The sequence below is a fragment of the Amblyomma maculatum genome, chromosome 11 (genome assembly GCF_055883805.1).
Source record: "Amblyomma maculatum isolate TAMU_Amacu chromosome 11, ASM5588380v1, whole genome shotgun sequence".
NCBI classification, from domain to species: Eukaryota; Metazoa; Arthropoda; class Arachnida; order Ixodida; family Ixodidae; genus Amblyomma; species Amblyomma maculatum.
This window is the reverse complement of record NC_139354.1, coordinates 58,148,222-58,292,400: the sequence shown is the minus strand read 5'-3', so window position 1 is coordinate 58,292,400 and position 144,179 is coordinate 58,148,222. Positions and strand designations below refer to the sequence as shown.

The 144,179-nt window shown below is 43.7% G+C and overlaps 2 protein-coding genes, 1 long non-coding RNA gene and 4 other non-coding genes across 7 annotated transcripts; 1 reads left to right on the top strand and 6 right to left on the bottom strand.

Moving 5' to 3' along the window:
- Positions 1-5,595: 5,595 nt before the first annotated feature.
- Positions 5,596-5,687, bottom strand: TRNAY-GUA (transfer RNA tyrosine (anticodon GUA)). The gene is given in 2 exon segments: positions 5,596-5,631; positions 5,651-5,687. It is a non-coding gene; the product is annotated as a tRNA-Tyr (tRNA).
- Positions 5,688-40,754: 35,067 nt separating this feature from the next.
- Positions 40,755-59,538, bottom strand: LOC146173875 (uncharacterized). Its single transcript, XR_014701949.1, has 4 exons — positions 59,378-59,538; positions 53,106-53,204; positions 46,786-46,849; positions 40,755-40,880 (listed from the first exon to the last, which is right to left on the bottom strand). It is a non-coding gene; the product is annotated as an uncharacterized LOC146173875 (long non-coding RNA).
- An 11,548-nt stretch (positions 59,539-71,086) lies between these two features.
- TRNAY-GUA (transfer RNA tyrosine (anticodon GUA)) lies at positions 71,087-71,178 on the bottom strand. Its single transcript is given in 2 exon segments — positions 71,087-71,122; positions 71,142-71,178. It is a non-coding gene; the product is annotated as a tRNA-Tyr (tRNA).
- Positions 71,179-74,245: 3,067 nt separating this feature from the next.
- Positions 74,246-74,337, bottom strand: TRNAY-GUA (transfer RNA tyrosine (anticodon GUA)). Its single transcript is given in 2 exon segments — positions 74,246-74,281; positions 74,301-74,337. It is a non-coding gene; the product is annotated as a tRNA-Tyr (tRNA).
- A 4,121-nt stretch (positions 74,338-78,458) lies between these two features.
- TRNAY-GUA (transfer RNA tyrosine (anticodon GUA)) lies at positions 78,459-78,550 on the bottom strand. Its single transcript is given in 2 exon segments — positions 78,459-78,494; positions 78,514-78,550. It is a non-coding gene; the product is annotated as a tRNA-Tyr (tRNA).
- A 14,981-nt stretch (positions 78,551-93,531) lies between these two features.
- LOC146173871 (retinol dehydrogenase 7-like) lies at positions 93,532-110,784 on the top strand. Its single transcript, XM_084585630.1, has 5 exons — positions 93,532-94,005; positions 101,385-101,591; positions 103,633-103,815; positions 105,850-105,982; positions 110,096-110,784. Exons 1-5 carry the CDS (start codon positions 93,801-93,803, stop codon positions 110,427-110,429), a joined length of 1,062 nt encoding a protein of 353 aa, XP_084441756.1. The 5' UTR covers positions 93,532-93,800; the 3' UTR covers positions 110,430-110,784.
- A 6,397-nt stretch (positions 110,785-117,181) lies between these two features.
- Positions 117,182-141,462, bottom strand: LOC146173870 (retinol dehydrogenase 7-like). Its single transcript, XM_084585600.1, has 6 exons — positions 141,184-141,462; positions 130,596-130,853; positions 129,544-129,750; positions 120,367-120,549; positions 118,282-118,414; positions 117,182-117,754 (listed from the first exon to the last, which is right to left on the bottom strand). Exons 2-6 carry the CDS (start codon positions 130,798-130,800, stop codon positions 117,424-117,426), a joined length of 1,059 nt encoding a protein of 352 aa, XP_084441726.1. The 5' UTR covers positions 130,801-130,853; positions 141,184-141,462; the 3' UTR covers positions 117,182-117,423.
- Positions 141,463-144,179: the final 2,717 nt, after the last annotated feature.

The following is a 144,179-nucleotide window of genomic DNA, read 5'->3' as shown; positions in this document are numbered from 1 at the left end:
TGTGTATAACCGGGCTTGGTTGAGAACATTCTACCTTTTGTGTAACTTCTTTATTCATTTAAAGGAGTGTTCTAAAATTTGAGTGAAATATATTGCTTAGAGGGGCATGAATTTAGGAACCATCACATATTGTAACAGACCGTCCTGAGAAAGTATGGCGGAACTCTGGCTATATTCGGAAAAGCCCCATATAGCAAATTCCGCAAACGACCAAAAAGCGAAACATAACGGACAATGTCGTGACCTGTTTATTCTTGATAACACGGTGCCGCATACTTCGTTGCTATTCCATCCCTGATTTTCATCTCTCTCCTCGCAAGTCGTCGTTCACGGCCGAATGAACGTATTTTTTTTTTCTTTTTGTTTTTTTTAGAGACGAATTGCAGACTTTCTATTGTTGGAATCGTCGCTCAGAGAGCAGAGAACACTCTTAGCAAGCTAGAATTACAGGAAGCAGTAGCCAGCAGCTCTACTCCGCTGAACAGCCGTGGCAACACGTGCGGTGCTTGAAGCTAGTGGTCGCAGTAATTTTATTATGTGTCAAGGTTTTCAACAACCCTACAAGTTTTATACCATAGACTTTCTGTCTCAAAAGTGAATGTGGGTATCACTCACAGCTGCTTAAAAAGATTTCCTTAATAAGAGCGCAGTGCTGTAAACCGTTGATTAGGAACGCCAAAGTAGGAAAGTTTCCAAACCAACAGACCGGATAGAATTGGCAGAGATATAAAAGTTAATCAATAAGGGCAAAATGGAGGGTATAAGGAAGTATAACATAGCGAAAATCGAACATGCTATAAAGAACGGGGCAGGCCTTAAAGCAATGAAGAAAAAATTCGGCTTTGGCAAAAGTCAGATGATTGCGTTAAGGCACAAGGCGGGCAATCTCATCATGAATATGGAAAAAATAGTCAAAATAGCCGAGGAGTTCTATACTCATGTCTACAGTAGCCAAGAAGTCACGACAATAATGAGATTGGCCCTAGGGTAATGCAGTCAGACGTTCCGTCAGTGACGAAGGACGAAGTTAAGAAAGCATTAGAAACTATTAAAAGAGAGAAAGCAACTGGAGAAAATCAGGTAACCAGAGATTTGTTGCAGGACGGGAGGGGATATCGTGCTAGAAAAACTGGCCACCTTGTATACGCAGTGCCTGGTGTCATCGACGGTACCGGAACCATGGAAGAACGCAAACATTATCTTAATTCATAAGAAAGGGGACGCTGAGTACTTGAAAAATTACAAAGGAATCAGAATAGAATCAGGACAACTTTAGGCTGCAACCAAGCAAACTATCAAGCAGCTTTTCGGAAAGGATACTGTACTATCGATCATATTCATACCATCAACCAAGTGATAGAGAAATGCTCGGATATAACCAGCCCATGTACATAGCAATAATTGATTACGAAAAAGCATTTGACACAGAAAAAACCTCGGCGGTCATGGAGGCATTGCGAAATCAGGGTGTAGACGAGCCATGAGTGAAAGTGCTGGATGATATATATAGAGGGTGCAGAGCAACCATAGATCTGCATAAAGGAAGGGACAAAATTCTTATAAAAAAGGTGTTGGGCAAGGAGACACGATCTCCCCAGTACTATTCACAGCTTGCTTAGACGAAGTATTCAGAGATTTGGAAAGGGAGCAGCTAGGGATAAGAGTAGATGGAGAATACCTCAGTAATCTGTGATTTGCTGATGACATTGCCTTGCTAAGTAACTCGGAGCATAAATTTCAAGGAACGATTGATGACCTAGACAGGAAAAAGTAGAAAGGTAGGCTCAAAGCCAATATGAAGAAGACTAAGGTAATGTTCAATAGCCTAGGGATTAAACAGCAGTTTACGTTAGGTAGCGAAGCACTGGAAGTTGTAGGCGAATATGTCTGCTTAGGAAAGGTAGTAACCGCAGATCTGGACCATGAAAGGGAAATAACAAAGAGAATAAAACTGGGATGGAGAACATTTTACAACCACGCCCAGATTATGATTAGCAGCTTACCGGTATCGCTCAAGAGGAAAGTATACAATTGCATCTTACCTGTACTTAGCAATTGTACTGAAACGTGGAGGCTAACAAAGAGGGTTCTACTTAGGTTCAGGACAACGCAGAGGGCTATATTGAAAGAAAAATGATAGGGATAACGTTAAAAGATAGAAACGTGCAGAGTGAGTAAGAGAAATAACTCAAGTCACTGACATTCTAGTGGAAATTAATAAGAAATGGGCATGGGCAGGACATGTAGTGCGAAGAGAGGATAACCGATGGTCACTTATGGTAACAAACTGGATTGCAAGGGAAGGAAAGTGTAGCAGTAGACGGGAGAAAGTTGGTGGGGGATGAGGTTAAAAACTTCTCAGGGGTCAAGTGAATGCCGCTCGCACAGGACCGGGTTAATTGGAAAAATATGGGAGAGGCCTTCGCTCTGCAGTGAGTATAGTCAGGCTGAGGATGATGATGATGGTGTGAAATGTCGTGCATGTCTACGTTTTTTCGTGAATTTTACTCACGTCCTGCTTTACGTCTAGGAGAATTAATTGTCCCACGAGTGCGCATTTCTTAAACCTCTTCACTATGCTCAACATTAAAGTGTTAAAATTAGTATTTACATCGCAGGGAACGATAGAAATGGACATATACAAAACATGAGAAACCTTCATTCAAGAAACGTTTATTTAACCGAGATGGCTGTTGCCGGCTCGGACGAATATTGTTTGGATGAGATAAGCCAATACCTTCGTTTGGCTCCAAGACGCGGAATTTGAAACCGCACGTGCCGCACTTATCTCCCTAGGAAAGAGAGCGAGACCGGAGTCTTACGTTAGACAGGTTACGCCCTTAGCCGGCGAGTAAGAGCTTGTGCCTGAGAGCGCAACACCACAGCTCAACAACGAGACTCCAATGCCACCGCAATGACTGCTGGATTGCTTTTGGCAAAAATAGCTCTTATATATTAGTCCATTTATTTCTGCAAGTTGACAATACTTGCCTCAACAGATCCTAGTGTTTAATTATTGCCTTACAAGAACTAAAAGCAAAGCTTTTGAGCTTGGAGCCTAATAATAACCTACGCATATTTCATTTTTATTGTTTAGAATTTTAACAATACTAAACTTTTGTAAAAAAAGAATCCCAGAATAACATTGGTCTCACTGATCCTCTATGTAAATAGTACTGCAGTGCCAACGCGGTTGTATGAATCTCTTTTTCTTACTCCGGAAAACTATATATATATATATATAAATATATATATATAAATATATATATATATATATATATATATATATATATATATATATATATATATATATATATATATTTCATAGAAGTCTTCCAGGATCCAGAAATATGTATAAGATGAGGTAGGTGCGCACAAGCCGTCCACTATTCCGTCTCTCATAAACCGATGTTGCTTTGGAATTCGAAACGCCTAATCTGAAACAAGCTACGCCAAATGCAAATTGTACGCCAGAAAATATAAACTTGAATTTCGGCCAACACGAATTTAGTTTCCAGAGATAAATATTTCATTGTTTACTTTATAGTTCGAATGAAAAATGTTTTCAATGCCAATTTATAATTGTTCATGAGGTAATCGGAAATCAAAGAAATAGCGCAACAGCTAAGTGTATGCGATGAGACATAATTGTAAAGAGAGAAATTCGCGCTAAAAATTGCAAACAGTTCAAGCATCTTTCCAGGATTTGTGTTACATAAGGAGCAACACTGCATATATTAGAATCGTTTGATATTCTGTACTTCCATATTGTGCAAGGCCGCTCTACTGTTCCTTATGGTTCCTAGAAAGACAGAGCCAGTGCTTCGGTTAAAGAAAGCGTATATATAATCACCAATTGCTTTAGGTCATTTCAAACTATATGAATACATTCCTTCAAAAACAATGGGAGCCGGTAGCAACGGCACGCCAAACAACATATACTGGTACTCGTATTGTTTCCAAATTTTCTATGGAAGCTAGATACGCAGGACACAAATTCTTCAACGTTCAGAAGAGCGAAACTTGGGAAGAGGATAAGTAAATTGAACTTAGAATAATGGCAGTGTCTGTAAGACATCTTACACTATAAACGAACTACGTGGTGTATTGCACATACTTTATTCTACCTACAAACGTTTCGCTTGTGTCGTTTGTAACGACGTCATTTTCCCGAGATTAGTACATAGCGGAATTTTGAAGTCTGGATTTGATGAATATAAAGAAGGCTGAAAGTAAGCTATTCTCATGAAAAATGATCAAGGAAAACAGTTAACCTAGCGAACTGCATGCTTCTATGGTTCATCTTTGTTGCGCCTGAAAATGTGTTCAAAAGACAGAACGTCCCCGTTGAGAGTAACATTAAGAAGCTGCATTAGGAAAATATAAGGAATTATTAGGGGACCTTGAAGATTACCGCAAGGGTAGAGGCGATAGTGCCATTGAAAGTGCCTTTTAAGTCGTTGAATTTTATGCTTTGTATTTGTCACTTTTTGCACAAAGCAATGCGAATGTGTCTCTTACGTTTTGACAGACAACTACAACCCCAGTTACAGGCATCCAATCGGGGGTACATATGTCCTCTCGTCGAATCCCTTTCGCAAGCTAGTCTCTATTGTGACCTGTAAATGAACGCTGAATGGTAATGAAATCATATAACATTGTTATGAACGCTGCATAGTGAAAGGTTGCGCCACAGTTTTGATAAGACATTATATGGGTATTTGCGCGATACAACTACAACGCCGACGCTCGCTGTTCTAAGGCACGGGACCAATGGAGTATCCAGAAAAAATAAGAAGCATGGTGGAAACTGCCAGCGTTGTAATTCAATCTAGATGCTCTTGTATTTTATCTATATCGTTATAATAAGTGAGCTATCTTACCAAGGCACTACTACCCAAGGTATCGTCATCATCATCATTACCCTGAATGTACCCACTGCAGGGCGAAGGCCTCTACCGCGTTCCTCCAATTACCCCGGTCCTGTGCTAGTTGCATCCACTTGACCCCTGCGAACTGGTTAACCTCATCCACCCATTTACTTTCCTGCTACCACCTCCTACGCTTTCGTTCCCTTGGAATCCAGTTTGTTACCCTAAGCGACCACCGGCTATCCTCTCTTCGCACTACATGTACTGCCCATGCCCATTTCTTTTTCTTAATTTCCACTATAATGTCAGTGACTTGACTTAATTCTCTGACCTACTCTACACGTTTCCTATCTCTTAATGTTACCCTTACCTTTTTCTTTTCCTAGCCCTCTGCGTTGTCCTCAGCTTGAGTAGAACCCTCTTTGTTAGCTTCCGGCAACTCACTCCCTCAAAAGAACAGGAATTATCCCCCATGTTCCAGTAAATGACCAAAACTTCAAATTATTAGTCCTACAAAACCCAGGCTATAATCTGTTACTAAACAGTGGGAGTTGGGATTTGAGACTACGATCTCGTCCAATTGTAAGCAAAATTTTTATGAAGAGGAACAAAAAGCACGCGAACAAATATTTACCACCGCTTCAACTAACGAGAGTTGAACAACTGCATCCAGCAACATTTTTCTTACTGCTTTATCAAATATATGCGAAAGAAAAAAAACTAATCCGTCGAGCCGGATTCGAACCAGCGACCTATGGATTACCGTATGCGAGACGCCTCTACAGTCCACCGCTCTACCAACTGAGCTATCGACGGAACGCACGTTTGCTGCAAGCTGCGTCGACTGGACCTTGGAGACACGCGCTATGACCTATATCGGTGCATTCAGGGCGAGTCAACTGCCTCCCCTTCAAAAACAAGTTTTCGGCTAGCCTCATTCTTCAATGACGCAATCGCGTCTTTGGGCAGTAACTTGTCTCGCCGATCGCGAAAATGACTGAGAACGTCATTAACGGTTTGTAAGATCGGCATCAAAAGTTTTTGAAGACGCTACTTAAGCATAAAAAAAACAAATTTATTATCTCGACGTGCTGTTGAAGTTTTCATATCCGGACATATTTTATGTACTTAACGAGAATCTTGATGGAAGTGCTTCATTTATGTGCCTGAGGTCTTCTGTTTCAACCCCGAATGTTTTCAAGACTACAGTCATTTTCCGCAAAAATTTTCTATTCAACAAAAACAAATTACCTTAATAGCAAATGCACTCCAAAACGCTATGTTTCACAGCGTACTCTTTCTATGAACGCACGAATGACAATTTGCATGCATATATGGGAAGTGGTGTTCAGTGCTACGCGAAACGTTGTCTCGTTGCCAACAAATATTTTGTGAGAAATCTGCATAAGCTAAGAACCTCACCGCATTGTTGATTCACGCTTAACAAAGCTGTCATCACAAGACTTTCAGGGACAGAATACGCATACTGTGGCGGCCTCTCACCCTGCACTCAGCCCTTGAAATATAATGCGCGTTTTCAAAACATGTCGCGAAGTGTGCGCCTAAGTAGAGGAGGGCATTGATTTTAATGTAGCTATTGTTTTTCAAAATTTTGTCCCTTCAACTTCTACTTTAGTTCTGTGCGAGCGCGAAGAATTGCCGTTAAGGACGTTTTGTAGTCATTCACACTGCACAATAACTGCGCATAAATACCATTCATAAAACTATCCAAATAATCTTTCAGTTTTCTGACAACCCTGCAAAGCTCTTGCTGCCAGCTGAAAAATATTGTGCTTTTATTTTATCTTATCTTTTCTCGTTTTCTAATATTACATTGTCGCATGTTCCAACTGTAGGACCACATTTTTCCATCAATCGCATATGAAATGTTTCTTCTAGCGCTAAAACATGCTGGTCAATCCAATATTTTAAATACGCACCACGCATCCAGAAGCCAACTGCAGAAACAAATATTGCAGGAAAAGATGTTTTATGAACAATTACTAACGACCTAGATAACAGATTATATTTAGTTGCTTCAGAAAATATTTCATAAAACATTACAAATTATATTATTTTGTTTGGACTGTCATTAGTGTTAAGTTTTATATAGTGAAAACACAACTTTCATTTTCTCTCTCACCACTCATTATAACTATAGCGCCATCAATTATTTCTTCGTTTTCTCGTAATCAATTTTATTCATTTCATATCAGGCAGCACACCTGACACGATCGGTTACTTTTTGCATCTGCGTTCTTCAGACCTCATCTCGAAACGTTGGCAAGCCATCTTTGGTTCATTCGAGAACGTTTGTCATTTAGTTATATTATTTTCTGTATTACGCACACTAGAGTGATTTGATTTTCGCGCACTAATACACGTTGTCAGCCTTCAATAGAAAAACTTTTTTTTTTAATGAAATCCTGTATACAGCCTGCGGGTCCCCTCGATCAAGTGCATACCTACAAGTGCTTTCATACTTAACATTTGGGAAATTCGGAAATCATCAGGGGAGTGCTGTTTGTTGCGAGCGACCGTAAATGTTTCAGGAAACTGTGTGTGTGATGTGTGTGTGTGTGTGTGTGTGTGTGTGTGTGTGTGTGTGTGTGTGTGTGTGTGTGTGTGTGTGTGTGTGTGTGTGTGTGTGTGTGTGTGTGTGTGTGTGTGTGTGTGTGTGTGTGTGTGTGTGTGTGTGTGTGTGTGTGTGTGTGTGTGTGTGTGTGTGTGTGTGTGTGTGTGTGTGTGTGTGTGTGTGTGTGTGTGTGTGTGTGTGTGTGTGTGTGTGTGTGTGTGTGTGTGTGTGTGTGTGTGTGTGTGTGTGTGTGTGTGTGTGTGTGTGTGTGTGTGTGTGTGTGTGTGTGTGTGTGTGTGTGTGTGTGTGTGTGTGTGTGTGTGTGTGTGTGTGTGTGTGTGTGTGTGTGTGTCTGCGCGGGGGGGGGGAGTTTGGTTAGGTTTGGTTTGTGGGGTTCAACGTCCCTAAGCAACTCAGGCTATGAGAGACGCCGTAGTGGAGGACTCCAGAAATTTCTACCACCTAAGGTTCTTTATCGTGCGCTGACATCGCACAGCACACGGGCGCCTTGCTTTTCGCCTCCATCAAAAAGCTGCCGCCGAGGCCGGGATTCAATCCCGCAACCTTGGGAACAGTTGTCGAGCGCCGTAACCACTGCGCCATCCCGGCGGAGTGAGTGAGTGAGTGAGTGAGTGTGTGTGTGTGTGTGTGTGTGTGTGTGTGTGTGTGTGTGTGTGTGTGTGTGTGTGTGTGTGTGTGTGTGTGTGTGTGTGTGTGTGTGTGTGTGTGTGTGTGTGTGTGTGTGTGTGTGTGTGTGTGTGTGTGTGTGTGTGTGTGTGTGTGCGCGCGGGGGGGGGGGGGAGTTTGGTTAGGTTTGGTTTGTGGGGTTCAACGTCCCTAAGCAACTCAGGCTATGAGAGACGCCGTAGTGGAGGACTCCAGAAATTTCTACCACCTAAGGTTCTTTATCGTGCGCTGACATCGCACAGCACACGGGCGCCTTGCTTTTCGCCTCCATCAAAAAGCTGCCGCCGAGGCCGGGATTCAATCCCGCAACCTTGGGAACAGTTGTCGAGCGCCGTAACCACTGCGCCATCCCGGCGGAGTGAGTGAGTGAGTGAGTGTGTGTGTGTGTGTGTGTGTGTGTGTGTGTGTGTGTGTGTGTGTGTGTGTGTGTGTGTGTGTGTGTGTGTGTGTGTGTGTGTGTGTGTGTGTGTGTGTGTGTGTGTGTGTGTGTGTGTGTGTGTGTGTGTGTGTGTGTGTGTGTGTGTGTGTGTGTGTGTGTGTGTGTGTGTGTGTGTGTGTGTGTGTGTGTGTGTGTGCGTGCGTGCGTGCGTGCGTGCGTGCGTGCGTGCGTGCGTGCGTGCGTGCGTGCGTGCGTGCGTGTCATACAATGTGAGTTTAAGAATATCCATACGACGGACTGTTTACGGATTCGGTACCTGATATAACGCCATAACGCCGAGCAATCGTTCAACAACCGGACAGTTTTCTAGCCCCGAGAAACCAGTTAGACAGCTCTTAAAAAATGTCTTTCCTAGCATGCATTGCTGCTGCTAGGAGGCATTTATCGTCTAGATGTTTAACTCTTACTGTCCATCACGGCTCCGTTCACGAAAGCCAGAAGGCATACTGGTGCCCTTCACCAGCTAAAGCAGTTTTGAAAACCCTCGTGTGCTTTTGCAGCAAGTTATACTCAATATCGCGTATTGCAGCAGGACTGAATAATACGCCTTTCTAATTACCACCTATAATTAAGTCGTTGCGCAGGCAAAAGAGTATTATTCAGCGAGAATGTTTAGCGTGCGTTCGCCTGCGCAGAGGACGTCCGCCGCTGCGCGGTACACAACCACTAAAGAAAAAGTATCGCGGTGGGGGCGCCAGATGGTGCCACTTGTCTGCGAGTTGGTTGAAAATTCGATATGTCGAGACCAGTGAGCCTTTGATAACTGGCTGTTCAAAATTATCTATTACCCAAACTGGCGCTCGCGCTTGAACAACCATTTTCGTTGGCAATTCTGTTGCTAAGAGGGTTTGACCGCAAATAATGGTTTCGTAATCGACGGAAACTTGCACAAGCACTGCTGCGCATTACAGAGAACACGATCGCATTCGGAAGCGACAGGCAGCAAACTGTACTTTGTTTGTGGCTGCAGGACATAAGTCAGCACGCATGCATTCCTTCAGCGGAACAATCTAGGCATAGCACAGAGTATACCGTTATTATTATTGTTAAGATCATATATATCAGAATCATTTAGCTTCTTATATTTTTGTATTGAGGCAAAAGAAAGATTTAAACTGCAATTTTTTTTTCTTAAAAGTGGCTGTGCAGTGTTCGCATGAAGCTACCATTTTCGCCCCTTATTACACTGGATTTCAAAAAAATTACAGGATGATATTTTCAGTACTTGGTTTATATATTTTGCCCAGTGCACAAGCAAACCATTCTTGAAGGCAGAGCTGGAACGAAATGCGGCTTTTGTTAACTGACACGTCGTTTGGGGCAACGAAGTGTCACCGCTTTCATATCCCAGCTTTCTTATCCTGCATGTTAGATTTTAAGGCTGGCTAAAAGAACTGTTTACGTAAGCGATTGTTGGCTGACAATAATTCAGTTTTCGATTCTTCAAGGTCTGCAATTGTTGCGCTAATATTCTTGAAGCCAAAAAGTAAAGAGTTATTGGTTTAGTGGTTAGTCAAGGAAGGAAAGTGGCACAACTGAAAAAAAAAAAAACTTCCTTCAAGAGGACATGAGGCTCATAACAATCATCAATTAATTTCACTGCCCAATTGTGTATTCTTTTTTTGAACCTTGATTGGACTTTCCTGGGAAGCCTGCCTCTATTCTCTCGGAAACATAAGTTTCCCAGGTTGTAGGAAACAAACTATGAGGGAATAATTTGGGCTACAGTTTGAACCGGCGCGCTTTATATCTAGTGGTTATTCAGTATGAGTACAACGGTGCTCCCCAAACGAGTTGAAATTAAAAGGCTGAATGGAGGTGCTGGGTATCGATCCCAGTACCTCTCGCATGCTATGCGAGCGCTCTATCATCTGAGCTACACCACCGACGATGACGGGCATTGAAGGCGTCCATTAAAATAGCATCGCTGTACACTACTCTAAACTGCTAAGCGTAAGAGGACAATGGTGATGCAAGATAAGACCGGTTTTTTCTGGAGTACATCACTGCATTGAAAGGTTCTGGCAGATTACGGACTACGCTAGCCTCTTCAACTATTACGATAAATTAATTACTTCGCTTGAATTTATCCCAAATAGTGCTACTCGTTTTATTTTGTCTGACTTTATTCATGGCGCAAGCGTAACCGGCATGAAATCTTTTCTCTGTTTACTTAGCGTGCCACCGTAAAATTATTCGTCTCAGTCTTTTTGATAAACAGTAGTATCATTCCACTCTACGGGACGCGCTCATTCCTCCTTGCCACTATGCATCGCACAGCCCCGATCATCATCACAAGGTTGGAGTTGAAACATATAACACTGTGTCAGCATTTCAGTTTTTCGTGCCTCGTACTTCACAGGAATGGAACCACCTTCCCGCTGAAATCGTAGACATCACTAATAGCTGATATTTCCACAACGCATTAGCTAACATTGTATGAATAGCTGAATTATTTTTGTAACACCCACCATTCTTGTTTTTGTATTTCTATTAATATTGTTGGTAACCACCCCCCTTTCTAATGCCTCCGGCCATGAGGGGTCAATAATTTAAGAAATAAATAAATGCCAGCAGCGGTCCTGACGATGCATTTCAGTCAAATAATTTGATTTTACTCTTCGAATTCCTTTAACTCTTCTTAGTTTAAGAATAAAGCTTTTTTTTGATCACGACGTTGAAAATACATTTTTATTAGGCGAACCAGAAGCGCAGCTATACAATTCATGATACTGATTCTTCAAATATATTTTGTGGTCGAAATACTGCAGCGCTGTTGTCTGCGTCTATAAAATGACAGAATTACTTTCTGTTTCATTCCGATATTTATTGTTAACAAAACCGATCATTATCCTTTTGTTCATTTCTTGGTATTCGACAAGTAGGCGAAACAAGTTGTTAAATACGCGCAATTGACTCGCATACCTTGAAAATGGAACTTGGTAAATACAAGCACGGCCATATATTGCCTGCGAAACGAAAATAGCATGATTGCAACAAAAAATTTATTGTGCTTACTCAAGAAAAAGTACAACTAGCTAAAGGTATCTAACGCGTCAATCTTTTTAGATTTCGATGACATCACCTTTTCTAGTCTGAGGGAAGTGGCTTCGACAACTGAATCTTATATGTTCATTCCCTGCTACGGAGCAATTAATGCTTTCTCAAGAGAGCTAATCACGTCTATAGCTAGGAAGACGTACATGCGGTGGCCTCACGTAGTAATATCTCCTTTCACATATTTTTGGATAATGATATAGATCTATGACTGTCGATGCGCAGTGGAATGCAATATGTTTGTCCACAGCAATTTTTGTTCCAACATCAGCTTAGTGCTATTTGGCATTGAAAAAAATGTCTTGCGCAATGTTTTTAGGGCCAGTCGAGAACAACGTTGAGGCAGACCCTGTGCAGTCAGCTCTTGTAGCAATTTGCACTATCTCCTTATTGCGTAGTGAGTTGCGTGTCTCATAATGCGGAGATGTAACATTTCAAAAACGCTATTATGCGTTCTAATCTCAAACTGAACTAGGCGTTCAACATTTGACTTTTACAGTCTCGTTTCGCTGTATTTTCAGGCTTTCGCTACGCTTCAAGCCGGCAACAACCAAACCAAACTCCTGTAATAATGTTTTCGGTAAGCAGTGCCTCTCGCAAGGCAAAACAGGCTGGTAAACAAGGCGCTCAGAGGTACTTGTATGTTGGCGTTATTCCGTTACCCGTTTGCGACTAATTCAAGGAAGAATACGAGGCAAGCGGGAAGAAATGCTGATTTATATAATAAATTTTGACATTTTAGGAGAGGTGGGCGGCTATCCCAGGCTTTCAAACACGTTCTAATTGTATCAAGTAACACCGAATAAAAAGTAAGCACAAATTTTATGACCTTTGTAACAGTAAACATTTGTACACCCTTGCTTAAATTACGCAACCTAATGACGACAGCATCAATGAGATACATTGGTAAATAAAAGTTTGCGTGCCGATCTTTTCGTGCTACCTGAGGAGCTACAAAATGGAGCTGGTGTAATCGGGTCTTCTCCACAAGATATGATGCGTAACTAAAAACTACTGGAGATTTGTGAAGAATTCCAGCAATCCTTTAGACTTCACCGGCACAATTCTGCCGACTTCTCCTCATTTAGAAAAAAAAATCAAAATTTTTAATTTGGTACAAAATCAGCCATCTTAAGAAAGTGGAAGCTGTTAAGAAGCGGTTAAAAATACGATCGTTAACTATCCTAAAACAACAAAATGGGATAGTCTATTTAGCACATGACGGAGATAAAAGTGCGCCATATGTTTAGATTTTGCTGAGTAAAAGGAAAACTCAGGCCAGGTTTTAGTCTTGTTGCTGTACGTCTTAGTTACACTTAAAGTCCGAACTGAAATATAGATCCCAAAGTATTCGCTGCGGCCCGGACTACCACACAATTCCGAATGCTCTTACGATGGCATGCACAGGATTGATGATATAACCCGGCTAACAGGGTTATAGCATTACAGTGGATTACACAGGAAGAAACCTCAAACTCCCATGTAATCCGCATTATACTTAAATAAACGTCGTTTTTGCAAAACAATTTTCGCTGTCCCGTTCTCGCCTGGCCCAGCGGATTCTGTCAAATATATGTGTGGAGACCCGTCAACGAGTGTGTTTGTGAATCATCTCCATAAAATTTGGTGACTCCGGACTTCGCTTATTCGATCTTTGCCCTCGCCCCTAAGTGCCTCGATCATCTTTGATACCCTCCATACTTTGACCCATCCTGGCATCCGCGCAACTCATCGCCTAGTCACGACTCGTTGTGTCTGGCTTCGCCTCTGGTGGCGTACGTGCCTCAGCTGTCAGAAGAGTAAAATACACCCGCACACTGCGACTACCCCTTCCCGTCGCCGGACGCCCGCTTCAGCCATCTGCATGTCAACATTTTCGGTCCCTTCCAACCTGCGGGAGCCACTGCTACCTGTTAACCTGCATTGACAGGTTCACGAAATGGCCTGAAGCATGCACCGTCAGGACATAACAGCGGAGTTGATCGCAAGAGCACTCATCACACTCTGGATAAGCCGCTAGCGTATCGCTTCCACCATTACGACTCATCGTTGTCGTCAATTTGACTCAACATTATTTGCCAACCTATCTCGGCTCCTCGGCGGCAATCACATTAAGGCGACCTCTTACCACCCGATTTCCAACGGTATCATTGAGCGTTTTCACTGGCATTCGAGAGCTTCACCTATAGCGTCCGCTTTCCCTTCAATGAATTGAGCTCCTACCCTTCGTCCTGTTTGGTCTCCGCACCGCACTTTGCAGTTACTCTTCTGCATGTGTAGCAGAGTTAAATTCTGGTACTACTCTCCCGGTCCGTGGCAAGGTCTTTGAGCCTCACCACCCAGACATGCTGACGTCACAGATTCCGCCTGACGTCTGCATAGCGCTATGAGCACTGTCGTTACACTACGGCCACGCCAATATTCTAGCCGCAGCACGTACCCCCCCCCCCCCCGACCTTCAGCTTTGCACTCACGTCTTTGTTCGCCGTGACGCCGCACGTCCAGTCTTATGGCTACCATACGATGGTCCGTTCCAGGTGCTCCGGCGTACTCCTAAGCACTTAATATTGCGCATGAACGGCATGGATAACCCGATATCATTTGATCGCCTTAATCCAGCCCACCTTGACTCAGAAGTCATCGCCAACTGTGCCACTGCAACCCCTCCCAATCATGCCAGTCCTCTCCGCGTACAATTCGCACCCACAGGATCAACCTTTCGCCATTGCCCTTCGCTCATGACTTCATCGCTGGAGGAGGCCCTGTAACATACTGCCTCGAAACTTAAAAACTGTATTTGTTGTTTTTCAACAGCCGCCGACATACAGGCTTATCACTCTGATTCTGGATCGCGTATCAGTTGCGAAATCTTTGTTAATGCTACACGTCGCGAGTCACACCTTTATCTGTTTTGTTGTAGCGCAAGATGCACCGAGATCTGTCTCGAAGATTCCGGCCACTCGTGTGTCTTTCCACAATGTTCCTGCCCGTGCTGGTAGCTGTTTGCGACGTTATCTAGGTTGTTCTGTGAAGCCTTTAATTAAAGCGTTGACGAGTGTGACGGGCATTCTGCGTTCGACGATCGACCAACACGTTTGCTGCTATCGCCGCCGCCGAGTTTCCCAGTTCTTTTGCGCGCGCAAGTCAGCCCAATAAAGAGTTAATTTCCGTGCCATCAAGCCTGCGTCTTCATTTGTGTCATCGACCCTGGTCACCACCACGTGACATCTGGTGGAGGTGCTGCCCTTGATCCTTCAAGTGAAGACCTCAGCCTTATTCCTGTCGATCTGGAAGACCAACCTACAGGTCACCGAGCCAGCCGCCGACTCTAAGGCCTACAGCCTGAACACGGTCTGCTGCCTGACCCCATTCGATCTCTGAAGGCATCGACGCTGACAATGGCCCAGCCTACAGCACCGGTTGTTTTTGTCCAGCCCAGTGAGCCCCTGCTTCCATGGACGACCGGATGAAGATGCGGGAGACTGGATGGACCTTTTCGATCGTGTGGCAGAATTCAACGGCGAAAAGACGAACATCCTCCGCCGCCGACGACCACTAACGACTACGCAGCCAATTCACCGCAGCTCCACACGACGACATCGACGACAACACGACCAGAGTGCAAGCAGACACCGCCGCCCAGCGAAGTAACATTGGTATGCCCCGGCCATGACCTGAAGAAACGACGGAGCCGAGATCGGACACTAAGGCCCACGTGCAATGCCAGGACGCGAACAAGTGACCTTGAAGTTGATATCGTCGGTCGCAGAGTCATTGCCCTAGTAGACACCGGAGCTGACTATTCAGTCATTAGTGGACCGTAAGCCTCTCAGCTCAGAAACGTTACCACCGTTTGGGATGGCCCTCTGATTCGCACCGCAGGTGGCAACCTGATTACTCCATCGGGACGATGCATTGCAAGAATAACCGTAAATGGGCATACTTACCCCACCAGCTTTGTGGTCTTGCAGCAGTGCTCCCGCGACGTGATTTTAGGCATGGATTTCCTAAATGAACATAGGGCTATCATCGACCTGCGATCCTAGCTCATCAACCTCTGTGCAGACAAAGCCATTCCTGCTACGACGACTTCGACGCCACACATCGCTCTAAACGTCCTCGATGAAGAATTGACCGTCCCGCCCCGATCAAGCATCGCAGTCTGCGTAGGTAGCGCAAACATCGAAACCGCTGAAGGCATCATCGAAGGAAATATCCAATTGCTCTTAGAACGAGGTGTCGGCATCGCAAGAGGCATCGCGAAATTTCGGAGAGGTCAAGCTCAGGTGCTGGTAACAAACTTCTCCGAAGAATACCGGCATCTCAACAGGGGCACGACGATCGCTTTTCTCGACGAATTAGCGGACCTCAAAGACGTGTTCGCCCTCCACGACCAAACGCTGGAAGACGCACCGGACCTATTCCGTCAGCCCACATTTGACATCAACCCGGCATTGACCCACAGCAGGAAAGACCAGATTCTCAGTCTTCTTCCAAGCTACGCGGAGTGCTTCTCGTCATCATCGAAGGTACGACAAACACCACTGGCCAAGCACCGCATTATAACGAACGAACACGCCCGACCTCTGCGCCAAAGCCCATATCGTGTATTGCCGCGAGAACGCCAGGCCATACGCGATCAAGTTCAGGAAATGCTGCGTGATGACGTAATCCAGCCATCGAAGAGCCCCTGGGCGGCACCAGTCGTTTTGGTGAAGAAGAAAGACGGCACACTTCGCTTCTGCGTTGATTACCGCCGCTTGAATAGCATTACTAAGAAGGATGTCTACCCGCTTTCCCGCATCGACACTCTCGACCGGCTCTGCAATGCAAGGTACTTCAAATCGATGGACCTGAAGAGCGGATATTGGCAAATTGAGGTCGACGAGAGATATCGCTAGAAGACAGCATTCATCACACCGGACACTCTTTTTGAGTTCAAGGTGATGCCATTTGGCCTCTGCTCCGCACCAGCCACATTTCAGCGAGTAATGGACACAGTTCTGGCAGGCTTGAAGTGGCAAATTTGTTTGGTATATTTGGACGACGTTGTTGTCTTCTCGTCAAACTTTGAAGACCACCTAAAACGACTACAGACAGTACTGGAAGCTATCAAGTCATCGGCACTAACGCTAAAAGCAGAGAAGTGTCACTTCGCCTACGAAGAACTCCGGTTCCTAGGTCACATCGTTAGCAAGGACGGTATTCGCCCAGACCCGGAGAAAACAGCTGCAATCGCACAATTCCCACCGCGTGCCGACAAGAAAGCTGTGCGCCGATTCCTTGGGCTGTGCGCTTATTATCGACGGTTTGTCAGAAACTTTTCGCGGATCGCCGAACCGTTGACGCAGCTTACAAGGACTGACGTACCTTTTAAATGGGGAGCGCCGCAAGGAGAAGCTTTCGACGAACTTAAGCGGCACCTGCAATGCCCTCCTGTACTTGGCCACTTAGATGAAAACGCCGAGACCGAAATTCACACCGACGCGAGCAGTTTGGGCTTAGGAGCCGTTCTCGTCCAGAAGAATGCCGGACAGGAGAAAGTAATCGCCTACGCGAGCAGGTTCCTCACAAAAGCCGAAGTCAATTACTCGACGACCGAGAAGGAGTGCCTCGCGATCATCTGGGCCACTTCTAAGTTTCGTCCATACCTATACGGCCGACCATTCAAGGTGGTAAGCGACCATCATGCACTCTGCTGGCTGGCTAATTTGAAAGATCCCTCCGGCCGCCTTGCCAGATGGAGCCTACGACTTCAAGAATTTGACTTGACTGTAGTCTATAAGTCGGGCCAGAAGCATTCCGACGCAGACTGCTTATCACGCGATCCCGTCGACGCTCCACCGAAAGGCGATGACGACGATGCCTTTTTAGGACCGGTAAGCACCAGCAGTTTCGCAGAACAACAGCGATCAGACCCTGAGCTGAAAGCGCTAGCCGATTGCTTAGAAGGAAAGACTACTTCCCCTCCTGGTGTGTTCAGGCGACATTTGTCATCGTTCGCGTTAAGCAATGGCCTCCTTGTGAAGAAGAACTTCGCAGCCAACAAAACCGCGCAGCTTCTTGTAGTGCCTAAAAACCTCCGGCAGGAAATTCTGCATGAGTTGCACGATGAGCCCACAGCAGGCCATCTCGGATTTGCGCGCACGTTGCGTCGAATCCAGGAGAAGTATTACTGGCCGCGACTGCCTGCCGAAGTTGCCCACTACGTGAAGACATGTCGTGAGTGCCAACGACGCAAGACGCCGCCTATCAGACCAGCAGGACTACTAAACCCGATTCCGCCCCAGACCTGCCCTTTCAACAAATTGGAATGGATCTCCTCGGCCCCTTCCAGCTTCGTCTATGGGTAACAAGTGGATCATCGTGGCCACTGACTACCTTACCCGCTACGCCGAAGCAAAAGCATACCAAATGGTACCGCGGCATAAGGCGCCAAATTTTTTGTCGAACAAATTCTCCTGCGACATGGCACCCCAGAAGTGCTCATCACGGACAGGGGAACGGCGTTTACGGCAGAGTTGACGCAAGCCATCTTGGAATACAGTCATACAAGCCATCGACGAACAACTGCGTACCATCCCCAGACCAATGGTCTTACGGAGCGCCTGAATAAAACGATCGCGGACATAATCCCCGTGTACGTCGACGCTTAACACAAGACCTTGGACGCCATCTTGCCGTACGTGATCTTCGCGTATAACACGGCAGTCCAGGAGACGACCAGAGCGACCCCGTTTAAGCTTGTGTACGGCAGGAAGCCCACGACAACGCTCGACGCAATGCTGCCGCACGTAACCAACGAGGACAACCTTGACGCCACCGCCTACCTGCAGCGTGCAGAGGAAGCCCGACGACTCGCACGGCTGCGTATTAAAGACCAACAGCGCACCGGCAGCCGACGATACAATTTACGGCGGCGCCACGCAGAGTACAATCCAGATGACCAAGTGTGGGTTTGGACACCAGTTCGCCGTCGCGGATTAAGTTAAAAGTTGTTGCGTCGATACTTTGGGCCGTACAGAATCATTCGCCGCGTCGGATCACTGGACTATGAAGTCATTCCTGACGGAATGTCAGCGTCACAACGACGACGCGCACGCCCAGAAATTGTACATGTTGTACGACTGAAGCCATATCACTCGCGTCAAAGAATGTGTGGTGTTTAAACATTGCAGTGTTTATGTCTGAGTTGCTTTGTTTTGGAACATCGAGGCGATGTTTTTTTTAAGGGGGGAGTAATGCCGCGAAACCTTCAAAACTGGGGCCGTATTACAGACGGCTCACACTCACAATCACACTCACACTCACAATCTTCCTATTGGCCAGCGGCAAAACGGCGGGAGTGGCCGTCCTTTACATCATCGACGTCTGCTGTTTACGTCATGAACACACTTGAAGTGGTGACGCCGACTACGGGCCAATTGTGAGCGGGGGATGTGAGCGACGCGAGCCGCTCACAACTCGTTTGTGAGCGCGCTCACAAAGTGAAAATGGACGCCATCCTGTATGCAGCGGCCGGCGTGGTTGTGAGGCGGTCTAGGCGGTCGCGACGGCGTCGACGCGACGACGACGAAGGAGGGTGTACGAAGACCCCTTTGACTTGGCCGACGAAGTGTTTCGACGAATGTTTCGCCTCGAGAAGGAGAGAGTGCAGTGGCTGTGCGACGAACTCGGTGACGAACTGACAAGTGTGCGGCCGGGTGCGCTGTCAGTGCGGCGGCAGGTACTGTGTGCGCTACGTTTTTTCGCCACGGGAGGCTACCAAGCCGCCGTTGGCAATGAGGCGTATATCGGCCTCGCACAGCCGACGGTGAGCAAGTGTGTGCGACGGGTGGCGGAGGCTATTTGTAAGGTCGGTGCGCAGAGGAATTGGGTGCGGTTCCCTCTATACAACGAGGAGAAGGCGGCGGCGAAGGAAGCCTTCCTTCGCCACGGCAGCATCCCCGGCGTCGTCGGCTGTGTCGACGGCACGCTCATTGCCATCAGAGCGCCCCGGGGCAATGCTGCCCACAAAGCCGCTTTCTGGAGCCGCAAGGGGTACTACGCCCTTAACACAATGATAGTGAGTACACTTTTCTTGATGCACTGCTCGGGCAGAGTGCACCCCGATAGTAGAAGCTAACGAGTAGTACGCTTCTGTTGTACTTGTTTTCAGATCTGTGACGCCAACATGAGAATCACCGCAGTAGGCCCCCGCTGCCCCGGATCGTGCCACGATGCCTTCTCGTGGCGCTACTCATCTCTTCATAAAGAGGTCGAGGCAGGCCTGCTGCGTGACGGCGAGTTTCTTTTGGGTAAGCAGTAAAAGAACCTGTCGGTCTTCGGACGATGCATTGGCTGATGTGCAAAGTAACTCACTTCCTGTGAAGCTATAATTAGCAAATGTTAAATTACGAGCAGCATATCTCACGTGCATCGACGTCTTTGGATTGCTTCTATTACAGTTGGAACACAGGACATACTACATTGTAGAAATGCATGTCTAGTTTAAGAGAAAACAGTTGAAAGCGTTTGTGTGGTACTTGTTTTAGTACGAAAGTGCCGGATCACTTACAGAAAATTAAAAGTTGCAAGGTTGGACTTGATGCGGTGTTTGCTTAAATATGACATTCATGCATTGTCTGCATATCCATGGATGTCATGTTTGGCAATTCCTTAGTGTGGGGTACTTCTTGTGAACCTTGCGTTGTATACTGCAGCATGGTGCGAGACTGTTGTGGGCGTAGGGTGTACTTAACTGCATGCCATATTTCAATATGCAGGAGACAGCGGCTACCCGTTGGAGCCATGGTTGCTAACTCCAGTTCCAGGGCATCCCAGTCCAAGCTCTCCCGAGGGGTTATACAACGCGGCACACGGCTCCATGCGGTCGGTGGTGGAGCGTTGCATAGGCGTGCTTAAAAGCCGCTTCCGGTGCCTGCAAAGGTACCGGGCGCTCCACTACCAGCCAGACCGTGCAACATACATCATTGCAGCGTGTGCCGCGCTGCATAACCTCTGCTTGGATTGCCCCGTGCCCTTGGATGAGGAGGAGGCAGCTGGCTCCGACGACAATGGGCCGCCTCTACGTGCCGGCTACTTGGCGGGCTCACGGTCGCGCCATACGTACCTGCAAGGTAAAGCCGTGCGCAGTCGTGTTGTGAGCCTGTTCGCGAGAACACCTCTTCAAAGGCTTGCACACCTGCGCGCGGTACGTCAACAACTGCGGCGCCAAGTGCAGCATAGCAGCCGGCCATGACAGCCTCCTGTAGCTGGCCAACTCGTCGTCAACTTTGCCTCGACCTCGTGTGCGTGCAAGGAAACCTGCCGTGGCGAAGAAGCACACGTCCACACCAGCTGCTTCACTGGCAATGCACGCGGCTGGACTCCTCCCATTTCATCGGCGAGTTCGTTGTACAGTCGGTGGACGTCCTCCTTCTCGAGACGTGACATCCGTCGAAACACCTTGTCGGGCAAGTCAAGGGTGTCTTCGTACATCCTGCTTCGGTATTGGTGCAAACTGTATCGGTGTGAACTGTGCCGGCTACTTGGTGGGCTCACGGTCGCGCCGTACATACCTGCAGGGTTAAGTCGTGCACAGTCGTATTGTAAGCCTGTTCACGAGAACCCCTCTTCAAAGGCTTGTACATCTGCGCGCGGTACGTCAACAACTGCGGCGCCAAGTGCAGCATAGCAGCCGGCCATGACCGCCTCCTGTAGCTGGCCAACTCGTCGTCAACTTTGCCTCGACCTCGTGTGCGTGCAAGGAAGCCTGCCGTGGTGAAGAAGCACACGTCCACACCAGCTGCTTCACTGGCAATGCACGCGGCTGGACTCCTCCCATTTCATCGGCGAGTTCGTTGTGCAGTCGGTGGACGTCCTCCTTCTCGCGGCGTGACATCCGTCGAAACACCTTGTCGGGCAAGTCAAGGGGGTCTTCGTACATCCTGCTTCGGTATTGGTGGAAACTGTATCGGTGTGAACTGTGCCGGCTACTTGGTGGGCTCACGGTCGCGCCATACATACCTGCAAGGTTAAATCGTGCACAGTCGTATTGTAAGCCTGTTCACGAGAACACCTCTTCAAAGGCTTGCACACCTGCGCGCGGTACGTCAACAACTGCGGCGCCAAGTGCAGCATAGCAGCCGGCCATGACCGCCTCCTGTAGCTGGCCAACTCGTCGTCAACTTTGCCTCGACCTCGTGTGCGTGCAAGGAAGCCTGCCGTGGCGAAGAAGCACACGTCCACACCAGCTGCTTCACTGGCAATGCACGCGGCTGGACTCCTCCCATTTCATCGGCGAGTTCGTTGTACAGTCGGTGGACGTCCTCCTTCTCGAGACGTGACATCCGTCGAAACACCTTGTCGGGCAAGTCAAGGGGGTCTTCGTACATCCTGCTTCGGTGTTGGTGCAAACTGTATTGGCGTGAAATGTGTGTGTGTGATGGAATGAATAATGAATGAGAGGATGAATAAATGAACATATCGCAAGGAAGCAGCAACTGCTTGTAATGCATGGTTGATAAGCAATCAGTATGCAGCTTTATTTATCTGCATTTCGTAAATGTGAATATTCCGCAGTAAGACAAACTGTTTACTGTAGCATTGGCAGTATATCCTATAAACCTTTATAAATTGTACACAAAATGTATTGCACAGACACAGATAAATAAAAAAGCTCTCATTATTACAACCCATAACATCACTCAATAGTTTGCCCATATTCTAAATTGAGAGGAGCAAATGACGCAAGGATACCGGAAAATGACTACAAGGCCACACTAACGTGTTCGTTACACTTCTAAAGCAGGACAAGAAGCATTACACATGGAAATATGCAACGCAGAGCATAGAGTTCGAAAATTAGATGGTTACTATTACAAAAGCACTCCCCGCGCGTGGCATCACTACACTGTGTGGACAAAGTTATCACAGCACGGCCACATAAGTGACACTTTGCAAAACAATTGTGCAAGAAAACATTTCCCACCAACCAAAACCACATAATTTCTTGCCCAAGCCGAGCGTGGCAGGTGCTAGTTGTGTGTTGTGGTACTGGCGTTCCAACTGTATATCACACTATGGTCACCTCCTGTATTTATGTGTAGCTTGAGCATCACATTTCGCTCTACATTCGTGTAGCTCAACGTTGCCATGTAAGAAGGTACGCGAAGACATTGAGTTCTTTTGGCTCTATCACATGCCTGTCTGCTCTGCTCATATCACTTATATGCTTTTAATACAAAAAAAAACAGTTTTGCTCCACACTCCTACCGGAAAACATATGGAAAGCGAAAAATAAAAATGACAAAAAACAAAAGCAAGATCACAGAAAAAAAAATGCTTTCACACTACTGCACTTCGCAACACTTCAGTGGTCACGGGAATATGTGCATTGTAAGCTCGCATGATATACATCACCGGTTATACATACTTGAGAAAGAGCGGCACATATTCCAAGAGAAAAAAAAATGACTAGAGGTCACAAGGACAGTTATCACAGCTTGAGCACACTCAAGAACCAGGTAAGCTGAGGTGAATAATGCAATAAGATGACCTGGCACTGTGTACAAATGCTACGCTAATCAGTGGCCACATTTCTGCACACCTGCAAAACCTGTATCATGCACAGAATGCAAGCCTTGCTTAATCCCAAACACTGTAACAAATCGAGGATAAGGCTTCACAAGTGTATACATAGTATGCAGTGCGAGCTTTACAGCTCGCAGCGACTAACGAGTTTAAAATTGTCACCGTTGTACAAATCGTCGTGAATATCACCGATGCAGCGAGGTTACATGTGCACAGGCTTTGCCAATCAAAAGAAAAGCAAACACCCAAGAAGATTGGTTGCAAACACGACACGCGCATTGCAATGCACGCAAAGAACACTACACATAAAGGCTCACCGCAATAATTCAGAAATAGGGAGCGCTCGACTACTAAACCCAAAGATGCAACAATTCCAGGCTATGGTGGCTGCTTTTCGATGTAGGTGAAAGCAAGACGTTCATTCAGTGTGCGATGTCTGTGCACACATCAAGAATCCAGCCGGTGCAAATTTACGGAGCCCTACACTACAGTGACTTGCACATCCTGAGTTGCTTTGAGACGTTAAACAGCACAAACCAAATCATAAAAGTGGAATCAAGTTTGAGCACCTTGCAAAAAGATGAAAACATACAAAAAAAGTTGACAAATGTTTCTGTACCTGGCAGAGGGTAACTAATGTCAAAGATACTGAACAGAAACAATTCTGCAACTGGCAGGTAATGTACATAAAAAAGTAAAATTAAAAGCTTAAAAAATTACATGAAAAAAAAAATTACGAAGATGTGGAAGGTGGCTGCAGCTGATTTCGAAGCAGCAGGGTGACTGCCCCCAAGAGCTGTACAAGCAGTTCGTGGAAGCGGGAAGAGTCGCCCCTGGCTTCGCGAATAGCTGCCGCCACCTCCCGCATGGCAGCCTCAATTCCACGCAGGGCTTCACAGGTTTCATTTCGTGATGCAGCCGCAGCTTGATGTTCCTGCATAGAAAAAGATGCTGAAGTTAAAACCAGACCTACCAAGTCTTGCACAAGAATTTGTTTCCTTTTATTCTTAAGGACAGATGCTGTGTCATCATCGTTAGCCTCAATGTACCCGTCACATTACAAAGGCTCCTTACATTTCCCTCCAAATGACACTGACCCTGGTTGCGGTCTTGTAACTTCAGAGCTATGTTGTCCTTTCTCATAGCTTACCATGTTGTCCTGAATTTAAGTACATCGTTGTTTGTTAAGTGTCCATGCTTCTCTCTCTTAGGTTTACGCCGATATCACCCTTGAGCTATACTAGCAACCAACCATACATGACATGATAGTGCAAGCCAAATGAAGTCCATTGCAATGTATAATTGTATGCAATTCCCTTCCGTGATACAGATTTGTGGTCAGTACCTTTTTCAAAAACATTTATTTTTTTTTTATCATTTCCACAACCTCGCAACTCGTCCTTAATTTCAGTTCCTTGATGATGCTATTAGTTATTCCTTACTCTTCTGCATAATACAAATTACGAACATTTTGCTTTTCCTGCCTAGATCAATATTCACCCATTGCAATGAATCCCCCGATATGCTTAGCAAGGCATTGTCATCTCAGAGTAACAGACTACAGAGCTCTTCTCTATTTACTCATAATCCTAACAGTTGAAAGCCTCAGAATAGGACAAGCAGTAAATGGTACTTCACAAGTCATGCCTGCTTGCAAACATACTTTCTTATGCGGATGTTTACAAGTACCTTTAAGGAAGACAATGCTCGCTTTGGGACAGTGAGGTGTACTGGGATCACTTCTCACAAGAGACTGTTGTACAGAGGTGTACTATGCAAGACAACCAATAGAAGTACGTGCACATTTCATATGTAATGCCCTACTATATGAATTATTGGTGTGCACTGTCTGTACGTACCTGTCTGTTCTCCGTTATGACCGTCTGAAGTGCGGTCAGCACCTGCTGTTGAAACTGAGCCTCCTGCTGGGTCCTGGCCTCGGTGAGGGAAGCCGATCGCTCGGCTTCCCTCAGCAGCTGGTCCAGGATCTCAGCGTCGTCAACTGGGCTCGGTTGTGGAGGGGCCGCAATGGTAGGCTGCTCCTCAGCTAACATAGAGGAAAGTGCACTTATCATACAATGCAATCAGCAAACTGTTTGTTGTAATATCTGATATTTAGGGAAGTGCGTAGGGACAGTAGCAACACACAGACACAATTAATGGCGAAACAATAGTGCAATTCTTCTAGAATGTTCATTGTGGCAATTCATTGAACAATTTCGACACATCACTAACACTACTGCAAGAGAAAAAACTGGAACACGGTGCAAATGCCAGGGATGAATAGTTTCTTGGCCACTGTAAACTGCTTGTCACTCTACTGTCCCTCTTTGAAATGTTTTTATATTCTTTTTGCACCTTGCAAAAGAGTGAAGCGGAGCATAGGTAATCAAATGCACACTCACGGGTCGCGCCACTGGCACTCTCCTGTAGCTCCTCCTGCTCCTCACTGAAGGGGCTTCCGATAGAGGGGCTCGTCAGGGTGTCCTCTGGATGAAATTATTTCACAGGACATGACTACTTAGATAACTGCAATAAGTATGCATTACAGCAGGATTATACGTGACAAACAATGTAAAGAGAACCATCACGACTATTACTTGGCAACAAAAGGGGATGTACACATTGTCAGGGAGCATTCCTTCACCTTACAAATAAAACCATAAACGAACATAACAAAGTGTACAAGTTTTAAGACACACAAATCGCCTGGTTAAATGGTCTACCTACCCGCTGCCGAGCTCGCCTCCGTCTGAGTTCCGCTTGGCCCAGGAACTGCTGCTGGTCCGGGCTGCTGTGATGGGCCAGCTTGCTCTAGCGGGCCAGGCTGGGACACAGTCACACAGCGCAGGGCGCTCATTATAGATCTGTTCATTTTTTGCATGAAGGAATATTTTCAACTACCTACAACGTGACCACAGTGTATATGTACCCACCTCCTGGCGGGTCCTCGGAAAGAATTCCGTGGGCCCCACGCCAGTCGCGCTGGCTGCCCCAAGCAGAGCCACGACCCTGCCAGACAGCCCGGACAGCTCGCCACCGCCGGTTCCCCTGCGACAGAATAAAAAGCAGCATGAATAATTTGCACTATACGGTCACATACTGAAAGACTAACCTCGCCTCGGCTCTGAGGCGCGCCGCCTCGGCTCTTTTCCGGCTACACATCATGTGCCAAGTGTGGCGCCACTTCTCAGTTTTTACTGCCGGTCCTTCTCTGTTGAGAGCTGCGGCAAGCTGCTGCCACAGCTCTCGCTTCTTGGCCGCTGTCTGCTGCGGCGTCAGCTCCGTAGAGGCCCGCGCCAAGATGGGGTGCTGTTCCATGAACTGGACCAGCAGCTCCTCTTGGGCGCGGGACATGCGGGGTGCCTTGCCAGACATTGTTTTGACCGAATAACTGATTTGTCCGTTATTTTCCTCATATTTATAGCAGATTTGAAACTGCATCAGGGAAGTACAGGGAATTAGGTCTAATGACGGGGATTTATAGGAGTTGATTTCACTAGGTTGGGTTCTGGCTGGATGGTACACCATAAGGAGGTGCATAGGCATTCGTTGCACTGAAGGAGATTACAGTTAGGACCGAATAAGAACAATAAAGACTGTTGCCAATGTGTATTTCTTTTCCGCTCGTCCTAGTTTCTTCACGCGATAGTTAGTTCCTAACTACCCAGCTGCATAGCAACTCATACATACAAACAAGAAGTGAGTACGCGTTCACACTTCTTACACACGCTGCATGCTTTACGGTCCTCTTTTATTTCCTTAAGGTAAGCCAGCAAAGCCACAGTCACGCTCTAATATGAGTTCATTTCTTTCACTAGTAAGCGGCAATGAAAAACACACCTCCACAAGTTGTCTTCGTCCATTTATGTGTCAAGCGCTCCATGAAATTTTATCACTGTAGGTCCAGAACTTCGGCTACTTCCTATTAGATATTTAGCATGCTTATGGCACTCGCGCAGTTCTTCGATTTCAGACGACGCTAAAAAAATACAGCACCTTGCTTGGGAATCAGCTGTTTTCTGCAGGCCGCCATGTGCACGCCTTGACGCCGCCGGCGCACCCTCGAGGCAACCAAAGTCATTTAATAACAAGTATTATTGCATAAATAAGAACGCCTGTACTTGAGCTCAATGTTAATCAATACCAAAAGTAGTATCTTGCCAAAATAAATCTTTGTTTGTTTTGTTTATTGCGTATTAGTTGCGTCGTGTTAGAAAAAGTTAGGAGACGGTCCCTGCTCAGTTTCGTGCCACACTGTGGCATCAACGTTTGCCGAGGATTCGGGACTACCGGGGCGGAGCCACGCTAAAAGTCGCTGGTAATTGGACGATTTCGCATACTCGTCACGATTGACGTCTCAAGGCTGCGTCACAGCTTCGTAATTTTGACGTCACGCTCACAAACTTGTGAGCGGAGTCCGTAATTCGGCCCCTGTATTTGTTGCTTTTCAACAGCCGCCGGCATACAGGCTTATCACTCTGATTCTGGATCACGTATCAGTTCCATAATCTTTGTCTGTTAATGCTCGATGTCGCGAATCACACCTTTATCAGTTTCGTTGTAGCGCAAGATGCGCCGAGATCTATCTCGAAGATTCCGGCCACTCGTGTGTCTTTCCACAATGTTCCAGCCCGTGCTGGTAGCTGTTTGCGACGTTATCTAGATTGTTCTGTGCAGCCTTTAAATTGAGCGTTGACGAGTGTGACGGGCATTCTTCGTTCGACGATCGACAACACGTTTGCTGCTATCGCCGCCGCCGAATTTCTTAGTTCTTTTGCGGGCGCAAGTCAGCCCAATAAAGAGTTAATTTCCTTGCCATCAAGCCTGCGTCTTCGTTTGTGTCATCGACCCTGGTCACCACCACGTGACAATACCGTCGTGGTCCAGATGCAGAAAAAGATGACAACCTCAGCATGCCGGCTAGGCGCGCGTAGATTGTTCTTCATGGCTGCAGGACTAAACGCCGGCGGTTCGCTGTCCCGTTCCCGCCTGGCTCAGCGGATTGTAAAATATATTTTCGGAGACCTTACAACTAGTGTCTCTGTGAATCATCTCCACAAAAGCATGGTGTATATTCATGAGATCTTGCGGAATAAATATAAGATTGCTAGGGTACGATATAAATATAAGATGATAAATTCCATAAAAAGCACGTTCCTAACGATAGGTGCAATGCACGACTTAATGAATATTTTGTTAGTCTATAAACGGCGTTGTTTGTCGAAAACAAAAAAAAAGCAAACTTATGGGCAACGTTTCAAAGCTTTTTGTAATGCAGTCCGAAAACCAACTGGAATATAAAAAAGAGAAGACATCTCTATTGATTGGGTGCTGGCGGTGATGTGTGCATCTAATAGTAGATGTGCAATAAAGCATACATTCTGTCTTCTGATCATTTTCCTGTAATCAATTCTAAGGTAGTAATTATTTTCCAAAGGTGATCGCAACAGTGTCTTCTCGTTCTCAGTGGACGTTGAAGCCATGCTACTCAATTTAATCTTCATTTGCCTTCACTGGTTTATTGGCGTCTGTATTTTTGAAAACTTTGGATATATTTATTATGCACCCGTCATCCATCAAAGAGCTGTGCGAGGCGGTCAAGGGTCAAATCCCCCGCAGCAGCCAAGATGAGGCGGGTGGACTGCGGCAAACGTTGAAGGGAGAGCTGCCTCAATAGTGCGCCATTCGAGTCGGCGTTTCTTTCGCCCAGGAGCTGCCGCATACTAGTGAGTAGCTGGGAGGGGAGGCGGTCTCCAAGCTCTTCCTAGGTGAGCAACTGCTGGAGTCGCGCACTTTCGGACGGCGTGGTGCGGTCCAGAAGGCCCTGCTTTAGTCGCTGGTACGGGGCATCGCCCAAGGGTCCAGCGATAATGTCTGCCACCCTTTGAGCCGCTTCAGGAGACAGGTTGGAAAGTAAATGACGAAACCGAGATGCTTCCGAGGTGATGTGGCGCCGATGGAAGATGGCTTCCACTTGGGCCAACCAGATCTGCGGACACTTGGGCCAGAATGTTGGTAGGCGAAGCTGGAGAGCTGTAACATCCCGTTGGCGCAAGGTAGCGTCAGGCGGAAGGTCGCCTGAGGGCGGTAGGTTGCTGGGGTCTGTCATTTCTTAGGTCGGAGTCACCACTGTTGCGAATTTGCAGGGTCGCAGCGGAGCACCAGGGCAAGATGACCAGCGTGGCTGGCTTCTAATTCTAAACAACCCGTGCCGTGCTTGCGCTCCGAGCACGTGCTGTACATTTTTGTTTTCCTATGATACGGGCTGCATGGTAACGCTGATCTCAGCGCCTCGGCCTTATAGCGTCGGCGGGCGCTATATTCTCATGCGGGTTTTATTCAAGCTGCATCACCCATTCCGTGCCCGATAGTTTGAGCCAAGGGTTAAAAATAAACCATTCGAAACAGGCGATCGAAATCGGTGGCATATTGGTGGCAGCCACTTAGGACAGCGCAGTAAATTTTTATTTTTTAAGTAATGAAACGAGGTTATTTGCTCCAAGTACTAAATATTCACTTTATGCAGTAAATGGCACTTACAGAGTCGAAGAGCACCTTCAGAAACCCCTGTTGCAATATTTGGGGTAAGAAACGTCACGTGTATCTTTTTTTCCATCTGCACAGGCATTCTGCGTAATTTTTTTTTCCGAAAAGTTTGCCGCAAGGCATAAGTTGAGAAAGGGGGAATGGGAGGCAGGAGATAGAAAGTAAAAAGAAGGAGTGAAGTCCAGTTGCGCTTATGTATTCGAGAAGGTTGGCAGTGTAGCGATTGTCCATTGTCCATTTCTCATAATCGCAATCGCAATTCCACCGCAGGCCCACCTTCATGATTATCCGTGTCCTAATGTGAGTCGTTGATGGACACGTCCACAACAAGTGACGCACATCGCAGACGTCAGGTGGAGTGTCACAGTGAGGGCACCTGTCAGTCACTGGTAGATCTCTTTCCCGCCATCGATGTCGAACAGATGGGGTCAGAGCCATCCCTGCCCGGATCCGGCGCACTGTTACCGCCTCCTGCCGAGTAATACTACGGGGGAGAGGGTGCGAACACGGAGGAATGAGAGCGCGTGTTCGCTGCGCAGAACTTGCGAATCGGAAACGTGGGACAGGAACAGATCTGGGGGAAGAGGGGAAGGTGGTGGATCGCCTGATGTGTTTATGTGCGTCATAGCATCCGCTTGAATGCGCACAGGACATGGGTACTTTGAACAAAGCAAATGTATGGACTGTGTTATTTGAATTGTGCGTCGAACGGCCTTAAGCTGTTTAAGGGCAGTGAGAGAGTCTGTGTAAAGATGAACTGCATTGAATGTAGGAAATGGTGGAAGCGAATGTATGGCATTGTAAATGGCTTGAAGTTCCATTGCCAGAGGGGTGCACATATCCGTGGTATATGTCACGTGAGAGTTGAGATGCGGATGAGAGGGACTATACACAGAAGTAACTCCTCGCTCTGCAGTATGTGATGCTTCGGTATATAATATGCATCCTTCGGGCAGATGTGCGGATGATACCGACGGGGAAGCAGTGGGGCGATTGTCCGTGAGCTGGCAGTCATGTAGTTGTAAAGATTGTTTGCGAGCTCTGTTTGCCATCCGCTGATCAACGAGTTCAGTGAGCGTATTTAGCTGGGCATACTCTAGAAGTACTGGTATGGGTGTTAGGCGGGGAAGAAATGTTATTGCACGCATAGCTTCACGATTGATGGCCTCAAGGGAGTCCCACTGTCTGCTCGTTAGACGTTGAAACTGTGCCTGGTAGATTATACGCGGCTGGAGGACAGAGGGAACAAGCTGGCGGGCCGTGTGAGCACGCGCGCCGCCAGAGCGCATAGCTATGCGACGAATGAGCCCTAGAGTAGCGTGAGCGGTCTTACGGATGGCTGTCAGCCACGGGGTGCCAGTCCCAGAGGAATGAAGAACACCAAGAATGCGAACGGTTTGTACCTGAGGAATTGGGGTATTATATATCATAAAATTTATAGTGGGAGCTTTCCGTAAGCCAGCTTTATTCCCAATTCGAATGAAACACGATTTTGTATGCGAAAGAGGTAGGCCCAAAGGAGGGAGGCGAAATGTCAATACATCCAGCGCATGCTGGAGGGCCGCCCGATGGACAGACTTATCTGGGTGACAGCACCATAAGGTTATATCATCGGCATACGCAAGCACGCGTATAGAAGGGGTGGCCTCTAGGGCTCGAACAAGTGGAATGAAGGCCACATTAAATAATGTAGGGGCGAGAACGGTGCCCTGGGGCACTCCTCTGTTTGAGGGGAAGTGACCAAAGGGCTTTCCATGGACACCCACACTGAACGTTCTATTGGTTAGAAAGGCGTGAATGGCGAGGAGAAACCTGTGAGGGAGACCAAGAGTTTGTAGGGAGGCAAGAATGGCTGAGTGAAGGATGTTATCATATGCCTTTGTTATATCTGTAGCGATCACAGTTCTAACAAGATGACTGTGCGGAGAGTGGTGAAGCACGTCAGCAGCCAAAGTAGCAAGACCATACTCTGTTCCTATCTGCGGGCGGAAGCCAATTTGGGATTCTGTATAATAATCATGGGATTCCAACCACCACGATAAGCGAGTGGCGAGAATGTTTTCGTAAAGCTTGCAGATTGTTGGCGTTAGGATAACTGGACGAAGGGCCGAGAGAGATACTGGAGGATTACCTGACTTCGGTATTGGAACAACAATAGAATGCAATAGAATGAATAGAATGCTTCCACTTGTCCTGCATGACACCAGTATGCCACACGTCATTTAATGCATCAAGCAGGGCCTGCAAAGCAGTCCCTTCCAAGTTGCGGAATAAGGAGTTAGGTATGCCGTCGTGCCCGGGAGCAGAGTTAGATTTGAGGCGTTCAATGGAGGCCAGCAGCTCTGCCATGGTTAGGTCAGAAGTAATCGCATCGGGGGGTTCGGTAGCCGGTAAGCAAGGTGGAGAAGTCGAGGTGGAATCATAGTGGGGAATAAACTGTCTGGCCGCCTGTTTTGCAAATGTGTCCTCATCTACATTCATCGCAAGGCGAATGCTCTCTGTGTAATCAGAAATTTGAGAAGAGCGCTCTATGGCGTGAAACACTCTCCAAAGTTGCCGATTACTCTGCTTGGAGGACAGGCGCTCACACCATGAAGCCCAACGTTGCCTTCCTAGACGCTTTTCATACCGCCTCGCACGCGCGGTAGCCCGGTGAAGAGCGGGGATAGCCGATGGGTCATCGGGGTTACGAGCAGCATAATGATCTGCCTTGCGACGCAGAGCCCAAAGATTCAGGAGGTGGATCTCCGGGTTGTGTTTCATTTACAGTGGTGGTAATCGTGTGGGACGCAAGAACAGCAGAGAGAGTAGACAATGCTGATGATGGGGTGAAATCAGATAAGCAATTGTCTGCGCGTACAGAGTCCCATGATGCTATTCGTACGCTACGGCGTATTTTACGTATCCGCGAAGGAGTGAGAGAGATAAAGATAGGACTGTGATCATTACCCCAGGTATCTGATTCAAACCCCCAACGAGGGCTACCAGGGCCTAACCACCAAGTCAAATTAGGTGAATAAGATCCACCTCGTGGACGGGTAGATGTATGCGGGTGGTTTAAAAGACGAAAAGAATTATCTCAAAAGCTTCCCTGGACGTGTGCACCGCTGGGAGAATCCGATGGGTAACCCCACGAGGTTTGTGCGCCGTTGAAGTCTCCACCGACTAGAATAGGGATACCCGAGTAGGTAGAACACAGAAAACGAACCCATCCAAGATTAGGAGATGCGGAACCAGGACGGCCATAAAAGAAAACTAGTATAAGTGGCGTGCCTACAGGCTTAACTAGGAGTGCTAACACCTCTTGGCGTGTGTTACACCACCGTGAAAGTTCGATCGGTGTGTGGGGAACTGAAGTGTGAATATAAATTGCAGATTTACCTGGGCTGAGGGAAGAGGTGATACAACGGCGATCAGGAATGGAAGGTGAATGGTAAGCGCAGAATCCTAAAAGGCGAGGAAGTGAGTTGTGCTCTCGAAGTAAGAAGGCCCACGCCTTTAGCTTTTTGTCGCGAAGACGGATGTTCACTTCAGAGGCCTTATTCGCAAAGCCTCTACAATTCCACTGCACCACCAGAGACAGTGCATTATCCATTGCGAGGCCGAAGAGCTTCTACGATGAGGGAGGTCACCTGCTCCATAAGGGCTAATATTTTATCCACTGTTGGGGTATTCGGCGTTAACGTCTTCTCTGCACGTGATTGTGGTTCGATGCTTCTTGGAGGTGATTCATCTGAAATCTTATCACGAGGTATTATACTTTTTCGAGAGGGGTGAGAGCGACGCTGTTCTCGGAGCTAGGTGAGTTCGTGGACGTGGATGCTGCGCCAGGTTGTAACACAGCGGAAATCCGCACAGCTGTCGTCGGTGGAGCAGAATCCATGCAGGTGCGTAGCCCAGCCTCGCTCGGCAACGCCGAGCTAAGCCTAGCCTGCGCCTGAGGGATCCGGTTGGACTTCCTTACTTGAGAGAAGGCCCACCGAGGCGGAAATCGCTCCACAGGGGCGTCTTCGTCATTCGTTCTTGCGGAGGGCACTGTCCTACCCACACAAAACGACAGTAAATAGGCGAAACAAGATAAAAACACAGAGCTCAAAGCGGACACCCCAAGTAGCACAAAGTGGGCTATGAAGGGTGGGCCCGATGTAGGCAATGCAGGACAGCCCCGGTGGGCTCAATGTGGGTGCTGAAAGAGGGGCCGACGTAGGCCCGAAGCGGGCTGTCGACAAAGCCCCGATGGGCCCCACTAGGGGCCGATGCAGGCAGCCCTTGCGGGGCTGCCCACATTTTTCCGGCATTGTTAAAAGGGCACATCCCGCCAAATCCCCGCGATGGTCCTACTTTGGACCGATTTGGGCAGCCGCTTTGGAGGAACATTTTTTTTTATTTCAGTTAGCCCCTCAGAAAATGACATAGTACCAATGCGGGTTCTATAGCGCTAGCCGCACTTGGGCTTGCCCACATTATTCTCCTAGGGGTCCGACGCAGGAAGTTGATGGAAAGCCCTAGTCCAAGTTTTCCCAATCAATATTTATGCGCATAATTAAGTAATTATTTTATACATGTCCGCACTTTCTAAACAGCCACAATATTAAATTTTACAATAATTCATAACATTCATCCAGCCGAAATGACTTCATGTACATCTTTTTCAGGCTACGGAGATGTGTGTTCTGAACAGCAATATAGTGCTGAGAGTTGCAGGCTGTCCAAAGCAACCACATAGAGGCAACAGTTAGCAATCAGTTTGTTTTAGTATTTGTAGCGCAATTTGCATGAACGCGAGAACTAAAGCCGTGTAAATTTCTAATCGACCTAACATGGCAACAACTGTTATACAAATCTTCTATAATAGTAATTTAGGGCAACATCTAATGCAAATAAAGGTTGGAAACAATGATTACGCAATTGCAAGCACGACTTCTAGCCCCATTACGGCCGATGTGGGACCTACAGCGATTTTGTGTGGGCAGCCCCAATTGGGCTGGGTTTTGAATCTAAAGCCCACTTGCTGTTGCACGTGCCTTCAAATTCCCCACAAGGGACCAATTTTGGTATCACGCGGGCCCTCTCGCCATCCAGCCCATTACGGCCCATGTGGGATATAAAGCAGTTTTATGTGGGCAGCCCCAATTGGGCTGGACGTTGCTTTTAAACCTAGAGCCCACCTGCTGTTGCACGGGACTTCAAAGTCCTCACAAAGGACCGATTTTGGTACCATGCGGGCACGCCCGCCTTCCAGCCCTATTACAGCCTATGTGGGACCTAAAGCGGTTTAGCTAAGGCTGCCTCATTTGGGCTTCACGAAGGCTTGCCCAAATTGAGCCCATGTTCATATTTCACCTGCCCTCAAGTAACCTACAAGGGGCCGATTGGGGCAGCATGCGGGTATATCCATTTTCTTGCCCCACTACGGCCGATGTTGGTCCCACAAAGATTTAATGGGGGCGGCCTCATTTCGGATCTATGAGGGCTTTCCCATAAAAAGCCCACATTTAGGTTGGATTGCCCTCAAATATCCGGCAAGGGACCCTTGTGGTCTGGATGCAGGAATGTGCTCTGCATTAGCCCAAGAAATGCCGCAATGGGACCCATGCGGGAGGAGCAGGGGCAAGCCCAAATGGGGCTTGCCCACTTTTGCCCCATCGGGGACCGATGCAGGTTTTATGATGGTTGTCCCAGCCCCACTTGCCTACATCGGACCTACTGGGGCCCCACATTCTGTGCTACCTTTGACGTATCAGCTCAGGCGCTTCTTCTTCGCACTCTTCTTCGCACGAGCCAAGGAAAATGTCTCATAAGAGAAAGAAGAGCAACGAGCGAGCCTTCTGCGTAATTTAGGTAGCGAAACTGTTATCAGCCCATTCGAGTACCGCAATCGCGCTGCTCTCAACACATTTTGAGCGGACAAAACATGTCGCCGTGATATGTGGCCCCCTGACAGATTAGGGGTAATATGCTGGCGACGGTTGCTTCGCGTCAGCGATTTCCGAACATGAAGACGGGAGTTACAGTGAGTCGGCCACAACTTGCTACGCGGATAAAGACTACAAAGTGATAAGGATATAAATGAGTGGATCATTATTTTTCAGATGTAAAAAAACAAATACAGTCGTGTTTAACAGTAGGGCTGGCGCGCACGAAGAAACCGTCGCTAACTTAAAAGTCTACCGTTGCACTGGGCAGTCCAGCCAATCCAAGGCTGCAATTGTATTCTCCAGCCATATAATTTTTGTATTTTCTGCCTTTCCTACTTTATATGGAAAACATTGCAATGTGAGGGTTCTATTCAGAAATATTGAAGCGTTGTTTGCGCAAGTGCCATTGAATGTAGCAAATGCCATTTATAGTGTACGTCAATAATCAGTAATGCAGGTAAATAATGTCAATTAAATATTGCAAACAAAACCTTTTCTGTGGCGCTCAAGGTAGCTGCCAGCAATAGTTAACTGGTTTCCTTCGCCTGTTTCTGAATTGTCTTTTTTAGCCTTTGGATCAAATTAGCTGGGACAAGAAGTATATGTGTGCAAATGCTGCACCCCATATTTCAATTGATTTCAGTTATCATCCAATGACTACAACCCCAAAACTCACTACTGATCCCACTGAAGGTCCTTATGATAATTTTCTGAGTGGCAGCCTTTGTTAAATTTAACACTGTAGAACATTATTCATATTGTTACGAAGCGGCAAGCCGATGAAGACAGGAGACAGAACATGACCGATGGCGATGATAGATGACGTTTTTTGAATGTTCGCGGGCCTAGCGCGAGAGCTCCTTCCCGCGCCACTGCTCGCTTCTTCTTCCTTGTCGTCCGTAACATGACCCGGGGCCACCGAACGATCGTCCCGATCATGGACGAGGAAGTTTAGCGATGTTAATGTTTTTATGGCATGATGATGGGCGTGTCTGGATGCTTGAAGAGGAAGAGGAAGAAGGAAGAATAGAACGGCTTGCCGGTACGAAGTCTGATGCGTGGGTGATCCGCCTCCCTTGGAGCTGTCAACCATCCGTCACCAGAGTCCATGGGACCGATGGCTCGAGGTCACGTCGGGCAGCTTGGGCGGGGGTTGCGTGTTCGTGTCCATCGGTTCCTTCGAGTCATTCGGATCTTTCGGGTCCTTCGTCTCGGTTCTGATTCGTATGTCTGTTCTCCTTGTCTTCAGGTCCGGGCTGGGGGCTGGGCGGTGGTAGTTGTTCAGGTCTGGGCTTGAAGGGCTGGGGCGAAGCTGCTCAGCGATGTCCCTGGGCCCTCGGTGATGATCCCGACTTAAAGATGGCGTCGGGGCTCCAAGGCGAGGATGGGGATGCCGTACCTCGCACCTCCACCAAATGTTACGAAGCGGCAAGCCGGTGAAGACAGGAGACAGAAAATGACCGATGGCGATGATAAATGACATTTTTTGAATGTTTGCGGGCCTAGCGCGAGCGCTCCTTCCCGCGCCACTGCCCGCTTCTTCTTCCTTGTCGTCCGTAACAATATGAATACAGAATGAAGGCTGATTTTTTCATTCGTATATTCCTAGGATGCCTGAGGAGGGGAGGGGGGGAGAGTGACGTCGTGTTCTGGATTGCCGCGGCAACAGTCAGGCGGTGGCTCGTAATAGTGAAGTAATGGGACGGCGGGCAGAACGATCATGAAACGTGACATTTTTAACTCAACCTAGAAGCTGAAAGGCAGAATAAACTGCTGTGAAGCCTCAGAAACCTAATAAGCTGTAAGAAACGTGCCGCAATTTTTAGGGCGGTTTGGAGCCTGTTTTGTTTATATAAGAAAAACCAATAAAAAGTGCTCTTTAAACCTACCTTTGTTGATACGCAGGCTCTTTTAGGCTACATACTTACGGGTGGCGGAGAACTTCACCATTTATGATGCCACAAAGTTACAGCCCGCTTGAAGGAAAAGATGCGCATCTAAAAATACTGCCGCAGCACTAATTTTGATCCACGATCGAACTGCACACGTTCTCATGGGTAAACCCGAGGCCATGAATGAGTAGACCACTAATTATACATGAATACATGAATAAACCACCGGGAAGCGAGTATCGCTGAAGTGGTTGGGCCTAAGGGTGGAGAAGCCATGACCCATGCATGAACCTAGCGCAGCATTAGGCTGGCCAAGTCAGCGATAATGTCGGCCCGTGGTCGACTGCCGACAATCGCTCGTTCTTAGGCCACTGTCAATTTCCGACCTCGGGCCGGGGAGGGTGGCCAAGGTAGCCTCGATGAGTTTTAGTCGGCCATATTGGTAAAGGCCGAGCGCGGGCCTACCACAGGCTTGCCATTTGGGGTATGAATTGGCGTCGTCTCCCCAAACCACTTTCACCTACAAACAAGCGCGATTTTGAGGAGGGTCGTGTCATCCTGACGGCGTCTAACTACCAGGCCACCCACGCACCATGACTCTACAAGGCAATTCGCTGCCGACATCTTCCCCAGCGTGCAAAGGGGAGAACGGAGACAGCGACCAGGAGGAGCCGATAGAGATAGTGAAGCGAATGGACACATCGGCGTGCCGAGCACCGTTCCCGAGATTTATGCAGTCAACATTTTCTTCAATACTCTCGCGGCACTAAATAAATCACTTGTATGCCATCAATGTGTGCCCCCAAACAAAATATATGTTAACCGTGCGGTTCAAATTGGGGCTCGCCGACAATCACCCCTAAGCCTAGTTCTGAGATCAGCAACTTAAAATCCCTGCTGGACTATATATCTTCCAGTGTGAGTTGTGCATTACTTCATTTGAGAACTAATCACCTCCACCAGGTCTTCTAGACAGTGCTGCACCAGTAAGCTCGTCGCCGACGCCCACGAACAATTATTCTCTACATGAGTTCAACCACATTTCACAATGAAATTCTCTTGAATTTCATAGCTATCAGGCTCTAAAATCCCGGCATCAATGGTTACGAAAAATGTTTGCCGAAAAATGGCCACTGATTGGCTTTAACGATCAGGCCTTTTCCCTGAAATAACCTCGGGGAGCAGCTGCGCTTTTGCTTCTTTTTGTTCCTTGCAGGCTGTACATTCTCCGAGCGGCAAAACTCGTTTATTCATTTGATGACATACCACCGAAACAGAATTTGTGTCAGCAGCAAAAACGAAGACAGCATTCTGTTCCTAAATATAAGCCTTACTCTGAAGGAAGCTCTTGCCTCGCATTCTTCTATACTAGGCAGTAGTTTTCACTCCGCATGTGATCGAGTTTTTTATGGTATGCGCTTGCTGTGTTGCAAAATATCTTTCAGGTTCTCATTAGCAGGTCTTCGCCAGTATGGCAGAGACCACGCAACAGCAATATGTGAACGGTTTCCAAATCAGCGAAGCTGAAATTACGAATTGGCAGATAGGGACGTAAAGTTGGTCGATTGGAAATCGACTGCTAGTCTTGGCTTCCAACAACTGAGCATTTGCCTGCCTTACTTTCCCGAACGTAAGCAGATGAGTGGCAGCAATAGATGTAACCACGCTTTGGCACTGGAAATGCGACACCACTTTTAGCAGAAATATCAATGTACACCATTCCATTCTACGAATAAAAGTTAAAAATAACTCTCGAAATCAGTGGCGGAGATTCGAACGATTGTGCAGAGAAAATCACAACGCTTTGCGAATGTAAACAGTCATCGAGGGTCGATTTGGCTATATACCAATATAATGACAAAACTAAAAAAGTAGAAGCAGGAGAGTAGTGTTTGGAATTTAAGAAAGCATTGCGTAAACACCCTCGGAGAGCACGTCCGAATATGTATATGCCTGCCTGCCGACATAAAGCACGTGCTGTCTTATTTGCCCGCTTTTGTAACTCACCTTGGTTCAGAGACCCCTTATACAAACAGCGTTTCAATGACCTTCCCTAATACCTTGGGAAAAAGATGCGCTGCTGGTCTTAATGTACACGGAGCCGGCATCTTGCTTTCAGGCCTTATATACCGGGAAGGGTAAATGTAGACATGAACGTAAAGTGCAGAATTGACGAACACAGCGACTGCCATTACCTGACGATTTTATGCCGCTGCGTCAAGCATTTATACTTTAGTCAAGCATAAATGCGCTGAAAACGCAAACATAAAAAATACACAGTGCGCAATAAATTCCACAGTAGCAACTGAGGCCCTCAACAATAGCGAAACACAGATGTTGCTTCGTTTCATGTACGTGCCTGATTGTGTGGTTCAGTACATAATCCTTAACCAACAGGGCAACCGCAAACGTTTAGCTTACTTGTGCCAACATGCGAGAGGCGGAAGAAAATGTCGGGGTACGCGGCTGCAATTCTGCTGCAGATATGTATTCTTGATAGTATTATATCGTTGCTTCCTTTCCCCTGAACATGCATGCAAGGGAGATTCACTGCGAAAGATATGGAAGCACAGCAAGTTAGTAGCACGGTGAGCAATGGGAAGGGGGGGGGGGGGGGGGGGGTGTAGCTCACTATTTCGTATTACATGAACAGTTGTAGTGTGAAATCATTGCAAAGCTAATTTGAAAATGGAAGTGATGCCGTAAAAGTTATATGGAAAACAATTGAGGCTGTAGCCACATGAACTCGTTCTGTAATTGTAGAAACCACTCAGCGGTCGCATAAATACATCATGCGTAAATACATCAGTTTCAAATCATTAGCCGCCTCAGGTCTGAAATCGTTCCAACTTTTCGAGCTCCTGATATCGCTAAATAAAGAATTTATATTGAGAGGCGGGATTGCGACGAAAGATCATTGTTTATGGGGAGACAAGCTCGCAAAGTGCACTTGTACGGCTTGTCAACAAGCTAGCCTTTAATGATATGTCGTCTTGTCAGCGAAATAAGCGACAAAACTAAAAAATTTGTAGATAATATTTTCCCATTCCCCCCCCCCCCCCCCCCCCCCATGGTGCGCAAACTCTTATCTTACAAATGTAATGATTTTGGGCAGTTATGGCTGCAGAATTTTGCAGCAATGTTTTCGAGGGGTCAGGAAAGAATACGAGACCTGATAACAAAAAAGGATTTCGAATATAAGAAAGTTCAATGAATGCACTTTATTAATTTGCATTAGTAAGCACAGTATCCAGTACACCATGGATTCATGCCTTTGCAGTAACAGGTTCCTCCGCAGCTGCCAAAAATTCCACAGAACTGAAAAAAAAAGGGACAAAGGCTATATACTAACCGGAATTTGCTTTCTATCTTCCGCGGTAATATAATGCATCATCTCATGCCACCCACTTTTTTACTCCGAACGGATAATATTACAGGTCGCCTTCTGAGGATTACACCTTACAAGAATAGATGCCAACCGGAGCCGCTGGGAGCGTCCAGTGACATTCTCAAAGTTTACCCTCCCATGCAAAACTAACTGGGTGCATTTTGCTTTTTGGGCCCGGAAGCGCTGCACATAGTCGCGCACGACTGTGCGCTAAACTGCGCCGCTTTCCCCACCAGCGCACACGATACCATCGCAATGGTTAAACCGGATACCAACTTAAAGGCGTTTAATCGTAAGCTCAAGGATCGCAGTTTTTGCACCATCGTCTCTCCATGCACGTGAACAATATCTGCGAACTTGCGGTTCCTTTCGTACAGAGCAAGTTTAAACTCGTAATGGCTACTCATTTGCTAGATAAAACAGACCTGTCTGATGAGTGCAGCGAAATGTTCCGAATCATGTAGCACCATATAATAAATCTTGTATGCTTTTGCTTCACTACGCGAGGTAAAGTCATGGTCAGAATCTACTTCTTATGACCTTCAAACAGCTTCGAGATGAATTAACGATCAAAGAGAAGTGTCAAATGTACACTGACGTGGAAAGTAGATTAACGCATGAGCAGTCACGTGGCGACACACATGATCGCTTGGGTCAATCTCGAGTATCTATCGAGGCGCGCCGCTTGCCTAAGATATTTACCGCGTGTAATCACGTTTCACCTGTGGCTTCAAACTACGCTTGATTTAAGCTGAGTCACGGGCATATTTATTTCCTTAACCGTATAAACATATTTGCTAAATTTTATAGCAATAAAAACAGCCAATAAAGTCGAAAATCCCTCGGGGTCTAAAGGCCGAAAGTTTCAACGTCCGCCTTACCTGTATACTTCACAAGAATATTATATAAAACAAAATTAAACAAAATTCTCACATAAAATATTGCTAATGTGCATGAAGGCTGATGATGATTTTGCTCTTAATGTACAGGCACAAAGTCGAAGTTCAATGAGAGACACTTCTTTTTGAAAAAATACCACTGTATTTTCTCATTTTAGATTATTGATTAGAAGAAACATTTCTGAAACTCCACAAAGTTGTGTGCAATTTGTAACGAGTGTGTATTTATTCACTGGCATCCACCTAAACGCAGCAATGCGGCTACAAAAAGCTATAGAAGTTTACGAGAATCCAAATTAACTTTAAGTTTGTCTTGTTCTGAGGCTTCAAACTTTGAGTCACCGCTTTTCAGTGAAAGACCTATCTCTACCACATGAGGTAACCCAGCAAGTGACTAGTTAGAAGAATCGAAATTAGTGTGGTAAAAGTAAGGACGTATAGTTTCAGAGATGTTTTATTTAGGCAGGTTCATCAAAACTGGCATCCATTCCATCCCTCACTTACAGCAGTACCGCTTACTGTGATGGGATACTTTGGTTTAATATTCCGTAGCTTAACAAGCATGCGCGACAACGCGCTTCTCGGCGGTTCTTCTTTTGCATACAGAGCGGAGGCAAATTACAAGAATTAAAGAATAGCCCAAACCCCGTTTATTATGGGCTGACCAGAACCGCATATCAAGCGACGTGATCGGCAGGCCATCTTTTAAAGTTCTCTGTAAGATTTCGGAGAAAAATATCGCATCTTATCAGTCAAGAAAAATATGGTCTGTTGTTTCGAGTTTATAGAGAACAGAGGTAAGCAAAAAAATTAGAAAATGGTAGCGCGGGATGTATTTATCAATAACTAGAAGTCGATAACGTATTACTCTGAATTTTAGGAGAAACAACCAACGTGGAGTGAAACTCGTAATAAGATAGTAATAACTCTCTGGCAACACTTTACGCGAAGCCCTGTTGCTAACCGTATCACTGCGCTTAGGTGGATGCCAATGGCTATCGCTCCTTTGGTTCAACGTATTTGGCTGTCTTTTTCATCGCAGCCCCTGACCCCCTTATCAGACATGACTAGCTGTTTTCAAAAAATTGAGAACAGAACTGTTTTTCGAATGAAAAATGAGCAAATCATACCTAAAGCTGATTTCTTAGCCACAAACGAGTATCAAGGTGACAAATTTATGGTACAAAATACGTACTGTAAAATGTTCCCACGCAAAGTGAATAACAGGACAGACTGAAAATGATGCACTTGTAAACAAATTATTATCGAGGCCGGATATATGCCTCAGAATTGTCGATCAGCCTAGACTATAGTATTTATGTACTGATATTTACGTCATTGCAAACGTGCTTTTCACGCAGAAATCATATCGGACTTAAGGCCGCGAGTTAAGGCACATGTTCAAGTTGAATACAGCAAGAATGAGCAACCGGCCAGCTTCTATACTGACGTTTCTCCAATAAGTCAGGACGAGAGCTTACACTAATGGTTTTGCTAGAATACTCAAATGTCAATTACTTAACCTCAAACTCAGTGTTTCGCTTAGAAATATATTTATCTCTCCTGTAGGTTGCTTTCACAGCAGCCCAACGCCCATGTAAGCGCTCTTTATTAAGGTGATCTTAACAAAATTCATTGAATTGAGATGTAATTTTTCGTTTGTTTCTGAAATGTGGCGTCTTTCACAGAGTGTGACGTCATGCTATCAATTTGGTGCCGTTATTAAAGCGGCATCATACTCAAACATAGTGGTTTGTAGGGTTTAACGACCCAAAGCGACTCAGGCTATGATCGAGGCGCCGTAATGGAGGACTCCGAACATTTCGACTACTTGGGGTTCTCTAACGTCCGCTGACATCGCACAGCAAACGGGCGCCTTGCTTTTCGCCTCCATCGAAAAGCGGCCGAATATGTTGATGCGTAAGTCGCGCAAGTCAGTGAATTTAAAGCAAACGGAAACAGTATATGGAGCAGCAACTGGCTGCCACATCTGGGCGATAGCAAAGCAGGAAACAATTTTGAAGTTTAAGCATGGCCTAAACCTAGTGATACAGGGAAAGTTGTGGGTGTTGCAGTGATAGCATGTTTAACACTTGGTTTTATTTAAAAGGGGTGGGCATTTTTATTGCGAAAGCAATACTGCTTGTAGTTTCAAGCCTTTGCCTTACCGTGGCGGTGCCACCATAGACCTTTCGCGTGACCTCTGTGTGACGTCACGCCGAAGAGCTGAGCGACCATCTCGCGCCTTCTGCGAGTAGTGGCTATAGTGCCTAGAATATACCGGCTAGTATGCCGAGGGCACGCGCTCGCGTGGTCTCCGTGGTGCTGCCGCCCCGCCGCCACCCCGGAGTGGCGCTACCAATAGCTAAGGTTTCATAGCTCGGCGTTCGCGGCCTTGGCAGCATAGGCGGCATATAGGTCCGGATAGCGCGCTCCGCTTTTGACTGCGAAACCAGTCTCTTGACGGTTTGAGCGCGCGTTTTGTCTAAAAACAGTTGTTGGAAGACAATCGTACCGTCCTAGTACTGTGCGGAGAAAATCATACGCTGAAATAGCGCTCGAGGAAGCATTTAACAAATACTGTCGGGTCCATGTCTGCTATATCTTTTTGTTTTATTTATTCAGCTGAACCGGATAAGGCCTTAAGCAGAACACATAGACTTCCTGGTATCCAGCGAGAGAAAAAAAAATTAAACAACCACCAGAAGTTGACACGTTGGTTGCAATACTTTGTTTTGAATAAATGATTGTCTCGCGCATTGGGACCCAGCTCACTCCTTATCATCTCAATAACATCCGACTAAAACAAGTGTCTTCAACCGCTATTTAGGCGTTCACATAACAAATGATCTATATTGGACTTTTACCATCACTTCCATAATACCAACGAGAACCGTACTCTCGTCTACCTTCGTTTAACAAAACTTGAAGTTGGGCTAGATGGTGCATTGTAATTTGACTGAAGATAAAGCGCACGGGAAGACGCACACAAGAGAAGAAGATTAGCGCGTGTCCTGTGTCTTCTTCTCTTGTGTGCGTCTTCCCGTGCGCTTTATCTTCAGTCTACCTTCGTCGTAACTTTTTCCTGCTCCCAAATCACTGAAACTTCTCCTCTACAAATCTCTAGTTCGCAGTAAGTTGGAACATGGTGCATACATTTGCGATCATTTCACTGAAAACCTAATCAGCGCCCTCGAACTAATTCAGAATAACTCGGAACGTTTCGCCCTTCGGAACTATAACCGCAACGCCACCACAAAATTTATGAAGGATAGATTACAGTTAACATCTCTCTCTAGATGCCGAAAGTATGCTCGTCTTTGTTCACTTCATAAAATATTGTACCATGACCAGATGCGCAGCTATCTTTTACCCCTTCCATCTTATGTTTCGTCAAGAGTTGATCATTCGCGTAAAATTGGAATTCATTTTTTTAAAACTAAACGTGCAGCTGAGTTCTTCTTCCCACGAACAGCAAAGTAGTGGAACCACCTTCTCGGAACTGCTGCCTCTATCATGAATGATCAGCGTTTTTGTTCCGCCTTACCTAACATTGTATTATTAGACTTGAACACTCTGTACATAACTACTACATACTACCACCCCAATGCCCTTTGATACGGTACAAAGAAACAGAACAATAACAGATCATGTGAACTGCACCTGCCAGGCGCATTTAAGAGATTCAAGTGGGTAAAAAAATGAGAAATGATAACAAAGAAACATGTTTAAAAAACATCTGCAGCTTACACTGTTGCGGAGGGCTTTGTTGAGGAGGCAATTGCATAAGTCGCACGGGTTCTTTCAAATGTAATTCACAGTTATCCCTCCACATTTTGGCTCCACCTTTAATCCTTTATTACCGATAATGGGCTTGGCAAGTGTGGTTCACATGACCTATTATTATTCTATTTCTTTGTATTGACCCCTGCTTGCGGAAAGCTATCAATAACTGTGTAGCTGCAGCCGTATTTGTTATCAGTATCATTTGCAATGCTGGTTCCCCTTAATGAATAATATGTCCGATTTGGAACATGTTTCACTACTGACTCATCGCCCGTCCCGCACTCTGTTTTGTTTTCTGCTGCTGTTTTTTATTTTTCTTTGAGGCCACGGTATCACCGGTTGCAAGCTCAAATTTTCATACCGAATAAACATTCCTTCGCTCCTTGCCCGACTTTTTTCTCCCCCACCCTCCTCGCTTCCCTCCCTAGCTTTTCTGCGTCGGAAGGAAAGGTATATTTAAGCCTCCTCCAGTGATCACAGTCTTTAGAGGTGGTTCCTCTTGCACTTGGTTTGAAGAGAAGGATCGCCATCCATGGTTGCTAATTTTTTTAATAGTGCCTAAGTGTCATTGTAAGAAAGGCTGTTTGAATTTGTTGCCGGACTAACTTTTATATGTCAATCTACGGACGTCATCTCTCCGCTAAACCCTAAACATGCTAAATACACCCAGTTTCGCTCACGTGCTCAAATGCTCTACATTTCCTCGCATAGTAGATCATTGAATAGTATTCCTTTCATCTTCTTTTCTAGAACCGAGGTCATACTGTCTTCTCTACGATTTACGTCTTCCCAAGGGGCACTGTCTCTACAATGTGGTTAATAAACATGCATCAAAAAAAGTTACAGGCATATGTACAATATATAACAGATATTTAAAGTGCGAGTAAGTTAAGAATTTCGGAGAGCCAAGTTTGAAAATATTTTTTTCTACATTACGTTTATTTTCAAGAAATCTGAAAAGTGTCGTTTAAACGGTCTGTATGTGGTGGCACATGAGAAGGGTACTTAGATAAAGACTGTGGTGATCCTAAAAACACTTCCCACCATTTCGATGCTTGGTTCATCTTAGCAACTCTTGTGTGACTTTAGTTCAATAGGCGACAGAGAATAATTAGTAATATGTTTCCTTAATGGTAACAATGTTACTCACATCTCCTACGCAATAGGGGTCGGTTCCTCTCTTTTGCGGCGGACTTTGAGTGCACCCGTCCACGCTACATAAAAGAGAGATATGTCAATTAAGTATGCTTAGAATTCAGGCCATTGTAATGGCCTGCGTAAGAATGTTATGGCAAAACAACGCAGATATCAAGAAGCCGCTGCGGCTTCAAATATTCACACCCACGAAGTCTATATAAATTCAGCGAACTTTTGAGAGTAAACTCTCTGTTTCTGTGTAGCAACCCGTATTCTACAACATGAAAAAGGCACATTTTTCCCCGCTACGGAACGTTGGCGAGCGATGGCTGAACTCGAAATTTTTAAAACGTACCTCCCAGTGTATTGCTGAAGCAGTGCGACTAAACAGAAAGGAGATATTGTTTCCTGTATTAAGGATGTGTGTGCGAGCATCGACTTGCGGCACTTGAAGGAAGGTACGCTATGCGTACTGTAAATACAGGGTGCGGCGCGTCAAAAACATCGGTTGTTCTGTTGTAATCTACGGAATGGCTTGTTCAGGATATTGCACTGCAGTCTTGCAGGCTTTAAGCGACACTCGAAGGAATTTTTTTATATCCTCTCTTTCGTATTCTTTCTGTGCAATTCAGCGTGTTCATATATGAAGCGAGTACTGCGCTGTTCATTCGAAGGATGAAATTCGGTCTTTTGCAGCGACAGCTGCACTGGGCTACCAGTCGAGCATTTCGCGATGGCGCATGCACCGATTCCATGACAACCAGCGAGACTCCACAGGTGGGCCGTGCGTTTCGTCGCCGCCTCACCGCATGCCGCTTGTACTACCCGTCGCATGTGCATCATTGCGTAAAAAAGGCGGAGATGAAAAAGGCGGCTGTATTACAACACTTTGCATGGATGCTGAGAAGGATAGTCCAGCCGCTGATTAACGGCGGTAGAGACAAGAGAAGAATAACTCTTTCGACCTTGAGGTTGTCGCCTGGTGCTTGACTAGTCAACAACAAGAGAATGAGCGTAACAATGCAAAGGGAGCAGCGGGGACATCCGAACAGTGAGAGTAACGGCTTGCCAAACAGAGATGCCACACTGCCGAGCCTAATAGACGGCATATAGCCGCAGAGATGGAGCCTATGAAAGACGAGTTGTTTAGCAAACAGACTCTACCAAATCGAAATACTGTGTAGACAAAATTGAGACCACTGCATGCTGCTTCACCGATAATTGGCAGTCTTCGACTCTGTCAAGAAAATTGAATAAAAGAGGTATATATTCAGTGTCTCTGATTGGTAAACGTACAGTGACCACAACAAGCTCAAGCCAGGGAAACGTACTTCTCGGTACGCATATGCCGGCATAGCTGAGCTAAGCGATAGACAATTTTTCCTTCTTCTATGGGGAATCCTGGGCATCCCAACAAACTTTCCAAAAACGATGCGTTTTTGAACCAGTTAGAGCATGCAATTGAGCCGTGCCATGAGCTTTCTGGAAGACCGCTTAGAATTGGGAATAAAATCAACCCCCTTTTACGTCATGTTGCCACACACACCTCAAGAATATTTTGTAATGCACATATCCGGCGTTACATTCAAATTTTGTACATTGTTTCATTGCTTAACATTTACATTTATTTATTATCAGGTAACCCGGAGTCACTGAATAACACAAGGCTCAAGACACATAACACATTTAAGCTTGAAATTGGGTTTACAAATTTTTGTTTTTATAATATGCTTCCATTATACATTTGTTACTAGGAACGGACCGAGGTAATTATCGCGCAAGAAATTTAGCGCCGTAGAGGGCATGCGTTTTAAAGGTCGTTTCATTTCTTGCAGCACTATTGGGAAACTAGTCTACCTGTATAATTGACCCAACACCTGCTGTTTACAAACTTGCATTAAAAACTGCGCAAGATACATATTTCCAGTCTGTGAAGGTGATGCTACAATGTTGTGCCATCTGTGGCTAGGAGTGGCGTTTACAAACGCCTTTTCCAATCTAATTGGAATGGCAGACGCTCCACCCTGTGAGGAGCGCAGACATGATGAAACGATTGCGCACATACTTTGTGATCACCGACTGTAATGGCCAGCACAATCAGCAGACGAGATGAGTCCATGGAACTGGAGATGCACACAGACAAGTCTCTCGTCTCACGAAGGGGCGAAGAGCCAGCAGGAACGGGGATGCACGGAGTAAAAAAACCGCGACAAAAATTTCGACTTTGGCCAATAAGCCAACATGCAGAGAATTCAGAGCGCAAGGACCTCAAGAGGAGACGGTCAGAGGCAGCGGCGAGAGGGAGTGCCCACCAGTGAAGAGCGACGTGACAAAGAAGGAGCAACCGTTACTGAGGTGCTGAGATCTTCCGGTCGTTCGGGTAGGAACTTCATCGACGCGTGCAAGAACCCAGGGACCCCCAGCGGTGACGTCCCACCTTCCTCCCTTTCTTTAGAGCTCGTTTCAGGTGTCCACGAAGATGTGAGACAGATACTGCGCCTTCTCTTTCTTATAAACTTATTCTCATTTACCGTTCCGGAGCACACGCGCTAGAAATACTCTGAGACTATGTTCTTCCTTTAACAATGTCGTTATTGTCGGTACTAGTTCAACTATCCATTCGAAGTTAGGGCACTTCGAAAACAGCTACACATTACGCATATTACGCAGCCTAATGGCTAGACGAGACTTAAACTAAGATACTGAAATGTGTTTTATTTTTGAGTCAATAATATACTGGAAAATTGAAAACTTAACAAATTGTGGCGCGTTCGGTTTGAAATTTCTTTTGACTGCGTGGTTTGAGCGTCCCATGCTCAGTGTGCGTATTGCAATTATATTTGTGATACCCTTGCTTATTGCATAAAAACATGATATCATTGTAGATGTCGTGATATCACTAAATATCTACCGCTTTTTAAACATTATCATGTAAAACATTATCAGTTAAACATTATCATTTCATTTTTGTTGAATTCGAGAAAGGAAACTTAGCAATCTTAGATGCGTTTCTGAGATTCGGTACTTATAACCACGGTAATGATTAATCAAGCTTACGACGGTGCTACGTTCTTGGTTGGTTGGTTGGTTCACAGGAAGGGAAAGGCGCAGTATCTGTCACACTTGTTCTGTGGACACCTGAACCGCGCCGTAAGGGAAGGGAGGAAGGTGGGAGTGAAAGTGGAAAGGGAGAAAGAGGAGCCGTAGTGGAGGGCTACGGAGTAATTTCGACCACCTGGGGATCTTTAACGTGCGCTGACATCGCACAGCACACGGACGCCACTTCCGTTGACGGTTTCCAGCCTCCCAATACAGCTATTCAAAAGAAGGCAGCCACTATAGCTTTAAAAAAATATGCTTTTTGGTGTACCAAGGCGGTTTCAATGGCACCTTTGTTTCAATGCTTTCTGACATTACACATTTGAGCAAACAGCGAATAAGATTAAATAATAACCAAATACCTTGTTTTTAATTCTAACTTATTGCGCAGTTATTACTGAATCTTTCAACGGGCATCTTGATGCAAACAGATACGTGGTACTGACCGTTGATAATATCTGTATGAGTTTTGTTTTTCTTCTTTAGAAACGACAGCTATCGTCACCGCTTTGGCTAAAATGTTTGCCTATCTCGCGCTGAATTTTGGGCCTTCAACCAATTGCAAAAGTACTGCACGCTTTCCCTCCTCCTACTTTGCTGCTGTCTAAAATACTTGCTGCTCCCAACCACGCCGGACAGGAAGCCTTGCTAGCTGCGTCATTCTTTAACAGTGCTCAAAGCGCGAGTTTTCCGACAGGGCACAACGTTTGGCAATTCATACCCAAAATCTCGTAAACGACGGTGCCGATGGGCCTTCTGCTTTCAAAGTTATAAAGCTTATAAGCCTACCTACAGCGGCCGGCTACAAATACCTGATTGAAACTAGACACAAAATTATAAAAGCTAAAATTTTATTGAAAGGCGCTTATAGAGTCAGCGCACTACTTGGTGTGCTTTATTTTGTATGAAGTCCACCAACCCTTCTACAGTTGTATCACAGATGTCTTATATCTAGCGAAGTGCACTCTTAAAATGAATTGGGACTTTTCCGTGTAATACCTGGTATATTTGTACCACGTGGTCAAAATCAAAATTTTGATCAGCAAATATCGGCAGCTGAACATCTATCTTTCGTGTTTATAGCATACACGATAATCGCCTTGCTGTAAACGCACCCGAACATACCACACAGACGCATTAGAAGACAAAATTCTGAAATAACAATCTTCAACCGACAAATAATCCCCATTTATCTGATCACTGGCACGAAGTTCAGCGTTTAGATATCTTCAAGAGATTACACTACATGCTAGAAGACAAGTAGTGAATTATGAAAACAACCAATGTTTTTTTAATTTTGGGGTGAGTTGAACAAATGAATAATACTTCACCTTTCAAAGAGTATGGACCACAGATGAAAAACTACAAGATGTAGGTTATTATGTTCATAGCACCGTGCAGAAAATTAGTTAAACAAGGCACGCGTGGCAGCGCGCAAAAAACGCACTCCCCTCACCAGGACGAATATCTCTTTAGCTACGAAGTTTCCCAGAAATCTGCACATCATTCCGTTGCAGCCGGAAGGCTGCATTTTGACGGATTCCAATGCGTTATCACTCACTTATGCAGAAAGTTCCAAAATTTCACAATTTGTCAGGGAGAAATTTATTAAAATACAGTTTAAGGGTGAGTAAAAGAAGCCAAAAATGCATAAGTTACACGCAAAACACGCAAGAATTCTGAACATACCAGGGCCCTGAGAATGCTGGAGTCATTCAAATGTTTCAACAATGTACGGCTTCCGAAACATTCGAGCCAAGCAAAACAGGTCATTTTCATGACCACTATATTTCTTACTTAATATGGAATCTTATAGTGATGTGCCTCTTGTATGGTTTTTGCAAGGGGTATAACGATTTATCACTGTAACGTTTAAACACGCTTCGCCCCATATTTTAATTTCTTCACATTGATAAATAATTCGGCACTGTAGGAAAAAGAAGATACATGATTGTGCAGCTAGCGTTAGTATAGACATAAATTTATGCAAACAATCCATACTGCGCGAAATGTTTTCTAATTTCAGCCTTGTAGGTGACACGCGGACATTATTCTTGTAGCTTTTTTGAAGCAATAATAATTTTTTTGATGTTCGTCCTAAATCTCGTAGGCCAGGTCATAGGGAGATAGGTCGTAGTGATTGAAATAACATATTCTAGATTAGCAGCTTTAAATATTCTGGGAATTCAGGTTGAAGTCTGCAAAGGGCCTAGATGCACTAGAATAGTTTTCTTTGTGATAGTGATATGACCTGTCCTTTTGACGTAAGCCGGAAATATCACCCCAATCGCTTTACAATTCCGAACAATATGTAATTATCATCAAGGCGAAAGGTTAGGGTCACCTGTGAAAAAACTTTAAAATTGAAAAGTCTGAAACAAAGTAGATTCAGATTTGTTTGCATTTAAAATAAAAACATTTTATCTTTACGGCATGTTTGAAGGTTTAGGACAAAATTGGCTCTGCATATTAGATCGGTGTTAGCCAAGGTGGTTAGACAAAAACGTGCGTCATCCCCATTTATATTGTGCTGGATGTTTTAAGCGATATTTATGATGGCATATCTTTAAACGTCAAACTGGAATTGGCTTGACATGCTGCACCGCGAAAAACAACATATACAACGGCCATATATTGCCATGAAGCGCCATCATTGACGACGACCAAATAATTTGGTTAGAATAGAATGAACTACTTCAACATATTACCAGTGAGCGATAAGTGCTAATTTGTAGAATAAATATTAAATTTAAGAGATAAAATGCCTTACTGAAATCTGCAAAGGAGGATATAGCTTAACAAAACGCGTAGCTGGGCTAGTCGGTGAAGCATGTTTTCATAAAAAGATATTCCGCGCGTCCAGTGTCCGTGTCTTTGTGTAGTGCTGAACATCTTTTAATGAAAACATGCTTCACCAACTAGCCCAGCAACACGTTTTGTTAAGCGAACTTTCTTCTACTATGGGCCCCTGTTTTTATGCTGCATCCGTCAAGCCGGACACCTTGAAGATGGTGAGCGCAATAGAAAGTCAGTACCTGCAGAGCAAGGTTCATCACCTTCTGTTTCAAGAAAGGGCTGGTCAGCGCCCGTCCTGCGTTTTCTTCCAGCGTCCGTGTCTTTGAGTAGCGCTGAATATCGTTTTATGAAAACCTATAGCGTTACGCATTTAGTTTTTAGATTTCCTAAAGTGATTTCTTTTTAAGCGCATTCGGAGACTTGAAACTAATTACATACCTTTGCATCAGGCTTTGTGCAGAAAGGAGGAGAATAAGAACGTGCAACAGATTAAGCTGCATGGCGAATCCTTAAAGTGACCCTTTAGTCGAAGTCGAGCTGAAACGAGGACAAACAAGAGAACGGTGCATGTCTCAATCAATGGAAATTTCCACCACCTTGATGAAGTCAGCATTAGGCTCTAGTTTGCTCATGGCAAATTCTTAATACGTCAGTCGCTCGCTGTGGGGCCACCCAAGGCTCGCTGGTTGCCCTACTTGCAGCTTCGCAAGTTCGCCGTAAGTAAACTTCGTGCTCTAAGAGGTAGAGAAAAGATTACATCTAAGCCAGTGTACAAGGGTTGGAGCTTACCAGAGCCACAATATCTGAAAAGGTAACTATGAATCATTTTCCAACCACTTTAACCATCTCGAATGTCAACTTGTAAAATTTAGTTTACACGATGTCAAATTGGAAGTTCGAAATATAAACGTCTACGCGCTCAATTTTATGTTGTAGTTCCATGACTCGCGGCTTAAAACACAGATGCTTATATCCTTTTGTTAAAAGCTGCTATGTTTAGTAGTCACCGCAAACTAACACTCAGTTTTATCGCTAGTGCAACCCTGCTTTATTTTGTACAAAGCTTTATAAACGTTTTTGCGTTTTTCTTCTTCATTGTCATTCCATTTTCGCTGCTTTCTTGTGGTTTTAAGATAAGAATTCATTCTTATCTTGAAACCGGCGAGAGGCGTCGTCGGAATGGCGTTGAGCCGTCGTCATGGCGTGGATGTGGTTGTAGGGTGGCGATTGGGGTGGGGGAAGAAAAGGAGGAGGGGACGCAGCGATGTGAGCGTAAGTCGGTGCTGGGCGAGGTGCAGGAGGATCAGGTATGACAGGGTGGTTGATAGTGGCCAACTCTTCTTTAATGATGTGGCGGAGGCCGGCGTCGTTAGAAGGAGGAGAAGAATGATAGCACCCGTGCCGGCAGAAAGGGCTGAGGGCTTGGAGCTCCTCGCGGATTATCGCTCGAATCATGGCTCGTAGATCGCGGTCAGTAGAGTTTGGGGCAGTAGTGAAGCCGGGCTGCAATCGGGAGGACTGTAGCTGGTTGAGGCGTTGGCAGGTCGTTATAATGAATCAACACTTGATGGATTCTGGGCAACTAGGGTGTTATCAGCCATTGAATTGATTCCCTTCAAGACATGGTGTACACGTTCAGATTCCGGCATGGTGGGACTGATACGCCGACAGTGTGCAAGCACGGCCTCTATATTTGACGCATAGGACTCATGAAACCTTGACTGCGGGTAGCGAGCTTGTTCCTTGCAATCTTCGTCCGAACAGCCGGGTCGGCGAAGTACTGTCGGAACTGCTGCTTGAAGGTGGGCCAGTTTGTGGTGTGGGGCTCGCGGTTAATAAACCAATTTCTGACAACCTCAATAATATAGAAAGATACGTTCAGGAATTTTAAAGCATCATCCCACCGGTTGTAGGCACTGCAGCGTCCATAAGTGTCAAGCCAGTCATCGACGTCTTCGTCGGGACGACCAGCGAGCAGCGGCGAGTCGCGTTGTCGTGTGGGCACCATCGGAGGCGGCGGTGTAGCCGAAGTAGAGGGTTCGGCCGGGTCGGGACTGCTGTCGGTTGACATGACGATGGTAGTTCTTAAACGGCGATCCGAACGTAGCTCCAGCGAGAGGCAGGGCACAAGGCAGCAAGGGGATCGAATTTCACCTCCGCCACTTGTGAAAGAAGGCGAGGTTCAGACGGCAAGGTCGTGAAGGCAAGGCAAGGTATGCCGTGTCAGCGTTTAATCTGCTGGCGAAAACCCAGGAGCGCGCCGGAGCCGGCGCCGCGCGGCGATGATGATGGTATGTACAAGAGGAAGAAGAAGATCATGGTATGTACAAATGAAAGAAGATCCGAGGAGGGCTCACATTGGTTGCAAACAATTACTTATGCTGAATAAGTAAACACATATCAGTGGCAATAAAGAAGGCTTCTAGATTTTTGTGAAACACATGGTGTCCCCCCAGAAGTGAAATCTATTATCAAAGCCGGTTCACGTTATTTTATATTGCCTTTAGCTTTTGTATTCTTGTGGAGTGGTCTAGATTCGATTAGGTTCTACAAATGCCAGCAACAACATGGGATTACGCTGGTTTGTTTATTCTGTAGCGGAGTGTCATGAATTGAAAAAAGTAGCTATAGAGCACCTAATATCTAAATGTTTCGGTCGTGTGTGCCAAGCTAAGACCGAAATTTCTCGAAAGAAGATTTTAATTAGGCAAGTGGTAGTGTTCACGTCTAGTGCCGGTATATGCATGAAAAAGGTGGTTGATCGGATCCCAATTACCTAGCATTCACTTCTGTTGTTAAAGTATCGCGATTAATCGAAAGATTACTGAGTTAAAGGGAATTTGGGAATTTTTGCCGCCATGAAGTATTTATGATTTCTGCTTTTTTCTCGCGCTATCTTCATTTGAAAGTGCATCTTGAAGTTACGATCTTGGGAAATTACGAATGATTAGGATCTTTTCTTCTTTTTGGATTGTTACCAGGTTACAGTAGTTTAGGGCCTATAGCGATTTCCCTGTCTGCATTTTATGCTTGCGTTCACCACATGATGGTCTTCCCGAGCATGTGTGCCTCAACTGTTACACTTGATAGTAAAATCGGAAGGGTAAATAAGAGGGACTTACAAAATTGAGTCCCACGTCTAAGATCACTCATTATAGTGATTGTGCATTCAACACTTTAATTTGCCATCTACGGATTTTGGCATCTTATTTGTGCCACTCCGCATATTCCTTATTCAAGTCTGTGCGGTAAATTTCCGTGTTGTCTACAAAGTGAGTATTTTTTTTTCCTGTTTGCAGGTTGAAAAAAAAAGAGAACCTGGAAGCTGTGGTGTGTTCCTGTCCGCTCTTTTTAGTGCTGTGGAAACTAACCGTTCTGAGAAAAATATTGTAATACCGAATAAGGTACATGATTGGTTGTAGCGCTAACCTTACCTGCAATTACAGACTTTTGACAACTAAAGAAAGGTAGGAAGTTTTATTTAACTCCGATAAATTTCATTTTAATACGAAGTTTCTATGAAAGCTTATAGCTTTCTTGTAGCAGTCTGGCTGCGATGGCTGGATGTCAATTAGTTATTGCTCCTTTATTACGTTCTATAAGGATTTAAAACAATAATAAATAATAGACTGCTTTCCGGGGCAAGACCATTATTTGAGCCGTGGAAGCCCCCCTGCAATTGTTTTTGCACTGCGATCCACCAAACTCTTACGGTCGGCCATCAGGGTAGACAGCCAGCCTTCCTGCAAAACCATCGAGCCTCACCCTATGGTATGACCAAATTTTCTCGTCCACATGGAAGTCTCGGCATAAATGGGCGCTTGGAATACATGGGCGGAAATACATTCTCTTTCATCCTGCATGAATTATTTTGGTGCAGTGCGCAATATATAATTTTCAAAGCTTGCGGTTTGCATGCCCGGTGCTTGAGCACCTTATACTTGGGTACTAGTGCTTCCATTTATAGAAACAATACTTGGGTACATGTCTGTAGCTGATTTTATCTTCCCTTTTTCATAACGCCGACAAAAAGTGAAAGCCTTTTCTCTACCAGCCACTTTCAATCCAAGGCACAGGCATTCAGAACAGCATTGCTGGTGACTGATTCATGCGATTGCACCGTCTCTGTAGCCAGCGTATTAAAAAAAAAAAAATTACGGCCGATTTGCATGGTTAAACAAGTGCGAAGTAGATGCGCAGCACTGCTCATCCCTGTTACACCTTTCCATCACTTGCAGTCGCGCAGCCCTTTGTCCTACGTTTCTACCGCATGTTTGCTCCTCTTCGCTTCGGCATTCGTTTCACGATGACACTCAGTGTCTTGAGCAGTTTTCTGGGCACGCTAGGCACGTTTCCTCATCATTTGTTTTTCTAGATTCTTGCACCGTTTAGCTGCAATATCAGAATCAGTAAACTAATGATGCCGTTGCCTTTGTAACCGTTATACTTAAGCAAGTCGAGCACGGCGAACCTGCGGCGCAGTGCCGGACGGCCCGGCTTTATCGATTGCGACGCGAAACAAACGCTCGACGCAGCGCGTCCTCAACTTCTCTACCACCCTCTTCAAAAATTGACACAAAGCAAGAACAGCGCACCCAATCCCTTTACAATGCACTGCTGTGCGGCCGAAAGATGCAAGGTGGGACCATAAGGGGAGAGAAAGAGTGAAGAAAGAGAGAAACGCGCTTGAAGGCGAGCGCCAGTTAATGCGCAGAGCGAGCACAAGCTGCTTCTCAACGCGGCGAGCAGCTCGAAGCCTAGATCCAAGGAGCGCCGCGCGTGAACTTCTCCTGTCCGTGAATGCTGTGGTGTGATTGATGCCAGGGGAGAGCAATGCAAGCAATTGGTCCGCAGAAAAGGAAAGTCGCAGTATCTGTCATACCTATTCTGTGGACATCTGAACCGCGCCATGCGGGAATGTAAGGAGGTGGTGGTGAAAGTGGAAAGAGAGAAAGGGGTGCCATAGTGGAGGGCTCCGGAGTACTTTTGACCACCTGGGGTTCGTTAACGTGCACTGATATCGCACAGCACACCAAGGCCACTTTGCTTCGCCTCCATGGAAACGCAGCCGCCGTCAGTCGAGATCGAACCCGGGTGGGGAGAGATGCCGAAGTTGAGGACGCGTTGGAGTGAGCAGTCGTGTCTCCTCGAGGAGAGAGATGCCGAATTTGAGGAAGCGTGATCTGCACACGACTTTTCACTCCGGATTAACACACACTAGCGCAACGATGCCCAGTGACGGCCGCCACACCCGCAACCGATCACCCCCGGACGCCTGCGTGCGGACCCGGAGGTGGCTGCCGCTCCGTATTCGGAGGAGATAAATGTTCTTCCTCCTCCTCCCCTCTCTAACTGGGTGCATCTATGAGGCCACTCCGCCCCTCTCAGTATTAAATCACGTGGTGCGGAAGTCGCCACTTTCCCTTCCTCCTCTTCAAGTGCACGGAGAGACGGATTGGCAGAGAGAGTGAAAGAGGGCGGTTTTTGATGCAGTTTTTGAAGATACCTGTCTGCTCGTATCTTCTCTTGTTCTGCGCTACTATACATTATATGATTCCAAAGAATTCCAAGGGAATGAAAGCGTAGCAGGGGGCGGTAGACAATTCGGTGGGCGGATGAGGTTAAGAATTTCGCAGGGGTCAAGTGAATGCAGCTAGCACAAAACCGGGTTAATTGGAGAAATATGGAAGAGGCCTTCGCCCTGCAGTGGGTATAGTCAGGCTGATGATGATGATGATGACATCGTATAATTGTAGATCTCTGAAAAATATAACAGTGGGCATCACAGCTGCCCTTTTCAACTTGTCTCACATTTTCCTCGATCTGCTATAACCCACAATGGTTATCAAGATTACAACGTATTGTGGCTGTCTGGTGAATGGCAGTTTTTGAATTTGAGGGACTCCTTTCTCAAACGAGCCCTGTACTTAATGCTGAGCCTTAAATATACCCGAGAGAGGATGATTCAAATGGCTGCCACATTGTATGCTGCCAACGGCAGCCAGGAGCACGAGGTACTGCGCGTGTTCGCGCCGCCTTCCATGTCCATACGAAAAACTGAATATGCGGTCAGTTAGAAGAAATACAGCAGCAGGAGACAGCAGGGGACACAGTGCTGCCTTGCTCAGGGCAGGAGCCATGAACAAATGCCCGCATGGACCATAGCTGGATGGTGAAGGTAGGATGGAGCATCCTCTCTTGGTAATAAAGCCAACGCGCGCGGCTTTCTGCTGCTTTCAATTAAACAATACTGCAGTAGAAATAGGTTTATCGATTTTTACCAATGTGAAAGCACTATTGTATGGCTCTGATTGTTCGATATAACTCTGGTTGGATTTAGCTTTAAAACATACTGATAACTCCCTTTGCAGGTAATAATAAATAAACTCAGATCATGACTATTAGAAAACATAAAGACACTACTATGCTACCCCCACCTGATCCACGCTATGTAAAAAAACTGAGTGCGGTTGGAAATTCTATTCTTAACTGGTTTCGACAGCGCTAAAATTCTCTGGTAAAGCGACACGTGGGCGGGCTCAGCGTTGTAGCATGTGCTTTTTCTCTGCAAAAGCATTGCTAATAAAGTAAGCAAATATTATCGCTATATTTAGGACTTGCATCTTTTGCAACTTTTGAGAACTATTCTAAACTACTCGGGAAATGCAAATAATGCAATTTCACACATTTAAGATTCGTAAAATACTTACATTCAGTTTGGGATGGATAAACTGAAAAAGAAATATTGCAGTGTTAGTTGTTCTATACTCTTGGGCAGACTCTCAGGTCTAAGGTCTTCAACGAAACCGCATATGAGCAGGCGCTTTTATAGCACCACCGCAGATGCATTCCACTCTGCTTCGAGTTCGTTGCTTCCGGCAGAACGCTTGACAAAACAATACTTCAGTTAGCATTGAATGTCTTGTCCAGGTCTTCTACCTTCCACACACAGCTAATTGGTACGTGCTGAGTTCAAATAGTCGAGCGCAACAAAGCAGAAGATTCAGCAAGAAGGTTATATATATCATATCATATCATATTTCGTGCTGAAAGAAGGATATATATATATATATATTTCTTGCTGAATCTTCTGCTTTGTTGCGCTCGACTATTTGAACTCAGCACGTACCAATTAGCTGTGTCTGGAAGGTAGAAGACCTGGACAAGACATTCAATGCTAACCAATGTATTGTTTTGTCAAGCGTTCTGCCGGAAGCAACGAACTCGAAGCAGAGTTGAATGCATCTGCGGTGGTGCTATGAAAGCGCCTGCTCATATGCGGTTTCGTTGAAGACCTTGGACCTGAGAGTCTGCCCAAGAGTATAGAACAACTAACACTGCAATATTTCTTTTTCAGTTTATCCATCCCAACAAAGCAACAAAGCAGATGATTCAGCAAGAATGATATATATATATATATATATATATATATATATATATATATATATATATATATATATATATATATATATATATATATATATATATATATATATATATATATATATATATATATATATATATATATATATATATATATATACCGGGTGTCCCAGCTAACTTGAACCAAGGGTTACAAAATAATATATTTGAGGTAGGTCAGTGAAACCAGTTGCATACAACTACCAGCCTGCTTGCGCACTACAGGCAATTTTTTGTTTTGCAATCAGTTAATTGGCTAATTGTGTTAATTTTTCTAATTTAATAAATATTCACCTTAGACCAAAAATGCGAATTGGAAAGTTGTAGAGCACCTTCGGAAACCCCCATTCCATTAATTGCGATAAAGGAAGTCTCACGTGTATCTTTTTTTCCGGGCTCAAAAGAAAGCCCGCGAAATATAAATAATACCACGTGACTAGCGCATTTGAGCGCAGCGATCGTGGTGCTCTCAGTCGTGGTTTGAGCGAACGAAATCAGCTGCGGCCGTGACCCGATGGTCCCGTTGCAGCGGCAGGCAGAAATGTTGGCGATGGTTGGAGCGAGCTCGAGCTCGCCCGTCGTCACCGCGATCTTGGCCAGGCCTGTGCACCGCAGCAGCCTACATCACGACAGGCGGATGACGATAAAGAACCGGCAAATGAAGGTGCAACGCTAATTTTATTCGAATCACATGTCATCTCTTTCTGACTAATCAATTGCGTTCCTTCTTCAGATTTAGGCTAATTCGGGACCTCACCATCCTGTGGTCACTGCATCGCACTTTCCCGATTACCTCTACATCCTGCACAATGGCGGGGGTTGAACACATTATGAAGTCGATTTCATTTTTAGTCCCTCCGTTAGGACTTTTCCATGTCCATTTCCGGTTCTTCCGTTTGCTGAAGAAGGTATTCATGATTCGTAAGTTATTGCGCTCTGCAAACTCAACTAGTAACTCCCCCCTGCTATTCCTAGAACCAATGCCATAGTCACCTACTGCCTTGTCTCCTGCCTGTTTTTTCCCTACCTTGGCATTGAAGTCGCCCATTAGTACCGTATACTGCGTTTTTACTTTTCGCATTGCCGATTCTACATCTTCATAGAAGCTTTCAACTGTCTGGCCATCATAACTACATGTAGGTGCATAGGCCTGTACAACCTTCAGTTTATACCGCTTATTAAGCCTAATTACGATGCCTGCAACCCTCTCATTAATACTATAGAATTCATCTATATTACCCGCTATATACTTATTGACAAGGAAACCTACTCCTAGTTGTCGCCTCTCCGGTAAACCTCGATAACACAGTACATGCCCATCCTTCAGTACAGTATATGCCTCATTCGGCCTGCTAACCTCACTAAGCCCTATGACATCCCATTTCATGCCCTCTAGTTCCTCTAACAGCACTGCTAAACTAGCTTCACTAGCTAGGGTTCTAGCATTAAACGTTGCCAGGGTCAGTTTCCAATGGCGGCCTGAGATATCAAAGCTAATAAATAAGCGCAAGGTGGCCGATATAAGGAAGTATAACATGGACAAAATTGAGCATGCTCTAAAAAACGGGGGAAGCCTGAAAGCGGTAAAGAATAAATTGGGCATAGGCAAAAACCAGATGTATGCGATAAGGGACAAGGCGGGCAACGTCATCACTAATATGGACAAGATAGTCAAAGTAGCCGAGGAGTTCTATACAGATCTCTACAGTAGCCAAAGTAGTCAGGACCGTGATGAGATTGGCGGTAGGGAAAAACAGTCAGACGTTCCACCAGTGACGAAGGACGAGATCAAGAAAGCACTAGAAACTATGAAAAGGGGGAAATCAGCTGGAGAGGATCAGATAACCACAGATTTGCTCAAAGACGGGGGGGATATCGTGCTAGAAAAACTGGCCACCCTGTATACGCAGTGCCTGGTGTCATCGACGGTACCGGAACCATGGAAGAACGCAAACATTATCCTCATTCACAAGAAAGGGGACTCTAAGGACCTTAAAAATTACAGACCAATCAGCTTACTGTCTGTTATGTATAAGGTATTTACTAAGGTAATCACTAATCGAATCAGGACAACCTTAGACTGCAATCAAGCAAAGGATCAAGCAGGTTTTCGGAAACGGTACTGTACTATCGATCATATCCATACCATCAATCAGGTGATAGAAAAATGCTCGGAATATAACCAGCCCTTAGACATAGCATTCATTGATTACGAAAAAGCATTTGACTCAGTTGAAACCTCGGCGGTGATGCAGGCATTGCGAAATCAGGGGGTAGACGAGCCGTACGTGAAAGTGCTGGAAGATATATATAGTGGCTGCACAGCAACCATAGTTCTGCATAAAGAGAGTAACAAAATTCCCATAAAGAAAGGTGTTAGGCAAGGAGACCCAATCTCCCCAGTACTATTCACAGCTTGTTTAGAGGAAGTATCCAGAGACTTGGAATGGGAGCAGTTAGGGATAAGGGTAGATGGAGAATACCTCAGTAATCTGCAATTTGCTGATGACATTGCCTTGCTAAGCAACTCGGGGGATGAACTGCAAATAATGATTGATGACCTAGACAGAAAAAGTAGAAAGGTAGGCTTGAAAATCAATATGCAGAAGACTAAGGTAATGTTCAACAGCCTCGGGATGGAACAGCAGTTTACATTAGGTAGCGAAATACTGGAAGTAGTAGGCGAATATGTCTACTTAGGACAGGTAGTAACCGCAGATCCGGGCCACGAAAAGGAAATAACAAGAAGAATACGATTGGGATGGAGCGCATTTGGCAAGCACTCGCAGAATATGACTAGCAGCTTACCGGTATCGCTCAAGAGGAAAGTATACAACAGTTGCATCTTGCCTGTACTCACCTATGGGGCTGAAACGTGGAGGCTAACCAAGAGAGTTCTACTTAAGTTGAGGACAACCCAGAGGGCTATGGAAAGAAAAATGGTAGGGGTAACATTAAGAGATAGAAAGCTAGCAGAGTGGGTCAGAAAAATAACTCAAGTTACCGACATTCTAGTGGAAATTAAGAAGAAGAAATGGACATGGGCAGGACATGTAGTGCGAAGAGAGAATAGCCGATGGTCGCTGAGGGTAACAAACTGGATTCCAAGGGAAGGAAAGCGTAGCAGGGGGCGGCAGAAAGTTAGGTGGGCGGATGAGATTAAGAAGTTCGCAGGGGTCAAGTGGATGCAGCTAGCACAAAACCGGGTTAAGTGGAGAAATATTGGAGAGGCCTTCGCCCTGCAGTGGTTATAATCATGCTGATGATGATGATGATGATGATGACATGTCATCTCGCCCCTTTACCCAAGCCTGTATGCGCAGATTCAGTGGCTGATACCTTATCGCTCATTCGTTTGTCGTGACGTTCGCTGATGGGAGAGAAGGAGGGTTTGTTAGAATCCCGGTGGTGTCGGCTCGCCGCTCTCGGTGCTACTTGCACCATCACGTGGGCCGGCTGTCAGACGCGGGGGAAGAAGCCATCGCAGGCATATCGGCCTGCCGCTTTAACGGGGCTAAGGAGACACGGCCGCAGCTAATTTCGTTCGCTCAAACCACGACTGAGAGCACCACAATCGCGGCGCACAAATGCACTAGTCACGTGGTATTATTTGTATTTCGCGGGCTTTCTTTTGAGCCCAGAAATAAAGATGCACGTGAGACTTTCTTTATCGCAATTATTGGAATGGGGCTTTCTGAAGGTGCTCTACAAGTTTCCAATTCACATGTTTGGTCTAAAGTCGATATTTAATCAAATAGAAAAATTAACATAATTAGCTAATTATGTAAATGCAAAACAAAACATCGCCTGTAGTGCGCAAGCAGGCTGGTAGTTGAATGCAATTGGTTTCACTGACCTACTTCAAATGTATTATTTTGTATCCCTTGGTTCAAGTTAGTTGGGACACCCGGTATATAGATACATATATATTTTTTTTTTTTTTGCGAGCCTTCATAGCAACACCACAGGTGCATTCCACTCTGCTTCGAGTTCGTTGCTTCCGTCAGAACGCTTCACAAAACAATACATCGGTTAGCATTGAATGTCTTGTCCAGGTCTTCTACCTTCCACACACAGCTAATTGCTACGTGCTGAGTTCAAATAGTCGAGCGCAACAAAGCAGAAGATTCAGGCAAGAAGTACACACACACACACACACACACACATATATATATATATATATATATATATATTATATATGTAGGAAAGAAGCCAACAGTCGGCGAGGCCAAGGAAAGCGTTGGGGATGGTACTTTATGTATTTTTTTATGTAATGTTTACTTGGATAATCACAGAAATTAGTAATGTAATCTGTTTCGGCGAAAGATAGTTAAACACAAAGTAGAAAGTTGTAAGAGCACCGGACGCGATATTCGGAGGTCGTGGATTCGGTTCCCACCATCGGCACGTTGTATTTTGTTCTACTTTGTGTTTAATTATCTTTCGCCTAAACAGATTACATTACTAATTTCTGTGATTATCCAAAAAAACATTAAATAAAAAAAATACAAAAAGTACCATTCCCAACGCTTTCCTTGGCCTCGCCGACTATTGGCTTCTTTCCTTCACGCATTATAACGAGCACCCTCATTTCCCCTTAATTGATCTGCTTGTAGCTTACGGGGGTCACGGTTCTGGCAGTCTTGAAGCCATAGGTAGCGTAAGAGGGTTCTAGCACAGCTTTCGCCCTCGCTCTTGATCACGTTCTACGTGACGCTGGCGGTAACAAAGGACGTCCCACGTCCGCCGCTATGGCTGAGGGTGGCGCTGGTGAACACTCTCAAGGTTCGTATACAGACAACATAAATACCCAAGGAGGTAGCAGGGGGGACAGCGGCCGATGTAGCTCAGTTGGAAGAGCACCGGACGCGATATTCGGAGGTCCTGGGTTCGGTTCCCACCATCGGCACGTTGATTTTCTTCTACTTTGTGTTTAATTATCGTTCCCCTAAACAGAATACATTACTAATTTCTGTGATTATCCAAGTAAACAATAAAAAAAGACATAAAGTACCATCCCCAACGCTTTCCTTGGCGTCGCCGACTATTGGCTTCTTTCCTTCATATATATATATATATATATAGGATGCGAGAACATTTAACGTACTTCGCAGCTTAAAAAATTATAGAGCAAAGGGTACGCTTCATATAAAGACACATTTTGTTTCGACCCGAAGCTGGCCTTCATCAGGAGTGTGAATGCAAGTGATGGGGGTAGGTTTCATATGCCAAGAGTGGAAAAAGAGACAGGTGCGCAGAGGAGTGCAATGGCATTGTAGTGATGGGTGGGATAAAAACCAGGTGCAGGCGGGGAGTGAAAGAAAGTGCAGGTGGGGAGAGTGAAAAAAAAAAAAGACGGCACATGGAAGGAAGCACAGTAATAGGTATGACCCCAGCTGACAAAAGCAGGAATTGTGTGACTGTCATTGTGTGTATGGTGGGGGAGGCTTACATTCCTTTGGGCCACCTGCAGAAACTTGACTTGTCCGTTTTGGGTGTGTTTGAGGAAGGAATCTACGGGGTAACTGAACTCTGAAGTGGTGAAAGAATGCCAGGGCTCTCATTTATACCGGCATGCAGATCCATGTAAAAGCCCTAAAATTTATCTCCAGTCGTTTATGGTACCGAAGGGCCTTTCTGTAGATTTAATTCCGTCAATGAACAACCTTTCGAATGCCCATAAATTGGCTTGGAGCCAAGAAGTCCACAATGCATCACTTAACCTTCTGAAAATAACCATAAATCACTGCGAAGAGACCTTGGCATCGCTGAGTCGGGAGGAGGGGCGAGTTCGTCACAACATTACACTATCAACAACTGAGGGCAACGAGCTTGAGGTCTTCCAGTGCAGGAGAGCTAGAGAAGTTTGGACTAAGAAGTGTAAAAAATTTCAAAGAGATAACGTCCCTTATATAAACCTTGAGCATGGCGCGACGCCACAACCGAGTAATTTTTTTAAATCAGTCTAGTCATATAGCAAACGAATCAAGAACCCACTTAAACACTTCTAACCAAATAGCGGACAGACCACACTTTCAGCAGAACATTCTTAACTTTTTAAACGCAACACTTAACCCTGAAGAAACAACACTCCTATCCCGTGAACTAAAATTCTGCCCTAATATAGGGAAGGGTAGAGCAGCTGGGGCCACGCTGTAGTTACGACTCTTTTTTTTTTTTCTAGAAGAGCTGACATATACCACAACGATCGTGAACATAATGACACGGGTGGGTGACATCTCCCAAGCCTTCCTCTACTGCGTCTCTATAAATGATGTTGCTTCGGAATTCGAAACCCCATAAACTGGAACAAGGTACACCAATCTCCAGATGTGCGCGAGAGAACATCAAGTAGCATCTTGGCTCCACAAGGCTTTAAATATCGCAAGACATATAAGCCAGAGTTTATTCTGATTCAATGTCTGATTGAAACATTATTTTTCTATACCGATTTAGCAATATGTTCATGGAGGTGAACAGAAATGGAAGAACTAGGGCAGCGGCAAGTGTATGCTGTTAGATAAATAATGTGAAAGACCGCCAATCCTACTAAAGTTGAAAACAGTAGTAATATCACTCGTACATTTGTGTTATGTTTAACGACCAACACCGCAGATTAGCATTATTTGACATTCGGTACTTCCCACACAGAATGCGGCTGCTCCAGTATCCCAGACGCAGCGAGTGCCTGGCTGCGTAGTTTACCGTGGTCATTTTCACTAGTAAGAATGCGGTGCTCCAAAAGCTATTTTAGCTGGTAGAAATTGACATCAAAAAAAAATATCTCCGTTTATGCATTGGTTCCGCTTTTCCTATGCAAGCTTAATAAGCAGTGCAAAAATCTTTTGGCCTATACAAGAGCGAAACCTGGGAAGAGAATAAATAAATTTAGCGTCGTTTACGTAGAGTCGTAGGACAACTAACGATATAAAAGAACTACGTGGTGCATGGCACATGCACCATTCTGCCTAAAAATTTTTCAGCGTGTTTTCAAATGACACCATTCTCCTGTTTGTTAAAACGGTGCTCCTAAAAAGTGTTGCAAGGAGAGAAAGGTGACATTGAGAAGAACATTGATGAAGCAGCATTAAGACAATATAAGAAACAATTAAAGGATGCTGTAGCTGCCCTTAAACAATAGACGTGATAGCACCCTTAAAACCATTATTTAATTAGCCAGATTTTTTATATTCGCTGTGTTTGATTTTATATTTGCTGTCTGAGACACGTGGCATCTACGCTACAGCGGAAGAAAAGAAAAGCATGATGGAAGCTGACAACCACACATTTCAAAGTAGACGCTTTTATATTCCATGTATCCCCTCAATATATGTGAGCTTTGTTCAAAAGGCACCAGTGCCCTGAATATTATCTGTTACAAACAGGGGATATTTCGGCAGCTGAATGTAGGGTTTAATTACCTTGAAAGCATAATTTTACTGAAAGAAACAAAAACGCATGATGAATTACTTCGGGCTTCTATGTGAAGCAGACGCTCCAAAACTGCAGAAAACCAAATAAGCACTCCTGCATGGCTTCATGAAAGCTGATTTCATTCTCCCTATCGCTAACCTCCTTGACTGACTCTACCGCTTTCTCGCTATCCTTTTATTTCCAGTAGCGTGGTTTTTTGGGCTTGTTGGTACATGATTCCAATACACTATAGCGCAGCAAAAGACGAGGACACAAGAGACGAGAGACGAACACAACGAGCGCTAACTTCCAACAAATTGTATTTTCCTGAATCATCACATTTATACGCCAGAAAAACAGGAATCACATGTGCCAACAGTATCAATTCCTCTCGTCTCTTGTGTCTTCGTCTTTTGCTGCGCTATAGTGTATTGGAACCTTTATTTCCGCACACCAGTTCAGGTGTTTCAGATATCAGATAGGAGATGCCGGAGCTGGTAAACATTTTTTTCTTTTCTTAATGATATATAATAAAGACAAAAAAATCATTCCGTCGAGCCGGATTCGAACCAGCGACCTATGGATCACCGTGGGGGAGAACCGCTACAGTCCACCGCTCTACCAACCGAGCTATCGCTTGACTTGACTCTGTGGACAAGCGTTATGACCTATGTCGCAGCATACCACGCAGTCTGCGCCCTCCCTTCCAAAACAAGTTCTCCGTCAACGCCTTTCATCGCCGACGCAAGCGAGATTCAAGGCGGTAATTTGTCTCCGATCTCGAACATAGCTGAGAATGCTATCTATTGTTAGAAAGATGCGTTTCAAAGATTGTTGAAGCTGCAGCCTGAACATAAAAATGTAATTGAATATTCAACGTTCTGCGGCAACTTTTTATACCAAGACATATTTCGCGCATTTCAAGAGAATATCGATGCAAGTGCTTTGCTTATAATGCAAAGGTCTGCAATGTTCAAAAAGATCTCAATGTTTTCAAGAGTTCACTCATTTGTCGCTTGAAATTTCTCTAGAAACAAAACGAAACGACCTTTTTATGAGATGTTAACCGAAACACTATGTTCCACAGTCTTCCCTTCTCTTCCTAGGAACGAGTGAATGCAAAAAGCATGCATCCATGAGTGTTCTTGTTGCCAGCAATACCTTTGACAGACATGTGCCATAAAGAAGCAAATAACTTCGCAGCTCACTTTATTCTTAGTTTTCGTTTCACAAATTTATCGACGAAGTTTTAGAGACAGTACATGCGCAAGGTGGTGGCCCACCGTCTTGCACTCAGCTCTTAGAATACATTGTGCTTTCTCACTATTGTATCGCGAACTGCATGCCTCTAAGTACTAACATGTCGCATTTTTTAAGCGACAGGTATTTGTTGACACTCTGAACCGACAGAATGTTTATCCTTCCGGTGTGTGAGTTGAATTTTGCATTGTTCTATAGATAATCGCACTTGATCCTAAAATGCTTTATTAAACTGTTTTACTAAAATTTACTATTCACACTCACATTTGCCGGGGATAGTACGTGTGACAGATGCTGCGCCTTTCCGTTTTTGTAAACCAATTATAATTTCAAGTAGCACTGCAACGAACACCGGTAAGAGGGTAATGATGGGAAGCAAAGTATAGGATAGGAAGGGTAGGCTTTCGCAATTCTCCTTGTAAGAGACATCTAAGATACCATCTAAATTTTTGAGCCTGGATTGTTTCGCGTGTCACTATCCCTCTACAAAAGTGAAATTTCGGCCAGTTAAATTTACATGTTTTATCTTTAGATTCTTTTTCAGTATATATTTTACCACCATACTATGTTCATGATGCCATGATACATAAAAACAAAAAGCATAATGGCCAGGCTTATCCTGAGAGCTAAACAATAAGAAAGGGTGACATTCATGCTAACGGTCATAAGCTGTACTAAATTCTTCAGGAGGTATTTCTGTATTAGGCCCAACATTACGCTTAGCATCATTCGAATTTCGGTAATTTCACATAACACAAGACAATTCTCGTATCAATGTGCTTTCTGCAAAGAGAAGGCCAGCTTCACAGCTAAGTATAAAGGTAATAAATTCATTATAGTTTTCTAATGTTATTTTGAATATTGCAAATGCTTTGTTTCAAAATCTATAAGAGCTCTTATCAACTGCACACTGAAAGAACAAATACTGGTTCTTGCAAAACATCAGCATAAAATATGCAAAGTAGTTAGGCAAGACACAGATTCTTCAGCCTTTACAAGAGCGAAATTTGGTAAGAGATTTAGTAAATTGAACATGGAAGGTCGGCAATGTCTGCCAAGCCAATAACAAATAAAAGAACTCTGTAGTAATCAGTGGATGCACCATTATGCCTATAAAGGTTTCGTTAGTATCATAACGACGTCAGTTTTGGGTGGTTAGTATTATAAATTTCAAGTTTCTGTCATCCCTTGACGAAAGCAGAAACGAATGCTGAAAGCGAGCTGTTCTCAATAAAATTTACCAGAGAAGACACAAATCTCTGAGTGTTAACATAAAGCACTGCATGTTTCTGCGGATATTTTATGCGACAATAGGGTGCTTTAAAAGACATTAGTAAGATAGAACGTCGACCCTGAAGGGAACATTTGGAAATAAACATTAAGGAAATCCTTTATAATGGGAAACTTGGGGCATGCCCAAGCTTGGCTTTAAGTGTTGGCAAGATAGCGCCAATAACATCGCCTTTTCATCCCTGAAATTTTATATTTTTGTATCAGATGTTTTTCGGCAAAGGAACCTTCGACATCCATCTCACTTTGGGGAAATCTACGATTACAAATAATGGGTTATAAACAATGGTAAATATGTCGTCAGTACGAATCCGTCGAGCAAGCTAAGCGTCCACCTTCCATAGCAGATGGATGCTGAATTGGAAGCTTAATTTTATGACGAACCTTGAATGCTGTACGAGAAATGATTGCGTCACTGTTTCGATACGAGATCGCAAGAGCGTTGTCGCTTTACCACCAGGACAACGCCGACTCCGGCATTTCTGACGAAAAACAAAATGAGTATGACGGCGATTGCCATAAACTGGTTACAAATTCTACGCGCCTATATACATCCGCCTGCACAAATCCACCCATAGTGCGCTCTTGAGTGCTCTGACCTAGAGTCCCAAAAGGCTTTGGTGGAGAGCGCCCTGGCAGCTGCCGACGCCACTGGAGTCCCGTACTGGGGATTCCACCTAGTGCTTATGAGGACCAGCCCATTAAGGGTTGATTCAATCAAACCTTATGTACATACTCATTTCGACTTATTAAATATCTTTCTCTCTCTATCTATCTTACGTTACCAGGATGTTTGTGCCTTTGATGTCATCTCTTACGAAAAAGCCACAGTGTAGCACATGAAAGAAGAATTTAAGCAACATGAAGAAACATTTTCATTAAGAAGAGAAGACGTGCGATCAAATTTTTATGGACACTTCTTGACGAAGCACCTTATGAAACTTTAAAGATATATATGCAAGTAACATTTTGATTACGGAATTGTCCAACTGCATAAGGATAAAATGAATTAATGAAAGAACAAAAAGGCAAACTCCGTCGAGCCGGATTCGAACCAGCGACCTATGGATGTCCGTAGCAAGGGAACCTCTACAGTCCACCGCTCTACCAACTGAGCTATCGACGGAACGAGTAGCAGCTGTACACTGCCTTGACTGGACTCCGGAAACACGCGTTATGACCTATATTGCTGTGTGTGTGGCCTCTTTGCAGCCTTACCTCCGAAAACGAGTTCTCCTGCATCATTACACAATGCCGTCTCTGACGGCAACGACAATATGTGGGCAGTGTTTGTCGCTCCGATCGTCACAAGAACAGGGATTGCTATCTGCTCTAAATATTCGGTTTCAAAGATCTTTAAGGCACTGCTTTAACATCAACGTGTAAGCCAATATCACGACTTTCTGTACATATATGCATATCGCAACACGCTGCATGTATTTCAAGAGAATCTCGATGACAGTGCATTGGTTATATCCAAACGGACTCAAAATCTTGGTCATTTCTTTGGAAAGCTTCCTTTCCTATGTAACACTGGACAAATCGGTTGCGCAATGTTCTCAAGGAAAGGTCTGGAACAGCTTTGGGCCACACCCAACTATAGTCTGATTTTATAATCATTTCCGCCCTCTCCTTGTTTGCGACATGAGGTGCTCGTCTCAAAATAAACCGTTGTAACAATTGTAATACCACACAGGGCGTTCAAATGACAACCCGCATTAGGCGTTTAACATCCTAATCATTAAGTTACACTTCGAGGTTCATTAATAAACATTCAAGATGTTATAAAAGTTCCTAGACTACAGTTTTGGGCAACTGATGTCTTTCAAAAGCTCCACATAGTTAGCTGGCGCTCATAAGCAAGTATATGTTGCCATTATGCTTCTAACGGTTTATAGCTTTGCCAGTAATTCAAACAGAATACGGCTGAAGGAGGCATAGATCGTGATTTCGTTTTTATTGGCTTGGCATATTAGCCGAGATGGGTGGATACCTTGTATCTTAAATTGCTTTCTATCTTACTGTGACGTGGAATAAACAATAATCGCAAAAATATATGACATTTCGCACTCTAAAAATTTCTACATCCTCCTGAAATTACCAACCGACAAATTAAATATGAATGCTCGCAAGGTAAAACCTGCGCACACCTTTTGGGATGTACGATTTAATTAAACCGCGACAGAAGGGAAAGGATGTGACAGAGGTTTCGTCGTGAAATATAAATCCTAGGTAAAAACTATAGCAGGTTTGAGGAGACTGCCGGCAGTCGTTTTTACTTCCACCAGTACTAAAACATGGCGCATTCTCCTCACTCTGTAAAGAAGCATCGTTTGTTACAAGCCCAGCCATCTCAAGAAAGGGGAACAAGACTCCCGCTGCGCCACTTAAAAACCGGTTGAAAAGGAAACAGCCAAATATTCTGGGAATGTAAAAATGTGTGGATCTCATAGATAACGTAACAAAAATAAACAATTGCCATCGGTTTACTTGCTGCTGCTTAGTGGAAATCTTAGGTGAAAATGTTTCTTGAAAACAATTTCCGCAGCTATTTCTATTGAAAATGGTACGCAAAATATTCCAAAGCCATCACAAACCAGAAAAATATAAATGGGTGTTTCCACGTAAAATCGATAAAAGGATGGTCGGTCGACCTTTTATATTTCCTTCAAAATTTTATACATCGTTGCCTGATGACTGGAAAGAAGAGAGCTGCAATTGGTTTTGATGTCAAATTTTTTTCGGGACAAAGGGAATGAATAATAAGGAAGATGTGGATTGCCACGCTTATCTTCTCGGCTGTTTTGGCCAACTTTGGTTATGAATTACACTGAATATGTTAATGCTAGGTAGCTGAAAATTTTCTTACTGCGTATACACAACAACTGAGTTGTATTCAGTTAATTCTCCTTTTTATGAACAGCGTAGACGCATTTACAATGTTTCTCAAAATACGCCAGGGAAATAAGATTTTACGTATTTTGTAGGCCTTTGTTCCAAAAAATGTGTAGGACTGAGCAGCTATAATTCCACACTGTGTTCTGAGCATAGATATCTATCAAACAGCAAATGCTTATATTTATATAACGTTTCAATAGAGAGATAGGTTCGCTCTAATTTCATGAAAACAGCCAGCACTGGAAACTTCTGAAAACAAATAAAAAACAATAACATTTTTCATGTTTTTTAAACTTCGTCCACCTATTCTTCTCTATCTTACCATTAGAAATAATTAAAAACATGCAACATAATTTTGTTTCGCTAGTAATTACGGCCACTTCAATGCTACCCTTGTGCAGGGAAAATTCCACGGCATTTTCGCATCACCCACCATTTTTTTTTTAATTTTTGGCATGATTTTATAACAGAAAGAAATATATTTACAAAAGTGAATTAAATATATATACATTGAGAGACAGCCAAGGAGCCAGGCAATGAGGGCCCAGCGTTCGACACATTTCTCTTCGCCTTCCACAAACAAGCGGGCCACTTCGTCCTCATCTTTCTCCACCGATAACAATAATGCATCTAGTCATCTTTTGTCTTGATGCTGCAAATCAGCTGTGGCATACACAGCAGTGAATGATTCTAAATCAGTTTTGTGCGAGTTGAGTTCCTGGTGCGCTGCGGCATCGTGCAGCACACAGGCGTTTTTCGTACCAACTTCACCATAAGGCGGATTACAAAGAAGGATAGTAAAGTTCAGTGAGCAAGCAACGTATTCCAAATAATATTTAGTGAAATCGAGAAAATTGTTTAAAGGCATGGAAAACAGTATCATTGCTCTATGCCGCTAAAAATACCACATTTGTTATGAGCTTTATCAAACAAGAAAACTGATTTCGGTTTATAGAACCGCGGTAGCGTTTTGCACGTGGCATATGTAACGGCACTACAAATGTTTTTTCGCATGCAGAAAAAGAAGCAAAGCACAAAGAAAATAAAACTTAAAAGACGTTTGTGTAGTTCTCGGGCCCTCGGCCTTGCTAGGCATAACTGAAGACTATATTACGCTACTGCTGTAAAACTGCCATAGGTGGTAAGAGCAGGAAAAGCTGTTAGGTGGATAATTAATGGCTGTTCTGAAGCAAGATATCTCTCATCTTTAAACAATTAAGTACAAACGGGATTGTTGGATTGTAAAACGTTTATTTGGGGCCTGCAGTAGAATAAATAAATACATAAAAAACACGTCCGTCGAGCCGGATTCGAACCAGCGACCTATGGATTACCGTGTGAGAGAAACCTCTACAGTCCACCGCTCTACCAACTGAGCTATCGACGGAACGAGAGCGCTGTGAATGCCGGCTTGTGTAGGCGCCGGTCGGGAGCGAAATGACCTACATTAGCGTACGCCGGGCGTCACTTCAGCCCTTCCTCAGAAAACTGGTTCAGCTACGGCGTTGTCCAGTTACTCTTAGAGGCTGGAATGAATGCAACGGGGATAACTTTTTTTTTTATCCCAACCGAGACAATACTTCTCAATGGTGTTTAGTGCCAAGATTCGCTTTAAATTCTTCCGAATGGTTTGCTTTGGTTTGGTTTGTGGGGTTTAAGGTCCCAAAGCGACTCAGGCTATGATAGACGCCGTAGTGGAAGACTCCGAAAATTTCAACCACCAGGGGTTCTTTAACGTGCACTGACATCGCACAGCACACGGACGCCTTGCTGTTCGCCTCCATCGAAAAGCGGCTGCCGAGGCCGGGATTCGATTCCGCGTCCTTGGGTACAGTAGTCGAGCGCCGTAACCACTGTGCCACCCCGGCGGAGAATTGTTCCGAATGCGGTTCTCTTTTATGACGAAGTTAATAACTCATCCCGTCTCGTAAAGCGGAGCAAAATGTTGCTTGTAAATGTGGCTTGCAAAAGCAGAAAGTAGTTTACATGGAAGTACGAGAAAGTGGGAAGGCGTTTTTTATATCAGTTGGGAGGCAGTGATGAAATTTCTAAACTGCGGTTGTCTATATAATGGTCCAAATCAGTAAATCTTTAAAAGCGCTTGTTCACATTTTCTGGCTACAATATTTACGTAGCTTTTAGGGAGCGTTTTGTAGAGAATGCATGGTTTGAAATTTCGATAATTTCTTCAAAAGCATTCTCGCAGTAAGCCCCTATGACGCTCTCTTTCCACAAAGTGAGAGCGCTGAGGCTCGCGACGACGTGTTCCCGACCTGGCGACTGTCAAGGAGGATATGCGAAGAATACATTCATAAATATGGAAGATTCGCCGCTTCGAATAAAACTGTTGGGACGTTTTGAACAACCTGGCAGTCTTAAAATTTAGTCTATCACGCGCCTGCCATCAAGCCAAAGTATGTAACATGCGAAACGAGCTAAGGTAAATGTACACCATGGTTTACGTCTGACAAAAACTCCTTAATCTATCAAGTGTTATTATAGGTAACTTGTTTACTATAGGAGACTCGGCGTGTTTATTATACCTAACTCGGAATTATTTCACGAGGTTCGGAAGCACTGGTTTCGGTCATTGGTGCAGCTGATTATGCAGAAGCAGCCTGGCGTTTGACACTCCCAGATCTCTCTTTCTACCTATTTTATTCTGTTCCGCCTTTTAAATATCTTTGCCATGCAACAATTCGACATCTTTTCTAGAAGTTTGTTTTATTGCCTTTGTAATACAAATGAATGCTCTGCCACTTAGGAAGAGCTTAACATGCTCTGAATGAAATCATTTCAACGAGACTCTCTAACACACCAACGCCTGTTACATTGAACAAACGTTTACGGTGCTGTGATTAGAACGCTTTTAAAGTATAAAAGGTCAGCCAGAAACAGAAAGCGACACTAAAACAGAGCCCAAATTTCGAGGCCATGCATTTTTAAAAACAATGAGCGAACATGAAAAATGTTTATTTATTCATGCGTTCAGTCCTTCCTGTTAAATTTATGATCGTTTTTCTAAATAGAACGACTTAAAAATCACGCATGGGAATATACTGGGCTTCCCTTCCTGAGGTGAGGCGAAACGCCTCACCCGGTATTTTTGGAAAAACAAAACAGGAGCACCCAAGACTAATCAGGTTCGCAGATTGTACTCAAAATTCTGGGCCAAGAAATGCTTCCATGCTTCTTTAACCTTATTCAGTTCATTTCAGTTCAGTCGTTCAGTCGTGTCTCACTCCTCGTGACCCTAAGGACCATATCACGCCACGCTTTCCGGTCTCTCACTATCTTCCTAGAATCAAATAACTTCATCTGCAGCGCCTCGAGGATGTCATCTAACCATCGCGTTAGCTGCCTACCCTTTTTCCGGTGACCCTCAACCTTTCCCAACATCAAATCTTTCTCCAGCGACTCCTCTCTTCTCATCAGATGACCTTATTACCTGTCTGCTAAGAATTCCTTGATCACTACGAGTGGTCTTCTTCTAGAGAAATAGTTAGCCTGCCCAAATACGCATCTCCCAATAGCAAACACTTTTTTCTTTTTGCCGGACGGCACCACGCGCTCTAGAGAAAAAATTCACACAACCTGTTTCGGACGCTCAAGCATCACCGCTAACAGCAACAGGTCAACTGCGTTTCCGGACGAAAGGTTTCCAGCTTAAAATTCATTCTTTTTCCAACAGTTCCCGTGCAATGTAATCCCTTATAAGAGAAATTAGTTTCTTCAAATTGTTTCCTTGCAACGTTTTGCCTCTTTCTTTTTCTTTTTTTGCTTCGGGTCTACTCTTTGTTTTCACTTTCTAATCTCTTTTACCCATATGTGAGACCTCGTACAAGTAAGTGATGTTTATCCACAAAGCATGAAAAGAAAGCGAGTGATCGTTCTTCAGAAAGGTTGCCCAACGAAGGATTTCATCATTTATCACCCAGTTTCACTTCTCCCGTTGCCCCTGAGGTGGCTGAGCAAGTTATCTTTTCTAATGCTGTAGAATTTTATTTCTATTCTTAAAATAGATTCACATAAGCATAAACACAAATCAAACGAACACGCGCTATTGTGCACCAGAGATACGATCGTGATGAGCTTAGAGGAAGTGAAATTAAGTGTAATCATTTTTTCGGAGTTTACAAAGGCTTCCGATGCAGTTAAGCGCGATAACTGCTGAAAACAAAAGTGACAATTTACGAAATTAGAGGCGCACTACTACATGTTGTTACTACATACTTTTACAACAACCTTCAATAACAAACATGACACACCTTCCCCTTTGGGAATGATGAAGAACCGAGTTCTGTATTCTTCCATACTGGTTCGCTCCTTTTTTACTATATATTGATGATTTAGTTTACACGCCACTGACACAGGAGGGTAATGTTTAAGCAGGCTATAACCATATATTATTTTTCCGAAGGAAACTACAAGCATCCTAAAATTAAATTTCATAATCGCCTCGTATAACCGAGACAGTGCTTAGACACGATTGTCTGCTACAGCTGAATGTACTAAAACGTACGTACGTGTTTTTCACCTGCGAAAAGAATTCAATTTAGTTTTAGCCTTAACTTTGCAGAGACTTCATTGGAAAGAAAAGCGTCTCGAAAATTCCTGCGCGCAATTTTTCACGAGCATTTGTGCTGGAATGCACACATGGTGATATAAAAAGGAGTAATTCAATATCCCTGGCCGCCATTAACAAACACACAAAATTTGTACCAGTGTGAATTGAAATATTGCTATACTGTGCACTGTACAATATCGACTGAAGTATCATTTTCCTCTCTAGTGTGCAACGCCGAAGCAAAACCTTACCTCATTGTGTCATATGTAATGCTGAGGAGCAGACGATCATACATTGGCTTATTCTCTGCAATGCCAAATACTTCATTTAGAAGGCATTGGTCGTCTTCAAAGTTCTGTATTTGTATACCACAAAAGATAAAACTGACTCTGAATTATTCTCTAATTTTCATTAAACAGGTTTCGTAATCTCTCAGATATACAGGACACCTCACTCCTCGCAGTAGAACTAATTAGAGTGTGCAGATGGCCTCATATACAGTTTTCATTTTAATAAACAACCATTCATGTATATGTTGTCTTAAGGTATTTAGTATTGCTATTTCTTATAAAAGCGTTGTTAGATTTTGCCTGTTTTCAGCTATCTGTAGGTAATTCTGTTTTAGAAATCCCAATTTCCTTGATGTTTCTTTTAGGCCCTGGTCCACTGTGTATGCGGCCTGCTATAGGCTGTTTTCTATTTTTCTGTGAATGCATTTTTTTCATACTTTTAATTGGCGCCTGTTTCTTTTTAAACTGCGCCTCGGTGTGCCCCGGTTGTAAACGCATATCTGCACCCAGGTTTCTTTTATTTCGAATGTGGCATTTGGCTCCGTAAGGCACAATTACTTGCCTTTATCTTCGGGCACCAAGTTTCTTTATAACTCGAAAAAAAAAAATGAAAATCCCAGTAGAGGTCATGGTAATATAGAAAAAAGTTCTTCCGTCGAGCCGGATTCGAACCAGCGACCTATGGATTACCGTGTGAGAAAAACCGCTACAGTCCACCGCTCTACCAACTGAGCTATCGACGGAACGGGTGGTGAGAGCGGGGAGGCTCGGGTAGACGCTGACCGCGCACGTTGACCCACTTCGAATGTCAGTCGTGTCTTAAGCTCTCGCGCAGAAAACTGGTTCTCTTGCGGCGCTCTCCGCTTTAGCTCGTGAGTGAGAGCGAAGTAACACCGGAATGTATTTCTTTCGTTCCAGTTGCAACCATACGCACTAATGGTGTGTACAGAAAATGTTCGACAACACCCAAACCAATCGTTTCGACGATTTCTAGGGCTCTCGCCAAAGTTCAAAATAGATCTCGGTGTCGAACATATCAAAATCATGCTCTCCATGATTGAAGCGTAAAAAAAAATTGATACCAATGTCCCTACAGCACTCAGTTATTAACAAATCGCTCCTTCCCCCCCCCCTCCCTTTCCTTGTTTAGGAGGAGGGGGGGGGGCTGAAATGCTTTCATAGTATGCTCAAATTGTAACTCAGCTTCTTCAAAATTTCATAAGGAAACAGATAGGCTCTATAGAGCTATTGAATGCCCCATCATGCGCTTTTCACCTGCATCTTGAGAAGCGTTTACGCAAGAGTGACCGGGTTTCAAAGGCGGGATATTTGCTTCACAAGTCTCTCGCTCACAACTGTTCTGAAGCTCATCTTGCTCACCTTCTACATTTTCATTTCACTGAACTGTTGGAGAAGGTTCTCAAAGATAAAAGTGCGTAGTGTTTGCTAAAATTCACATTTTCATCGTCAGATGCCCGTAACGTGGCCAAGGCTGGTCTCCTTTTCCACAACAGTAAGCTTAATATAGTTGGATTGTGAGATATACTGGTTGGTCAATAAAATCTTCCGCTGCACTGCGCCTTCAAAAGTAGGCAATCCGACAGTTTCTATCATGGTTCCGATGCTGCAGTTTCGGACATTATTCTGCCTTGTCATTGCTTCGGAACCAACAGCACAGATGTTTCACATTTTTCTAGGCACTCAAAGCCAGGTAACGTAGACAAAACTTTCTGGTGTTTTCCTACCATTACGTGCTTCTAGGCGCTAGGTAAATGAAAAGAAATACTTAATCGCTTGGCATCTCTTTCATTTCTTATATGGCGGTCGAACCGTATAGTTAAAAGCGCAGAAAGCCTTTTCTAAGTCAAATTCATCGCTGTAGGAAGAGTAATCCACAACTTTCATCATGCTCACAAATGTTTCCTTTCAGCTAAGCAATGATCGCCATTGATTGTATATAGGTGCCTTGTGTTGTTGATGTCCAGGCTGGCTTAGCATGTTTACTCATCAGATGAACAGACTAGAACTGCAAAAAGTGGCGGTACGTCCATCCTTGGAGGAAAATGATTGTTACATTTGAATGGTCCATTAACCTTAAAAACCGAGAGAAGTTAGTACAACACAACGGCTACCGAATAGCTGAGAGGGATATCTCACCCATTATGCCCCAAGGCACCACTTTGGGTTCATTCGTTTTCAAAATAGGCTCAAAGGATATAGCAGAAATTGGAAGGGAAGAAAATGTGGTACTATATGCAGGTGACACAGCAACGCTTTATTTTGGGTCATGTGTCTCGACCATGATACTAAATAAACGGAACACTTACGGAACTTCAAACGAGGCCAAGAATTGCGCTCTAAGGATTAAAACTTTAAAGCCTGTATTCATCATTTGCCCCTCAATGAACAGGTCTGTTCAACATAGCAGCGTTATTATTCTTGATATATATCCTATATATGCCGTTAATTCCATAAAATGTTACTAGCATTTTTCAAAAGGAAAATGATATGGAACGCAAATACAATTTAAATAGCATCTTACCTGTCCCCACTTATAGGATCGATCATCTAGAATCTATAATGTAAATTTAAATATTCTGTTCTCAATTCGTTATTCACCTATCATGTCAACAATGGTACTGCTATGTTGGAATACATCTTTCAGAAACCTTACATATAAACAGAAATGAATGCTTTCAATATTATGTAATATATCATACGATCACCCATATACACCACTGTCTGATAACAAGAAAAGAGTACCGAACATTCATCTGCGCCAGTAACGCAAATTTCTAAACGCGTTCCTGAAAGTAGAAAAAATATTTTCGTTTATTGCGTAACTAGCTTCGTTTGGCAAAGGAAAAGCCTCGTACCCAGCAAGCAGCAATATTATTTGGCTCATGCATTCGCATACAGGACTCATTATACTCAGGCATTGTTTTCTAAACTTCCTTAAGTATTTGCCAACGCCACAACCTGATCAATGCAAGCCCACGACAAAAATTGGAGCCATTTTGCTTTTTTTGTAAAGCGGTATATGTTATATGCAATCGGGAGTTAGTTTTATATTAATATGTTTACATTTTTGGTTAAGGGGTGTTGCACTCTCATAAAATTGTTTTTTTTTCATATATTCTTGTACTCATTTCATTGTCCTGCCGCTGTTGTTTTTTTCTGCCTAGTCTGCTTTCTTTTTTCTACGATTTTAGTACTTTTATCAAAGTGGCAAGAGTTGGCCAAGCTACAAGCCTAGCTTGTACCCTCTACCTGCTTCATTTTTGTGATTAAAATTGAAGAGAATATTTTAGTATTACAGCGTCATATCTCTCAGGAAACTTTTTCCTTGTAGCCAGTTACTGAATCACTCGTACGACTCTCCTCAAAGACAATTCGGGCATGCAGAAGCGTTTTTTCCAGCCATTTTTAAACGTATACATTTAATAAGTGAATATGGTCCCTACCGCGCTCTTAGACGCGTTGGTGACCTGAAGACGCATCGGTTCCCTTTCAGCTTGCTATTTACAAGGAACCACGCACAGTGTGAAAAAACACGACGGCAGTGATCTCGAAGCTATAAGTAAGCTGATGAGCGATAAATGACGCAGTAAACGCTTTTCAGTCCATTTAGCATTCGCTATACAATAACAAGCGATCAGAAAAAGGAATTTGAATATAGAAAGAGTTAAGTAACCTTTGCTTCAATATATTCAATAATTTTCTTAGTGTTGTACAAAGCCCAGCACGCAAGCAAAATGTTTCAATAATTGAAATTAAGCTTTTTGTCTGCTTTCGAATCTTTTGGTTGTGTGCTGGGTATTGATTATAACGCAGTGCACCAGGAAAGCACACGGAAACCAATAAGGAACAAGTGCTGAGCTTACAACTAAATTTTATTGTGGAGCGCGTCAAAGTAAAATTCGGTAAAGCAACATAGCAAATTGCAATATTGATAAGGTGTGGACTCCCTGGCACTCTTAGTTGCAGGTTACCTACGCACGTGAAGAAATTGAAGTTATTTTTTCAGATAGGAGAACGTATGGCGTGCTGCCAGCATTCATTTTAAGTTCAGCGCTTGTCCCTTTTTCCTGTCAATGTCTTACTGATGCGCTGCTTCATAATCAATGTCATACCAGCCAACTCAATCTCCGCTTTCCTGGGCATTGTACAATATGGTTGAAATTATCGAATATTTATAAAAAAAAATTTATACTTTCTATCCTCAAGCTTCTGTTCCTAAGGGCCTGTCACAACTTAAGGGCTTTGCGTAGTCATCAACTACCATTGAACTCACTAACGGTTTCAGAACCATCGTGGTCTCGCATTCCACTTCTCCTATCATCTGCGTTTAGGGATATAGGAATGCTACAAATCCATTGTATCACACTGTATTAACATATATATACTAACAAAAACTAAACGAACAAATATATGTAACCCATGCGTAAGTCGTTATTTATTAACACGAAAAGCAAAGTAAAATTACTGAAAAAAATCATTAAAGTAAAAATGTATCTAAAAAAAATATAAGCTTCTCAACAGCATGCTTGAAATGAAACCAAGGAATAAGACAGCTAGAGGAAATTGCTATAACTTTAAGCTTCTTAATATTATAAAACATTCCCCTGAAAAATTCTGGAAGTGCCTTAACCCCGACGGTTTTAATTCCCGAGGGCAAAACAAAACGTTCGCCATTTTTTAAACACATATTTCACACGACGTTCAAAGTTGATAATGAGCATTATCAAAGGAATAAGTATGTCAACCAGAGTCCATTACATATGTATACGATAACAGAGGCTTGACTGCTAAACTTATTACAAACAACTCTGATAATATTCCTATCACGTTTCATCAGGATGTGCCGAAGGAATGCCAAATACGTACATCTAATGTTTCTTAAATCATTATCCACTTGATCGTTCGTAGAATACTTTGTTGATTGTCGAAATGGAAAGGGTAGCATGTTCGAGATTGTTTTTCGATATGACACATTTCTGAAAGAAAAGGGCGTATATCTTCATGCTACTTGCTTCGGAGTCAACTTGAGTCTAAGCGTTTTCATAAAAACGACCGAGGACATGTGAGCATACTAAGCGGTGCTTACGTTTTTGTGAGGCTTTCGTTTGCAGTACTTTTCATTTAACCAACACATCTGTCTTTGCTAGCTGAATCAAAGGCTCGTTACTGAAGTTCTACTTACGTTGAGGACAACCCAGAGGGCTATGGAACAAAAAATGGTAGGAGTAACATTAAGAGATAGGAAGCGTGCAGAGTGGGTCAGAGATATAACTCCAGTTAATGACATTATAGTGAAAATTTAGAAGAAATGGGCATGGGCAGGACATGTAGTGCGAAGAGAGGATAACCGATGGTCGCTTAGGGTAACAAATTGGATTCCAAGGGAAGGAAAGCGTAGCAGCGTGCGGCAGAAAGTTAGGTGGGCGGATGAGGTTAAGATGTTCGCAGGGGTGAAGTGGATGCAGCTAGCACAGAACCGGGTTAATTGGAGAAGTATGGGAGGGGCCTTTGCCCTGCAGTGGGTATAGTCACGCTGCTGCTGATGATGATTTGCTCGAAACGTTCCTAACAAGTCATTAGAAAATGCGGACAAAGTTTAAGGAATTTGCTCGCATCATCCTTGTCAGCAATGCGCGGAAACTCTGCGATCACGGCTGTTTTTCTGGTGATCTGGCTGAACTAAGTTTCCCGCTGCAAAATTTTGCCATGTTTTTTTAATTTTGGCTCATAGCGATTGTACGGCTTGCACTCGCCAAATGCCAGTCATTTAACGAACGCCCCCTTTATCATTCGCTAACTATGTACCGGTTACCCTTTTCACGCAAACCGAGGACATCTCCTTTGAAACCAGAAGAGCGGTCCCCACTTTAAGGACACCGATTGGCGCACCGTTATTTTTAATGGTGTCGATTGCTTAATAGCAGTGTTTCTAAGAGCTCTCAATGATACGTTACGTTTATGAAATGTTCGTGCTTCAGCAAAATGTCTACCACGCAAAAACACATTGTGCACTGCATCGTAATTCATGTTGGATAAGAACTGTATGTAGTGAACATCTCACACCTGCGACTCAGCGCCATGTACCAAATTGACAATAATCGCCTACTGTGTTTATGGGGTAAGCAAGCAAATTTACCAAAGCTAACACTTCAGACGACTTGTCACTAGGCACAGCCGCTGAAGTAGCCTGACTATGCAAAAGCTTTGGCACATGCTCTTACGATTAGAGTTCCTTGTTTCCTCAGATACACTGCTTTGTTCAGTGTATCTGAGGAATTCAGTAGCGCTAGTGCTGCTGCGAAGGGGCAAGCATCCTCTGGGGATGCAGTACAAGCCCCACACCTTTGCACCATCCGAAACAAAGTCAGCAACACACAATGTAAATAAGCCAGTGCAGCCCGCTCTTGTTAAGAGTTAATACCACCAGCTGCAGAAATTCCCTGACTCTTTAGCGCCTGGTGTGTGACTTATGGCTGCGGCACAATCAGCCGTGCACTACACGTACACTTGTTTTAAAGTACCGTGAAACGGACACGCCTTGCCGTGAGACTTTCGTGTTGTACTCATCTTAGATATATTTTCCCTTTGCGCTTAGTGTTTTTATTGCAATGCATTTACGCAACATTGGCCGTTTACACTAATTTCAAATGGCGTGCACTCTAATTGCACGATTAAATTTCGTAACCTTTCATATTCTTTCGTTCACCCCCCCCCCCCCCCCCCCCCCTAGAAGAGTTTCATGTTAGGGCTTATTATATTCAGGCAAAAAGTTTGCTCCGTTAAACCTTTTCGTCATTTGAAACCATGGGCTAAGGACAGTAAACAATTACGAAGGTGTGCCGAAGATTTCGCGCTATGCATTAAAGTACGGCCGAACTTCCAGTACGCATATAGAACTATTACAATGGCACAAGTTATCAGAATTGCATGCTTTTATTGTGGTATTGTGGGCTAAAGTAAGGTGCAATACAGTGCAGTTGAAACAGACTCCAGAACCGAGGATATGTGCTTGCCAGAGGCCAACTTGGGACAGGCTCCAGAAGCGAAGATATGTGCTTGCCAGAGGCCAACTTGACTCTGCGCCGCATATAATATCAGGTTCAGAGTTACATTTCAAATTGCCAATTTCGATTGTTTGATTCCTGAAGGCGTATTGCTAAACCATACCTCGTAGGAGCACCCGAGCAGACGACTCTCAGGCGCGTGATGTCGTGCTTTCGACGGTAGGGTCTTCTCAACAGTTTCCCCTGGCTACAATTAGCGAAAATATTGTCAAAAGAAATAAGGGTGCATTCAAAGATAGCCGTTCGTGTCGATTCTTTGGCGGGATCGTAACTTCAGACATAAACAAGTATGAGTAAATTACGTTTTTCTTTCTTTTATGCAAATTTTTCCATGCAATAAAGAAAAAAAAATGGTTGTGTGGCACATTGTGTTAATAATACTTATCTCTGCGCTCGTGCACTCAAAGCATCTATTCGAATCCCCTGAGTGCAATATTTTTTCTGAATTGTTTTTAATTGACCACAATGCAATAAATTACTAACAACTTTCCTGGGGTGTGTTCACGTTTAGGCTACATTATGTGATGCTTTTGTCTCTTAATAGCCGCAAAACGAGCCGTGAACAGAGCCACGTGGTCACGTTAATGACAACGGTAACACTATGCAATCACCTTCACCGTAATAATTTTCTCTTTTAACTCAGCTTATGTTACCTTTAGGTTACGTTCAGAGTTAGTGTATGTTACCTATAAGTGGCGCTCACAGACACCTTTCAGCAGCAGTCACTGTTTAACTCGCTGTGAGCATCGTTTGCTCGAGTGCTCCTACGGGATAGTGTTTGGTAATACGCAGCCTGGAGAGAATGGCCTGCTCAGCAATACCTCCCCTCCACCCCCTCGACTTATTCAGATGGCTGTACAAAATTACGGTCCTGCTGGGTTTGACCACGGCGGCCATATATTTCAAGAAGGTGACATGCAATTACATAGGAGCAATTCTCTTTGATATTCGACTGTAACCAAATGTTATCCAAATTCCAGGCCGTTCACCTCGATTCTCTCACTTCTTGTTTGCAGCGCTGTCCTTCACAGCTGCTTAAATATAATTTTTAATGATTCCATGACAACAAGATGATCAAATACTGGGCGAGTTGGTAGGAACCCATATAGTTGTGGCACCACAGGAAATAGGACAGAGACGATAAAGGTCTGAACAACTGCTGAGTATCAACTGAAAAACAATTATTCGACCCGCACATTATATAGAAAGCACAAAAAGGAATACAAAGAACTCCTCTCCTTCTCGTTTCTGTCCTCGTTTCTTTGCTGCCACAACTCAATGAATCCATTATATGCGCGCCACATATCCGAAAACATCTAGGCGACATATAATATACGTCAGCCCTGGGCTGTGTTGAGCACATGCGGTGAATAATTTAGTACTCTATTTCTGCGCTCACCGGATATGTCGGAAGACAGAACATGAATACTGCGCCCTTGTACAAGCGCAATTTCGCTGGGACACATATCTCTTGGCCCACATTCCAGTTGCACCGCAGGAGCAGAGATGTGCCATGCGCAAACTTGCATAGTCGCACTTTTCACCACTGCTGTCTAGCCGAAGAGCTATATAGCCACTCTAGCTGTAGGACGGCATCTGGAGGCTTTTGTAAAATGTTCAGATTCTTCGCGATTTCAGTTATTGTCAGCTGTCGTCACAGCCATGGAGTGCGTAATGTCGCCATTTTTGCGGTCACCTCGTATTTCGACAATAGTTGCAGATATGGATAATCATGTTTGTAACCTTATAGGTTGGAAAGGCGAGCGCAGAGTCCTCCCCCACACGTCGCATACAAAACGTTACAAAACATCACGCGCGAAGTGAAGCCAGAAAAGTATGGCACAGACATAAAACATTAAAGGCTTCCACCTAGGCTCAGCTTGCATCAATTTCAAACGAACCAGGCGCTCAAAGACGAAAGTTGCGCCTGCAGCATACATAAACCTACAAGCACAAAATCGTCGTAAAGAACGACGATTTAGTGGGCGGGCGCCGAAGCCTCTCCCAGCCTTTTGAAGGAATTTTGAAGTTTTAATATCAAATTATGCGCTAGCGAAAACCGGTAATAATTTTGCCTGAAAATATTCATGACGCAGAACACTTTAACATTTCAAACATATGGAAAATACATTCGCCAGTGCTTCGCAGCCCCTATAATTGCGAATAATAAAACCTTGATTAGTACATCAATCATCTATAAGGTGCAGCGCAAGCCTTTTCTGTCCCTGCACAGGCAACCTTGGTGCTCCCCGCTATCATGCACCAGTGAAAAGCGAGAAGCTGCAGCCTAGTTCGCCGGCGTCTTCAAGAAACAAGTTCAGCACCTGCAGTTGAGTACAACTCAGAATCACCGTGAAAATCCCCATCAAAGCAGGCACCCCCCCCCCCCCCATTAAGCGGTGGCGTGGATTAGTTATCATGACGTCGCAGCCAGTCTCCTGGCATGATCTTTTAGGTGATTGTGGGGTACATCGGTCAAATGGGATTATGCATCACCTCACAGCAATCTGTAGACGTCATTTCATAAAGATTTTCTTTTAATCGTAGTTTAACTGCTTTCTTTTACTGTGTCTGACAAGAGATCATGTGAAGAGCAGAAGGTGTGTTGAGGTATGACCCTCATGTGTCTGGCCTAGCTAGGATAAGCACGCACTACTCTCACGCACTACCCTTTCACGTGGAGCCCTTGAGATTCGTAGACAGCCATGGAGGAGTCACGCGGATTGGTTTATTTTTGTACACGCCATTGAGAAGTTACACCATGGCAAACCTTGTCTGACCGTTCTTAATCGATGTTTCGCTCTCCAAATTAGTTTCAGTCAATTGAACTAATACCCTCCAGATAAACTAGAGAGTGTCGATTGGGCGCAAGACAATGGTTTTCTTTTATATTTCTTTGTTTCATATGAATCACAAAGGATCTTGTTTTGTACTAATATATCGCATTACAAGTTTACAATCTCACTTTGTGCGTTAATAAAATGTAACATTAGAACACTAATCATCACAAAAGGGGGGTGGCATATCTGTCGCATCCAACCTCCGGTCAACGTCCTATCCCGGATGATGCATGTGCTTTCTGCTGGCATCTACCTAATTCGCACAAATCAGCCCCATCACAAGAAATCGTTCCACACAACTTCATTAGATTTGAAATAATAACAAAACCTTTATAAAAGAGAATTAAAAGACGCTAAGGGGTTTTTATGTGGCTGAAGCTATTTACAGGAGACCCAAATAGCCGCCATTCTAATACTAACGTACACACCGCAGCATTATTTTCATTTTGTAGCAATGCATGTTTGTGCTTTTTGCTTCACGTGATCACTACGTTTAAGTATTTCGTGTATATTAAAATGCTGCACCTCCCTCTGCCTTCGTATACATACCTAAGAGGTGGCTGTAAATGAAAAAGTACAATAATCATAAGTCGTCGAAAAACGTAATGGCACATTTATGAACATATCCATTATTGTGGTTCTAGTAGAAAGACCGTCATCTCTAAAAAAACTGATGATTCACATCCCTGGTGATATTCTTGAGATATGCCAAGCGCATGCCCTTCGGTAATTCCTTCACTCATAGATACCGAGATATCTATTTCTAAAGTACGATGAGGGAGGATAAGCAGCCGCCTTCCTTCTGCGACTTCCTGATACAGCACCTTTCCTACACGCCTCATGCGCTAGAAGAAAGGCAGTACCTGTTCGCAACACCGACGACGAACATCTTTGGTGATATTTTCTTTGTAGCACTCTACCCTAATCGTTCTCCTCGTTTACGGGCAACCACTGCGGTGGGAGTCGACAAAGCATGACGACGAAGACTCCGTGGAAAACGAGGCGAAGAATTGTGCTTTAACAATGGACAAGGACCTCGATGGCGCGTGAGAACCATTAGATTCTGCTAGAAGGAAGGAGATATGCATGATGTGTCTTATTGTTGTTTATCCCTATTAGGTATTTAACCATGATGCAGCACTTTGGCGCGTTGCAAAAAAAAAACAGATTGAAGAGTGTGAAGAAACTATAGAGAAAAAGCACAAAATTATACAATACATTGCAACTCAAGGCGCCTTTATTCGGATAAAACGACATTCCCCGCCTATCAGGAACTAATTGATCCAAAAAGACTGCTTGCATTTCGATTCATTTCTTCACGGTTTTAGAAACGAAATCTGTCCTTAAAATTGGTATAAGCTTTACAAGCCTTGGAAAAATACGGAGTGCTTTGGTAGAATGAAGCCAACTGAGTACTGTTGAGTGTCGCCTGGCATCCGCAGCATTTTTTCGTCTTGCAAAGCTGATCGACTACAATGATTAATTAACTGAGTTTTTAATCATGGCTGGAGTCTTAATACAGAAGTTGTACATGGCCTCCAAACACAACTAACGGCGTTGTTACCATGAAGGCATTAATAATGTAGAGAGCGAAACTGGTGAACTGCGCACTTATGATGCGCATCTGTTGCTTACTTTCCTGCGTGCAAGCTTCCGCAAGCATTGCGGTAGTCAGGGACAAGCCAAGGAAAGAGCTTTCCCCCGTGAGTCATAAATAAACTTTCTGCGCAAACTGTTTATGAAAAATCAGCCACTTGTGGACGTACAAAAGTAGCCGACACCTACCGACACCAAAGAAAGCCCAGAGGAATTAAACGATTGGAAAGTAGAAGAGAAGACAACTCCACGTGGCCGGTGGAATACAAACGCACCAACTCTGAATTTTACCTCTAGTGGTCAATTAGCTCACCTAAAGCAGCGGCTGCTCAATATTCTAGTTTCTTAAACATTTCTATTACGTGTACCGTTGAGGGTGTCCACCAGCACCAACATCATCTATAGCGGCGGCCATTGCACATCATCCCCCTTCCCTTGGAACATGGCGGCTCAGTCGGTAGAGTATCAGAGGCGAAATTCTGAAGTCGTGTGCTTGGATCCCACAGGCTGCATTGTCTTCTTTTTCTAGCACTTTCTTATCTTTTATATCCATTATTACATTACTAAAATCATTGATGAACACAAAACGTTTTCGCATGCCTTCCTTGCCGTCAGTGGCAATTGGCTCCGTTTATATGCGCCGACCTCTATTATTCTTACTTAGAAACGGAAAGTTTGAATGATGTTCAAGGGAAAATAAGAATGAATGCCAGAAACAAGACCGCATCTACCTAGCTTGCTGATCTAATGAAAAGAGCGGAGTGTAAGATTTCTTATGAGCAAGCAGGCAGACAACAAACTTGCATTCTCGCCAATATCTATACTCCTTGGTATAACAGACAACAGAAATCACTCCAATTCACAGCAGCAGAGCTCTTCCACCAAATTCCGCGCGAGATCTCTGGAATTATTGCTGCGACGCACTAAAGCTTCGTATGAAAAAAAAAATGTCTAACATTTTAATAATAACCTTTTCTTCGGCGACCATTTTTGACCGGTGTTCAGGGAGTGCGCCTAGAAAGTGGCATGCTCTCCCTCTTTGCGACAGCACTCCTTGAGAGACACACAAGGGGATACTTGTGTCAGTGGCAGCGTCGCGCGCAGCCTCTTTGAGATTACCGCGTTCCATTGAGGGAAATAGGTGTTGAGCGGAAGGAAGGTGTGAACTTTTTAGGCGAAATCCTTTCTAGGCTCGTGGTCACTTTCTTGCGTCTGCGGAATGTGTCCACGGGATTCCGCTATATGTATCAATCAGAGTCTAGAAGATTTCGCGAGATGTGTGATTGGGACGTCACAGTAGGTTCTGACGTCAACATAATTTTTCCATTAAGGACTTCGCAATATGTTCTGACGACGAAGCCAAAAAAAAGATAGTAATGAGCCTATAATGGGTACACAAACACACAAGATAGAGAAAGAATAGCAACGATAGAAAGCGAAGAAGAGAAGAAGGAGGAAAAGCTTTCGCCATTAAACTCTTGAGCGAAGCAAAGTGTCATACTGAACGGTTTTGATGCGACAGGGTCGAAGTTTCCATTCTGTTCACGCGGCGCTAAATGTATCGGAGTAGTGGAGAGCGTCGTGATGTCACACCCAATTTATCTCGCTAAAATACAATTTGGCCCAAACGACAGAACATTAAGTATTTTGCTTGGGTCGCGAGCTGGGCGTGCTAACCTCACGCAAAAAATGTGTACTAGTCTTGCAAAAATAAACGGAAGTTTTGTACAAGCGCATATAGGCTCACATAATAAAAAATATCAGTAAAGTAAATAATGCAAGCGAGTGGGAGGGGGAAGTTAAGCGTAACAGATTTAATGTGATGTAAACAGTTCTCTCAAAACTTATCTGTGTTGAAGGAGATAGTGCAAGCGTATTGCTGAAAATAGCGCGAAATTGGTGGGCTCAGAGTCATTCCCTGGCCTAGCTCGCTTATCTTGAGGAGCACTTGTTAGGGGAGTTTGACTGTTACCACCACCGCAGTTGAGTTCTGATTCAAGAGAAGTACAGCTCTGCTTCGGCGGCCACTGCGTTCCCCTGCGACCTGTATTTTCTGTATTTGTTCTGCGTTGTCCTGCCTTTCTTGCGCTATTTTTTCATCATGAACTTACACCAACTCGCCCAACAAGAACATCGTGAAACTACCTGATGCACGAAGAACTAAACAAGGCCTAGTCCGTCAAACTCTGTGGAATAAACAGTTTTCACAAACGCGTAGGTTTCCACGGACAGCATAGCATGGAAACTGCGAATGTTCTGTATAAAGCCTGCGCCTTCTTTCTCACACAATGCACAACTTTCAGGCCATGGGCAAGATGTGCAAACAAGAACGTTTTGCCGACTTTCACACGAGAAAGGACTGAACGTTCCCGGCTGCTTGTCCCCTCATAGCTGGGATTTCTTAATCTCAGTGTGTTTCACTGTTAAGAACCTTATGCAGAGGAACCCTATGACGTGCCGGGGCCGTAGTCCCAGCTTATACCAACAAAAAGACTCGGCCTCGTAACCCACTCATCGAACCAACATACAAAAATTCTAAAGTATATGTATGTGTTTATGCTTGATTTGCATACTCGCCTGCTCCGGCATAGTCATTCTGGTCGCGCTTTATTGATCGGTTTGGTTAATGTTGAGAAACGGAATTATTCTTTCCTGTACCAGATGCAAATCGGGTTCGTCGTCCAGTTTGAGCTCAGAACGGGTCACTTTGTTCGGTATACGAGCTCTAAAATGGAGCGGTCCTTCCGGTTTCAGATCCGTGCCGGACCGCCACGTCTGAGTTGAAATGTATACCTGACATGGCCTTCATGATTTGGTCTGCATACCGGTATTGGTCTGTGCGGTACTGGTGACGAATAAATTCTTGGTGCTGTTAGCGTTTTCACGATAGTATGAGAACTAGCTCGTGCATCGAATGGAAGAAGGGATATTTTTCTGATTCAACACTAGGTGAGTGCAATTTGAATTTCACTCTTACGAAGAGCGGCGTAGCCAAGTGCATTTTAGGCTAAATTAGAAAAATACGGCTGATTGCCACTTTTTCTCAGAAAAGCCTATTATAATTAAGTACTTTAAAATAAAACAGCACTTGTTGATTAACATAAACCTTATCAGATGAATAGTGAATTTTGTACACTTAAGGATATATCTATCATAAAGGCAGTGTACGGATCAGGTTATCAGGCATTAGCATTAACAGAACGCCATAGAGAAAGCAGCGGATATATTCGTGAATTCTTCCTAGCCAAAGATTAAGGAATGAGGCAGTTAATGTCTGCAGACAATTCGCGGGGAAATTGCATAACTATATTCAAGCAATAATGACAGCGTTTGGGCGAGTTGGTTAGACATGTTAAACCTGGAAAGCGCATAAAAAACACACGGACAACAGGGTCTGTCTCTTGCTGTTGTCCGTGTGTTTTTTATGCGCTTTCTAGGTTTAAAATATAATCAAGCACAACGACCCATTATTTTTTACGACATTTTTTGGTTTACTAGCTTAAGCCGTAGCTTCAGAAGGCCAGATAATCGGCATAAAATACACTCTAATGTGGCGTCAGAGAGTGGGAAGCTATTTTATTCAATTTCACAAGAAGGGAAGTCTAAGAAAAAAAAAAATCTTATTTTAGTCCAAGGCTAACAACAATTGTTCATAAATGTGTGCAAAATGATCAGCGTTGATTCCAGAAAGAATAAACACTGATGCATTCCTTCACAAATAAAACGATTATCCGCGTGGTTAAATGCTTTTTCCAACACTAGACGCTGGCAGCTAAAATGAAACTCAAAAGCAAACCAAAACAAAAAATGCATTTTCATTCACGAGAGAGATCAACGAACCAAAGAAAGCCTAATAATATACTAGGTGCAGACCTAGCGCATTATCTCTCGATCAAACATGCACTCGACCTTGGAACTGTTCCAAACGTGGCCCCTACAGCTGAACGCGCTCAGAGCGCAGCGGTGTTGACGCCGCATCGCTCCTCTCTTTATATGCTTCACTGGCTTTTTACCCCTCGTTTCTTTTCCCGCTTTCCATATCCTTTTCATTTTGACCCCCGCTGCCTCGAAGGCTGGTTTCCTGTACGTCACTCATTGCCCGACACAGTTCGGCGTCTCCATTTCCCTCTCCGTTTTAAGCCGCCTTTCTATATATACACACCTAAGCTTCAATTTTCCTTTACCTGCGCGACTCAACCGACCGGGCATCAGTGCCGTGAGCCCGGCTATAGAAACCGAAAGCTCTTAGATTCCCATCGCCGACTCATGCCGGTCGCGGATGGCGGAACGCTTGATTTCGAACTCTTGCGAAGTGTTGGCCACTGCGGAGCAGTAAGCCAGTATGTTGAAGTCGTAATTAATACGCATTGATGAGAGAAAAAACCACGAAGAAGTTACGGCGGTTCTGAGCGCTGATCGTGGGAGAAAGATAACTTTGCTTTTCTGCATACCGTGCACAACGACATCTCATCATGCGAACATCGATGGTTTTGTGCGCCTCCTTTGTGTTCCTGTTCTGGATGTTCTGGGGCTACCTTACTCCGCTTCATGAAATCGCATACATCATCGGTTCGACGTGGCTGGTCCTGACGCTTTCCTACAGGCTTTCCCGGTATCTATGGGCCCGTATATTTGTGACTAAGGTTAGCGGCGATGGCAAGGCCGTGCTCATCACAGGTAAGGAGATCTTACTTTTGGCATGTGAGCATTATCAGTTTTGGCTTTTCACTTACGACCATTATGCTGACACATTAAACTGCACATTTTACTGTGAATGTAAAAAGGCTCATAGCATCTACACTCGACAAGCAACATTTTGCGCCTGAATGGCTGAAAAGAAAGCACTTGTATTCTGCGGTGAAGGAAACACATGTATTTTCAAGTTAATCTTTCCTTTTTTTAGAAAACGTCTAGCCTATGTTTCTGCATATTCCAGTAAAAAAAAGTTACACATAATTGTATTGTTACAATGGAATTTCTGTGCGATATTTGACAGAAAACCTGTAGTGACAACTGAACCTTCCGAAGTAACGTTAGAGTTTCCTGAACTTACAACAAAAAAGTTTTATAGAACTACAGGAACATCAGAGATTTAGAACAGAACTTTATATTATTTTGTCGTATGTTTGGACACAGTTCTGCAGTTTTTCTCGACTGAGATATTCTTGACTTCTTGGAAGGAAGTTATTTGTGAAGTCGTGAATGGTTACATTGCAACCTAAGAACGTAAGTACAATTGTGAAATTTTAAAGATATTCAAAATCCTCAATGTCTACACTATTTGGGGAGTTGTAATACTAATGCCTGATTGCTCGTGGATTATTGACAATATCAATAAGGCTTCAAGCAAGTTAAAGTATTAATTGCAAACTCTAACATCGTCCAGCGTAGTCCATCATAAACTAATTATGTTTTGCTCGCTAGTTTTGGCTAGATGGTCCTGGGAGCTATTACTGGAAGACCGATTTCCCATTGATAGAATAGTAGGAAATGCTGACATCATGATTACCATACTGTATGTACAAACAGTATCCCTCCTACACTGAAAACAACACACTAAGCGTGCCAGTAGATCACTGACCGCTGTTTAGTTTATTTTTGGGAATAGCCGGCATCTAGTGACTGAAGAAGAAGGCACTGGGCAAATCAAAGATGTTTTGTCACTAACTGCAGCTTTCTTGGAACTCACTGCGCACGTGAATATAAAATAAGTATCACCCACTGAGGAACAACTTGCAATAAAAAACAAAAATCTGGAGTAAATAATTTATGTTATTGTCATAAACCTAAAAAAATGTAGTTCAGACAATAAAACACAATTCACTGCCGGCTAAATATCAGACCTGCAACGAAAATTACCATGTAGCGAGCCTACATAGCTCCGGCTAAGTAGGAACAGTTGTGCAAAAAAAGTAAAACAAGGAAAACAATAGCCTGCCTAGCTACGAAGCAATGAGGGAAAGAGAGGGGTCACGCCACGTTTGCAGTTTGCACTATTCTACTTTCTTTTTTTTTTCCTTTTCGCTCTTTTCAACAGCCAGATGTCGATCATACAAAGAGTCCTGAAGTGTTTGCACGTAGCCAAGGGTTATATCTCAACAACACCATGTCCTCGCACCTTCGTTCGAGGGATATGAAGCTTCCTCATACAATATTCATGGGGGTTTTCAACCCAGCTCTCCATGTAGCGGCAAGAATATGCCCTGTAGAAGAGCACAGACCAATAACTGCCCCCGTCATAAAAAATGGCGTGTACCAACGCCAGTTGTAGACCTCGAGTGTCTGCAAAAACATTTGATACTACAGGTGCAGTGACCGTACAGCGGCGTAAACAAATTCATCACTTTAGGACATTAACGCACAGCTTTGCGATAAGCAGTCGTACCCGATATAGGAAAATAATCAAAAGCCCTCCAGTTCCTGCCATGGATTAGTGCTTAGCGCCCTGCTTAGTTGTTTGAACAGGCGTTCGGTTCGCATTCACTGAAATCCCTTGCTCTACCGTTAAGGGTTTTTTTTTTTTTGCAAGTTTTTAAAATTGTATGCAAGCTTATTTACAGTTTTGCGATTTGCATTAAGTCTTGCTAGTATGTTTTTCTCCTGGTTACCAGAGCCGCCAGCGCCCGGCGTCCAATTATGCTGCGTCCCAGTCTACTGTACAGTAGTAGGACTTTGACGTGGCATACCACTAGGAAGCTTGACCCGCACTGCACAGGTTACTGCAACATGGCCTAATTTAACACAAAGCGCTCCACGTGCACTAAAATGGCAAACCTGGGGCAGTTTAAATAAGTCACTGGATTCTTTCAAGTTAAGATTGATATACGTAATCTTTGATGAGCCAGCGCCGACAATTATTGTGATGAAAGTTTGTTGTGAACTTGAACGCATATGTGAACGCTTGATGCGGACTGTTCCTTTCTTGATTTAAGACAGGGTCTGGTAAACATTAGCGCGATAAGTATCCCTAAAAGAGAGGTCTTTAGAAAGCATGTATGTGCATGGAAAAATTCTATTCATTGCACGCACCTATTGAGTAGTCCTACACCAGTTCAGAAGAGTTAGTAACTACATCGTTTTGGCCAGGATCAACGCAGAATGGCAGTTGCGGTTATAGCAGATGCATCAAAGGTAGCGTGCACAGCGCCCGATGAAACCTTTTCTCTATATCCATACAGCGTCAATACAGCAGGTTCTAAGGAAAATGTGGCTCTCGAGTTCATAGTTAAAACTCTTTATGCTCCTGAAGGAAAATAACTTTCATCCATATGATAGTCCCAAAGACGGAATTCACAAATACAGAAACTACTATATTTTTTATCCGTCCACATTGATAATCCTATATGAGGACTGGAAAACTTGTTAGCTCTGAATATTCTGGTAATGAATACAAACGCACAAATATACAGTGCACTTTTATGATGAGAGAGATTCTAGTTCAGCATTACGGATTGCTTACCCTTTTTGCTGTGAACCTCGACGCACAATTTCCAGAATCATAAAATGAAACTGGATACCCCATAGGCTCATAAAACCACGGCGCAATATTTTCCGTCTTGTTCTGCAGGTGCGACATGAGTTGAAATTCCTATTTTAGGTAGAAAAGCTCATCGCCATAAATAGGGGCAAATGTTAGTCAATAGAGTTGTTATTGTTTTCGATGTAGCAAATCCTGTCACATTCCTCTGATCGGGCCACTGAGGGAGCCGAACGTAGCAAATAATATTGGCATATTACAGACTTCATTGCCAGAAAGGAACGAAATTTCAAACTGATTAACACATTTTGAATTCTGTCTGATTCGTCATATAAGAAATAGTTTTGACAATTTTTAAATATCTACTTCACGCATGCGAACTATAATGTTTTACATGATGTTCTTAAGCGAGCGATTGAGGTTTTCTCTGCATCGAAGCGCCCAGCGTGTATCTTTCTCCGGCCTCTATTAAAATTCCGGCAAATGTAAAAGAGTAAGTTACGTGACTGCACTCTTGTGTTTGTGCAATGTCTTCAAAAAACGTAGTGCTAGTGCAGATCGCGAATGAGACTGAGAGCGACCGGACACGCATATACAAAAAACATAAAAAAAAAACATTGTTTCTACACGTGTCTTGCCCTACAATGTCTCCTTTCGGGTAGCTTTCGGTTCTTTATTCGCCCCCTTTACAAGTCAAGCGAAGCGTGCTTTTTTTCTCTGAAAGGACTATTCCTCATCTATTCGAGGTTGATATCTACAGCGAAAGCAGCCGCTCAATCGTCAAGGGCAGCCCGCCTGCTTCTTGCTTTCAAAACAGAGTTGAGGGCGCCAGGTATGCTAGCGAGAAAGCACAGTCAAGCTACTTTTATTTTTTGTTGCTTTCACATCTCGAGGCCTTCTTTGGATGCCGAAAACGTAAAAGGATGGCCCCAAAAGGCAGGTTGGTACAAAAACAATCTAGTTGCATTTTAGCAACCCAAAAATAAACCCTGCGACTAAAGTAAATATATTTCTCGTCTATTTGGGGTTGATATATACAGCAAAATTAGCCGCTCATTCGTCAGAGACAGCCCACTTGTTTCCTTCGTTTAAAGCAGTGTTGAAGGCACCAGGTATTGTAGCGAGAAAGCACAGCCAAACTACTTTTGTTTTTCTTGAGTGCTTTAATATCTCACGGCCTTCTTGGGATGCCGACAAGATAAAAGAATGGCGCCAAGAGGCACGTTGGTACAAACCAAATTTAGTGGCATTTTTATAACCCAAAAAACAACCCTGCTTATAAATACATATATTAAATTTAGCATAGATAATTCAAGCAACTAGCACTAATAAATCGCTTTAAAATGCTCTAAGACATTGAATGTAAAAGACAGCATAACTAATGTCTTAGTTGGAGGCATGTGCTGTGTACCATTATTTACCGTGGAACAGTGCAAGCTTATTACAGGAATGGTGTAAGCCTTTTAATACTGCTCTTTATGGAGACTGAAATTGCGATTGCATTATACATAAACCAACCATCCACTTGTATGGGATATGGAGGAAAGGTCGAAACGTGGCATCCTTGCGAAGAACCAATAAGATTCTTACCGCGGACTCAGGGGGTTCGAACGATAGTGGAGGAATATGTCACATGAAGGGCTGCCATGGCAATTACAGGGTGGGGTTACGAGGTAACGTCAATATATTACATTCGCCAAGAACTCCCAGACTAAGGATTCTGCATTTGAGTGGCATTCTCGGGCACTTACAACGCCCATTATGCTACCAAGAGCCTCATGGCCGAGTATGAGGTTCCTGTTCACCTTACAGGGATTTTATTGCTCGGAAGTGCACTCAATATCCTAAGCCAAGGCTCAGAAGCAGAAACAAGCAGAAGCTCAAAAGCAGAAATTTTAACCAAACCTAAACGTTACTGCAACTCTGAAGAAGAAAGGCAGCGCAGCATACAACTAAGAAGCGCACTATGTAATGTCGACTAACGATAGCAGTCAGACATGTCTCCTCTGACGTTGCGTGAAGGAACCAGTGCTTGTCCGCAATGTCTGCGGCTGAATCACCTTATCCAAAAAGGCATTAGATGATTCACTGGGCTAAGCAAGCAACCTTAGCTTAGCATTTCTATACTACATCGATGCATCTAACGGCTATGTTTTCACGTCCCTTTGTCCGTCAAACGTGCCATGAAATGAGTTTCAGAAGAGCTATATAAATGCAGGAACAGCTAAAAAAAAAATCATCTTGGTGCAGTATTTCTTTGCGAAATGAATTGTTAGGATAGCTATTTGAACTCAGAAGAAGATATGAATAATTCCAATGGTATGGAAATTGAACGGAACGTTTCCTGATCTTGAGAAGGGCCCGCTTTTATTAGCATGGCAGTCTTGTTGGTTATAAGGTAAATAAAAGGGGATTTAGTCGATTCACGAGACGAACGAGAGGGATCCTATAATGCAGTCACCTTCAAGTCCCAAGGAATCGTATATAGAAGAGGGGCCACAAACGGCGATTGTGTATCTTTTCCCAAATGCACCCTATTATTGCGGGATGACCAAAAAGAGACTCCTGGAAACCGATGTTTCGTTTACATTGAAACATATGGAGAGGTTAGTGCCATAATTTAGCGCTGCCCACACTTGTGTACTGAAATAAACAAGCCACTCGCACTGATCTTATACCTTGCTTTTTGCCATTTTGAAAAGCGCAGGATGTATTTCGTTATGACCCGTTTTCTGTGGCGTTCTTGCACACGCTAGAAGTGTGAGCGGGGAGTTGTCTCGTCCGTAGTGGCACGTGCTTCATGTGACCGTGTTTCTTCCTGAATAACAGTTTTTGTGCGTCGTTAGCATTTCCGACGGGTAAATATTTATAAGCATGCCGTTGGCAACCCTGTAGCGCCCTTGATGCTTTTATCAATGTCAACTACTTTGAGCAACGTAAACGTGATGCAATTAGGCAGAAAAAGAGATCAAAAATGAATACTTCAACTGGGAGGCCAATAACAGTTCAGAATTCTAAATCTTACTTGATACGTAATCGCTACGGACTGCGTGGAGTGGCTTACAAGAGACGTCTTGAAGACAGTAGACAAATGAAAAGACAAATGAAATAAATGAAAAGCTATCACTGAAAAAAAAATATATTTTTTTTTCAGTGATAGCTTTTCATTTGTTTGGTCTTTGTGTATGCGTTGGATCAGAACTTTGAACAACATGCATACTTTTCTGTCGTAGATTAAACTAGGTGTAGCTCGGATTACACCGCAAATTGCCTTTTTTGCTCAAATTACATCAACGCATACTGCTCAGAAACGTGCCCTAAACGCGTCTGTGCGAATTGCTTCTTCTAATATATTGATCTTGTATTTTTAAGTGAAATTGCAATTGAGAATCCCTGTTAAGGATTTAACCCATCGTCAACATGTATAGGCTGCATAATATAAAAAAGGCTTAAAACTTAATTCAGCTAATGAGCACTTTATATAAGAACTTCTAAAAGTACTTAGCTGCACTTTTCCTTGTTTTATCATACTTCACTGTGGTGGCTCAAAAAGTGTAATTTAGCGCACACGTTCGCATTTCCATTTCATTGTCATGATACGGGCACTCATTGTTCTGGCTTTTCGTGCCTTAACTGAAAACGTGTTTGTATGCAACACTAAGACTTTTCTCGTTATTTTAAAGAAAATGGGACAATTCTTTGCATAAAACTAGGCACAACGCAACAAAAAAAAATCATCTTTGTCATGGCAACACAAAACCACAGGTGGCAGTTCATTTTTAGGGGTAAATGAATGACCTGGGAAGGAATTTAAGCGCATCTCTTATTGGGACGTTTCTGCTTTGACCATAAAGCATACCACATTTTTCTGCAAAAATAAAGCTCTTTTATATTTGCGTTTTAGAACTAACGAAGCATCCCAAGATGCCTGTACATTTTATATTTCAAAATATAAGCTAACACATTTACGCTACAGTCCTCCCCTTATGTTAATTTGCTTGTATGTAGATGGGCCATTTCGCTGCTACAAATTCATCGTCATTCAGTCGACACTATAGCAAACCTACAAGGTCAGGTACACATTAACTGAAAGGGTTACGGCATTGCTCATTGTGTTTTCAAATGGCTACTGCACGGCCCATACGTCAATGCTTCATTCCAATAAGCGGCTATTGTTATCGTTTTCTAGGAGAGATAAACACACACCGAACGTTGCACTTAGCACTACCCTGAACTCTTACCAGTGGGTGTTGGGATGTGACTGCTTTTTCGTAGAGTTGTCTGATAGGCGTGCGAAAGCAAGGCCCTTCCTCTTGCGGAAAAATACTCAAGCCTGAACTTCCTTTTTTTTTATGTTTTTTTAGCTTTTTTCTTCCTATGCCTTGGGCTTCTTGTCATTTGACAATGACACTTTTTGCCTCTATCATCCTCTTCGGAACAGTAATCTTGCCTTCGTGGCAGTCAATTCGATTTTCCAGCGGATAAGCTCGTGCGAGTATGATATGTATTCAAGCCTTCAGCAACGTGCATTGATCACAGTTTGGTCAGTGCAAGTAATCTAAGCATTTTCTCTCCGCAGGGTGTGACACAGGATTCGGTCATCGGCTGGCAAAACGACTTTCTCGTCAGGGATTTCTCGTGTTTGCTGGCTGTCTAAGCTGTGACAGTGAAGGCGCTGCAGAACTAAAAGGCCTGACCAATATTAAGGTACTGGAGCTAGACGTCACAAAACAAGAGCATGTCGACAATGCCTGGGACACTGTAAAAGAGCTCCTTGGTAGCAGAGGTAAGTCTGAATCCTTTTCTAATGTATACTCAAATTAGGGAGCTAAACAGTTTTTTTTTTTTAAATCAAGGACAGTATTTAACATAATACCTTTCGTCATGGCAAATATACGAAATTAAAAAATTGAAGATTAACGCGTTTGAAAGCAGCTAAGTTTATCAACAGAGCATTCATTGAAGGGTCATTTCAAGAGCTGGTAGAAGTTGCAGCGAGTAGAAACATGGATATTTGACCAAAAGCGAATGAGTTATTCACAGGGATTACGATCGACATGTTTGATAGCATGATAAATGGGAATACGAAAAGAACTTTTGTGAAGACAACAAGAAACTGTTTTAACTAAGTTCTATGCTACTATAAAACATGGAGATCGTGAAAAGATCGGTTTTATTAAAACAAACGGGGTTTTACCATGTTACCAAATTCCCATAGTAGTGCCGCTTTATTACACGGAATGTGTCTCCCAGGTTCAGAATTTTCTTTTTGTTACGACAGAGACCAATGAATCCTCACTCTTTATAAAGCGTTCAATTAAGATATCAGGTAACTGCCGCATTCAAGTCTCGTTAATACCCCTGTGGCAAACGAAAGGCTGGGCTGAATTGTTGCACAGCTTCGTACTAAAGCTGTGGTAGTCTTCTCAGAGGGCTATGTATAGTGGTAAGAAACTAGCTAAAATGTCTTTAAATTTATTACCGCCATATCGAGCTTCAGAGGATTACGCAATGTATTGTGCAAAAAAAGGAAGAACAACGAAATGTTCTTGTGTCAGGAGCCCAACAGTCTAACACCTTCACGTGCCTAAATGCATATAACACCAGTGTAGTTGTGCTACACGAGTCATGAGAGTGAAGTTGCAGCAAAATAAGCACCACTTCGGCACGCTTTATTGGGCGAGTTGGAATTAGTTCATTTTGTGGAATAGGGATGAACGAAACAAAAGACAGAAGAAAGCGCCAGTGTCGTCTATTCGTTCTTCTATCCCTTCTCTCGTTCGCGCTATTCCACAAAATGAACCACTTCCGCCCGTATACGCAAAAACAAACTCATATGAACTAGGAAGTCATGCATGTTTACCTCCTGCTTACGATAATCTAAATGTCCCTATAATACAAGTCTGAAAATTTTCAGGATACCATTTGAACTCGTGCGGGAAAGGGGCTTGAACACTGAATTTCTCATTGTTTCTTAGCGATAATGTCATGCCGTTAGATCATGCTCCCAGAAATTACAGTAGAAAATATGCCGCTGGAGGTATTAAAAACAATAGTCATCGTGACGAGGTTCACTCACCTTAACGCCTCGCTAGATCTGAGACTTCATGTCTTTTTTTTAGGTGGGTGAAACAGAAGAGAAGCAGTGGAAGCTGAAACACCTTTTTTTATCATATGATCAAAAATTAACTCAGTAGATGTCGCTTAAAAGCAATAAGGATGCAATCTAATTTGATCAGACGTCACTCTAAATAAAAAAAAATATATTTCAAGGAGTTGTAAGACGAGACTAGAGAAGTTGCGTTTTATATAATAGGAATGCAAACAGTTTTAATGAAGGTACAACATGCTAAAATCTGGCTATCGAATGGGCTAATTTCTTTAAAATTAAAATATTTTGCAATAAACTCCAACCTCCACATGTGTGCATAGTCGGTGAACATTTCTGTACATGTTATCAACAGCAGTTCGTGTCTGTCTACAACAGTCAAGAAGATATACTTGAAAAACACGAAATTTTCGTAGCCCTCTTTCTGGTCCCGTATGTTTAATACAAAACTGCACGCGTCTTAAAAAAGTGAGACATGAATAAGATCAACAAAGGTGGCACCAAGGAGTTGCTCAGAAGAGGATCGTTGTCTGCCGCCGAAGAGCCTATTTCTCCAACCTATAAGAGGCTCATTTTATCAAATTATATGCTTTATTTTTGTTAGCACAGATAAATATCCCGCAATTTTAGATTAGTATTGCAGTTTCTAGAGAGAGACGCATTTGTGTAGGCATTGTTTTAGGCTTTCAGCCTTATAACATTTATTGTTTCACCGCAGAACTGTGGTCGGTCGTCGCAAATGCTGGAATCGGAATTTCCGCCCTTCTGGAATGGATGACGATGGCCACCATCATAAAGATTTTTGACGTGAACGTATTTGGAGCCCTTCGTGTCATCAAGAAATTTCTCCCACTTGTAAAGAAGAGCAGAGGGCGTATCGTCGCCGTAGCCAGTCCCCTAGGTGAGGTTGCAATGAGGCTGCTGTTTTTGTCCAAAATAATTTGCATGAAAGCAGGAAATTATTCGTCAGAGGGTAATTCATGATATGAGGACGCAATTTAAAAGTGCATCCACGGTTCGTTTGCCTCCAATGAGGCCAACATTGGAAGCCATGTTTTTCATATTACGTCTCTTAAAGCACTCCTTGCTTCCTAACGACGTCATTAGTCGACCGATTATATCACCCCAGCTTGATAACTCCTAATTGAAGCCCTTCATCATTGTTTCAGTCCTTTTTCCACTATATACTTGTCTTTCTGTTGTTTATATAACATTTTCATTATTCCCAACATTCGCGTCTTGCCCTTTCCTCCTTCAGACATCTTTGCTCCTCTTCGGTTCTTTTTTATGAGGGATTTCAGAGTTATTCTCATTGCCATCCTAATCACATGCTTGAACATCATACTAACAGACCTTTGAGGTTTCCTACGATCCCATAGACAAAGAACAAGCAACCCAGAGAGGATCTTTACGGTAGCACGAAGACGCCCTTAAGACGTTTTCCTAGCGTTGTTTGTAACTGGCTACAAATGTGACGATTGTGCAGTGACAACCAGTGCTATGTGAAAGTCACAGATACTATGCGCAAAGGTAGTCGAAATTTCCGGAGACCTCCACTACGGCGTCTCTCATAGCCTGAGTCGCTTTGGGACGTTAAACCCCACAAACTAAACTATATTCCATTCGCACCCTAACGCTCCTTTATTTCCCTGTTCATCCTTCCCCAGCGCGGAGTAGCAGGCCAGGGTCTTTTACCACAGGCCAGCGCCTTCCTTTCATTAAATACGTTCCTCTCTCTCTTTCTCTCTGACTGTAACTGTCAGATTCAGTCGCTGCTTGCTTTTCTCTGTATTTTTGGTAGATATAATGGTTTGTGTGGTAATAACAGGGTGTATGATACACATGACACGTTTTATACATGGTGTTGGTCATCACGACACTTCATGATTAGTCATGGTGTGTTAATTGTGTGTTATTGGTGTAGATTCCAGGAATAGACGCACGTGTCAAGTTTGGCGATAAGAATGCGCATTAAGCAAAGTGCAGCATAATAATAATCATGACACGGAGGTTTTGACTCAACGGGACTAATGAATTTGTTGCTGATTGCCTTTTGTAAATACCATATATCTGAGTATTTTTGCAAAAACAATCCGACCAATCATGGCTCATATTCACGCATCAGCAGAATAAAAATGACGTCATATAAGCCTGCAGTGACGCCCGAAAGTGCGCCTTCTAGAAAACGAAATCAGGAGTGTTTTTTTTTTTTTCTCCAAAAGTCCACAATGTTTGCTGAATTCGTCCTCCTATAAGAAAACAGTCGTTGTTTCCAAGATGAACCTCTTATCGCATTGCAAGCGGCTAGATGTTTCCGAAAGCACTAAAACAAGTTTCAGTTGCGTTGACATGTTTGTACGCTCTGCAACAAAACAAGGCGTAGAGGTCTTGTTTATATTCAACTTGTAATCATCAATGCTCTTAACGGTTCCTCTTGCCTTGTCATATTGGTTAGGGAAAAGACTTGACAAAGAATTTTTGTGACTGCTTTGCGTTTATCTATTCGACTGACGTGCTGCAAAGCAATATTATGCAGACAGAAATGCAGTTATTGCCTAAAGCTCCGGTTTTGCATTTTCTTTGTGTAAGAATGTTTGTTTCCGAGCCGTGCTTTCTGGTTCGCATCTCAGAAGTTACAAATTTGTCGGTGCGACAGGAACGTTTATCTTCCCGCTACGAAAATTATGGATATCAGTAACTATATCTGAGCCCTATTGCACGGCAAGAAAAGCACATTTTACTCACTTTTTTGTCTTTCCGGTGCCTCCCCGTAGGTATACAATACACAGACGAGGGTCTCATCTTGCATTCCATTTTTATAAACATAATTCTTCGGTACCCCTGTATTGTTCTGCTGTGCAGTCAAAGCTTATTTGCTGTTTTTGCTAACAGTCAAATTGTTTCCTTAATTTCACGTATCTCTGAATCGCTTCAGGTCGTTTCACAATCCCTATGATAACTCCGTATTGCATGTCAAAACATGCTCTGGTGGCTATGATGGATGGCCTTCGCCGAGAGTGCTATGACAGTGAAGTCGACTTCGTCATCGTGGAGCCATCCGCTTACAGGTCAGTACTGCAGTCATACAAATGAGACAATGAGTACTATAAATGATAGCAATTTATCATATGCTAGATAAGAAAAAAGAATATAGCTAAGAACGGATATGATTCAATGCGGAGAGCTCTAAAAAGAGCACAGAGCACAAGCAGATGAAATTAAACAATTTGTCGAGACGTATTTTTTATTCCTTGCATCTGTCTTTCTAGTGAGGGAGGTAACAAAAGCTTGAGGCAAGAAATATTGTGCAAGACAAGTGCTGCCATACACTTGTTCCCGCTCATAAGGGGATTGAAGTACCTGAAGGTTAGAAAAACAATGCACTTTAAGCAGACTAAATGTTTCATAAGGCTTCCCTCTGATGTTAGTGCAACGTTAAGAACATCAGATTATGATTTACGCGATTTTATTGTGTAGTAATTATACATCACTCACTGCTAACAAACTGGGCGCATGCGCTGCAACAGATATATCCGCGCTCAGCATTAAGCTACGACGTCAGCGTTTCAGGTCTCATTTCTGTGCTGCACGAATTGCTTGAAATAATACCATTTTTATGCGATCGCTACAAAACTATAATTTAAACCTAAAGAATATCACCTTTACCCAGGCAACCAAACACTAGCATAATTTTTTCATCCAGCGAAGTGTACATATAACGCTTCACCTATCTGTTATTGCAAAGAAGAATGGGCAGACTGGTTAACCGTTTGGTTGTCGAAATTTACCAAAAACCTTCATGCAAATTTCGTTAGGTAACCCATCTGTCGACCATAGGCTTCAGGCTCCTGCGTTAAACGTGTTTCTAGTGCCACTAATAATTAAAGGTAATTGGAAAAGATAGGTAATAGTTTCTTATCTCGTAGCCAACAGTGCCTCCAAACGTGACATGCATTGGGAGAGGGCCACCACACGTTTCAGGACAGCTCCCTGACAATAGCTGTTGACTTCAAGATAGGATCAATTTCTGACCACAGATGGGTGTAACGGAGCATTCGAACACAGGACTAAGAACCTATGTTACTCTAGGTTAGGTCACGCCACACATTCTCCTTACGGATGGTGCATTCCTCTTCTTTTTTTCGCCCCAGTATGAGCTTCAGCCGACAGGAACCATTACGGTGCAAACACAATTCCATTGTCCTGTCGGTGCGCGCTTGGTCCGGGCTTCGCAGCATTCTAGAGCTATTGGAAGGAAGGACATTCACTATAATAAACGTTCGGTGTAGCACATCAGAACCATTTCGCTGTTTCATTTTGAAGGGCGTTCGGCCTGGATACTATTACAAAGTTTTAGGCTGTTGGGCTTGAAGTTGGGTATCCTGTCACACTTTGTTTCGCACATGGCTCACCTACTTGCGGTGCAGAGCAACTTCATTTTAGGCGTCACATTCACCGCCGTTGTTCTCCTAAATATAAACAAAAAAGGAGAAAATTCTGAACACAGTTCTCTTCAATGTGATCTGTGACCCTAACGTTTCCCGTAAAGCGGTGCATATGTGGCGTCCAGCTCAGCTGGGGCTTCACATCAGGCCGACCTGCACCGTTTTCTGGGGCGGCGTTTCTAAATAGTTCTCGAGAATAAATGTTTGATGAGATGGCTACTTCCGAGTCTCGGTCAGTGCATACCGTGGGAATTTAACAAGATCATTTATGATTTTATGGGTGTTTCATAAAATTTTCCTTGCAGCAAGTATTTGGGTACTTTGCTTTCGCTGTCAGCAGAGGGAAGGTAAATTTATATTAAACTTCAGAACGTATATTCACGAGTCTATGCATAGCTTAGTGGACACAGGAACAGCAGAAAGCGAAAAAAAAAGTATGTGCTATTGAGTATATGCGGTGAATCGGGTACCTCGCCATTGCCTCTGCGCAGACGCCATCTATGTTAAGTGGTGCTGTCCCATTTCTCCTGTCTCGGGCATCAGTCAGGTTAATGAGTGACTTGTCACTGTCATTCGGCCACAGCCTCAAACCGGCTTCAAAGTAGCCTTTTACCATTGGTGTCTCTTGGTGGAAATACGACACTGCCTTCTCCGGCCGATCTCGTGTGGCACTCCGAGCAGAACCAAGGCTCCTCCGGGACGTCACAATACGTGTACGTTGCTGTTCTTGTGAGCCCGGCCCATTGTTCGTGCAGAGTGGACCCCGCAAACTAAACGTCATTTGGCTTATGGAAATTTGTTATTGACAAGCGGGGCCGCATAGATCACCGACAGGCGTGCTTTACCGCAACGCGCATTTGGTGATGATCTTCAGGTCCTTCGGCCCACACAAATGTTTAACCAGCTGTTCAATAACATAGCCCTGAGTCCGTGTCCACGAGTGTTGACAAGTATGCATGAACAGAGGTAACGTTATGCAGAACCAACTAGCCCAGCTGTCTACGTTTATTAAACAGCAAGACGAGAACAATGTAGTAGCGTATGGACCTATCGATGTCTCCGATAACCTCGCCCATGACTCTGGTTAGAATGTCGTTCTAGAGTGACCATCGAAGCAAGTCTCAAATTTCGTCCGAAAATTAGAAGGGCGTTAAACGGCGGCTTTAGAGTAGGTTCAATAAAGCTTGCGGTCATCGCCTCATTTTCTGCTACTCTCATGCTGCTTTGATCACAACCGCTTATTTACCTATTATTAAACGATGCTGACGTTTCAGCTCGGCATCTTTGGCCTTGAGGGTCGTTTAAAATCGACCGCAGCTTGCTGACTTTCCATCTCGGCGCCCTCCGCCCACTTACGATGCTTCGCTTCTGTTTCTAGCGTTTGTATGTTGGTTTCCTGTCATTGCTTCAACCGCCTAGCTGCCTCATACCGAGCGCTCTTTTCTATCTTCTTCGTCCAGCGCCATTTTTTAGGCAAGACACACCCTGAAATTAAGCCCCGCACTCTTACACACATCTTATACAATGTCAGACAACGTTGCCGCACTAGTAGTAGCCAACGGTCATCGCATGCTTTCAATTTCAGCTACAGGAACTCAAGATGACTTAAGTTCACCACACTGACGTCATTCATTAGTCACCAATCAGTACTCACTATGTCTTCAATCCACCAATCACTCTATCAACCACACCGAGGCGATCAACCTACGCAACGTATATCATACAGACTCTGTACAATGCGTCTATCATTTTTTCGGCATCTCCTTCTACTCGACCTTGACGCGAAATTTGTTTATGATGCACTAGAACGCGGAGGTACCACCTACCTTTGCAAACACGTATCAGGTCTGTAGTCCTGGTGGCTGCCGCTTCGCATCACCGCGTCATTCAAATATTTGTGCCAGAAAAACTTTGAATTCGCTTGGAAGATCACTTTCGAAGCGGAGTACAGCGCCGGCTTTTTTGTTTTTATTTTTTTTTATAATACGTCATTACCATTTCCGTCCCATTGGAAAGTGTTTTACCGCCATTCTCGCTTTCACATGAGACTGTGTTAAGCTCATTTTTTTTTTTCAACACTATGTGTCCAGCTGGATTAAAAACCTTAGACAACCAACCGCTATTCGCGTAAACCGGGACCTCCTTTGACCTCACAGTTATATTTACGCACACTGAGCACCATTTTCTATTAAGCACAAGCATAATGGGAGCGTATATCCTGAATGGATGATGGCTTCGTGATATCACAGCCACATAACCTGGCACTAAAATTTTAAACACATCAATTCATGATAGTAAACACGAAATAAAGGCCGCCGCGCGCCTGAGCTCTTCGTCACTTCATGAAAATAAAATATTACTGTCTTAAAAGACCTTTAGGTCCCAGGAGAAAAATCCATCCCAAAATTATTTCTGTGTGAACCACACATGCTATCGATAGGACTCGTCACTACTTTTTTGTACAGCACTAATCTTTTTTTTTATTAGAAATTCGTAATAGCAGACAAAGTTTAGCAATTTATCTCATATATGGTACGAGGATTTTTCCTCTCGCGCAACATATTTCAAGAAAACTATCACACCTGTTCCGCTTCCTGGTTGAGCTTCGGACTTCTTAGCAGGCACTGCCCTTTCAAAAAATTTGTTCGCAGTTGAGTTAATACGTAGTTGATTGTAATAAAGGGCTGATTTTTTTCTCTATGTTTATGATATATTTATATGAGATTTCGCACGCAGGACTCCCATATTCAAGACAGGCCCCACTCCTATGGATCTTGCCATGAAAGAATTCAAGCAGCAAGCACCGGAAGTCACCGCAGACTACAGCTACCAGGACATAGAGAACTGGTTGAAGGCGCTGGATAATGACTTCAAGAACATCATAAGGGAAGACCCCGAGGAATGCGTGGACGTAATCGAAAGGACAGTACGGGAAACCTACCCAAAGGCCATGTACAGATCACCCTTGGGGCGAGATGCGCCATTCATAACTTTTATGACGTCATTCCCAAGTGAAATCATCGACATCGCTACGGCATTTATGCGAAAAGTTCAGTTAGCGAGGAAATAATATTACAAAACTTCCTTTAAATTATCTAGATCTGCGTTACTTCTGAGTGCATGTACCGTCTTTGCCAAAAGTAACCAGGCTGCGCTTCTCAGTCGGGTAGCAGATAATCCATACCCCTTTTGAAGCTGTACATCAGTGCAAAGCAAAGGCGAGCTCCGGTCCTCACTTCTTAGCAAGCTGTGATCCTCTGGAACTCCATGTTGGCTTTCAAGTACAACCAAAAAGCAAATCATGCTGCCCGGTTACTTTTGGCAAAGACGGTACCTGTGGAAAACAGCAAGGCTATGAATAGAAATGAATGCTGCACTCAAAATAATTTTGATAAAATCGCTGTTCTCGATTAACTAGTCATGTCATTATGTCAAAATAGTATTTCAATTTGTGCATGCATTGTTGTCTCTTTAAAAGAAAATGCTCATGCACTTTTGTTTTATTCTGCGTTTTGTCCCGCACGACTTGTATTATTCATACCTATTCAGGCTCGTCCTCCTCGGTTGATAATATAATCGAGAATACCATCAAAAATCTTTGTTATAAAACAACCAAAGTTCAGGCAAATGGCTTCGCACTTGGAAACTCCGCACCGTACTTGCGTTCTATGATGAAGAAAATCGGTCGCGCAAGCCGGGCGATGTTGAGAGCAAAAACCTAGTGCTTAACCACTGGGAGCTCTTTTCTGGTTTTGAACAGCCTGTCTTCGTCATGTAGCGGCATACGAATTTTAGGGCAGTAAAAAGAGGGTCAAAACAAACCAGAGGCAGACTCAAAATAGTAAAGTTCGCATCTATTTGTACCCGAATACCTTCCCTAAAGCTTTCGCTTGTGGGACTTTCAAACTCTGATGCACAGCCCGCACACTGCCCATATCTAAGGTTTGCAATTTTTGTCGTTGCGCATTGAGCATTTGTAACGACTTTGAAGACATTTATTTTATTGCTGCAAAACACAGTACGAAATAATAATCAAGTTACTAAGTACCAGGCGCGGGTTATACGTCTGGTCTGAGAACTCTAGAAAGAATTTACGTTTTTTTAGCCTGAAATGAACCTTTCGATTTCCACACCAGGTGCTCATTGCGGGCCCGAAATTGCAGTTCCACAAGAGATGCCCAGAAAAGTAGCAATCTTCATACTTTTCTCTGATACCACTCCTTCAAAATTTATGAAATCGACAAGTATTGTATTCGCACAGACGCTGGGCCTATGATAATTTTCAATCAAATATCGGTCAACGAGTAGGGTTTTTCGCCATAGAAGAACAGAGGCATCAATGACATATTGTAACGTTTGCTTCTTTCACGGTGCCAACACGTTTGGCAAAGCCCGCTCTCACGCTAGACTGACAACATGAAAAACGCTTGGCAGATTTGCCTGGTTTGTACCACCCAATCATTCTCGCAATAATTACTTGGCAAAGTCCGATTTTCACTTTTGCACTTCGCTGATCTCGGTTTGGGAAAGATGAGCGCGTCATTCTCATCTTGAGTGCTGTGCTCACACGGTTAAAAAAAAAAAGAAAAAAAAAAACAGAACGCACGCGAGTCAACTTTAAGAGCGGGAGACGACCGCTTTAAAGCGTTTCGACATTCTCTTAGGATTCCCCTGGGGCACTCTATCACAACATCCACACATCACGTACTGCTTTCTAACTCCGTCCAAAGAGCGTGTCTCGGCGCCACAAGGGTAGTGCGTCTCACTAGCAACAGAAACGTCAGGAGTGGATCTCACCACTGGACATTCTATTTTCTTTTTCTTTCACGCAACGTCCCTACATGTAACTAGAGGACTACGTCAGGTCCTAGTCTCCACCCGTTAGAGTTTCCTAGTCACGTCGACGCCGCTTTTCCCCTGGCTGGGGTTTTTAACTACATCACGTTAATAGGTGATGCAAAGAAGGTAAGCATACCCCTGTTCCCCGATGCAAGTCCATGCAAATTGACCAACATTACGGTGAAAAGTGATGAAGGTCTGGCAGATATGCAGTCGTAATATTTGCAACTTTCATACATATTTTGAATGAAGAGTGCTCAAAAAGAAATGAGATGCATCACTTACTCTTCATAAATGCAGTTCTCCAAATATTTGTATTACTGTACTGCTACTACTTGAAAAAATGCTTATTTTATGACGAATCCTCACAAGTGTCGTCATAAGCTATCCGAGTAAGCTTTAACTACGTCTTGCTACTGATGGCGTGGGCCTGAAAGGATGCTCTGTTACTTTAAAATCATTTCTGCTGTAAATTTATATTGTCCATTCTCCCGGTATGCGTATTAATAATGTAACTTTTTTTTCTAACCAAAGCTTCCTGGTATATTGCGAAATATTTTTCTACAATCGTTTTAATTCCGCACATCATCAATATGTCGGCGTTCCTAGTATCTAACTCTGGAAAAGATTTTTTGGTATTCCCCGGTTCCTATATATGTGCTCTGCTATTGGGCACTATCGTACTGTTCTTACCAAATATACTTTCTAGTTTTCTTATTTTTGCCAAAACCATAAAAATCAAGCATATGGTTTAATATATGAACTTTAACGTTAGTTCACATATCATCTCAGAGGGTGGAGAATTTTGTTTCAAGCATGACCGGTGAGGCTTGTGAGCCTGTCATAGAGGTTGTCCGGCCTGTAGTCGCAATGACGGTCTCAAACGCCGGCACTCTGCGCGGAAACAAAGAATGCATTACGCCGCTGACTTGTGCAGATGTTTCTGAGGGTCCATTTTGCAGTGGCGTAACGATCATTCAGTTAGTGCTCAAAGCCCATTTGTGGAGGTTAAGAGCGACATCTTTGCAAGGTTGATAATAGAACGTTTCTCTCGAATGAAGCTTGATTATATGCGGCGAGCACTCTCAGGAGGTCGTGAGGAAGATGAAGCCTGTATTGTTAGTTGGCGTGTGAATCAAGGGCAACCGAAATGAAGCTTATAATCCAAGACCGTGCTAGGCGGGCCAGCGCGAAATGTTTCTGTATTAACACCACTTCACGCGTTGGCATTAACAGCAGTGGTGGCATTAATGACTTAAAGCCTGGCAAACGCTAACCAAAAATGTTTGACATCGTTTCCTTATCGTCACCTCTCTGCTGTGATGCTGACGCTGCAGTGTTTTCCTGACACGTAAAAGCGGTTGCTGCCTACACTTGAACGGAGGTTTACATCCTATCCCTACCTTCTTATCGTTTTTCCTGCGCACGTGTTACATACGCCGTTTTTATAACTGTCTTTTTATGCTACAGCAGTTGCAGCGCAACCACTGTTCACCTTGGAAGTCAAGTACATCACCAGAAGTCCTCCGCTAAATAATTTGGGCATATTCAAAAATCACATTACAATATGTGAACAGTATGTTCTCCAGCAGACAGGCTTCTTTCTCACGCGAAATGACGTTTACACGTACAAAGCGTATGTAAGATGCATAAGGCGTTAGAAGGATATAAAACAGAGATTAGTATAGAAATTGATTCCTGAAAAAATTACCGCACACATTGTAACAAAACGACTCCATTTGTTGCGCCGCAGTTCTAAGATAGCTAGCTGTTCATTAAAATATTTTGTCGCTTTTAGCCGGCTGTTTTTTATTGTGCCTAAGTTCGTTTCATAACTAAAATACTAGACAATGTTTCTACGATCATACACTCAATTAAAAACCAAATTGTTCGTCTGAAATAAAGATTCATTACCGGAAGCATTATGTTGAACACACAACAAACCACAACCTTATTATTCACCGTCTTCTCGAAAGTGTTATGACACCGTTTCCTTTTATTCGACTTAAAGCGAATGTAAAAGTAGTTTCTGGTAGCCCTTTCGATTAATGCTCCTTTAATTTATGGTAATGTGAGAGTGAGCTGCTCGTTCAACATCACTCACGCATGCTTTTCTGCGCCTGTTATGGAAGCAGAGCACTCTTAACTAACTAGTCAGGACCTGTATCTTATTAAGGCGTATCTTTGCCTCCTCTACTTGTTAGCCGTAAAAGCTAAATGTAGCCGTTATAGTACTCTGCTTTTTTTTAAGGCGAAATATACAATGCAATCCGATGACTCTTAGTATACTTCTTCTCAGTACCTGTTGTCAAAACAGGACATCATTGCTCAGTGTGTAACTATTTTTGCAGGACCATTTATTAATAAGTAATGGTTATATCATTCATTGTGCTCTTTTGTATACAAGCCTAAATACTTTACCGCGATGTGATCAGAACAGCCCGACAATTTAGTTCACCCCAGCCTTGTGAGCCTGTTCCCAAAATTACTCTGTCGATTCTTACTTGGATCCTACAACAGTACCGAACAAATGTGTATAACGCTAGTGGCACTTCTTTGCGAATGAAAATAAACAGTATATTCAGTAACTGCTCAAAAACATTTCCTGACGCTGCGTCCCAATTCTACTATGATTGTATTGACTGTAATTTAGACAACTGTGCTGAAAATAGTATCCGCTACCGCATGATACGCCAGCTCAAGTGCTTAGAACATTGATAGACATCTTGAAGATATTCATATTAATTCATCTTAGTATCAATACGTCGCAAGCAGTCTGTGTAAGTCTTGATGTGCAGTATTTTCTCAGCAAACAACACTCAATCTAAGTACTGCGGCTCGCAAATATCAATAGGTTCTCTAATGCTTCACCCATTTTCCCCTAAAACACTCAAAACAGCATCGAACAGCTCCTGAGGATAAAGCATGGCTTCTCATATTGACGCGTTAATAAGCGTCTCTGTGATCATATGCTCTTCATTTTTCCATTTATCTGAAATGCAAATTGGTTATGTTAACTCGCGTGGTTGAAGCATGATAAAGAGGTTTCCGGGGTAAAACCGGCATTCCGCATCTTTGAAACAGAAAACTACAATTAAAAAACGCTAAGGGCGACTACGATACTCCCTATTGCGACATTTGAGCTCGGATATTTAATCGTGTTTGCGATATATTGATTCAATGAATTTGAGAGGCGCTTGTATGTAGATCAGAGGAGTTATCAAGACCACTTTATTTTTACGCTATTAAAATAGAATTTCTAAGAGGAAGAGAAAAAAAGAGCCAAGAGCGAGCAGCGTAGAGCACGTAGGTCTCCTTTCTCTTCTGCGAAGGTCTCGTTGGCTTGTCGCGCCTCTCTTTGGCTAGGCACATCGGCAAATGACTCCAAAGGCTACTCGGCGCAAAATACGCTCTAAACACAGTTACTGCAAATAAATCTGAAGCAGGACAAGCGGGCTCTGCTTCTTCGTGAAATAAAATGTCAAGTGGTTAGCACGAGCCTCAATTTGTGCTCGATGTTTAGCAGATGGCCTATTTGAATGCTACAGTGGATACTATAGATGAACAAGCTATCACGGTGAAGCAAAGTGCTCTAGCTCGGCCTTGGCTTTAATAATAAGGGTCCCGTAAGCGCCCGAGATATGTACTGAGAACGTTCTGTGAAAATGATTGTTTTGCTGCAATATTTACGCAAATGAAATAATATGACGGCGGTGATTGTGGCAGAGATGTAATAGTCAGTTGTAAGTCTTCGGCGCATTTACTCAAAGTCGGCTATTACGAGAACAAATGGAGAGACCAAACATTTTTCTGTATAAAGCATGGCGGTCAGGCTGTGCTTCTAACACAGCTTTACTTGAGGTTAGCAGCAGGTATATTCAATAAGAATCTAAAACTGCCATGTACATACATTGCAGGCAGTTTCACATTAAGGCATTAAAATACAAACTTCGAGATACACCGGTCAGGTCATACCCTCTAGACTAGATCAATGCAGCACAGATTTATATCTATACTATGGACCCATCGGAGGACTGATCCGGTTCTTTAGCCCTACCATTCAAGAAGCAGCCCGCACCACTGCGCAAGCCACCGGAGCCCAAGGATTCCTGGCCGTCTGATTCATAATTCTCCCTACCTTAAGTGCCGTCAGTAAAGGCTCCATCAATCACCATCCGCAACACTGTTTCAACCGGACAGGTGTTTTCATCTGAGCACCGTACGTTGTTAAAGTGCATTTAATTAAAACTTCATTTTTATTGGACGTCCTACTTCGGCACAGTTATCTACCAGACATTTTTTTTTCACTCAATACTAAACCATTTAACCCCTCTCATATTCGTTTGTAATGAAATGGGTAATTAGGAATTTCAAAACTGACTTCTGTAGGGAGGAAACCTTCGTGCCATTACAATGCTACATTCTCACATTTCGTATAATTAGATTTGTGGCCAGCCTACACCATAATTATGATGTTCAAAGCCAATAATATGGTATTAAGGCCTCCTATTGATAGCTGAGCAAAACGAGCAATGCATAGGATTCTCTCATTCTTTCATTCTATGCGCTTTAATTCATAACTCGTGATGAGCTCTTAAATGCTACAAGCTTAACCTCAAGGGGACACAATACAACTTTGAAGATATCGTAGCGTACAGGGTGGGCCTGAATGATAATTAAGCGCGCATCTCCAGCTAACTTTCCTGCGCATTTCCGTATAGTGCAACTTAGACTGAGAATATAACCTATTTATCAGTACGAGCAAATAATGTGCGGCAAGAACGCATACGTTCGCTGAAGCGGGTACGTACGAGCCTTTGGTAGAGAGAGCGCAGAGAACCAATGCAGCGTGTCGTACCGACTATGATGCTAAATCCCAGGCCAAATGTGCACCAGTGCATTCCTGGTGTAATGAATTCCATCTGATTAAGATACGCACTTTTTGACCAACAATGTCTGCATACTTACTTTGCGGGTATTTTGTCATACACTGGAGGAATGCTCCAGAGCAATTCGTTTTCACTTGCGCTACGTAAACAGAGAGCAACAATACAAGGTAAAGACACGTTAAGATCCGCGTCCTGTCCCACTCACAAACTGTCACAAGAGCGCAGCTTTGTGCACCAAATTCATCACAGATTAGCTGGCGGGAGGCTGTTGAGCACGTACACAAATCTCAAGTACGAAGTCAGCACAATGTCACATCATCATGAGCACTCCAGCGCTCACTTCTTCCACAGCGCAATCTTCCGCGACCAGTGCAGGATAAGGTCTACGGCTTCGGTAGGTAGCGTCCTGAGGCAGTAAACCCAGATGTAGTCAAACAAGGCCATCGTTGTGTATCTGGTCTTCGGATCTGTCTCCCTGACGGCGAGAACCATTTGTTCGACAAGCTCTGTAATGTCATCTTTTATCCTCCAGTCGTAAAGGGCCATGATTGACCGCGTCCAGTCATGAACTTCTTGTTCACTGTAACTAGCGGTGACTTCGGCTGGCTGACTCTTGAACTCTTTTTCAACGGCGCTGAAGCTGCCAACAGCCTCCGTGACCTTTGACCTGAAAAGAATGTGAGATACCTCAATTTAACGAACATGCGTAAAATTTCTTGTGGAACGATGTTGGACACATGGACGAAGACAAATCCGAGAATACAACAAGGAAGCGTTGTTTCAGTCGTGGCTTTGCTGTCCATTTGTCGTCCCTGTACTGCTCATCAGTCGCCACTGAGTCATACCTGTGATCACAGCTTTTTCACGCAAAATTGTACTCACCCAATTAGCTTAATTATCTACGTGTGCTCCTGACCATTGCAATTACGTAAGTGTGCTGACAGATTGTATCTTTAGGCATAAGGTTTCACAACAAGCAAATATTGTGGGCCTTAATTTATACAAATTCGCTCAAGTGTAGGCAATTCTCAATTTTATATGTTCGAGAGTGTAATAGAAAAATTCTTCTGGACAAAGCAACGCAGATATAGGTAGCACTATGATTCTTCCTGCTTGAAAATAAGTTAGCTCTTACGGCAGCACCCATATTGTGATCTTCGTACATTTTTGCCCAAAACGTTCAATTATCCTTACCTGTAAGTGAGTGGCTCAACAGCAACGATGTCTACACCCTTGCCGTAGCACTCTCTTCTCAGTCCGTCGACAAGGGACCGCACCGCGTACTTTGTCATCGCATACGGCGTAGTGAAGGGCAGAGTGAAATACGCTATGGGACGAAGATGCAAATGTCTTAGGCATTTCGTACTCTATTACACTTTGAAAACTAAGCTGACCTGAAACAAATCAGTGGCTTAATGTCGCTGTTTTATTCCTTCGTCGGCCTTAATCAGTCATGGAGATTCGGAAGCAAAACAAAAAAGGCTGCTGCTTAGAAACAGTTACTTCAGTTGTATCCGTGCATGCATCCTTATCGAAAACTACACTGCATTAGGCAATATTCAAGTAGCATCATAGGCGTCGTGTTCTTATCCAGCATTTAACTTCAGCAGTGCAAGCGGAATGATATAGCGACCAGCACAAAATAATTACGTGCAGTCTTTCCCTACTATTGATCTCTGGTTCCAGTTTGAGATGCATACTTAATATTGTTATTATTATATTTTTGTCAGTTGTAGTTCACTATGCGGTTATTATCCTGTGACTTTGTACTGCCGCCCTCCCCCCTACCTTTTAAGAATTGTCACCCTAGATATATGCCTTATCAGGGCCCTTTGCATAACCTACCCCTTTGTAAGGTGTATCTGCACCAAACCGGCTTAAGTGGTGACTAATCACCTACCCGGCATTGTAGTTTTTCCTGGTACTGTCGCTTTTACTTCTTTTGCAGGCCACAGAATCCCTGGTTCCAGGCTGATAAGTACATACTGAAGATTTTTTGTTTCTTTTTTTCTTTGACTTCATGACCCACTTTCTTCTCACCCATCCTCTACTCCCCACTCCTTCACACCCACTTCCCCTCCCAGCTTTTCTTCTTCGGAAGCAAAAGCGTATTTAAACCCCTGCCAGTGATGATCGCTATGCCCAGACGAAGACAAGTCCACTTGTCGAAACGTTGGCTCATCTGCGAACTGAGGCGTACCCCATTTTACACTTGTTCAGTTCTTTTTCATACCGTGAAAACCATCTTCTTCATTTCGTTCTACCTGGATCATCAGATTGCTAAGTACGAAACAATATTACAGCATAACTAGGCAATTGATGTTTGCCGCCCTATCAGGAACTAATTACTCACAAATGAACTACGATCAGCCAGCAAGCATAAGCTATCGTGTCATCACACTCATTTTGAATAGGAAAATTGTGTGCGGTAATTTTCTTGGTGTAACCTGTAAAAAACAATAATATTAACTTAATGTCTACGGGTCATTCGATTCCTTCCCCAGCATCTTTAGCATCGATGTCGGAGTTCACTATAATCTGAAGTCTTCCGTAGGCAACCGTTCCTTTATTGCGCAATGTATGGAAACGGAGCGCATAGAGGAAATAAATATAAGACTGCTATATTTACTGTTATCCTGCTTTCGTAAGGCTGCTATATTTACTGTTGTCCTGCTTTCTCGTGAAAGCAATGCACTGACCCAAGTAATGTAGGCAAAAACTACGCTTGAAAGTCATTACAAGAAACCAGAGTGCAACGATGTGTCAATAAATAAAAGCAATCTGTGGCACCCCGCGCATATTTTATATAAGTGTAAAGCGTGTTGCACAATTAGAGGCGCGCTGTAGAATGCTTCTCCCGGCTAAACCGCGGGAACCTCGAAGTTCAAATTTCGCACAGAAATGGCAGAAATCGCCTTGGTTTTAGCGTTCGGGTGATGGTTTCCTCTTTTTCACCGGCGCTGCATATAGTAACAACATCCGACTTTTTTTTTTTTTTGGTTGACTCAGGCAAGTACCCATAGCAAAATTAAATATTAAAAACTACTAACAACAAAATGCCATTTCTGAGCGAAAATTGAACTGCGTGCATTCCGCGGTTTAGCTGGGAGAAGCATTCTACAGCGCGCCTGTAATTGTCCAACGCGCTGTGAGTGTGGATCTACAAGACATGTTTCGTTTTCAACTGACCCTCACGTGTAAACGCCTCACTAGTCGCTCGTTCAAACGGAAATATAGGGAAGCTTCGTTTCACTCCCATTCTACCTGCGCGAAACTTACAGATATTGCTAGCTACGATGACCGCTCGCCCTTCGCTTTGTCTCAGCATCGGCAGGAACTTCTTGACCACCCGCACCACTCCGAAGACATTGACATCAAAGATTTTCCGGATGCTGTCCATCGTCATCCACTCGATGAGGCCGTTGTTCATTATGGTGGCGTTGCACACGACTGCCCACAGCTCTGAAAGGAACGTTAAGGGGACGATTAAGCTTCGTCTTAAGAATAGACGCGAAGTTCCTTTAACACCACCCTTTCATTGCGCGAAGTGTTTAAAATTTTTCTTGTTTACATTATTTCAATTTTAAAATTATTACTAGTGTAATGTCTATCCACATACCAAACACATTAATAAGTCATACGCACTGTAAATCGTTCATTAGATGCCCCTCTCTCAGGCTTGGACCAATTACTCTTCGTATCGTATGCTTTGCCTGTCCGTCTGGCATGCGGATGATCTGGGCTGAAACCACAATGGCGGCAAAGTTAAGTCAATAAATATATTTCATGGCTTTATTTTGAAAACTAGGTTTTTGAAATTCCAGCTCGAGGTTATGTTATGTTATGTTATGTTTGTTACGTTATGTTATGCTAGGTTAGGTTATGTTATGAGGTTATGTGTTTGAGATTTCACAACCCTGCTGACCAATCAGGGTTGTTCCGCCCGAGTATTTCGAAGATGCTGATGCCAACAACTACTATTACTAGGACGACGCCAAGGCGTGTCGACCGAACGAGCTGTACCCGCTTCGCGTAAAACAGGATGATGCGCACGAGTCTAGTCTCTCTCATTTTGATCTCTCTTTGTCTTTTTTTATCTCTCATTTTCAGTCAGGTGACGGTTGTGCAGGCGACAAAAATATCTGTATAAGCTGGTTTGCTTGAAACACGACCCATAAAATGAAACGAGCTTCAGCCAGCAGTAGATACAAGCCGTACATTTTGGCAATCTTTTTCTCAATAAGATCAACGCATTCTGTACTGATCAGTCTATCGACACAAGTATCATGGGGGCCAAAAGGAAGCCAGGAGTGGCGACCACGGAATTTACAGCTTGTCGAGCCACACGAAAATTATCCCCTACAGTGTCTTAAGACGCTACTGAGGAAAACATTTCATGACACTGCTTCTCATTGTCACCACCTTGCTCGTAGTCGAGTTTGCAGCTGACGTTGCGAAATTTTTTTTTTTTTCAGATTTATTCATTTTTCTTTTAAGGACCTGCGCTACGGATGCTTTATGCCTGTCTAAACTTTAAACACCATCATCCGCCTCCGCCCCCATTCCCTCCTGTGAATGCACGTTTCCTGTCAGTACTGACATTTTAGGTTTTACGTGCAAGTCCAAAAGAACTAATGCAAGGAAATTACGATAACTAATAAGCATTTTGGAGTGAAGTTCCACTTCTTGCCCCCAGGCGTGAGTGTCAAATCCAGCTCAAAATTGACCTCTAACGGGAGTCACGCCGCAGCCACTGCTCTGTGCTTCGCAGTCACGTCTGCTACAATGCCGACCGTCACTACAGCTCCTAGCTCTCGCCTGTTGTGTCACGTGTTCAGCCATTGACTCGTCAGGTATGTGATGTTCGCCTCATAACAGTGGAGGCTAGTAGCGGCATTCAAGCAGAGGTGCGCCGGCGCGGAGAAGAGAAAGCTAGTTTCCGCACTGCGCATGCACGACTCCGTAAGGAGCTGACCGAGTGCAGTAGAAAAACGTTTGCGGGCATTGCATGCCCAATGCATGAAAGTGCGTTCTGTATAAAATGCTGGCGCCCTTTGTTACTGTACACTGAGCTATGGTTATGTATATACGATACACCATTTAGTCGCCCACAGCCAAAGCTTTCGCTCCACATTCTGTTCAGCAGCGTTGCACCTCTCTAATACCCCTGTCACACGGGCACTTGTAAGGCCTTGAGAATTAAGATTATTTGCTCCAAAGGCGGTTGACGCGCAGCTACACGGCAAAGTCGTGGGCCCTTTGCGATAAAGGCCCGTAGCGGGAAAGGCGGTCGTTAGCGGCCTTCAGCTTCGTAAAGGAGCAGCCCGAACATGAACGCCACGGAGCGGACTAAAAAAACAAGAAAAAAAACTGAAAATATTTGACACAAATATTTTTAACATTACATTTAAGCTTAATTGACGCTGACCCACATGGAGCGATTGTCCCGCGACAAACTCTGCGAACAGCGGCCCGGCAGCCGTTCGCCGCTGACCAAGCCGGCTATTCAGTAGCTTGGAGTCGTGCGCGCCGGCGATACGAAAAAACTCTGAAAAGTTTGCTAAATTTTGTTGTTGCCGTAAATAATAAGTCGACTGTCAAAACTGAGTCCTTCTTGAGGATCACTGAGCCTTGCAAGCAAGTTTCTGCTCACAGCCGGCTGCCGCCGTTGCGGAGCGGGTGCTGCGGCCCGCCTGCACGCCAGCTCCGTTAAAAAATGAAGCCGAAATTAATCATAATTTGCTTTTATTACTAGAGAATGGGACTGAGAGTTAGGAAGTTCTATGAGTAGCCCATTTTCTATAGCACGAAGGAATTTCATAGCGCTGTTTCATGTGCCATCGATGCGAAACAAAACAGGCCTAGCGATGACTAGGGAGCAGCGCACGGCCAGAGCACTGTTGTCCGCCGCGCTAGCGGCCTGCACCGCTTTGGTAAGGTCGCGTCATAAGGTGCTGTAAGCGTTGCGAATTTGCCGATTCTGATGATGGAGCCGAAGTGGGACCTTTTTCGACGTTCCGCTCAACACTCGCTCAAGCTCTGCTGCAAAGCGACGCGCCTGCAGTACGCTGTTGTTGCGGCGTCAGGCGTACTCGAAGGCTGTATGCAAGCGCTGTCGGGCGCCATTTTAGACGCTGCCTATTTTATGTGTTGCCCTTGAAATGTCATTTAGTGTGAAAAGTTCGTTGTTGAAGCGGACTAGCTTGTGGGTTTTCTCACTCGTTTTTCGCTGCATGTGGTACGGCATGACGACGGTGCGTCAGCGTTGCGCCGCACCGCATGAAGTTCGCAGAGAAAGTTCGCTCCATGGGGTGGCCTTTTAGGCGTTAACTTTGCATTTCAATGAACTTTAAAAATCTCCGAGTGTTGATAGAAGAGCTCGAACGTTTCAGCAGCCGCATCAACATACGATGTCTCCTTGCGAATTCGCATTTGCTTTCACTATGCTACCACCATACTTTCACGTCCTGGGTCTCGTCGCTCATGGTTGTAGCACGCACGTTGATTACGTTGATCGAACACACCCTATTAAAATTTATTCGAAATTCCCACAAATAAAGTATGCTTCGCACGCGAAACCGGGCGGAACGACGAGTGCGTGTCTACCATGGTCAGAATGGAAAGGAAAAAAGAAATTCTTGTCTCTAAACATCCGCTTCAAACCTTCAGACTCTTTTTATAATAATGAGTCGGTTACTTTTCATAACATAAACAAGGCCAGTCTTGTTCACTTATCAGTTAAGGTGAAAGATATCGTCTACTTAAATTTTGGTAGCTGCTACTAGCGCCATTTCAAGCGCAGCGGTTGACAGCCGTGGAAGAACGGCTGATTGGGCGAGTTGGTGAACCATGATGAACAGCCGTTGTGATTGCCGCTCGACAGATGACGCTCACGAAGAATATCTGATTATCTTCATCACCATCATCATCGCCATCTATCTCCTTTGCATTTGCCGTGTAGCTGCGCTGCTTCTCCTTTTTAGTTTTGCTCCTTTAATGCAATACAGCTCCATTGCAGTAAAGACCTTGGAGAAGTGCCGTGTGACTGGGATATAATTCTTCTTGGAGCTAAACCATTCTGGGAGAGTGGCAGATATATCCTCGGCATCCTCAACGGCACTCGTGCATCTGTGAATAGTAATATTTCAATGTATTCAGTGGTTTTCATTTTTTGCTTAATAATTACTGCCAACTGGCTCTTGGCAGTCAGGGCAGGAGTAGATATATTGTCCTTGAAACATTGCTGAGTAGATGACCCTCATTCCATAGTTTTCATAAAAACTGCAATGAGCTATTCGCCTATTTCGCAATGATAATGCCCCGTGGCACTGCATTTGTTCCGGCTTGAGCTACATACGCAATGTAGAGCGAGAATGTCTGTTCAAATTTTAATTTAAATTTCGCAACCGCACAGCTTAAAGTGAATCGGGCCACTTTTAACATGCATGAGTCTCCAGCACAATAACGGCATAGCATAAGAAGCTAAAACCGTAAGTAAAAAACTAAAACGATGAGCAAAATAAAACCGGTAAGTATAAAAATCCAAAAGCCAAATAAAACAATTATTTTACGCACAGTGTGACAACCTTCTTTCGGTATAGAAAAAATGGGCGCCCAGCCTGGACTACTTTATCGCTATAGTCGACTACGATATTCAGTGCGATAAAAATATTTTTGCACAAAAAATGTGGACATCTCTAAAGCACGAAAATCAAGTAAATACAGTATTGAGCTACTGAAGAAATGTTCGAAATCTCTGAGAAATACCGTGAGTCCCAAGAAAAAAACATCACTTTAGCTATCTATAAGAAGTTTTGTCAGTGGTGTAAGAGGTTAAAAAAAACTGAAAAGACCTACATCGCGTTTTGCTGAAAATGTGCTGGTTTCAGGCTTTCTGTTTTTTGTTCATCTACTTTTCATATATTTTTTATGCATTGTTTACGGTATTTTTGTAGAAACCTAAACAATTCAGCAAAAATTTGTTTATATATATATATACATACTGGTCCGAAAACTAGCAATCTGGCTTTTAAGTGCTTTGTAATAACCAGGAACGTTTCCTTTCCTTGTCGCAGTCCCAACAAAATCCCTGATACGCTTGGAAATCCTTCGACAAGGAAACATATTGTATCTTGCTTCAGCTCACCATTTATTTTTACTTACGCGCTTGCAGCGAAGGTAGCCCTGCGTCCGCTTCCTCAACTTATTTTTCGACTCGCTGCAGGCTCGCTGGGCGCACCGGGAACTCCGCGAGCGCTTTTCGGGTTTTCCGTATGCGGGAAAGCGGCGCGAGTAGGTATTATATTGAGAGAATGTCATTCTTGCTAGCAATGCATTGATTTAACGTCCAATACAGCCACATTTTGCGCGCTGTCATTTGCTGCTGGAGCTCCTCACTCTGCATTTTCATGTACACGACGATTGCGCACAGCTCGTAAGCAGGCCACTCAATGTGGAAGGAACGAAATTCATTCAGCATAGATTACCTCAACCAATTTCTCTAAAGAAGCTGGAATCCAAATGACTGGTGTTAGCAGATTCTAATAACAACATTTAACACAAAACAAACGCAGACAACAGTCGGAAAGTTCACTAAACATTACAATAATTAAACCGAAACATGGTGAAAAATCTAATTATTGGCACTTGTAACTACGACGTTACCAGCAATCCAACAGAAGTAAACCAGATTGCCTTATTTTGTAAGTTATCATGCTCAGGTGATGCCCCTTAGGAAAAGGAACGATTTGTTATTGAAAGATATTGTTTTTAAATCAAATCCGCCCCCCCCCCCCCCCCCGCTAGGATACTAAAGGAGTATGGTTATCATTATTATACCACTCTCTTTGATGCCGTTTTTCTATGAAACATTCAGAATAAATTGGCGTAATATCACAGAGGCATCTATTGTGATCTCGGGTAGTGCCTTATAACCTTGTTTTTGTTTTGCTTTTCAGAAAAGTTGATTATGGAAGGTTAATGCAGTTATGTTGGCTAGTGTAAGCTGTTCTATTAGCGCCCCGCCATGGTGGCTCCGTGGTTAATGCGTTCGACTGCAAAACCTAATGTGACGGGATCCAATATCGACACGTTAACCGAGAAGATAGGCGTCAGTTTTCCGTGTGATGTCAATACATGATAAAAAAAATCCAGGCTGTTTAAATTTCAGGCGCGCTCTATTATGAGGTCACACATAGCCAAATTCGGTTTGGGACATTGAGTCCTTTTAAAGAGTATAAACTTGAGTGTTAAAAGACGGCGGTTTTTCCTCTAAATTTAGAGGGTTTGCGCACTGTTTAGAGGGCACAAGCCGTGCATTGCAGGGGGCAGGATATTTAGCTGTTTTTATGTCCTGTTGACGTTTTTATTGGCCGATTTCGTGGTCCCATAATTTTTGCTTCGAAAAAAGCAAGTTCTTTTATACCGTAATAATTTCTAAAACAGAGTTCCGCTTCTAGCACGTGGCGCCATTGGGAGCTCAAGATAGCGAATATTCGAAAACTCACAATATGTCTTGAGATTAATTGTAACCATGTTGTAATGCAATTCTCGAGTGTTCTGAGGCCGGGAATATGGTCTAGCAGACTGGAACATGTCTAGTATCTGCAAAGGTTTAGGAACGAGTGGCTGGAAAACCTTACGTTTCAAGAAATAATCACTGTCATTGAACAGCAATGGAAGACACGCCCCTTTCTTAGCTGGAACAGCCATGAGAACACAGCTTCATCCTCGAAGGACGTGAAACAGTATGTAAGGATGATTCCGACGAAATGCACTTCTTCGAGGTGGTAAAATTTGATCTCTCCATATTGATGCTGCTCCGGTAAAACGCTGAGGCTGGAGGCATATTTAGTGGTCTAAAATTATTCAGTGCAAAGAGGGAACCTAATGTGGAACACAGATACCAAATCCCGGCATAACTATTTGAGCCTGGCTCCGAAGGCGGAGTAAATATTTCGACAGTAAAGTAAAGCGGGCTAGTGCGCTTGATCGATATGGGTGACGTTTTTTTTTTTTGTTCTCAGTTGTGCATATGATGAACAAAGCAGCGCCAGAAGTACAATAAATGTTACTCAAACTACAAAATACTAACAAATATAATCAAAGCGATCAACCCGATATGAATTTGCATCTTGGCAACAGCGCTGGAATAACGTCTAAAACCAGCGGTACGAGCCGACAATCGCCCACAGAGTGTTCGGCAAACTAAGATCAAGCTTACGACGTCTTTTGTGGAGTGAAAGCGCCTGCAGACAACCGTTTATAGTTAGATAAAAGAAACAATTCCCTTTCAGAACTTCAATTTCAAAATAAAGAAGGCAGGCTGGATATTTCTGAGAATAAATGTATTCGTATTCTGAGGTTTCCATTGAAAATGAAAACACGTGCTTTCTAATATTTTAAAAAAAGTGGAGATAACAAGTGCTTAAAAATGTGGTTTATGATGCAAATCTTGCATTTAGATGAATGTGGCTGGTTTTAGGGCTCCCTGTTGGGTGTCTTATATTTTTTACTTAGTAACACTAAACTTTCTTTACAGCTTTTTTGCCACAGTTCTGGTGAATACACCTTACTTCGTTTTCTAAGCATGACCCTGAACGTTTCAATAACATTATAATACAAAACACTAGCTGGCCTAGAATCGTGATGGGGAAGAGACAAGAGCACAATATTACCTCGGAATGTTATTCGCGTGCCATGTTTCAAAGAACTCCAGATATTTGATGCTTAATGAAGCACTCTTAGTATAATAGCCTCTGGCACATGAAGCAAGCAATATTTGTGGGGCGATTTTAGGTTGTTCTCCCAAAAAGCGGTTCCATCGTAAATGAAGTGGGGTCTCTATTCTGGTTTAAGGTGATACTCAATGTTTCATTGTACTTGGTATGTAAAGGAGAACGCAAACAGTTTTCCTGTAGGTACAGAGTGAAGCACAAGTATCTTTTTTATCTCATATTTCAGTACTAAGGTCACATTAACTGGTAAAGTAAGTATGGTATGGTTCACACTGTATTTGCCTTTTTTAAGAATAAATGCATAGCAATGAAGATGTCGATCACCGGAACCTAAATACATGATCCTTACAATTGTTTCACGTGACATTAGATTAAATACACATTCACCAGACTTCTGCACATATCAAGCATATGCTATGCAGTAAGATGCAGAATCACCACTTTTTAATCGCGGACCTTTGTCTTAATTATAGTTTTGTAGCAAAACGTTACCATTCATGAAGTGATAATTACTCTGATAAACAAAGGGTCATTATAGAACATATTGTTTATAAATATATGCTGCTATATTCTTTCTCTTTCCGTTTGTTTCACACTTTTCGATCATTAAAAAGATTGCTGATCCTGTGATACAAACGCGTGCGAAGCGAAAATGCGTTGTAAAGAATGAGCACTTCCGGGCAGCAAAAAAAATGATCCGTAATCATAAGTTGAACTTTCACCTTTCTAAAAATTATCTAGTTCCATTTTGAAAGCTTGTCTCAGACAAAACCAGCTCATGCGAAACATGTGCATGTACTTTTCTACGCTTTCCACTCGTCTATGCATGCTTTGTTTACTCATTATCGAGGTCAAGTACTAAGTATTCTTAACTATAAAGGCCCAATTTTATTCCGCCAGTTGCTGATTTGCCGATGTGCATTTTCAAATAAAAAATAAATTAGCGGTATTTAAATATTGCTTCTCATTCAAATGGTTGGTCTTATTTCTATAGTAGCTGCACACAGACTTTTTGCCTAATTCCTTAAAAGCCTCCTATATCCTTTACTGCAAGCAGTAAAATAATCTCAGTTAACAAATATTTGTGTATTTTCATATATAGAATGTTCACGTACTATTGAAACCCCCCTCTGAAAATTAAAGCTGAGGGCTGGGAAATAAAATTCACTATATAGCATTAAAAATACAGTAATTAAAATTAAAACTAAAATTAAAAATACAGTACCCCAGAAAACTGCTCGGCTGATACACACTTTTACTCCTTTAGCCGATGTTCAGGTCTTGACTTGAGGATTCCGAATTTTTACTTCGGCTAGATTTTCCGACATGCACATGACTATTTTGAAATTGGTTACCGCTGGCACTGGTACTGGCCCAGAGCTAGACCTTCTGGTGTTAGATACTCTTGAACACTTTCATGTCACTCTGCTTCCAGTACAGGGCACCAGTGGATTCATCCTCATCTTGCCATTTTGTATGCCTCGTATTTGAACCAGACGGCACAGGGACTGTCACAATACCCTTGAGGTTGCGTTTCGACCCTGGCGAATCTATTTTATAGTTAGCTAGAAAATTTTGAAGGATCCCTCACCATTTTTAGTTGCATGGTTGCACTACACAGGGTGTTTTATACATGCTCCCATTTAAAACGCACTCCGCCGAGTGCAGTACGGAGTGGCATAAAGCTGTTTTTCTTTTTTTAGAAAGGCGCAATCCTTACTGCGGGTTCCGAGCTTTTGGTTGATCGCCCGGTGAGCTTCATCTATATCTTCTTCCTTGGTCACGTCCATTTGGAGAACTTTGACGTTTGCTTGCTTTTTCAGGGACGTAGCGCCTTCCCCATCCCCATATAAGCACCCGGCGAATACGAGAAATCCGTCTCTAGCCAGGAATTTCGCCAGCAAGTGCCCGAAGCCGGAGTCGCACCCTAGAAAATGGAAGTATAGACATATTTTGGAACAAAAGTATCACGTAATCATGACAAACTTGAATGACTGAATTAGGGCGTATACGAAAAGTGTGTACGCAACGCTATTTCTGTAGATCAGACTTTTTTTCGTCATACATCTGCGGAGCACAGTACTCTGCACAGTTGTGCTTTATAAATGCGCGATTCCGCCAGCCCTTCCTCTCTCGTAGCAAAGATAATAAATCCCGTTTCTCAGGCAGGATGCTTCCCGTTAACCACTAAATGTCATGATCTATAGCGATGCGCAGACAGTCATCGATTCATTTATCTGCCTTTCGTCTGCCTAAACTGATCAAATACAGTGGTGAGACTAGCCCAATTTTTGAGCCGTATAGTTCAGGTATATTTACATCATTCACACACTGTTGTCTCTTATGCGGCAGACCCTGAAAAAAGTCAACGAATTTCGGGACGACAGATGGCATGATCCCTAGTTACCTATTCGTGGTCATGACGCACATCACGCAAGTAATGGAGCAATTGAAAGATGAAAAGCTACCTACTATTCAAGCACAAGCAACGTTTTGATAAATTTGCACACTAATGGTATCCGCAAATAGCAGCCGGGAAAGAATGGTCAAAATTATTTGACATTAACCTATTCTCTCTATATTACCTGATCATCTACTGCGAAGATAAAAAACATTTGGTTTTGATGCATATATTGCGGCTTTTTTATTTGTACCTGCAATAAGGTATGGAAAAAACAGTCTCATCAGGCAATGAATAAATTGGGAAATTCGTCTCGTGCGCCTTTTCTTGCTTTAATTTCATCATAAAAACAGTAATTCCTGGCCACTCACCCGTTATGAGCACCGCCTTTCCTTCGGGGCTCACCAGGCGGACGCAAGCGACTCCCCAGAGGAATTTTGCGAGAAAGTAACTCGCACAGGACGCCATAAGAAGAGTGCCCACGCACTCGGCAATGCCAGGCAGAAGTGGCAGCCGTGGCCACAGAGACCACAAGATGGCCGTCAGAGCGAAGAACAGCACCCAAGAGACCCTCATGGTTGACACCGTCGGCTTTGATTAGAGCTTGGCCGTCCGGGCAGGTGTTCTAGCTGTTTAAATGAGGGTAAATCAAATATAAATATTCTCTGCTGAATAGCGGTGATATGATAGCTATTACATTTCGTCAAGAAGGTTTACTATGTTATGCAAGTTCAACGTAATATGTGTTTCTACACGCGTTAGTGTGTGCGTGTGTGTGTGCGTGTGTGTGCATGTGTGCATGTGTGTGTACATGTGTGTGTGCGTGTGTGTGTTCATGTGTGTGCGTGAGTGCGTGTGTGCGTGTGTGTGCGTATGTGTGCATGTGTGTGTACATGTGTGTATGTGTGTGCATGTGTGTGTGCGTGTGTGTGTGTGCGTGCGTGTGTGCGTGTGTGCATGTGTGTGTTTACATGTGTGTGTGCGCATGTGTGTGCGTGTGTGCGCGTGTGTGCATGTGTGTGTGCATGTGTGTGTGTATGTGTGTGCGCGTGTGTGTGTGCATGTGTGTGTGTACATGTGTGCATGTGTGTGTGTGCGTGTGTGTGCGTGTGTGTGTGTGCATGTGTGTGTGTACATGTGTGTGTGTGCGTATGTGTGTGTGCGTATGTGTGCATGTGTGTGTACATGTGTGTATGTGTGTGCATGTGTGTGTGCGCGTGTGTGTGCGTGTGTGTGTGTGTGTGTGTGTGTGTGTGTGTGTGTGTGTGTGTGTGCGTATGTGTGCATGTGTGTGTGCGTGTGTGTGTGTGCGCGCGTGACGAGTGAGAGACAGAGAGAGGGTACAGGGTGCACACAATAGAGGATCTGCTCACCTTAAATTCATCGCGATTTATAAACTAGACTGAGTACACGAAGCCTTTTTGTCCCTCTAAAAAGATAACCCTTGAAATGATGAGATCTTGGTGTACCTTCGCTGCAGCCAGGTAATGAAATCATTGCATGTAATACACGGTAAGGATAAAGAAAGCGGGCTGGTATTCGTCCTAAGTCAGAACAAGAGAGCCTGCTGGGACACGCACACGGCACAGCCTCGTTACCATTTATAGCGCAGAAATCCTGCATCAGTTTCCGTGTGTATGTTACGAAAACCCATTAGCGGTATTTCTTCACGACTTGCGCAGTAATCTTTATTGTGTTATGCGGACTGAAGCCGCCATTCTGGAATAAGCGAAATGTATGATAAAGTTGCTCGCAGCCGTTTTTGTCAAAATATCTCGCGGCTAAGCTAATTACGTAGTATTGTTCGATGGAATTAATAGCTCTCATTAAATATTTGTACAAGGTTTTCATTAGCTGACTTCTTTCTAACTCTCTCTGTGTCATATCAAGCCTTCGCAAGGATCATTCATTGGCACTATTCAATTTCAGCTCACATGAATTATTTGACTGTGCTTCTTTCCTTTGGTTTGGATGGCCGTTCGGTGGCAGCTGTCTTGTGATCAACTTTGATTTCAGTGAAAGCACAAGAAAATGTTCAATACTGTTACGGCCTAGATAACGTCTTTCAATTTCATAATCATTCAACATTCCAATAGAATTCAATTCCATTTCAAATGCGCACTGCACCAGTTTCTCGTCGTCACTGCCCGCACTCTTTCCAATATTCAATCCCTAATATCCTTATTGAATCTGTTCTTTATAAGAAAGACAAAGGGATCTTCTACAATAAAAATTAAATTTTCAATGCTCATATTTCTGGAATCAATTCAACATTTCTTGCAGTCCAAACTATTATTTTATACCCTCCCCCCTTTCCTATTGCAATGTTACTTGCGTAGGAGCCACTTATTATGCCTGAATTAGAATCTCAACTTCTAAGCCCGTATAAAGCGTATTCGGGCAATTAGTTGCAAGCGATTAAAATCCTGACTATCTACATTTTTCCAGACCCAATATTATCATTCTGGCCATTTACCTGAAATTATTTCATTTTCAGTGAGTCAATCACTGTGCATCAGCCATACCAGGCTTATTTTGGCTCGCCGGGAATGGACTTCTCATATTGCGCCCACCCCCCAAAACTTCACTTCCTTTACCGCTTCGTTTTGTATTCTAGCATCTAGAAAGTGCAACGGCCTCCCCTATGAAATCTTCATCGTCTATTGATCCCTCGATTTTTGAGTAGTCATTACGGATAACCTTTCGTAGTGAACAATCGTGGTGGCTAGTTTGTCGAAAACAAAAACTCCGCTTTTGTAACACACCTGACCCTAAGATCTGAAGTGAAAACAACTTATGTAAAATGTTGGTCTCTTCCATGAATTCCTCCTGGCACAGGGTTGGCTTCAGAGCACGTTATGTTTCATTAGATCAGTGCATGTACTAATTACGTACCTTATTAGCACCTGTATTCATCTATATTTTCAATGGCGATATTTTATTCTCAGGCTTTCGCGCGAGCTTTCTTTCTTCCTTTTGCCTTCACGTTTTGCTTAATACGTTCCGAACTACTATACTACTGGAGAGCAAAATGTTACTCACGCTGCCATAAATTGCCCTCACTTAAAAGATTTGGCGCCGATAGCTATTTACACAATTTGTACAAAATCTAATTTCCTCGTATATGCTTGAATCCCCACATTTACGAAATCGATTTTTCTTACAGTAACTCAATATTTATTCTCTAAGGGATAACGCCCATTAAAAGATGTTCAAACGGCTGTAACCTATTTCGGTTGTAACGTCCCCATATCCTCGTTCAGTTTTGTGTATGGTAAGTGTTCGTAAAGAGGCTCAAGTATCTTTCGAAACAGCGAAAAGTTTCAACTAAGTCCAAAATATTATTCTTCCCCAAGAAAACCAAAAACATTTTCTCATTGCGTGAATAAAACCACCAGGGGTCATAAATAAAATGCGCAGAGGTGATGTCAAATGGTTGACGTTTTAAAACGCTCATTTCCGTGGGTTTCTGCAGTGTAGGATAGCTGTAATGTTGCCGTTGAAGCAAATATCTTCATCAACCAAAACGATGTTAAGAATTTATTAGTGAAATAAATCATTCACCCTACAAAAATCTAATTAAGTGCTAAATTTTCGGTGTGTTTGTTTAATAAACACTAAGTCTAGGGCAGTCCGAGAGCCGGAGGTTTTCATAATGGGTGTCATCCAAATCAGCACAGCATACACAACCTAGAAGATTGCTTTCTTTATTAGGAAGAGTTTTAAAACATTATGTGATCTACCGAAAGCCACGCAAAATCAGAAGACAAAAAAAAAAGGCTTCCTTTCCCTCCTGCTTCTGAATAGTATTGTAAATCACTGAGCAAAAGTGCAGAAACCACGCAGACGGCTACAATTGCTTTTTTTTTTCTTTATAAAAAGCTGTGCCAGACGGAATTGCTTGGGCAAGATATGGCAAGGATATTCAGGAGGGTACCTTATTCACATCTCAAAAATAACCCCTTGACTCAGAAAAATCTGCTGGGTAGTTCTATCAAAGCACGTGGTTTCTCAATGCTTGCTCACGGCTTCCTTCAAAAATACGAAACGACTCTCGCGCACGGAAACTTTATCTCAAGACAGTTAAGTATAGCGTTACTATTGCATCAACTACTATCAATTTCCTCGAAAACGTGGTGAAACGTGCTCTCAGAAACAAGTCTCAAGTATTGACATGGGACTAGAAATTGCCTACCTTTCCAGGTTAGTCGTCAAGGTGGTCGAGCAAGAGGCGGGAGGTTTGCGAAATCGCTGCTTCTGTGGCGCGACTGCGGCAGATATAACGTGACCACGACGGCGGCAAAGGTGCGCCGGCACCTAACTCTCGAGGACACTCGCAAGGAACGTCCAGTGTCTATCACGCAACTGCGCTGTCGGAGATGGGTGGCTCACAATCGCTCTACGACGTCGCGGTCTTTGATGGAGCCTATAGTATCCATTCCCTTCTGCACATTCGGCGCACCTGGTTGTCGTTACCTATATGGGCCTTTCGATATCAAACGCCATGCTGCGGTGGTTTCCTTCGTCTCATTGCTTTAACTCTTGTACTGGGCATTCCCGAGAGTAAAGAAGCGAAGGAGGAGGTGAAGAACGTAGTTGAAGGCAACAGCTTTCCCAGCTCATATCTGGATCCCTGTTATTTTGATCCAAGAATTCCGTACAAACTACTTAATGAGTGTCTTAAAGGGCAATGTACAGCGCATTCATACGTGCGTGTGTGCGTTTGCACGTGTGTGTCCAGAGGGGAGAAAGAGAAAGCAACGGAATTTCTGTGCGGGCTCCCAAGGTTCACCCTTTCCACCCATTTTATTAGTTTGGACGTGGGTCATTGGCCGGCGCGAAGGACAGTCGTTCGTAAACACCTGTGTTTATGCCTTGCATCACGTTCCCCATTACTGCAACGAGAATAAAGAAATCTATAAAAGGGAACATCGTCTCTGGCCCATTATCCACACGCATAAGAACAGGTTTCGACTCTAATGGATTGGGAATAGAAATAAAAGTACTCCAACTGTGTGCTCCTCTCCGCAGGGGTTTCCGCTGGCCTTCCATTATACTTGCACCATTTTCCTCACCGAGATCTAGCAGTTCGCTTTTTTATTCCTTGTGTAGCCTGTCGCCTTTCGGCGTTAAGCCCCCGCTATGCGTACTCTTGCTACTGGTTCTCTGATACTGCAGCCAAGGTGCCAACTTTGGCGACGCCTCTCAGATTTCCAAAATGGAATGATTCAGTCTAGCAAAATGTCTGCATTCCGGACGCTTCCAACAAACATTTACCTGAATAAAACTGCTCAACGTAAGATGCTGCTAGTTGAGTCATGTGTTCGTTTTCTTTGAGCATAATGTGGCGTTCATTCAATCAGGAAAAAAAAGAGTCAGAAACAAAAAAATGTCAGAATTCAGTAAGACTATACTTATATATGTCTCCAGCGCGTCAAAAGGCTGGGGAACCGTCTCAACGTGTTGTACAACTGTCAGTCATCATCTTCCAAATTATGAAGCCTGTCTTCTTTTTTCTCATTGCGCTAAAGGGCTACATATCTTGTTAGCAAAGTTCCCCTGAATGGAGACAATCATAATCGGCCACTCTACAGAACCATTATACTCTTAGCACTGCAACTGTCATGACAATTCACTTGCTCCTTTCATCTTGAGCCACCGGAACTAGCGGGTCTAGCGCCAGCGCTTATGCCTCAACTCTGCCGTTTAGTTTCTCTCCCTTGTCTTGAGCAACTCTCGGGGAAACTGGGCGATCGTCCAGATCGCGGACACGGAGCCATTTCGATTTAATACCACGTCACTAAACGGGAAATTTAACGACTGCTTCACCGGTGCTTGGTTGCTCAATCTCACAGAGAATGATATGCGTGCCGGTTTGAGTACATCAGCGCTGCGCTGATGACGTCAGGCTGAATGTGATAATCCAACGAATATAGCTCGCCGATAGGAAGTAGTGAAGGGAAAGACTGATCGGATCGAGGCAGAGACCAACGAATAACGACAAACTCGCATAAAAAAGAAACGCCGGTATGACATAGCAATTATGCTTAACAGAGCTCGGATATCCAGGTTTACCTTGGACAAACCTCAGCAAGTTTTTATAAGGAATTGTGTGGATTTGGGGCAGCACCTTTATGATTTAAGGTATGTCCATGTGACGTTATACCACCAACTTCCAGGGTTTTCCGAGGGTTTGAATTCGATGAATCAATTTTGGGGTGTGTGGCAAAAAGAAAATCAAAACATTTATCTGATGTAATAATTGCTAACTCTTTCCATCTGGAATCCCATTTTTTATGCAAAGAGAAGTCATATCTCTCTGAATTTCTTGCAGCTGAAAAATAAAAAAGTCTTCCAGCTTAGTTGCCGGTCCCTTATGATGTTGGTTTGGAGCCTCCATTCATAGCTAAGCGCGGTCACTGTTCTTTGCGAGGACTGCTAGCGGAAAGCAATTATTTGGCAGTTCAAAATATGCTCAAGTAGGCATGGCGTGATTTTTTAAACATGCTCATGACATGGCAACGTTTGCACCTAATTAAAGGTTGACTGATTTCGAAGATAGACAAACTCAGACCTCTGCGAATCTTAGCTTGACTGTGGACCACATGAAAAGTACAGAAAACATTGGGTAGAGACATTGAAGACTGCTTAGATAAAGCGAAAGCATGAACACGACCGCAAAGGTCACAGGAGTCTCTTCACATTGCACCTTACATCGCCTTCACGGCCGTCCTTCCCGTGCTTATGCAAGCGCTCCCACGCTGGAATCTCCAAGAACGCACACGCTTCTTCGGAACATCACGCATGGTGAAACGGCCTTGCGGCGTTAAGGGACGCGTCGCTGCGCGCTGAAGAAGCGCCATGGCCTCCTGAGAACTGGAGGAAAGGGCGACGCGTCACGTGTCATCGGTGGTCTGCCGGATGCTTGGAGGTTCGAGTCATTCGCCTCCTTATAATTGCGCGCACGATCTTTCTAGTACGCTCGAAATACCTTTTCACATACGCCCGCTGGTTTCGTACTGCTATAAACAGCCGGCCCTGTACTAAGATCGCAACGCCTGTGATAGCTCTTTCGAAGAATGGGGTGATGAAACTGTCGATTTAAAAGTCGAACAGAATTCATGTTTGAGCATGAACTGCTAAACCTACACGGCTTGTGAAAAATGAAATAAAAAGGGATAGTTTCCAATATGAATAATGCGATAGCAATACCTCGTTTCCAAACCCGATGGATTCGAGTTAAATTTGCTCAGTTATTTTCGGCAGCTTGCCCCAGTAGCCATTTTAAGCACCCGAAATTCGATTGAGAATAAAAGCAACTAAATTCAGTAGTAAATCATTATTTCTTTTTTTCAACTCGCGCGAGAAACACTAAAGCTTTAAAATTTATGTTGATGACTTCGACCTGCTTGCATACACTTCAAAATAAAATGGCAGACGTGGGTTGCAAAAACGATGACGTCACACGCTGCATGATCACAGTTTCACAAGGCCTCCTGTGTACCATTACCAGAATCCGCAGCACTGAAATCATGCTGGGTGCGCTACGGTTGCTCATTTGCTGGTACAGGTGGCACGTGCAGAGTGAAAGAAAGCTTTGACACCTAGATATATTGCGAGATAGATTGTTAGTCCTATTCAGTACTCTTTGACCTTTTGAATATCTGCTCCTTTATTTCCAATTCTTTTCTCCGTCCATAACAATAATACCGCACATTTATGGTTGACAGGCATGTTTATTTCAAAACACCCTGAGCATGCGAAGGCGCAAGGACGAACGGTAATTAAATGCTGTTTCTGTACTGCAAGCGATACCGCCTGTAACATTGAGGACGATGGGGAAGAGGGAAGGCGACAGCAGGCTCCAAAAGGAAACTGTTTCTATGCGTACTATGCGCCCGCACAGATAAAAAGCCAAGTGGTTGCGACAGCAGAAACTAACCTCAACGAGTGTCACGATACATCCCGCCTCTGCCTACCATGCTCCGTCTTAAGATGGCAGCGGCCGTTCGAGATATGGGGCCTAAAGTAGCTATCGGAACTGTGTAGACACCGCGTCTTGGCGCCTGGACATGTTTGTTGCCCAGCGTTATAGTCCAGTCTCGCGTAACAAGCGCCGAGCGATAGTTATGCTTGTCGGTGGTGATAGTTAGAGGGCACCGCGAAACAAGGTCCACTTCGCGGTAACACGTTCAAGATATGCACATGCATCACGAATTTCAGGCAGAGATCACTGCCGAAGTGCACACTGTTAATCTTTTCCTTCTAGTGAACTTGGAAATTAATTCCAATTTTCTTTTTATTTAACGCTAGCGCAGCTCGATGACGAACTCGGTGTCAGCGCAGTTGTCATTGTGTTAAAATTGAACTTTCTACTGGTGTACGCTGAAACAAACGGAGTTTCTAAAGCCGTACTGCCATGAAAAATCTAAAACTAGCCTCTTTTTTAGAACGTTTCAATATCATATACCACCGGTCGGTAGCACACTAGTCCTTGCATGTCTCCAGTTCTGTTCATTAAAATTTGAAAACATCATCCATTTGAGCAAACCGTGGCAGACACGAATGTGCATCCAGGTCTGCCGTAGTAACCGCATTACCTTAGTTTACGTCAGCAGTTACGGCTAGCCACCAGCGGTGTTCTCTAAGTGAGTGCGGTAGCGCTAATATATATATATATATATATATATATATATATATATATATATATATATATATATATATATATATTAGCATCAATAATATGACGGCTAGCACCTACTTTTAATATGCACTCCTTATGACTGTGTAAATTGCAGGAGGGTAATTAAGACTGGTGATATTGCTTCTATTGAGAACGTATTGAAGTAAATTGATAATTTAGAATTTCGAATGTGAATTTAAAACGCGCTCGTTAAACCCGTAACAGTCCGTAAGCAGCAAATAGTCCCGTCCAATTTCATTAAGATTATTAATCTCATTTATGCGTTACTGTAGGAGTACCTACCTTGATGTTATTGCATCTCGTACAGTTTTGTTTTGTTTTTTTTAGAATTCTTATATCAAATGCATATCTTCGAAGGGTAAGTGCATGCTTAGGTATCTTCGTTGTCCCCTTCAGTAGATGGAAATAGAAACCAATTTTACAGCCGATCTCGGAATTGATCCGGCTATAACGCGTGGCTGGTCGCTATTGTAGAGGTTCTCACGTTCTGTTTTTTTTTTTTGCATTATTTCATTTTTTTATTTTTTCTGTCTGCTCGCTTTAGTTTAAGCGCGATCCGGTTAGTGCCCTCACTACTCCCACTTCACTGCTCTTCCCTGCGTGACGTATTCACTTCACACAGAAACCAAGGCAATACCCATAGTACCTTCCAGCTGCCGTTACATGCAGTTAATGACTTACATATATGCGATGTGCGATAGACTCCTAACCCAAGTTTTCTTCGCTTGAACCTTGTGCTCTGCATGTTGTTTGCGTTCTCCACCTGTCTCTTGCATGACGCCTCCGTAGCCTCAGACGGACGGCGAAGCGGTCTTCAAAAACGGAAGTTTTGTTACTTGCTCCAAAAAAAAGTTGCTTTTCTCCCATGCAGATTAGTGGCCTACTTCAATTCCTTCCGAGAACTTGTCATGTCTTCAATCAGATTTTCCATGTGCCGAATTGTATCACCTAGCCAGTTCCTTTTAAAATTAAAGATTTCAAAGTGATAAAGCTTGGCTGAATACAATCTGCTCTTCTCTAAAGCGCCAGATATTATACGGATGTTTCTATTTCGCAATCTTTTTACTCAGTTTTGTGTTCTGGTATTAACATTCCTTTGAGGTTTTGTTTTGCTTAAGTATTTACAGTATTATTCTGTACGCTATCTCCTCTTGAATTATGGATTTACATTTCGTATCTTTGCGCCAATGCCCAGTCTCCCTGTATTGTTAGTGTACTCAAGAAGGTTAAGTTCTGGATAAGTTCTGGATAAGTGGATAATGTGTTCTGTGAGATCTAGGCTACAGTGAGAATAAAATTTATTTTTGTACATATGTCGGACAAGGTTTCATTTGAGATTTTACCGATCTCAGAGCAGATCGTTATATATGACCTAATGGTACAATTTTCATTTTTTAAACATTACATTATTAAACTTATTACCAAATATGTCTCTACTTGCTACAATAAATGAAAGAAGCCCGCTATTACAGCTGTCCTTTCCAAATGGCAATAGCCAATCTCTACTTATATTAAAGAAGTAAAAGGAATGATGACAGACATATTGTATACAACTGTTGGTAATGTTGTGTGACTGGCCCAAGTTTGTGAAAGAACCTCAGTGTCAAGGCAAGCTGTGGGCTTCACTGAAAAAAAATCTGACATATAACCTTCCTGCATATCTCTTAATATTCAAAACATTCACGCAACGTCAACTGGTGCTCAGACATCCTCATTGCTTTTAGCGCATTTATTGGTTAGTGAAAATCCAGCTCATCAAGAGCTGCGCCGTAGAAATGCCCACGACCACTGCCATTTAGCGCCTCTTAAACTGAGCTCGAATTGCTTGCACGGCCTAAGGGAAACCTCTGCCTTTCTGGCTGAATTTGGAACGGATAAGAAAGCAATTAAATTAAGAGGAGTGGCGCATATGACAGGCTGCTCTCTACCATCATCATCATCAGCAGCAGCCTGACTATACCCACTGCAGGGCGAAGGCCTCTCCCATATTTCTCCAATTAACCCGGTTCTGTGCTAGCTGCATCCACTTGACCCCTGCAAACTTCTTAATCTCATCCGCCTACCTAATTCTTACTGCCGCCCCCTGCTACGCTTTCCTTCCCTTGGAATCCAGTTTGTTACCCTAAGCGAATCATATCCTGAAAATTAAGAGCGCATTTTTTTTTTTACTTCTACTCATAATGTTGATTGCTCCCAGTCACGGTTTATGAGCATGTGCGACAGAATCATAAACTCGAAATTTAACTTGCACCTACCTTCAGTCCACTTTACAGACGCAAGTGCTATTTTGTCGAAAATAAAAGTCCGGTGGAGGCAGGCCCTTCACGTGCGGAGAAAAGATCCTTAAACTGAGCACTTCTTGAGCAGTCCCTTCACCGCCGGGTAATCAGCAGGCAGCTGAGGAATCACAGCCACGCTTCTGCCTCCTATCGTCTGAAGGGTGCCGACGCTGAGGGAGCGCCCTATCGGGTACTCCCAGAAGAAACCTTTATCATCTGCCGAGAGACGGCCGGCGGCGACGACGTCAGACTGCTTGCCGAACCGAGCACGCAAGACAGTGTAGAACCAACCGGTCGATCTTACCGTTGCAGAATGTGGCAATTAATGGATGCTAAAAAAGAAAAAGAATAAAGAAGACGGGAAGTGAGCTTTTTTTTTTTCGTTTGTTTTTTTGCTTTAGCCGAGCAGGTTGTCCGGCAAGTTTCTCAACCATTAGCAAGTAGTGGAACGGTTTGCGCAAGATAGGCAATCTGAACACACGTCGTGCTCTTTCTCGTACAATCTAGTTTGAACGAAAAATTTTATTATTTGGTATCAAGACCTTCCTCAGCACCGTCTGTTGTATTGCTTGTAATACTAGCATTTTTCCTACCTCGAGCTGTGTTATTGCTTAACTTTCTTCCAGTTGAGGCGCAAAGGTATAGTTTGCAGTTAGTATCCCAAAAGTCTACTTTTAAATTTACCAATCGTGAAACACGAAAGAAAGAACTGTCCATTTTTTTAGACCGTGGCATAAAATATATTGTGTACGTAATCTCAAATAATGCAAATAAAGAGAACTACATTGTTGTGAAAGACATTTTATTGTCTCAAGTACATTAGCACAGTCTTTGGTAATTGTTAATAATAATGAAGGAAGGATTTCCAGTGAATATTGTTTTAGAATATCTATTTTTAAGATTTCAGTGGTGAGCTACCTGCACAGATAACATTACGTACCAACACTTTTTAAGCAAAGATTCTCAAAATCTGCAAAACCTCGCTTTGCTCAATAACGTTTTTCATTCATTGGCGTGCACCCAAAAGCTGAACACATCCTGTCTCCTTCAACAGGATTAGCACCTGCCAGACACTGTCATCGAAGGAAAAGTCAGGACGCCCGCTCCCCCTCCTCCCCTTCCCTCTTTTCCTTCTCCCGGAAGCTATCGTTTGTTGGTTTCTCCTTCCACGTCCCTCTGGCTAACCGCGCTGAGACATGACACGGAGTGATTAGCGCACTTTGCTAGAAGAAGCAATCCGAAAGCTCAGGATTTCAGGTCAAGAGACCTGCTTGCAAGCAAGTGTCCATACGGATGCGCCTGGTACAAGTTCAGAACTGATCCTAGGCGGAATCGAGACCGACAAACAAATTCATGAGCCCGCCCCAACTAGATCTCCTACCCCTTGCGCGCCTCGAAGCCTGTTTTTCGTTTGGAAAACTCCTCTCAGCTTGAAGCGCTCCTGGAATGAAGGAAAAATTCGACGATTTCCTCGAGAATCTCCAAGCAGCCGCGACCCAACCTTAAGGGCTTTTCAACCGCTAGTTCGCTTGTAAACATAGAGGACGTCGCGTCATCCTCTCGAAGCGTAGATTTTTCTGTACTCGCAGTAGACGAAGTTTTCCTCGAAGTCGCATGAAAAATGACGAAACTGCGTGCAGGAATGGCGGTTACAGTACCTTTCTGTGGAGAGTCAGGACTCAAGTTTGAAATCACGGCTTTCCACTCAATTTTTTATTTATAACTGATATGATCTTACGTCTGTCAGACACTTTAACCAAAGCGGTTTGCTTCCAGTCTCTAAAATAACGCGTCTGTAGATTAAACTTCTTTTTTAATTATATAAAGGTCACGGCAATATTGACATCGCGAACATTATATTCTACTCCTCTGGATATAACACAAGACAACGGCATGATTTTGCACTGACGCATCTGAACGCAAGCGTTACCTAATACAATTATTATTTCCAAAGAACAATTGTTATTTCTAATATATATTAACGATCTGCCAACCGATTTTACCTTTAACATCCGTTTATTTGCTGATGACTGTATTATCTACCGTAAAATTTCTGATCCAGCCGATCATCTTGTTCTACACACAGATCTCGACAATATAACAAACTGGTGCTCTATGTGGCAAATGACGGCTAACACTGACAAGTGTAAATTAATGACTTTCAGCCGCAAACTATCAAATTCCTTTTTCACCTACTCCCGCAACAGCAACCAAATCACTGCAGTGCCTTCATACAAATATCTCGGTATTTACCTAACTCCAAACCTTTCTTGGTTGACAGACATTAATGAAATAACAGCTAAGGCTTCACGAACTTTCGGATACTTAAAACGTAATCTTCATGATGCGTCATCTGACACTCGAAAACTAGCTTACCAGACGTTTGTCCGTACACAGCTTGAATTTGCTTCGCCCATTTGGTCACCTCACCAAAAGCATCTAATACACAGTCTTGAATCTATACAGAACCGTGCTGCACGCTTCATCGCTCGTGATTATAACCGTCATTCCAGCGTCACTAACATCAAGTTATCGCTATCACTTGCGTCTTTAGAATCACGTCGTACAGTAGCACTTCTTTGCTTATTTCATAAAATGGTTTTCAGTCCTCACAGCCACGCACTACCTTTATCACGGCCATCGCGTACGTCACATCGTCGCCACAATCACAGCAGCTTTGCGCGTATTTTTGGTCGTACTAAAACGTTTAACATGTCTGCCCTTCCGCGTGCCATAAATCACTGGAACAGCCTTCCGGACGATGTTACTAACCCCAAAAATCCTGCCACGTTTCGAGATATGATAACCACGATCCTCACCTAATGTCATGCTTTTATGTGCTCTTACGGAAAATCACTTTTACTACTGCCTAATATGAACAAAATTATGCTCTTTTAAACAAAGTGCCGGATTGTGTTCCTTTCCCTATTGCCACATTTTGAACGTTGTATAGTTATTCTATATTGTATAAT

Bases quoted from the DNA above. Each gene is read 5' to 3' on its own strand.
- LOC146173871 (XM_084585630.1), top strand. From the start codon at position 93,801: ATGCGAACATCGATGGTTTTGTGCGCCTCCTTTGTGTTCCTGTTCTGG. The intron at 101,592-103,632 runs GTAAGTCTGAAT...GTTTCACCGCAG, and splicing joins AGAGCTCCTTGGTAGCAGAG to AACTGTGGTCGGTCGTCGCA. The intron at 105,983-110,095 runs GTCAGTACTGCA...TTTCGCACGCAG, and splicing joins GTGGAGCCATCCGCTTACAG to GACTCCCATATTCAAGACAG.
- LOC146173870 (XM_084585600.1), bottom strand. From the start codon at position 130,800: ATGAGGGTCTCTTGGGTGCTGTTCTTCGCTCTGACGGCCATCTTGTGG. The intron at 129,751-130,595 runs GTGAGTGGCCAG...TCCATTTTCTAG, and splicing joins AAAGGCGGTGCTCATAACGG to GGTGCGACTCCGGCTTCGGG. The intron at 117,755-118,281 runs GTAAGGATAATT...CATTCTTTTCAG, and splicing joins GTTGAGCCACTCACTTACAG to GTCAAAGGTCACGGAGGCTG.